This window comes from Erpetoichthys calabaricus, chromosome 2, assembly GCF_900747795.2.
Source record: "Erpetoichthys calabaricus chromosome 2, fErpCal1.3, whole genome shotgun sequence".
NCBI lineage: Eukaryota > Metazoa > Chordata > Cladistia > Polypteriformes > Polypteridae > Erpetoichthys > Erpetoichthys calabaricus.
Window position 1 is genome coordinate 26,860,183 of NC_041395.2, and position 144,179 is coordinate 27,004,361.

The 144,179-nt window shown below is 41.2% G+C and overlaps 1 protein-coding gene and 1 long non-coding RNA gene across 2 annotated transcripts; one reads left to right on the forward strand and one right to left on the reverse strand.

Moving 5' to 3' along the window:
* Positions 1 to 26,558: 26,558 nt before the first annotated feature.
* On the reverse strand, positions 26,559 to 31,582 carry LOC114645709 (uncharacterized). Its single transcript, XR_007934247.1, has 3 exons — positions 31,450 to 31,582; positions 31,090 to 31,192; positions 26,559 to 26,673 (listed from the first exon to the last, which is right to left on the reverse strand). It is a non-coding gene; the product is annotated as an uncharacterized LOC114645709 (long non-coding RNA).
* On the forward strand, positions 31,518 to 113,082 carry LOC114645707 (uncharacterized oxidoreductase YjmC-like). Its single transcript, XM_028793525.2, has 11 exons — positions 31,518 to 31,669; positions 70,352 to 70,500; positions 78,337 to 78,525; positions 86,383 to 86,444; positions 90,601 to 90,654; positions 91,351 to 91,449; positions 96,114 to 96,249; positions 100,102 to 100,220; positions 102,786 to 102,881; positions 104,157 to 104,267; positions 112,716 to 113,082. Exons 1-11 carry the CDS (start codon positions 31,662 to 31,664, stop codon positions 112,779 to 112,781), a joined length of 1,089 nt encoding a protein of 362 aa, XP_028649358.1. The 5' UTR covers positions 31,518 to 31,661; the 3' UTR covers positions 112,782 to 113,082.
* Positions 113,083 to 144,179: the final 31,097 nt, after the last annotated feature.

Genomic DNA, 144,179 nt, shown 5'->3' on the forward strand with positions numbered 1-144,179 from the left:
TCCAAGACGATACAATCTGCCCGTCGTTAATGAAGTGGCAATTGTCTTTCAAAGTAAAGATGGTGAGCCTCCATTTGACAGAGATATTGTTCTACATTTACGTCCTGATAAAAACAACACACCTACATTCAAACGCATAGACATTTGCTTTCCGCTTCTTGATACTTTAACATACCCCATATTATTTCCAACTGGACAGGAAGGATGGAGTGCTACAATTTCAAGAATTAAAAAACAGCAGGCACAGAGACGATCACGTGTATCCATGAAAGAATATTTCTCCTACAGACTCTCAGTAAGGGACAACTTTAATCCATTACTCAATGCAGGAAAGCTGACTCAACAATACATCGTTGACGTTTATGTTAGAGCGGAATCAAATGATCTGCAGTGGATAAAAAACAACCAGCCTTCACTTAGAGCCGATAAATACAAATCGCTGCTGGACTACATTAATCGGGATGCTGACGTCATGGAGCACCCTGCTGGAAAACCTGTTATTCTACCATCATCCTTTCAAGGCAGCCCACGCAATATGCAACAACATTACCAAGATGCCATGGCTATCGTAAGAAAATTTGGAAAACCAGATCTGTTTATCACTATGACCTGCAATCCTAAATGGACAGAAATTACAAATAATCTTAAGCCGTGGCAGAGAGTCGAACATCGTCCTGATTTGGTTGCAAGAGTCTTTAAACTTAAACTGAATAACCTCCTACAAGATATCAAACAAAAATCTCTATTTGGAACTGTCACAGCCATTATCCACGTTATCGAGTTTCAGAGGAGAGGTTTACCACACGCCCATATATTACTAATACTTGATGAGGATTCCAAAATACGCACTGAATCTGACATCGATAAAATAGTCAAAGCTGAAATTCCAGACCGTGACACCTCTCCACGCCTTTTTCAAATTGTTATAAAGAATATGATTCATTCACCATGTGGCCCTACAAATCCAAACAGTCCATGTATGCTTAATGGCAAATGTTCAAAAGGCTTCCCCAAAGACTTCCAAGACGTTACACTTGGTAATATAAATGGATACCCTAAATATAGAAGACGAAAGACAACTCAATTACAAATTCGTCCAGGTCATTCAATTGACAACAGCTGGGTCGTTCCATACAATCCTTATTTATGTTTACGCTACAACTGCCATATAAATGTGGAGATCTGCGCTACAGTAAAAAGCGTTAAATATCTATTCAAATACATATACAAAGGACACGATTGTGCTAATGTCTCCATATCTGAAACAAATGATCACGATGAAACTCGAATGTATGTTGATTCACGGTACGTCAGTGCTCCGGAGGCCATTTGGAGAATATTTTGCTTTCCTATGCACCATCAGAGCCACACAATATGTCGCTTACCAGTTCATTTGGAGAACGAACAAACTGTCTGTTTTCATGCAGGTCATGAGGCACAAGCAGCAAAGAGAGCAGCCACAAAAGATACTAAACTAACCGCGTGGTTTAAACTCAATCAAAACGATCCCAACGCTCACCGTTGGAAATATTGGGAAATACCTGTTCACTATGTTTGGATTGACAATGGCAATTTCTGGAGAAAACGACATCACCACGGTGATAATGTCATAGGACGAATGTACACAGTCAGTATTAAAGAACCTGAAAGGTTTTACCTTCGATTACTTCTTCAACATGAAACCGGAGCTACATCATTTCACGACATTAGAACTGTACAAGATGGCTACACCATCAAACTCTGTCAGACATTCCAACAGGCGGTAAATGACAAAGGATATTTATTAGATGATACAATTTGGAAAAAAACTCTACACGATGCGATATCGTATTCAATGCCATGTCAAGTTCGACAACTATTTGCTTATATCTGTGCCTTCTCATCACCATCAGATCCTTTGACCCTCTGGAATACAAACAAAATGGGAATGATTGATGATATTTGCCACAAACTTCATGATACTAATGATTCCTGCATCGACTGTGAAGCCTATGCACTACACGACATTCGATTGGCTCTTATGCTCCTTGGGTATACATTGGAAAACTTCCATTTACCAAATGTTCCAGATTCCTTACCGGATATAAATTACACACCTACTGATCTACAACAAGAAGAACGAATTGCACAAACTATGCTTTCCTCTTTAAATGAATTACAATCTGATGCTTTTCAACAAATTATTCATGCCACGGAGGACAACAGCCCTATACCCAAATGCTTCTTTCTTGACGGCCCTGGAGGAAGCGGAAAAACATACCTTTATGAAACACTTATACATTTCTTTGCTGCAAGACAACAGATGATTATCGCATCTGCTACAACCGGAGTGGCAGCAAATCTGTTAATAAATGGTCGTACATGTCACTCAATATTCAAAATACCGGTCCCAATCACAGAGACATCAGTATCCACTATGAACATTCACAGTAGCAATGCCCGAGACATCCGTCTTGCAAAACTAATAATTATTGATGAATGTACAATGGCATCCAGTCACTTACTCAACACCATTGATAAACTTCTACAAACGTTGATGAATAATAATATTCCCTTTGGAGGAAAAGTTCTTTTATTAGGAGGAGATTTTAGACAATGCTTAGCTATTGTTCCACATGCCATGCGCTCAGCTATTGTTCAGTCCACCTTAAAATACGCAGACAATTGGCATTGCTTTAAAACAATACAGTTGGTACAAAACATGCGATGTCCAGATCCAGAATATAACAGTTGGCTAATACAACTGGGAAATGGTACACTCACAAATACAGATGGACTTCACCCAGATATTATTTCCATTCCACAATCCTTTATCTCAGACGACTTAGTAAAAGAGATATTTGGAACAGCAATCACATTAGACCAAATACCCCTGTTAACACAACGCACTATATTATGTCCAAAAAATATTAATGTTAATCACATTAATAACCAAGTCATTTCATTACTTCCTGGAGAGACACAGATCTTTCTAAGCTCAGACAAAGTTGACTCTGATGATGACAATGAACATATAAATTTCCCCTTAGAATATTTGAACACTATTAACCCTGCCGGATTACCACAACACGACCTTGCCCTTAAAAACGGAACAATAATCATGCTATTAAGAAACCTTAACACAAAACAGGGTTTATGCAATGGCACACGGTTAGTCGTCAACACCATGACACGCAATGTTATTCAAGCAACAGTTCTTACAGGATCACATGCTAACAATACTGTTCTCATTCCTAGAATTGACCTTACAAGTTCTGAGCTGGAATTACCTTTTACATTGAAACTCCGACAGTTCCCCATTAAACCTGCATTTGCCATGACCATCAACAAATCACAAGGACAAACCATGGACAAGGTTGGCATCTACCTCTCTGAACCCGTTTTTGGACATGGACAACTTTATGTTGCCTTCTCACGTGTTCGCCGTTCATCTGACGTTAAAGTTAAAATTATAAATAATCCATGCCAAGGAAGACTCATTCAAGGACAAGACACCATCTTTACTACTAATGTTGTATACAAAGAAATATTCCAATAAAACATTAATATATGACAAACACTCTATTTGTTATTTCTATGGGCATCATCCAAAACTGCACACTATTCTATATCTAATTCATACATCTGACTCTCTCATGTCCCAACGCCAGGGGTTGGCGAGCGAAGCGAGCAGGGGGCGGAGCCCCCTAGTATATATATATAGCAAAATACCTGCGCTTCGCAGCGGAGAAGTAGTGTGTTAAAGAGGTTAAAAAAAAAAAAAAGGAAACATTTTAAAAATAACGTAACATGATTGTCAATGTAATTGTGTTGTCATTGTTATGAGTGTTGCTGTCATATATATATATATATATATATATATATATAATATATGTGTATGTGTATATGTATATATATATGAAAGCAACATTCATAACAATGACAACACAATTACATTGACAATCATGTTACGTTATTTTTAAAATGTTTCCTTTTTTTTTTTCATAACCTCTTTAACACATGTGATAAGCTGCCCGGACACAGACAGACGGACACCATATTCAAGTCCACCACACGTTTATTGTACATTATAAATACAATGTCCAAGTGCACAAACCCAGTGCCAAAGCACCAATCTCCCCAAAATCCAGGCTCTCACTCAGTCTCTGCCTGCTCGTCAGGCCGCCTCCTCTCTCCTGCCTCGCAACCTTGTCCACTCCTCACCCGACTCCAGTCCTTCTCTGCAGGGAGGCGGCCCCTTTTATAAGTGCCCGGATGGGCTCCAGGTGATCCCCGACACTCCCTAGACACTCCCTTGTGTGGCGGAAGTGCCGGCTGTGTTCCCGGAAGCCCTCCGGGTGTTCCCAAACTTCTTCCCCCCAGTACTTCCTGGTGTGGCGGAAGTGTTGGGGTTCCGTGTCCTTCAGGCATGGGGGCGCCCCCTGGCGGAGACCACGGGCCCCTACAGGGTTGGGCTTCCAAGCCTTGCACCCGTGGCCCTCAAAGGAACCAGGGCGGCCGCCCCCTCGTGGTCCGGAGGAGGAATGAGCCCTCCTCCTGTCCTCCTGGGCGTCCCGGCTGGGCACCACCCCCAGCCGCGTGCCACACACACTACTTCTCCGCTGCGAAGCGCGGGTATTTTGGTAGTATATATATATATATATATATATACACACACACACACATACATATATATATATATATATATATATATATATATATATATATATATATATATATATATATATATACACATATATATGTATACACACATATATATAATATACATATATATATACATACATATACACACATACATGCAGTTTCAATAACATAGAAATCAATATAAACAACTTTAACATCATTATCATATGAGAATATGAAGTAATATATAAGAAGCACATTTCATATAAATATAAATTATTAAACAGTAAAATCCATCCATCCATTTTCCAACCTGCTATATCCTAGCTGCAGGGTCACGGGGGTCTGCTGGAGCCAATCCCAGCCAACACAGGGCACAAGGCAGAAAACAATCCTGGGGTTTTATCTTTATTTTATTTTATTGTAGAATCAACTCCTATCTGCGCACACCAGGGCGGCTGTGGGCGGATGCGTATGGTGTATTCACTCCATGTTATCGTGCATGGCGCTGTCAGTGGTATTTTGATAAAAGAATTTGAACAACATATAAGAAGCGTATAAATTATTAAACAGTAAAACATTAACATTTAAGAAGTAAAGTTACATTAAGTACTACTGCAGTGCCTTCGGGTATACCTCATTTTTTGTTTGCCCATTACATGCTTAAATGTATACATTTTTTGGTGTACCTACCGGAGAACACGCGACATATAACTGAGCGTGGGAGAAGCATGGATTTTAAACACGCGTTGAGTTCATCTGCTGGTCTCCCTTGTGGAATAACTGGTAATGTTTGACTAAAATCTACAGCGAGTAAAACGACATTACCTCCTATTTTTTTTTTTACGATCTCTGAGATCTTGCTTTTTTTGGTTCAAGGCTTCATAAGCTCTTTTATGTTGTATGGTGTACTTATCCCAAACCATCATCTTTGAATGTTGCAAGACTTTCGCCTTGTATGTAGATCGGGGTAATTACATTCATTGCATTCCTAGTCTGAATCACAATCTGATTGTATGGGTGGTTACCTGGCACTGTAGGGTTGCCACCCGTCCTTTAAAATACGGAATCGTCCCGTATTTGAGAATGAAATTGCGCGTCCCGTTTTGAATCAATACGGGACGGGATTTATCCCGTATTTTTTTTATCATTTTTTTTAAAGCAGCGTCTCATGCAAATCATCCCACACGCATTTTATGAAGATGCCTCCTTTCGTAGTTTTGATTGGGTAATACTTGACGTCATCGTTAGTTTGATTGGTCTTTTTAACTGTCCAGTGAGGAGGGCGGGTCTTTTAAGTATAGTCTGCAAAGTGTTGGCACTGGGATGTGGCACCCGCTGCAGTTTGCGTCCCTTATTTTTTTGTATTAAAAGTGGTAACCCTACGTGGCAGTTAACAGTTATGTTTGGTCATGAAGTCGTCTAAAATCCGGCACGTGCCCTCTTTTAAGTGTGAGAAGCAGATATATATAGCCAAATTCTCGTTGCGGCGAAGTACTGCTTTTAATTTTTTAAGAAAAGAAAACCTTTTTAAACGGATCGAAAATACAGTACAGTATACCAATAACAATTTGTTAAGGATCTGTTTTTTTCTGAACCTCGCTTTTCAGAGCTGTCGCGCTACGGCGTGTGTTTCGTTTATTTGACAGTATGTAGATCGTGGTAATTACATTCATGGCATTCGTTTTCTGAATCACAATCTGACTGTATGGGTGGTTACCTGCCAGGTAATGCTTGTGGTTGGTCAGGAAGTCGCCTTACATCCGCCAGTGCCCTCTTTCTGTTCCCAGAAGCTGATCATAGAATGGTTTTAATAGTTTACTTTCAAATAATGCAAAGAGTATGCGACACGTGTTTCTCCCTAATTCTGGGCTCATCAGGCATACACACTCACTTCATCCCCTCTCGGGAATCTAATCTCTATCGTCAGCGCCAGAGTTGAAGCCCCTAACGTTGCGGTCAGCAAGTCGGCTAACATCCGCCATGTGCCGTCTTTCAGTTGCGAGAAGCAGATCATAGAATGGTTGAAACTGTTGCCCCTAACGTTGCGCTACGGCGTGTGGTTCGTTTATACCTCGTGTCTTCTCATTAAACTTTTATCTCGCGAATATGTTATTGCAATCCGCAGCGGGAGCGTTTCTATAAACTTAATTTAAACTTACGTTTTACACCGTGCTTTGTTTCCCTTATGAACATGCTTGTATGCTTCACTCGCTGGCTTCTTATTGTTTCGCTCCCTTCTCAATTGTTTAATGAATTTTTTGTTCTTCGCTGTTTGCGGCTCTTCCTTCATTTCTCCCTACTGAGTTGTTTTATCTCGCGAATATGTTATTGCAATCCGCAACGGGAGCGTTTCAATAAACTTAATTTAAACTTACGTTTTACACCGTGCTTTGTTTCCCTTATGAAAATGCTTATATGCTTCACTCGCTCCCTTCTCAATTGTTTAATTAATTTTTTGTTCTTCGCTGTTTGCGGCTCTTCCTTCATTTCTCCTTACTCAGTTCACAGTCTTTTCACGCGATTATGTGGGAGGCGTGATGACGTGACACTCAACTCCGCCTCCCACGGCCATCAAGCTGCCGTCCATTACAGTATATTGTCAAAAATGAGGTTCCAGTTATGACCATTACGCGTTGAATTTCGAAATGAAACCTGCCTAACTTTTGTAAGTAAGCTGTAAGGAATCAGCCTGCCAAATTTTAAACCCTAACCCTAACCCTTCCACCTACACGGGAAGTTGGACAATTAGTGATGAGTGAGTCAGTCAGTCAGTCAGTCAGTCAGTGAGTCAGTGAGGGCTTTGCCTTTTATTAATTAGTATAGATAAACCTCACAGATCACAGTGGCACACTTAAAACTTTTGCCTATGTAAAGGAATTATAAAAATTCAACACTTAATAAATGAGAACATGAGGTCTTCACACACTCATGCCCACCTCGCTGGAGTGTTATGATCAGATCAGAGCCCCTGGTTGAGCTCCTCCTTCATCTGCTGAAAGCACAGGTTAGGTACAGGCTCCCTGTGTGCGGAATATTTTTGAAAGAGCATTAGACTTGAAGGTATCACCTCCTGCCATTACCGTGAGACCAAACATCTCTGACTGTGCAGACAGACCAAGGCAATTTCAAAGATTTGGCCATGTGGTAGAGAAGAAATGTGAACTATTTGATAAATAAGACATACACACTCTGTTAAGGTTACTTTTTAAAGCACTGAAAGGTTTGCCAGATTCGCGAGAGAAGAATTACAAATTATTGAAACCATCAGGCCAGCATGGAGGAGTTTCTAAAAATTCTTATTACAGAAGGAACTTGTAGACCAACAATAGGGATTGTGCACTCTGCTTTAGCTACCAATGCCATCCTCAACACAATAAAAGCCGCAGTTTTAGGTCAGTGACCATTTTGCCCCAAAAGGGGAAACGTATTTAATCTTTTTCCTTATTGTGGCAGACTAAACCCTCAGCTTATTTTCCTGAATTTGCTTTTTAATGGCTTAGACATGGAATGCTTTAATATCTGTTTTACAGTATCCATCCATCCATTTTCCAACCTGCTATATCCTAGCTGCAGGGTCACGGGGGTCTGCTGGAGCCAATCCCAGCCAATACAGGGTGCAAGGCAGGAAACAAACCCTGGGCAGGGCGCCAGCCAACCGCAGGTTTTACAGTATCTTTTTGGAAAAAAGTATAATAAAGTTAAGAATAAGTGCACGAAAAATAATTTGCTGTTGCAACAGGTGAAACTGCTGATTCTGAAAATATGGAAAAATCAGACAGAAAAACCTCATAGCGACTGACATTAATGCTACTGCTTAAAGTACTTGTAAAGAGCAGACTTATAAACACGCATTTATGTATTATAGACTGATCAATGATGTCAGAAAGTGTTCTGAAGTACAGTATGTGGAGCTGGACAAGTGCTGTGCTTTGTTGACGGGGATGAGTTGGTGGTGAACAGGTGAGTTGGTTTTAAAAATGTGGAGGGGAGGCTTCATTATTCTCTGTCCATGTCATGGTTTATGTTTTTTAAACATCGAATTGTTGTATTTCTATGTGTTTCACGCAATCTCTTGAATGTATATGCAAAGTAGGAGTAGTGTACTGAGGGAGTAGAAGTGGTAATAAAATTAATTCTAATCTAAAACACATTTGTCTGAGTTTTATGTATGGAGTGTGAAGTGTGCACTGTAATGATGAAGTAGGAAGGATAAATGTTTGCTTTTGATGTATGTTTATCAAAAGATATGTGGGCGGGGGAGTGTTAAAGTTCATTTGAAAAAAATTAGAAAATACAAAAAAATGTAATATTGTCTTTTATCAAGTGCCTTTCCTACCTATCTATCTATCTATCTATCTATCTATCTATCTATCTATCTATCTATCTATCTATCTATCTATCTATCTATCTATCTATCTATCTATCTATCTATCTATCTATCTATCTATCTATCTATCATTTATAGCATGTTTCACATATCAGATGTCAGGCTCAATCTCAGTTATTACTTTTTCTTTGGCTACACAGTACTTAGCCTGAATGATGGCTTTCAGTGCCTTTCTGATTGGGACGGTGTAGCTTGGATCCAGTTTATTAACAAAAGCCTGGATGCCTTTATCTTAAACAATAGGGAAGGGCAACAGATCCTTTACCACCATCTCAACCAAAGCCTCATTCAGTTTCTTTTGTCTGTCTAATTAAAAAAATGTACACACCACACAAAACAAACTTATTGCAGCACATCTAAGCTAACTGTGGACGCCCCCAGAAGACCCCGGGCGCCAGACAAGCTTTCACCAGTGCTGGTTCAGAACTGCAGAAATATTTGTAATAATATGATAATACATTTGTCAAACCTTGCTTAGAAGTTCCAGTGTGAGCAGATACAGCGGGATTGTCATACCTCAAGTGGGGAAGCATTGAAGATATATTATTACAAACCGCAAGCTGCTTATCGCAAATCATGTATTTTACCTTTGATGAAGATTATAAGTCAAATTCCACACCAGAGGTCGAGACCTCTTGTGTGAATCTTCTATAGTATATTCCAAAATGAGTCACAAAGTAGACGAGTCATATTATTGCTATCTATGATATAACTAGAGGGCTCCGCCCCCTGCTCGCTTCGCTCGCCAACCCCTGGTGTTGGGTATCTTGAAATACATTGATGTATGTATGAGATAGATCGGAGTGTAAAGGTGTAAATGACGCACATAGGAAGTAAAGAACCCATAGCATGGCACATTACAAAGATTTATTGGAATATGTCTTCATGAACAACATTTGTAGTAAAGATGGTGTGTTGTCCTTGAATGAGGTTGACTCCATTAGTTCTCCGTTGTTTACCGTTAGTAATATGAATAATTGCACTTGCTGTTAATACGGAGCGTTTTCTGTGGTTGTACTGTTAATAATGCATCACTGTAATGTGATTCACTTACGCTGTATAGTTTGGACGTGTGAGGATGACGTACGTTCAATACGAAGCGTTCATTTATTCTTATTACGGTTTGGACGTGTGAGGATGATGTACGTTTAAAACGGAGCGTTCGTTTATTCTTATTACGCGTTGTAGGCGCCTTCGGCTTTCATACTAACTCACGCCTTCTGTACTATTATGCTGTGTGTGGTGGACCTTTGTGGACTCTGTACATTTTCCCGTTTCACTCTGGGGCGGGGGGCTGAATCCTCTTTTTTGTGTGGCTGTGTCGTTACCTATGGGCGCGTTGCCTCATTTCTTATTTACGTTAGTTGAGCTCCTTTGTTTTTGAGCCGTGACGCGTTGTAGGCACTTATTTACGTTAGTTGAGCTAATATTATACCTCTGGTGCCGTGTGTGTGTTTCATGTGGTAGTCATTGTAGGCGCATGCGCCCTCCGTACCATCTCGGGTTTGACTACGCTGTGTTTTGTGGACGTTTGGGGACGCCGTACTCTCTCCGGTTCGATTGTGGGGCGGGACGCCGAAGCCTGTTGTGTCTGTTTTGTCTGTGAGCACTCATATTATTGTATTACTGTAATGTGATTCACATATGCTGTGGAGTCCGTATCTCTGGGGCGTCTGTAACATCTCGGGGTCTGCCTGCGCCCCTGTTGTGTTTGTTGTGTCTGTGAGTACTCATATTATTGTATTACTGTAATGTGATTCACATATGCTGTGGAGTCCGTATCTCTGGGGCATCTGTAGCATCTCGGGGGGTCTGCCTGTGGTGTGTTAGACGCGCGTTGTAGACGCACGCACCTTCCATACTATGTCGGGTTTGACTATGCTGTGTAGTGTGGATGGTTAGGGTTCCGTATTGTCTATGCTCAGTTGAGCTCCTTCATTATTGAGCTGTGACTCCTTCGTTCTCGGTGGATCAGACTTCGCTCGCTGTTGGCGCCTGCGCACTATGTCTCCTGCGTCCATGGGCATGCCATGTACCTGCGTCCATATCCGGTTTATCATTCTCGGTTAGTAATATGGATGCCTTTTACATCTATCTATCTACCAAATTAATATATAGTGCTTTTCACATATATCAATCTATTAATATATGTATAGTGCCTTTCACACCTATTTGTCTGTCTGTAATATCACAATTCATATACAGTCATATGAAAAAGTTTGGGAACCCCTCTCAGCCTGCATAATAATTGACTCTCCTTTTAACAAAAAAGATAACAGTGGTATGTCTTTCATTTCCTAGGAACATCTGAGTACTGTGGTGTTTTCCGAACAAAGATTTTTAGTGAAGCAGTATTTAGTTGCATGAAATTAAATCAAATGTGAAAAACTGGCTGTGCAAAAATGTGGGTCCCCTTGTAATTTTGCTGATTTGAATGCCTGTCACTACTCAATGCTGATTACTTACAACACCAAATTGGTTGAATTAGCTTGTTAAGCCTTGAACTTCATAGACAGGTGTGTCCAATCATGAGATATAAAGATATTTAAGGTGGTCAATTGCAAGTTATGCTTCCTTTGACTCTCTTCTGAAGAGTGACAGCATGGGATCCTCAAAGAAACTCTCCAAAGATCTGGAAACAAAGATTGTTCAGTATCATGGTTTAGGGGAAAGGTACAAAAAGCCATCTCAGAGGTTTAAACTGTCAGTTTCAACTGTAAGGAATGTCATCAGGAAATAGAGAGCCACAGGCACAGTTGCTGTTAAACCCAACAGGTCTGGCAGGCCAAGAAAAATACAGGAGTGGCATATGTGCAGGATTGTGAGAATGGTTACAGACAACCCACAGATCACCTCCAAAGACCTGCAAGAACATCTTGCTGCAGATGGTGTATCTGTACATCGTTCTACAATTCAGCGCAATTTGCACAAAGAGCATCTGTATGGCAGGGTGAAGAGAAAGAAGCCCTTTCTGCACTCACACCACAAACAGAGTCGCTTGTTGTATGCAAATGCTCATTTAGACAAGCCAGATTCATTTTGGAACAAAGTGCTTTGAACTGATGAGACAAAAATTGAGTTATATGGTCATAACAAAAAGCGCTTTGCATGGCAGAAGAATAACACCTGCTACCTACTGTCAAATTTGGTAGAGGTTCCATCATGCTGTGGGGCTGTGTGGCTAGTTCAGGGAGTGGGGCCCTTGTTAAAGTCGAGGGTCAGATGAATTCAACCCAATACCAACAAATTCTTCAGGATAATGTTCAAGCATCAGTCACAAAGTTGAAGTTATGCAGGGGTTGGATATTCCAACAAGACAATGACCCAAAACACAGTTAGATAGATAGATAGATAGATAGATAGATAGATAGATAGATAGATAGATAGATAGATAGATAGATAGATAGATAGATAGATAGATAGATAGATAGATAGATAGATAGATAGATAGATAGATAGATAGATAGATAGATAGATAGATAGATAGATAGATAGATAGATAGATACTTTATTAATCCCAATGGGAAATTCACATTCTCCAGCAGCAGCATACTGATACAATAAATAATATTAAATTAAAGAATGATAATAATGCAGGTGAAAAACAGACAATAACTTTGTATAATGTTAAATGTTAACGTTTACCCCCCCCCCGGGTGGAATTGAAGAGTCGCATAGTTTGGGGGAGGAACGATCTCCTCAATCTGTCAGTGGAGCAGGACAGTGACAGCAGTCTGTCACTGAAGCTGCTCTTCTGTCTGGAGATGATACTATTTAATGGATGCAGTGGATTCTCCATAATTGATAGGAGCCTGCTGAGCGCCCTTTGCTCTGCCACAGATGTTAAACTGTCCAGCTCCATGCCAACAATAGAGCCTGCCTTCCTCACCAGTTTGTCCAGGCGTGAGGCGTCTTTCCTCCTAATGCTGCCTCCCCAGCACACCACCTCGTAAAAGAGGGCGCTCACCACAACTGTCTGATAGAACATCTGCAGCATCTTATTGCAGATGTTGAAGGACGGCAGCCTTCTAAGGAAGTATAGTTGGCTCTGTCCTTTCTTGCACAGCGCATCAGTGTTGGCAGTCCAGTCTAATTTTGTGCTTGTACTGCACATCCATCTCTCTTTGCAAGAACCAACAGTAGTCACCCATCATGCTCAGAGTGAATTTTTCCCGATATCAGTTTTCCATTACCTTTATATCTTGATGAAATCTTTCCCCATGCTCATCTCAGACATCGCTTAGATTTAGTGGAAAAAAGTCGAGATGAGAATGTAAAAAATGCATCTTCAGTGACATTCTGGCTCCCATATACTTTCAGCATATTCTCCACAAGCTCAGTATAATTCTCTGGTCTGTGACTGTCAAGAAAATTCTGGACAACCTGCACGAGTGAGGGTGCTGATTCAGTTGGCTTCAGTTTCCTTTTGAACTCATCGTCAAGCAACGACCCATTACCCAGCCAGCAGCCACACTACCAGGACCTGTGGCCTGGATGAATTACTGAGAAAACCTACCTATACCAAGCCATACCTCTGACAAATAATTTTTTCCCTCCTCCCCAATCGACGGTTCAAAGACTAGCAAATGAAAGCAGATATGTAAAATAAGTGTAGGAATATATTAAATAAAACAAAATGACAGATACAAGAATACAAATCCACTATGTAAAATATATCTCTATATATCCCTCCACCAAAGCAGCCAAGTGATAACAACACATATACAATAACAAAACCTTCTTTGCCCCTGCACATGTATAACAAACACAAAACACCAATAATATCAATGGATGAATGACAATGAACGTGAAATTGAGACCGGGTAAATCACTGTCCAGAATACGGATGACTGATCAAAAATGGATGTGCTTGAATCTCCTGAGTAAAACAGAACAACCTCACCGTGCTTCCTCGGCGAATGGTGGATAATAATGTCCAACCCCGGGGTTTCTGGCGATGATGGTGCTGTTGTGATTTCGGCGGAATAAGAATCAAACTGGAACAAGGCGCGATGTAAATAATAGCAGAATAATATTGATCGGTTGTCAATACTTGAAATCTCCGTCTCTCTCCTTCTTTCCCTCCTGATCATTTAAATAATGAAGAGCCGGATGTAACTGAAAAAATTCTGGTACTGACGTGTCCAGGGGTCACTGCCTCCCCACAACATCCTTCTGAACAGACACATATTAGTTTAAATGGGGTGCTGAGACGAGACGCGACTGGGTGCAAACACTATAAACAACAATACCTATGTGGCGCCGCTACACACGTATTTCAGGGCCAACAAAAACACCTTCCTTAATTTTGGCTTCACTTTTCTCGAGACCAAACTTATTTCTTAACTGCTGAAATGCATCACCTTTACTGTCCAGTCACCCTGGTTGTCCTAGTTGACCTGGAACATCATAACTAAAAAATGTGATGTGCTGGATGAAAACGGTTTTCAGATTTGGAGTCAGCAAGTGAAAGTTGTTAAAGTACAGCTGAAAGAATCCCAGTAGCAAAATGCTTGTTGACCAGTGTAATCTTATGGGCCATCCTGAGACCTCTGGTGTTATGGATGTCTTCTAGTTTAGGGAGTTCTGTTCTAATGATATTTTGTGCCAATTATACCACACGCTGTAGAGCCCTGCAGTCCCGTGCTGTACTGTTCCCAAAAGAGGCTGTCATGGAGTAGGTGAGGACGCTCTCAATTGTACATCTGTAGAAGCTACTGAGGAAAGTGCTTGCCATGCTAAACTTCCTGAGGCTTTTCAGAAAATACAAAAACTGCCGAGCTTTCCCTGCCAGGTCTGTGATGTGGTAGGTCCAAGTGAGATCCTCGGATGCCAAGAATTTTAAATGTGCTCACTTTGTCCCCCTCAGTCTCTGCAATGTACAGTGGTGGGAGCTCACCTCTCTTCCTCCGTGTGTCAATAATCATCTCTTTTCTTTTGCTGGTGTTAAGAGACATATTACTGTCCTGACACCACTTCACAAGTTCAGCCATCTCCATCCTGTACGCTGACTCATCAACCCCAGAAATCAGTCCAATGGTGGTGGTATCATCCGCAACTTTAATAATACTGGTGTTATGCTGGTGTTAAGCGACACAGTCAGGAGTGAGGAGCGTATGCGGCATGGGACTCGAAACACATCCTTGTGGGGTTCCTGTATTTATGATTATTGCTTTGGAAATGTTGTTCTTCAGCCCAAATGGGGTCTGCCTGTTAAAAGGTTGAAGACCCCGTTGCAGACAGTAGGTGGCACACCCAGAGTGGAGAGCTTCTTGGTGAGCTTAGCTGGTATCACAGTGTGAAAAGCTGAGCTATAGTCAATAAACAGCAATCGGGCATAGCAGGCCGTGTTCTCCTGGTGTGTAGGAACTGTTTGCAATGCTGTGCTACCTGCGTTCTCTGCCGACTTGTTTGGTCTGTATGCAAACTGTAGGGGGTCCGTTGTGTCAGGTATGTAGGTCTGAACGTGGCTCATAATGATTCTCTCGAAGCATTTCATCACTGTAGGAGTCAATGCAATGGGCTGGTAGTCATTCAGACAGTTAGCTTTGCTCTTTTTCGGCAGTGGAATAATGGTGGTTGTTGGGTAGCAGGTTGGGGATTGTGGCTCATATAAGGGAGAGTCTAAATATATCAGCCAGGGCTGAAGCACAAACTTTGAGTGCACAGCCAGTGATGTTATCAGACCCCGCTGCCTTCTGGGGGTTTATCCTCCTCAAAGACTTTTCCACATCAACGGATGATATTGTGAATGGGGGCATTGAACCCTCACAAACCCCCTTCCTGCCTGTTGACTCGGTGCTGTGGGCTTCAAAGCTGGCAGACCCAAATGGAAAAAATGGACAAAAACAAGATTCAGTAACATTTTAGCATTTTGTAAACTGATATGCATAATAACAATGGTATGTGGTGGCAAGTAGCAATGGAAACTATGATGGAAACTTTTTGTCTTCTGATTACATCACTGACATTTTTGAATTATTTCTGTGTATAATGGCTATGCAAAACATAAGTAAAATATAAATACTATGCAGGAAAATGTCAAATGACCTTTTTCATAACCTGCTTATCCAGAGCAGGGTTGCAGGAGCCTATGCCAGAAAGGATAAGCCACAAGGCTGGAGCAATCCTTGGGCAGGGTGCCAGTCCCTCGCTGGTTGAACACACACACACACACACACACATCAGGGGCCAATTTAGCATCCCCAGTCCATCTAACTAGTTTTGTACTAAGGGAGGAAACCCAAGTGGGCTTTGATGTGAGTCAGCCCTCCTATATGTCAGCCTTCAGAAAAATGTCATTACATATACAGTATATGTTTAATGAATATACATAAAAATGAAAAAATATATAAATATTTCATATATATATATATATATATATATATATATATATATATATATATATATATATATATACAGTTAGGTCCATAAATATTTGGACAGAGACAACTTTTTTCTCATTTTGGTTCTGTACGTCACCACAATGAATTTTAAATGAAACAACTCAGATGCAGTTGAAGTGCAGACTTTCAGCTTTAATTCAGTGGGGTGAACAAAACGATTGCATAAAAATGTGAGGCAACTAAAGCATTTTATTAACACAATCCCTTCATTTCAGGGACTCAAAAGTAATTGGACAAATTAAATAACTGGAAATAAAATGTTCATTTCTAATACTTAGTTGAAAACCCTTTGCTGGCAATGACAGCCTGAAATCTTGAACTCATGGACATCACCAGATGCTGGGTTTCCTCCTTTTTAATGCTCTGCCAGGCCTTTACTGCAGCGGCTTTCAGTTGCTGTTTGTTTGTGGGCCTTTCTGTCTGAAGTTTAGTCTTCAACAAGTGAAATGCCTGCTTAATTGGGTTAAGATCAGGTGACTGACTTGGCCATTCAAGAATTTTCCACTTCTTTGCTTTAATAAACTCCTGGGTTGCTTTGGCTGTATGTGTTGGGTCATTGCCCATCTGTATCATGAAACACCGCCCAATCAATTTGACTGCATTTAGGTGGATTTGAGCAGACAGTATGTCTCTGAACACCTCAGAATTCATTCGGCTGCTTCTGTCCTGTGTCACATCATCAATAAACACTAGTGTCCCAGTGCCACTGACAGCCATGCATGCCCAAGCCATCAATCACACTGCCTCCCTCCACCGTGTTTTACAGATGATGTGGTATGATTTGGATAATGAGCTGTTCCACGCCTTTCCATATTTTTTTCTTGTCATCATTCTGGTAGAGGTTGATCTTGGTTTCATCTGTCCAAAGAATGTTTTTCCAGAACTGTGCTGGCTTTTTTAGATGTTCTTTAGCAAAGTCCAATCTAGCCTTTCTATTCTTCAGGCTTATGAGTGGCTTGCACCTTGCAGTGCACCCTCTGTATTTACTTTCATGCAGTCTTCTCTTTATGGTAGACTTGGATATCGATACGCCTACCCCCTGGAGAGTGTTGTTCACTTGGTTGGCTGTTGTGAAGGGGTTTCTCTTCACCATGGAAATGATTCTGCGATCATCCACTACTGTTGTCTTCCCTGGATGTCCAGTTCTTTTTGCGTTGCTGAGTTCACCAGTGCTTGCTTTCTTTCTCAGGATGTACCAAACTGTAGATTTTGCCACTCGTAATATTGTATCAATTTCTCAGATGGGTTTTTTCTCTTTTCGCAGCTTAAGGATGGCTTCTTTCACCTGCATGGAAAGCTCCTTTGACCGCATGTTGTCTGTTCACAGCAAAATCTTCCACATGCAAGCACCACACCTCAAATCAATTCCAGGCCTTTTATCTGCTTAATTGATAACGACAGAACGATGGACTTGCCCACACCTACCCATGAAATAGCCTTTGAGTCAATTGTCCAATTACTTTTGAGCACCTAAAATGAAGGGATTGTGTTCAAAAAATGCTTTAGTTGCCTCACATTTTTATGCACCTCACTGAATTAAAGCTGAAAGTCTGCACTTCAACTGCATCTGAGTTGTTTCATTTAAAATTCATTGTGGTGACGTACAGAACCAAAATTAGAAAAAAGTTGTCTCTGTCCAAATATTTATGGACCTAACTATATATATATATATATATATATATATATATATATATATATATATATATATATATATATACATACAGAATTTAGATAGATAAATGTGAAAGGCACTATATAATAGATAGATAGATAGATAGATAGTGGCACCAAAGAACTGACTTGCATGAATCGCTTTGAAATGTTGGAGCACAATCAGGTGTCCACGTTTAATAAAGTAAAAGCTTTGGCCTGCAGGAGGTGCTCCAGGTCCCCAAACACCCAACACAGACAGACATAGCCACAAGTCCAACACAAATAAGGCTTTTATTTGGGAAACACTTCACTGAATAGTTTCTCACAGTAATAAAGCACAGTACAGAACTGCAGCACACAGTAATACTTTGTCTTCTTCTGTCTTTCTCTCTTCCTCCACTCCTCCCAGAAAGTTTTGTAGTCCTTCCTACCAACTCTGGCTGTCCGAGTTGAGGCAGTGGGCTTCTTTTATGTATTACCCAGGAGTACTTCCAGATATCCTGCAACCGTAGTCTGGGAAACACTTCCAGGTAAGGTGGGAGCCCAGTGCCAACCCAGGGAGCTCCCACCAAGAGATCTGGAGGAGATAGTGCTCTATGAATGCTCTTTTCCCAGTCCTTCCACTATTAAAGCATCCAGGCTGGGTAAGGGTCCTGGCTGTTTGCAACAAAGCTAACAAAAACTGGGTGTGATGGCCCCAACAAAAGGCAGCGATTCAGCACAATAAACAGAATTGCTTTCAATCGTATGTAAGCTATAACAACACAATGGAGCTTGCTCCTGGTCAGATTTCAGGTCCAGTAGCAGATGCCATCCGATGACTTTTAGAACCTCAACGGAGAGCTCTGGGCACTGCATGTGGGTCAGTGCCCTTCACTCAGTGGCTTCTTTGAGCTGCAGGTGGAAAAAGAGAGACAGCTAGCATGAGCACCTCCTCTTGACCAGGAGTGGTACTGCTTACCTTGGCAGAGCCAGGAAGGTGATCCCCAGGCACATATGACTGACAATACATAGATTGACAGATATAAACGAGATTCTTATATCATAACATATTCTCAAAACAACTTAATCCAATTCAGGGTTCTTTTTTTTGGCTGCACTGGGAGTCAGGCAGGAGAAAGCCCTTAACAGAGTGCCAGTCCATCACAGGGCCCCCCACTCTTACACACACACACTTACTTGGGCCAGTTTGGTTTTGCCAGGCACTTTGAGGATTTGGTAGGAAAAGTCATGCAGGCACAAAGAATCTCAAAGCTTCATGGATAACAACTGGGTGCAGGATCTGACCTCGGGATGTGCACCTTAAATTTGGTTCCTAAAGCTCCTAAATATAGAATCAAAATTATGTTAACATTTGAATGACAGAAACAATTTATTCACAAAATATACGTCATATGTGCAAGATGATTGACAGGAATGTCTCAACCTGTTCGCCATCATGTTCAACACACAAAAACCAACGAGCAACAGTACCATTTAAAGCCCTGACACACATTTCACAGGGAATAGATGATACCACAGTCCATATTCTGTCCTTCAGGTTATTGATATCACGAACTTTCCTGCTATACACACGCTCCTTCACCATACCCCATAACCAGAAATCACAGGGTGTCAAATCAGGGGAGTGTGGAGGCCATGGCAATGGTCCACCACGACTTATCCATCGACCTGGAAAGGTGTGGTCGAGATAAAAATAATCCATTAATGTTAACATAATTTTGACTCACCGTGTATTAATATTATGGGCGGCACGGTAGTGCAGTGGTAGCACTGCTACCTTGCAGTTAGGAGACCCGGGTTCGCTTCCCAGGTCCTCCCTGTGTGGAGTTTGCATGTTCTCCCCGTGTCTGTGTGGGTTTGCTCCGGACGCTCCGATTTCCTCCCACAGTCCAAAGACATGCAGGTTAGGTGGATTGGTGATTCTAAATTGGCCCTAGTGTGGGCTTGGTGTGTGTGTGTGTGTCCTGCGGTGGGTTGGCGCCCTGCTCGGGATTGGTTCCTGCCTTGTGCCGTGTGTTGGCTGGGATTGGCTCCAGCAGACCCCCATGACCCTGTGTTCGGATTCAGCGGGTTGGAAAATGGATGGATGGATGTATTAATATTATAGGAAAATAGTAAAGTACTGTATTAAGCCAAGACCATCTGTGTGAAGTTTGCATGATCTCCTTGTGTGCCATTCTGTAGGTGTTCTTCTCCACTTACTTTGGTCTTCCTTCCAAAACCCCAACAAGTGTAAGTTAATTTAACTGGCAACTGTAAATTGTCCCAGTTTGTGTACGAGTATGCCCTGTAGTGGCCTTGTGCCCAGTGCTGTTACTATACTGCAGGTCATCACCCCTAAAACTTTAATCTGAAAATTAGGTTCTGTAAGTTAGCCCCTCTCTGGGTGTTGTGTAACTCCCAATAGTGCACACTGATGCCGAAGATTTGGGCAGAATATGACAAATATTTGAGGTCTGAGTAGTCTTTGATGATGACAGATTCATTGTGAGGACTCCAATGGAGACAATGGTAAGTAACTCATTCAGATATCTTAAAAGAACAAGTCATTGATGTGAAGTTGATCAACGGTGAATAGCAAGCAAAGTCAAGAGGACTTTACTGAATTAAAATTTGCATACCTATCTCTTTCCTAAGCACTAGTGATTCTAAATAACCGCTCTCCAATTGACAGCCATATCAGTGTACATCAAATACTTTGTGCTGTCCTGTCCATCTGTGCCTGGTTTATGATTCACACAGTAAAACTAGCACCCAGACATAAGTGCTTAGTTACAGTAAATGATCAGATCCCAGCAATTAGTGTGACTCTTGTGGGCTCATTAACGACATCATCAACCATTTACTCACAATCTATTGTTCATTTTATTTTTGTATCTTTGGTTTAAAGAATGAACCTGATGTGGTAAGTGCCTTGGATTTTTGAAGAAATGCAGAGAAAAGCCAAGCAAAATGACACCTTTTATTGGCTAACTAAAAAGATTACAATATGCAAGCTTTCGAGGAAACTCAGGCCCCTTCTTCAGGCAAGATGTAGTCATGTGTGTCAGTTTCTTCCACCGGGTCTTCAATTCCATGTAGTAGCGGTACATTTCGGTGTCTTGTATATCTGTAGTAGCCTAGTAAGGTGTTGTACCGTGTTAGCCATTATGAATGTAGTGACAAGTCAAGCAAAATGACACCTTTTATTGGCTAACTAAAAAGATTACAATATGCAAGCTTTCGAGGCAACTCAGGCCCCTTCTTTAGGCAAGATGTACAGTGCATCCGGAAAGTATTCACAGCGCATCACTTTTTCCACATTTTGTTATGTTACAGCCTTATTCCAAAATGGATTAAATTCATTTTTTTCCTCAGAATTCTACACACAACACCCCATAATGACAACGTGAAAAAGGTTTACTTGAGATTTTTGCAAATTTATTAAAAATAAAAAAATTGAGAAAGCACATGTACGTAAGTATTCACAGCCTTTGCCATGAAGGTCAAAATTGAGCTCAGGTGCATCCTGTTTCCCCTGATCATCCTTGAGATGTTTCTGCAGCTTCATTGGAGTCCACCTGTGTTAAATTCAGTTGACTGGACATGATTTGGAAAGGCACACACCTGTCTATATAAGGTCCCACAGTTGACAGCTCATGTCAGAGCACAAACCAAGCATGAAGTCAAAGGAATTGTCTGTAGACCCCCGAGACAGGATTGTCTCGAGGCACAAATCTGGGGAAAGTTACAGAAAACTTTCTGCTGCTTTGAAGGTCCCAATGAGCACAGTGGCCTCCATCATCCATAAGTGGAAGAAGTTCGAAACGGCCAGGACTCTTCCTAGAGCTGGCCGGCCATCTAAACTGAGCGACCAGGGGAGAAGGGCCTTAGTCAGGGAGGTGACCAAGAACCTGATGGTCACTCTGTCAGAGTTCCAGAGGTCCTCTGTGGAGAGAGGAGAACCTTCCAGAAGGACAACCATCTCTGCAGCAATCCACCAATCAGGCCTGTATGGTAGAGTGGCCAGACGGAAGCCACTCCTTAGTAAACGGCACATGGCAGCCCGCCTGGAGTTTGCCAAAAGGCACCTGAAGGACTCTCAGACCATGAGAAAGAAAATTTTCTGGTCTGATGAGACAAAGATTGAACTCTTTGGTGTGAATGTCAGGCGTCACTTTTGGAGGAAACCTGGCACTTCTCATCACCAGGACAATACCATCCCTACAGTGGAGCATGGTGGTGGCAGCATCATGCTGTGGGGATGTTTTTCAGTGGCAGGAACTGGGAGACTAGTCAGGATAAAGGAAAGATGACTGCAGCAATGTACAGAGACATCCTGAATGAAAACCTGCTCCAGAGCGCTCTTGACCTCAGACTGGGGCGACGGTTCATCTTCCAGCAGGACAACGACCCTAAGCACACAGCCAAGATATCAAAGGAGTGGCTTCAGGACAACTCTGTGAATGTCCTTGAGTGGCCCAGCCAGAGCCCAGACTTGAATCCGATTGAACATCTCTGGAGAGATCTTAAAATGGCTGTGCACCGACGCTTCCCATCCAACCTGATGGAGCTTGAGAGGTGCTGCAAAGAGGAATGGGCGAGACTGGCCAAGGATAGGTGTGCCAAGCTTGTGGCATCATATCCAACAAGACTTGAGGCTGTAATTGCTGCCAAAGGTGCATCGACAAAGTATTGAGCAAAGGCTGTGAATACTTATGTACATGGGATTTCTCAGTTTTTTTATTTTTAATAAATTTGCAAAAACCTCAAGTAAAATTTTTTAATCCATTTTGGAATAAGGCTGTAACATAACAAAATGTGGAAAAAGTGATGCGCTGTGAATACTTTCTGGATGCACTGTACATCTTGCCTGAAGAAGGGGCCTGAGTTGCCTCGAAAGCTTGCATATTGTAATCTTTTTAGTTAGCCAATAAAAGGTGTCATTTTGCTTGGCTTTTCTCTACATTCATAATGGCTAACACGGTACAACACCATAGTACTGAAGATATGCAGTAAAATGTAGAAAGCAGAGGCAGCACAGTGACGCAGCAGTTACCTCTGTTTCTTTAGCAGCCATTCCACCTGCACTTCAGAAAGAGTCATCTGCATCCCCGGGCCAGTACTTGGATGGGAGACCCTCTTGGTAAAGCTGGGATTGCTGCTGGAAGAGGTGTTGCTGAGGCCAGCAGGGGGCGCTTACCCTGTGGTCTGTCTGTGAATGCAGACCCCTGTGCAGTGACGGAGCTTCTTGTTACCCTCAAGGATGAAGATTTTGAGAAGGAGGGCAATGTAGTGCCCAGGATTCGGACCTGAGAGAGACACATTCCTCAAGTCAGCTGCGGCCTATCCGAGGTGGGGGGATACGTAGAGAAGCCGGCTATAAAGGCAGCCGAATGAGCAGCGTGAGGACCCACAACTTAAAGAGCAATTTGATCACATGTCAGTGCTGCTAAAGCCCATCAGCATGGTGGCAGGAGATTGTGTGGCATAAGGGTTATATTCAGAGGTGTGACCAGAACATCATGTGTGGGTGGGCATTTGGCTTGTCTGGGGGGGCAAAAAATATCCATCCATCCCCATTTTTGTAGGGGGGTCAAATAATAATAACAACATAGTTTTATATAACATATAAAAGCAAAAATTGTGGCATAAATCATAACCTATTGTTCAATAAAATTAACAGAGGCAATGGAACATGTATTATTATTTTTTGTGAACAAATGTAGAACTACATCTACAAGGTAAATATCAATAAAGTCAAATGTATACAACATATGAGAGCAAGAACAGAAACGTGGCTTATTGTAGTCATGGGAGGCTATAGGACATCAGTTTCCAGCGTTTAACCTGGATATTATCTACAGGACCAGTCTGCAGTTACTCTTGGCAAATTCTGAAATAAATTCATTCATGTCTAGATTTTCTGTGATGTTTTTCTCCTGTGCCAGAATGACTACATTTCTCTTCTTTGAATGCAGCATTGTTCGGCGGAGTGGAGTGAGAATGCGGTTCAAAGTAGAGAAAGAGCTTTCGCATGCAGCTGAAGACACACCAATGATGAGTGCTGTGATGCAGACATGGCTCTGACGTGCGGGATACTAGACGCGTGTTTGTGGAAGCTGCCACCGTCTTTTTCTAGAGCTTTTTTCCAATTAGTGTAGCCGTGTTTGGTGAATAAGTCCTCGCGGTCCGAATTGGAAACACTAAATTTGCGGCAGGCAAAGTAAAAGCTGCCATCACAGACAACAGAATATTCAAGCCATGGTCGAGTCTGATACCAGCTTGCACTAAAACATCTGAGTGTCTTTCCGAATGCGTGCTTGGGATAATTAATTAAAATGGGCTGGGATGGGCTATCCATATTTAAGTCAGGCAGACCGGACTGTATATTTTGTTGAAGGCAGAGGTTTGGAGTACGCGACAACGGGCGCAGAGCTGGAGGATTGTGTAGGCTTATCTACATCTTTTGGAGTTTCAGTTCACGATGTGGGTGCGCTGTGCTCCGTGTTGGTAGCAGCGGTGCTGGGCTCAACCATGGAGCCAGCAGCTTGCGGAGGGACAGAGGTTGAAGATGTCTGCTTTTTAATAAGCCACCTATGCATAGACTTTGGTGTTACCAACCAGAAAATAAAAGAAGAATGGAACGTATACACTGTTTTAATTAAAGAATGCAGTCAACAAGTTCAAAACGTGCTGCAAAATGCACGATGAAGTGAACTGTGAGCAGCACGGTGCCTGTCTAGTGGAGGAGACACTGACGGATACGCCCCAAATTCAAACGGGCCGATTGGAAAGCAACTCAGTTTTGAAAATCAAATGTTATTCTTCTCCAGAGTTTTCATTGGAAAGACATAGCATTTCGCAGGGTGGTCACGGCTTGTCTCTGGTGGGGGGTATGGTCGTGCCCACCCCAGCCCCCCCGTGGTCATGCCTCTGGTTATATTTGAGCCCGGGTGAGTGGAGTTAGGTTGTGTATGTGCACCCGGAGGCACAGAAGACCCTTTAAGGGGTCACTCACTACCAGTCTGGCATAAAGTGCTGATTCCACTCCTCCATCTCTCATACCTCGGGCTCATTCCAGTATAATTATATTCTACATGTTTAAGGGGGCCCTGCGGTGGGCTGGCGCCCTCTCCGGGGTTTGTTTCCTGCTTCGCGCCCTGTGTTGGCTGGGATTGGCTCCAGCAGACCCCCGTGACCCTGTAGTTAGGATATAGCGGGTTGGATAATGGATGGATTGCAGCAGGAGTCTCAAAGTTCATTTTTTGGATTCACATTTGGAATTTTACCCTGAAATTCTTGGAGCGGTGAGTGAAGAGCAGGGTGAAAGATTCAATGAGGATATCGAGGACATGGAGGGAAGGTACCTGGAATATTGGGGTGTCAGTATGATGGCGGACTACTGCTTGATGATTCATAGTGACACACCAAAAAAGTGGACAAACGATGGGCCGGCAAAAATAAACTCAGAAGTGACGAAAAGTAGAGAAATTCAATGCAAGTCCATGAATACGTATTGTTTTCTTTATAAAGTATTTAAAAGATTAGATCATGTTAAATTGATTTAGAACAATATTGTATACATGAATAAATCATTTTAAATATTTTTCTTTCAATTTTGTGCATAAATGTGCCATGATGGAAACATTCTAGTTATATTTTTTATTGTGTTCAAGAATTCAAATAAAAGTAGCTCTTCACAATCAAAACGTTTGTATTGAGTTTAATTTTGTAGACCTGTGTTACCCTTTTATGATACGCCTTTTATTAATCGTCTTCCTAATCTTCGTACCCAGCCTACCTTGGCAGAAACGGAATCAAAGAGGAAGCCATCCCTCCTCGGCGCCAGGCCATTTATCACAGGACATCTTAATCTTGAAAGAAACATTAAATAAATAATCCTATTAAGAGTGAAGTTGTCTACAAATACAAGGTGATACCCTGAGCTCCGTCTGACAACGACTCGTGCATTTCCAATTAACGTAAATCAGACTGTTTACCTCTCTCTATGAATAAAAGATGCTGAGTGGGCGGGTCTACAGGAGCGCGCTCCTCGGACCAATCAGCAGGAGGCCAGCGGGGCACGCGATGTTGTCAGGTGTCGTGAAGCCTCGACGTAAACAACTTAAAGACCCCAAACCCGCTTAGTCCCGTACTGGCCGGCACAGGCACAACGCAACAGCCCCAGTAGGGCGAACCTGGGATCTCACACACAGTCTGGAATCGCCTTTGGTGAAGTGAGAGGAATATCTGAGAACCCGACTGAAAATGCACAGGGTCGTGGAGAGTACACGGATAACGACCAGGGTTTGAACCCGTGAAGCGGCAGTGCTAAACAACGTCGCAACCACACCGCCTGAGCGCAGCCCCACTAATGAATCTGGTTTAAACGTAAAATTCTGAGATGAATCATTCCATGTACGCTAGAGGAATAATCATAAATAAATAATAGAGTTCTGTTCAATCTTTGGCTTATTCTACGACTCTCATATTATAGGGCTTATATCATTTAATTCTAGAGTCCTGGGACCGAATCTAAGACTCGAGCAAGACTTGCGTGGGACTTCTATATTCTCATCATGTTTGTGTGGGCTTTCCATCTATGGGAGGTATTTTCTGCAACAAAAAAAATGAAAATGTAATGAAAATTATAAAATGAAAATGCAATCTCTTTTGCAATTTCATTTTGACACCTTAGGTTAACTGGCATCTCTTAACTGTTCTCGCGTGTGTGTGTGTGTGCCCAACTAGGGTTGGTGGATCCCACCTTGTGCCAAGCACTAACTGCTGCTGAGACGACGGCGGATTCCAAAATGAATGCGTCTCGTCTCGACGTTTCACCTTAAATGAATTCTTATACAGTATAGTGCTGTTCTCAGTACATTGGTGAGTCATGGAAAGAGTATGTACGTTAAATAATGTACACATTAATGTCAGATAGGGCGACGCGATGGTGCAGCCTTGCCACAAGGAGACCCGAAGTCAAGTCCCGCGGGTGCTCCAATGTGCAGTTTGCATCTTCCTCCCGCGGTCTAAAAAACATGCACGTTCAGTGGACTGGCGCAACTAAACTGACCCCTGATGGTGGCTGTGTGCTCACCCTGTGATGGGCTGCTGTCCCGTCCACGAATTGGTCCTGCCTTGTGCCTGGGGGATAAAATGGGTTAAGAAAATTGATGGATAATTTGGGAGTGACAAAGAGGTGAATATAAATTTTTCAATTCATGAATTCAAATTAAAAGTGCATGCAGGTGGGTTTAGAAAATGGATGGGTTAATGTCAGAAGAAAATGCGTATTAAATAACTGCTTACACTTAAGGTATGCAGCCATTAACAATCCGCATGTTACTGAACATAATATCAGATTTTTTAACATGACATAAAGCAACGGCAAATTAACATAACAGATTTCAGGAGCATAAATATTATTATTAGTAGTATAGTAGTAGTGCTGCTGTTATTGTTTTTATTACATTACAGTGCTGTGATACTCAATCAAACAAATAATAACATCGTATATACCACAATTTACTTCTAAATCAAGCCAAAGAAAAGAAAAGCCGAAATATTGAGCTGATATTAAAGCACAGTAGCGTAATAGTTAAGGCATTGATGCGCGAAGTCACTTCATCTGCTTGTGCTGAAAAATGTAATAATGTTTTTTTATTTGTATAGCGCCTTTCACATTCTCAAAGCACTGTAATCAATCGGATCTCAAATGCTGTAAGTCACCTTGGATAAAAACATCAGCTAAGTAAGTAAATTAAATGTAAAATAAATAATTCAACCCCACCGAGGGGGAAAAGGAAAAAAACAGAAGCAGAAAATGCCCAACTGTTTAAATGTAATATAAGAAATAATAGAATAAGAGGGTCGATCACAGTCCCAGCGTGCTTGTTCTAAAATATTAATTTTATTAAAACATAATTAATTAATTGGGACCTTATTGTTTTTAGTGGTAATTTATTAGTGTCAACAGTACATTTATTAAAATCTTTATATACTGTTGATAGTTTATAATGGACACCTAAACTTAAGTCTGCTCAATTAATTTTCTATTAATAATAAAAAACAGCAATCTGACATTTCCTAAAATCCCACAACTTCTTACGTTTCCAATGTATTATTGTTTATTTAATACTACTACTACTACTAATAATAATAATAATAATAATAATAATAACAATAATAATAATAATACAATTCATTTATATAACGCCTTTCCTATGTATAAGAAACGTTTGCAAACCAGGATGCAATTGAATAAAAACACGCGATGAACTGGCGTCCCGTCTGCATAGTGTTTGTCCCAACCTGACAAGATGTGACTCAATAATGAAGAATCGAATTCTGAAAACGTCGTAACTTTTACAAATCCATTTCCAGGCATTAACTCATCAATACAAATCGCGAATGAACAAAAAGGTGTATATATTGAAACTTTTTTATTTTTCCTTAGTCGTCTTTGGCAGGGAGCCATCAACGAAATAAATACAAAAAACGTCTGACGTCAAATGTTTTGCGTTAAGTCACCAGAGGAGCAGCTATGGTCGTTTTTTTTTTTCTTACATTTAATCGGGTGAATAGAAAGCAAAATATATTTTTGAGAAATATTTTAATTAAACGTCTTTTTATGTTTCCCTCAGCAAACGGATTTGACAGGAGTGTCGCGACTCGTCGGTCAATCGGCTTCTGCCCTCAGGACAAGTCAGTCAAACGGCGAACCAAGAGTGATTTGCTCCCGTGTGGCATGTTTTACCTATTTATGGCATCCAAAAAAATATGGCGTAGTGTTAAAGTAACCCTTGAAATAATAGCTGTGTAAAGATGGTTTCCATAGTGTAACGATCAGGCCGGAGATTCAGAGGGCCTTATGGCTGGACAGCTACTGAGCACTGTGGCTCTCCAGCCTGATCCTTACAATATATATATGGTGGCGCAGTGGGTAGCGCTGCTGCCTCGCAGTTAGGAGCCCTGGGTTCGCTTGACCTGTGTGGAGTTTGCATGTTCTCCCCGTGTCTGCGTGGGTTTTCTCCGGGCGCTCCGGTTTCCTCCCACAGTCCAATGACATGCAGGTTAGGTGGATTGGCGATTCTAAATTGGTCCTAATGTGTAGTTGGTGTGTGTTTGTGTGTGTCCTGCGGTGGGTTGGCACCCTGCCCGGGATTGGTTCCTGCCTTGTGCCCTGTGTTGGCTGGGATTGGCTCCAGCAGCACCCCGTGACCCTGTGTTCGGATTCAGCGGGTTGGATGATGGGTGGATAAATACAGTGGTGTGAAAAACTATTTGCCCCCCTTCCTGATTTCTTATTCTTTTGCATGTTTGTCACACAAAATGTTTCTGATCATCAAACACATTTAACCATTAGTCAAATATAACACAAGTAAACACAAAATGCAGTTTTTAAATGATGGTTTTTATTATTTAGGGAGAAAAAAAATCCAAACCTACATGGCCCTGTGTGAAAAAGTAATTGCCCCCTTGTTAAAAAATAACCTAACTGTGGTGTATCACACCTGAGTTCAATTTCCGTAGCCACCCCCAGGCCTGATTACTGCCACACCTGTTTCAATCAAGAAATCACTTAAATAGGAGCTGCCTGACACAGAGAAGTAGACCAAAAGCACCTCAAAAGCTAGACATCATGCCAAGATCCAAAGAAATTCAGGAACAAATGAGAACAGAAGTAATTGAGATCTATCAGTCTGGTAAAGGTTATAAAGCCATTTCTAAAGCTTTGGGACTCCAGCGAACCACAGTGAGAGCCATTATCCACAAATGGCAAAAACATGGAACAGTGGTGAACCTTCCCAGGAGTGGCCGGCCGACCAAAATTACCCCAAGAGTGCAGAGACGACTCATCCAAGAGGTCACAAAAGACCCCAGGACAACATCTAAAGAACTGCAGACCTCACTTGCCTCAATTAAGGTCAGTGTTCACGACTCCACCATAAGAAAGAGACTGGGCAAAAACGGCCTGCATGGCAGATTTCCAAGATGCACACCACTGTTAAGCAAAAAGAACATTAGGGCTCGTCTCAATTTTGCTAAGAAACATCTCAATGATTGCCAAGACTTTTGGGAAAATACCTTGTGGACTGATGAGTCAAAAGTTGAACTTTTTGGAAGGCAAATGTCCCGTTACATCTGGCGTAAAAGGAACACAGCATTTCAGAAAAAGAACATCATACCAACAGTAAAATATGGTGGTGGTAGTGTGATGGTCTGGGGTTGTTTTGCTGCTTCAGGACCTGGAAGGCTTGCTATGATAGATGGAACCATGAATTCTACTGTCTACCAAAAAATCCTGAAGGAGAATGTCCGGCCATCTGTTCGTCAACTCAAGCTGAAGCGATCTTGGGTGCTGCAACAGGACAATGACCCAAAACACACCAGCAAATCCACCTCTGAATGGCTGAAGAAAAACAAAATGAAGACTTTGGAGTGGCCTAGTCAAAGTCCTGACCTGAATCCAATTGAGATGCTATGGCATGACCTTAAAAAGGCGGTTCATGCTAGAAAACCCTCAAATAAAGCTGAATTACAACAATTTTGCAAAGATGAGTGGGCCAAAATTCCTCCAGAGCGCTGTAAAAGACTCATTGCAAGTTATCGCAAACGCTTGATTGCAGTTATTGCTGCTAAGGGTGGCCCAACCAGTTATTAGGTTCAGGGGGCAATTACTTTTTCACACAGGGCCATGTAGGTTTGGATTTTTTTTCTCCCTAAATAATAAAAACCACCATTTACAAACTGCATTTTGTGTTTACTTGTGTTATATTTGACTAATGGTTAAATGTGTTTGATGATCAGAAACATTTTGTGTGACAAACATGCAAAAGAATAAGAAATCAGGAAGGGGGCAAATAGTTTTTCACACCACTGTATATATAATTTAGTTATTTCAAACTGGGGAGTTCTCACTTTCCGTCCATTTCCTTCTGTTTCGAAATAGTGTTGGCTTCCATTCCCTGTCATCTTTGTGTAAGATTCTGACTTCAACAATTTCGTAAGAGCTGTCGCTCAGCTTACCTGTCCATCCACCCGTTAGTTATCAAATGAGCTTAATCCAATTGTGAGTCGCGGGTGATTGGGGCTAGGCACCAGATGAATGGCAGATGTCAATCGAGGGCGACTGCGGGATTGAAAAAAATGAAAGCAAGATGTATAAAATACAAACGAAAAAAAAACACAAAACATTCAAATGAAGTGAAATCATTAACGTTTATGACGGCGGTCCCGCATCATCCATGGAAAGATCATTCAGTGTGTTTTTTTTTTTTGTTTGTTTTTGTTCCAGTATATCAGACATCTGAAGTACATCCACGGTGATTCTGTCCAAAGGTAATAGGCAAGACTCCTTTTGAAATATTTAGGCAAACAAAAGTTTACCTTATCAGTCGGCCTTCTGACCTCTGTTTTCTGTTTTCCGGAAAATACCGATGATGCTCGGCTGGCCGCACTATAAATGGTGTTTAAACTCCACTGCCTGTCATTACTCTGGGAGCTTCGAGACGGATTGCTGCGTTGCTGGGAGCTTTTGGAGCGCCGACTAACCTGCAGTGGAGCATCTGACTCTCTTAAAGACACAGCGCAGTCTCACAATGAACAGGTAAAGAAATGATTCACACGCACTCGCGGGTGGTTGCTTTAAGAGATCTCAGTAAAAGAAATCGGAATGTTTTGAGGATTTGTCGGTGTGGGCCATCTATTACCCGATATGGAGAGCATCCAAGCTCTGTGACACTGAAATGACAAACAGTGACATTAAGTTCGCACGAATTGCTGTTCTCTGCCTACACGTAAGCGATCACTCGCTGACCAAAAGAACAAAACAAAAAAAAAAAGTTGTAGGGACACGAGGTGACATTTTTTGTTCAGGATTCACCCATTTACGAAAACTGCCTAAACTAACTAGAAATTCTTTTTATTGTGATTTAATTATCAAAGTCAAAGTGAACTTTATTGTCATCTCAACCATATACAAGTATACAGATAGACGAAATTGCGAAGCTCAGGGTCCACAGTGTAACAACATGACGTACAAATAATAAATTAAAAATAGAATTAAAATTTAAATTTAAAATTAAAACAAACAAGACAAGACATTGTGCAAAGACAAGACAAAGAAGTAGCAGCAATATTGACGTTTAGTTAGCAATATGAACATTGATACAATGTAGGGTATTTGCAATCTAGATATATAAATATAGTCAACAGATATGTAATATAATTAATAAATAATAGATATAGATAATACAGAAATTATCAGTGTATGATAATAGTTGTTTAAGACGTGTAAACAATGACAGGTCAGAATGTTTCACAGCAGAAGGATATCAAGAGTGTCAAAATACTTCAAGGTCAGTAGGAGATTTTCAGTTCTTTTTCTACATGTATGCACACTCGTCTTTGCAGGACAGTGGCTCGAAGTTCAGTTTTTAGAGGATAATAATTGATGTTATCTGACCTGGCGCCTACTCTAAAGCTGTTGCTAAACTGACCCAAGAAATCAGAGTGACTCCACATATATAAAGGGAAATTTAAAAAATGATATAGATATTTAATATATAATATAATCTATATATATAAAATCCCTATGTGGGTCCAGGTGTCCGTGTGCGGGTGTCTTCTGGTGAAGTGCGCATGCGCGTGGCACGGTGCTATGTGCGATATTACTGTCAGAGAAAGTTAGAGGCGTTTTACAGAAATACAAACCAGTATTACTGCGAGAGGAAATTAAAGATACACAATACAGTGACGCATATTACAGCCACATACAAGCCAGTATTACTGTCAGAGGAGATTAAAGGCATATTACCGACGTGCACGCCTGTATTACCGCCAGATAAAATTAAAGGTATATTACAGACGTACAAACCAGCGGACGTACAAGACGGTATCCTTCAATAAGGGCGCGCACAAAAAGGCGAGCCTCAAAAGGGCGACCTCAATTGGGAGCAGCGAATAAAGGCGCGCGTAAATAAAGATTTGCACCTGTTGCTCTTCACATATTCCAGAGCCATTTGAACTAAATTATCTACGCGCCCTTATTGAATAGAGCCGTACAAGACAGTATTACTGTACTGTCACAGAAAATTAAAGACACACAATACACGGCGGCAGCCCACGAAGAACGGTCAGCTCAGCAAGTAAACATCAACAAAAGAAAGGCTGAAAGAAAGAAAAATACGACCAACAAAAAGAATGAGGTCAAAGTCCCTTGCCATTTAATATAGACTGTTCCTACTAATGTTTATGCACTACTGTTCTAGCGCCCGTTATTGTAACGGGCTGAATGACTAGTTTATATATAATTACTATAATGAACTATAATTGCTATTTCATTAGTTTCACTTTTATTTCAGAACGTCTGTAAAACCAATATTTGTAATCTTGCGAGTCCCAATATGCTGAATCTTTTTAATGAGGTCAGGACAGGTTTCCCCGTTTGGAATTTCAGCACAGACAAAACGATCTATAACATCAGCAGTTAATAATTTTTTTTTTTTACAAAGTAAAAAAGTAAGTAGAGTTCTGCATTGGACTCCTGTCTGTAAAGTCGTGCTATTTTCCTCTCACAGTTCCAAAAGTACATGGGGTTACCAAGGTGATACCCCAGCTTTTGTCTAGGTTTTTGTACAAGGGCTAGACAGAGCGTTTTTGACTCCTGGGGTAAATGTAGCTTTTTAAATAAGCAGACAGATAAATATACAGTATATACCTGATCAAAGAATCTAATAAATGCATGTGCGGTAAACTCCGTTCTTGAAATTCTCAAGATTCTTTATTTGTCACATGCATAGTTATACAGGACAACATGCAGTGAAATGCGTCCCGATCTGCTTATCAAAAACTGTGCAAAGTTAGAAGAATATCAGTTAGATTAACTAAAAGTCATAGATTGAAAGATAACAGTATAGTAGAACATAATAAATAAGTAAAATTATGTGAATAAAGTAGAATTAAGTGTTAAGGTGCAATAGTGTAGTAATTATTGTGCAAAACCAAAGTTATACTGGTGCATAGTTAAATGAGGCAGTTTGTTTGTTTGTGCTACTGCGATCTTTACTTTCTTTTTTTATATTTTCTAATTTTCCTACTTTCATATCCTTTGACATTCTCCACATGTGTTTAGCGCCGTTTTGTTTTTTTCGAGCCTTTTTAATTTCCCTGGTTTCATAGTCTCTGACCTGCTCTGCATGTGTTTAGCACCAACGTTTGTAAACGTCTTTATGAAGTTCTAGTTTGTCATTTTACTCATTGTCTTTTAATTCTGAGCTGTACAGTACAATACATAGAACAGAATCAATCCTCAATACAATATAAAAATAAAAATTCTAGAAGTACGGAGTAGAATTTCACATTAGATGATATCACATATGATTTGGATTTGTTTTAAGTCCTGGAGACCTCAGTCATCGAGCTGCCTCCCTCATTTTGCCATTCAACATCTGAAATAGCGCTAATCCGATGAAAGGACCCCTCATTCCCACATCCCCATTCATCAGGGATGACTTTACCTTATGCAGGCAATCTACAATTTAAAGAGATTGTTATTCTATTGTGAATTGTTACATATGTATTATTTTCACTTTTACTTTAAAAACTTTTGTAAAAACAATACTTGTTTCTTTATTTCCTGCCCTGCGCGTGTTTACATCTCTTTCTTTCCAGACGTATAATACTGCTCGTGTTGTGAAGGGTGTTGCGGCTGAACGTATGCTAAGGATATGCCTTTGGATCATTTTCTGTCTTTTTCCTGCTTGCTGGCTGCCTCTTCTGCCTGTCGCATGTCGTTGCTTTAAGAGCTCCGAGCACACGATCCTTGCCTGCCGAAAGCAATCCAACAACTGCTAGCTTAGAGGTCTGTTGACTTGTTTTAAATGATGGCTCACTGCCTGGTCTCGCGTGACGTTGTAAAAGCAATGCCTGTCTTTTATTTCTGGCCGCAGGCGTGGCTGAATTCTTTCTTGCAGGATGTATAACGCTGCTCGCGTTCGGTTGGGGTAGCTGCTGTCGCAGCTTTCTCCACATGTGTATAGCGCCGTTTTTTTTTTTTTTTTTGAGCCTTTTTAATTTCACTGGTTTCATAGTCTCTAACCTGCTCTGCATGTGTTTAGCGTCAACGTTTGTAAACGTCTTTATGAAGTTCAACTTTCTTTTATTCAATGTCTTTTAATTCTGAGCCGGATTGGACACGCATTTTTTTCCATTTCACTTGTTCCGGGCTGATCATCACGTTCCTTATTTTCTAAATTTGCACCTAGATTATTGTTTTTCTTTTTAGCATTTTTTTCTCTCCATCGCTTTTGGGTCTCTTTTCTCCGCGCTTTTCTTTCTTCTTTGTTTAATTGTCGACGTTTCATTTCTTCCCTATTCATACCGTATTGACCTTATATACTTTATATGCACTGAGAGCCCTGGAGCTGTAGAGCTGTGTATGTTACATGACTGCCTTTACATTACTAATTTGTTTTGTTTTTTTATATTGCTTGTAAGTAGGGTGTGGCTTGCAAGACTCTCTTTCTATGTTCCCGTGAGAAGCACCGTGGCAGGTCTCTTTCGTCTCGCAGGTCTTTAAATTATCTTCCGAGAAGATCACGTATCGTAGACTATCAGGACAGGGGACAGGATTTCTTTTTATAATAGAAAAAATTAATTTCTGCTACATCCATCTTCTCCTGTGCTCTCTTTACTGCCCATGTCTCACCTCCATACATCATTGCTGGTCTTACCACTGTCTCTAAAACCTTACTTTCTCCTTAATTATCTGATCAGATAATACTCCTGATACCTTCTTCCAATTGTTCCATCCGTTCTACACTTTATGGTTTATCTCTGTATTTAATTCTCCATCTTGGGCTACCACTGATCCTAGATATTTAAGCTAATACACTCTTATCAGTAGCTCTCCCTGCAGGCTAACTTCTGAATCCTGATCATTATTAAATCTCATATATTCTGTCTTCTTCCTGTTTACCTTCAATACTCTATGTTCTTAAGCACGTCTCCATTTATCCAACTTAATAATAATAATAATAATAATAATAATAAATTTTATTTATATTGCGCTTTATATTTAACAATCTCAAAGTGCTACAGAGTAACAATAAAATAATAAAACAAGAGAATCTATTTGTACTTTAACAGAATGTCTTTCTAAAAAGATGAGTTTTTAGATTCCTTTTAAAAACATCAGTGGACTGTGGGGCTCTCAGGTAGTCAGGGAGGGCGTTCCACAGTCTCGGCGCCACAGATGAAAAGGCCCTATCACCCATACTGCGAAGCTTGGTTCTAGGGACTTGGAGAGTGTTAGTGTGAACAGAGCGGAGGGTGCGTGAGGAGGTATAAGGAGTAAGGAGTTCCTGTAAGTAAAAGGGTTCATGTCCATAAATACACTGATGGGTGAGGAGGGAGACCTTGTACTCAATTCTGAGTGGGACAGGGAGCCAGTGAAGGGTTTTCAGGATTGGGGTGATATGGTCATGCTTTCTCACCCTCATCAGGATCCTGGCAGCGCTATTCTGGATATACTGGAGTCTCTGGATACTCTTCCTCTCCACTTCCTCTTTTCTTGTGCTGCACATTACAATGTCATTAGCAAAAAGCCTGCACCATTGGGATTGGTCTTTTGTTCCATGACTCAACACATCCATAACCAAATCAAAGAAGAAAATATGGAACATGTTGTATAAATACAAATTAGCATAAATTCAGTTTTGCTGCATCAGAATGTGTGTGTCTAGCACACGACCAACTTTAGTGTCAGTATACAGTACTAGGAATAAGCAGTTTCAGAAAGTGGAAGTTATATCTATACTCTGTGCTGCAATGAAGACTATATAGCAGGGTTAAGAAAGCTCCACAAAGCTCAGAAATTTGTGTCTTCCAGCAGACATGCAACCGAGAAAGTGCTGCAAAGCTGTATACAGATGGCTGAAGCAGACAGTAAGTGTGATCCTCTACAGTGGTGGAAAACCAATAAAAACAATTTTATCTTTAGTGTGACACCTTACAAAAAATACTTATATATTCCTGCAACTAGTGTCCCACCTGAAAGGACATTTTGCACAGATGGAAACATTGTTATCTATCTATCTATCTATCTATCTATCTATCTATCTATCTATCTATCTATCTATCTATCTGTTATAAAATAATATATATTATATATATATATATATATATATATATTATGTATATAATATATTTATATATATTTTTTAATTTTACTTGTTCATTTTTAAGCGAGTGCTTATCCACTGGCCGACTAAAAGCACATCGATTATTTGAAGAAGTATGAACAAATTCACGTAAAAACATGTTTTATTAATTACAGTAATAGCCAGATGAAGTAACATGGGAACTTCATGTCGGCGCGATGGTTAATAATATCACTGTTTTGGTGGCCTGGCCAGTCACTGTCACCGTGGAGTTGACAAATGGGAACTGGGAAACTGGATTCGTCTCCTCACGAACCCTCCATTCAAAAAATATTTTAGAACATTAGACGTGTAGAAGGGCAGAAGTGGGTTTACACTGCTATCGATTTCCCTGTCTTAAAAATCTGTCCTACCACACGATTCAGTTCTTCATCTCCATTTCGAGTACAGAGTCACAAGTCTGAAATGAACGACAGTCTCCTGCACTCTTATAAATAACGGTTCTGGCACTTGACTGCATTGTTTGGCTCCTCATAGAAGAACTGCTCGACAAAGAGCCATTTTATTTTAAGAAGGGATCTTTGCATATGAAGCTGGCTCTGAAAAGGATCCGAACAGAAACACTCGTACCTCTTCCATCCATCCATCCATCCGTCCATTTTCCAACCCGCTGAATCCAAACACAGGGTCATGGGGGTCTGCTGGAGCCAATCCCAGCCAACACAGGGCACAAGGCAGGAACCAATCCCGGGAAGGGTGCCAACCCACAGCAGGACACACACAAACACACCCACACACCAAGCACACACTAGGGCCAATTTAGAATCGCCAATCCACCTAACCGGCATGTCTTTGGACTGTGGGAGGAAACCGGAGCGCCCGGAGGAAACCCACAGAGACACGGGGAGAACATGCAAACTCCACGCAGGGAGGACCCGGGAAGCAAACCCAGGTCTCCCAACTGCAAGGCAGCAGCGCTACCCACTGCGCCACCGTGCCGCCCCTCGTACCTCTTGTACACGAGAATACTAACAGATTAACAATAACGTGAACCTCGCTGGTGTTGTTGTATTTACATTTGCATTTTTGTTTTAAGCGCTACCCACTGCGCCACCGTGCCGCCCCTCGTACCTCTTGTACACGAGAATACTAACAGATTAACAATAACGTGAACCTCGCTGGTGTTGTTGTATTTACATTTGCATTTTTGTTTTAATTTGGCCGACGCCTTTATCCAAAGCGACTTACAACATGTGAGATAATACCGATTGCACTTCTTTTGTTTTTCCAATTGGAGCACAGGCGGGTGAAGTGACTTGCTCAGGGTCACACAGTGTCAGTGTGTATGCAGCAAGAGTCTCTTTAAAATCAGGGATCTACTGGGATTTTACTAAATGTTTTCATCTGTTCATGATTACACTGGAAAATGTTTCGTTGTAATTTTACAGTAAAATACTGGTAGCGGGCGGCATGGTGGCGCAGTGGGTAGCACTGCTGCCTCTCAGTTAGGAGCCCTGGGTTCGCTTGACCTGTGTGGAGTTTGCATGTTCTCCCCGCGTCTGTGTGGGTTTCCTCCGGGCGCTCCAGTTTCCTCCCACAGTCCAAAGACATGCAGGTTAGGTGCATTGGCGATCCTAAATTGTGTTTGGTGTGTGTGTGTGTGTATGTGTGTGTGTGTGTGTGTGCGTGTGTGTGTGTGTGTGTGTGTGTGCGCACGCCCTGCGGTGGGCTGGTGCCCTGCCCAGAGTTTGTTTCCTGCCTTGCACCCTGTGTTGGCTGGGATTGGCTCCAGCAGACCCCCGTGACCCTGTAGTTAGGATATAGCAGGTTGGATAATGGATGGATGGAATACTGGTAGCACACTTACCAGCCACTTACTGTATTTTTACAGTGAAGCTGCTGTAATTAACATTTACAGTATTACACTGTAATTTCGGGCGGCATGGTGCCGCAGTGGTAGCGCTGCTGCCTCACAGTAAGGAGACCTGGATTCGCTTCCCGGGTCCTCCCTGCGTGGAGTTTGCATGTTCTCCCCGTGTCTGCGTGGGTTTCCTCCGGGGTGCTCCGGTTTCCTCCCACAGTCCAAAGACATGCAGGTTAGGTGGATTGGCGATTCTAAATTGGCCCTAGTGTGTGCTTGGTGTGTGCGTGTGTTTGTGTGTGTCCTGCGGTGGGTTGGCACCCTGCCCTGGATTGGTTCCTGCCTTGTGCCCTGTGTTGGCTGGGATTGGTTCCAGCAGACCCCCGTGACCCTGTGTTCGGATTCAGCGGGTTGGAAAATGGATGGATGGATGGACACTGTAATTTCATAATACAGTATGATACTGTAATATTATTGTACAATACTGTACTGTATTATGAAATACCAGTGTAATACTGTAAATGTTAATTACAGCAGCTTCATTGTAAAAGTACAGTAAGTGGGTGGCAACTCTGCTACCAGTATTTTACTGTAAAATTACAAGGACATTTTTACTGTAAAATTACATGAGAAAATGTTAGTTTTAAAGCTGTATTTTCTTCAGTTATGTATTGTATTTTTACAGTGGTCATACTGTGAATACCATTTTATAGTGTCACTACAGCATTGATAAGGACATTATTATTGCAATATTTACTGACAGATTAATTAAAATTCTTTCATTTGAAACATTCCAATAAACATTTATTTTTAAGATCTTGATTAGCTTTTTACATTACCAATTTTTGTAATTGTTAGCAGTCTTTCATTATTTCAGATAAACACAAATGGTTCCAACAGAGGTGAGAAACACTGGCAATAAACATAATGCAGCATTCAGTAGCACCAATGTTGACTTTCACATTAAAATTAGAATATGAACACCATGTTAGACAAAAATTGCTGAAACTGTCAAAATTAAAAGTGAACAAAGTGTTCTTGGATGAACTCAGACCAAATTCAAAGTCCATTATCTTACAAAGTGGACAGAACAAATGAGGGTTTACTGCGTTCTTCTGGTTGTGGACTACTTGGCTAGTCTTCTTGGATGTAGCTTTTCCTTCATTGGCTTTGGACATTTGCTCAGCATTGATGTCAATAAATCGTCTAAATGACAAAAAGAAAGAAAAACACATCTACTTAATTGTTTATAAAATAAAAAAAAAATCATTCACTTTGTCATGATCTGCAATGGTTCCTCTTCAGGTTCATGTGGGAAAGGGAAGCCATAACACATCTTCAAAACAGTTCCTTAGTTCCTGCACTCTCAACAATTTGCGTTCTCTTAAAAAGATTCAAGTACATGACTGAATTTGCCAATATTTACTTTTATCAAACTTAATTTATAGAAAAAATATCATGGTGTGTGTCAGGGTGGTTAATAGTGTGTCACAAAAGTTTAATAGGGCATGAGAGGGAGAATACGCTTACCGTATGTCTAAGAGGAAGGTGCAAATGTTTTACAGGCAGTGTGTAATAAAGGCTGATGGAAGTGTAAGTCAGTTTTAATGAAAATGTATGTATGGAAAATAAGCCAATATTTTACCTTTGAACAAAATCAAGGGTGCTTGCAGTCTCTTCCTATACTGGAGGTTGAAATCGTAACATGAAGCAAACACAGCAGCACGGCCACAGACAAAGCCGGGTTGTGTTCCCTCACATACAACGTGACCTTCAATGCTTACCATCCACTGAGAGTTACGTAGAGTTTGACCTGAAAATAAAAATTACAAACTGACATTCATTACTCTGTAAAGAGTACTCTGAAACATGAGAAACTTTTATCAGTTACAATTAGATATCGGCACTATTATGTCTACATACCAAGAATTATAATTCAAGGAGGGTCAGGCAAGGTGAGTGTTCCTTGGACATCTGCTGAAGTGGCAAATGCCTGAAGTAAAAGAAAAAAAAAATGACACAGCATGCAAGCAGACATTACCACATACTGTATAAGTCACGCATGCAATCATACATATGATTTTCAAGAAATATTTAAGTCACGTCTGCTTGAAGCATGAGTCCATCCATTTTCTTACTGAGGAGCCTGAGGAGCTCATTTGTGGTGAATTTTGAGGAGAGCTAGGTCAAACTAATTAATAATAATTCATTGTATTTATATAGCACTTTTCTCACTACTCAAAGCGCTCAGAAATTGCAGGTTAAGGGCCCAACACAGCAGCGTCCCTATTGGCATTTACACTTTCTGATTGCCAGTGCAGATCCCTAGCCTCAGAGCCACCACTCATTACTGAACCACAATGCTGCTTCTTTGTTCTGAAAAAAGTAATGAAATATCAGTTCAAGAGCTGCAACAAACAATGCAGCACAACATAATTATATAGCTTATTGTCTGACTTACCATGATCTTTCCAGGCGCTGAGCAGTTTTCAGCACTGGACAGGTTGTATGAACTCTTAAGATGTCCTCTTCTTTCACGCACTTTAAATCTTCTACTCCTTTCCCAACTGACTGATTGAGTGGCTCCTCAGGAAGCAGGGTGGTCCAGATCTAATTATTCAACTGTTCGACAGACAACCATCTCCCGGCCATTTTGGAATGCAGGGCAGGTGCTGCCATCTATGGGCAACAAAAAGAATTTTAAGTGAAATCTCTATGTGCAGGGCAGGTGCTGTGAATTCTCTATGTAATAAACTTAATAAGTAATAGCGTAATGAAAATTGCATAATTAGATCTGGACCACCCTGTAGCAATGGAAAAGAATGACGAAGAACCATTACAGACAGACTACACAAGGAGTTTTCAGGCAAAGGCAGGCAGATTATTTTGATTAATGCATAAGTGACCCACATTTTGTGATGTCAATCAATGAACTCCCTGGTCTACAAGAAAGATATTTCTTTGTGACAACATGTACATTAGAATTGCCGTGAATGAGAATCGACTGAATTTTCCCAGATTCAACACCTTCATCATTTCTGTCCAGAACAACATGCATGTTCTTTCAGTAAAGTGTTTGTTTACTTGACTGGAATGTTTGTCGGCCAATCTCACAATATCTGCAAAAGTTGCTACTCCTACTAAAATTTGCAACAAATCCACCAATAGAATATGAGCTGAGACTGTCTCCTGCTCTGGCACACAGTGTACTTTTGTGCATTTTAACATCACCAGAAGACTAAATCTTGACCCAAGTATTTAAAATCCTGTACCACAATACTAACGGCATGTGGTCAATGCTTGACCTACAGAAACGTTAGGGGATTGCAAGCATGACATAAACAGCAAGAATCTCACGATTTTTCTTTCTTGATCCAAGTCAATTCAAAGGCAACATGATATAAGATTAAACCTAACGATTCTGAATCAGTATTAACGCACTGTTTTCATAAATGTATTTGCCATCCCAAACATCACAGAGAAAATAGTTTGTTCTAATTTCAGCTTTTGTTTCCTTATATTGTTTCCTGAATCATAAAACAGTGCTTCTAAAGTTTGTTTAATAGGAATGTACTGAGCAAAGCTTTCCTTGCCTGATTAATTTTTTCTAAGGTAGATGGATACATGATCCATAAAAAGACTTCCTCCACTGATTTGTGTTTAGTGCATGGATATTGCAAATCTGGGAAAGATCTTCAGCTTTCATAACATCAATAACCATCTTTCTCTATCATTTTCTAAAATTCCAAAGTAGTCCATTCTTCATTTAGTTTGTGTAACAAATGTGACTGGCTAATGTCACGTATGTCCAGCAACCACTAGGTAGATATCTGACACCTCGGCACCATCACTGGAGTCTGTCCTGACCTCACGCCGTGTATTCAAGAGTTCATCCACATCACTACAAGATGTGTACATCTACACTGGAACATTTGCCTCCAGAATGTTATGACATAACCTTTGCACTTAACAGTTTCAATGATTTCTGGATAAATGAGAGGTAAATTCGGATATCATAGAAAACCATTAAATCTAAAAGGATAAGACACCGTGGTGTGTTTAAGTTGAGACTTCAGCTGAGCAAAGAAGCTTCTTAAAACACCAATTTTTGCTTGGCACAAATAAATGTAACAGTCTAAGTCGGAAGCATCAAGTTCTAGGTTGGTCTGTGTTACAACAATAATATTTATTTATATAGCACATTTTCATACAAAAAGTAGCTCAAAGTGCTTTACATAATGAAGAAAAGAAAAAGAAAAGACAAAATAAGAAATTAAAATAAGACAACATTAGTTAACATAGAAAAGGAATAAGGTCCGATGGCCAAGGTGGACAGAAAAAGCAAAAAAAACTCCAGAAAGCTGGAGAAAAAAATAAAATCTGTAGGGGTTCCAGGCCACGAGACCACCCAGTCCCCTCTGTGCATTCTACCTAATAAAAATTAAATAGTCCTCTTTGTAGTTAGGGTTCTCATGGAGTCACTTGATGCTGATGGTCATACAGACTTTGTAGCAAAGGACCACTTTATCTTTCGTATGTTCAGGACTTATAGTGTTCACTCCGGAGTGTCGATCAGGACACTGGCAAATGATGCAGAGTATTCAACACAGCAGCTTAGTTTGAAATTGAAGTTATTTATTTGGAGATATACACCTGCATTCGAATAGGTATAGGTGTATTTGTATTTGTGTGTGTGGTCTCTGGTCATCAACGCACACTTATCTTAACTCGGTACACTGCTGATTCTTAATTATAACAATTAAATGTTTCCCTTTGCGGATTGACTATTGTGACACTTGCGCAACTTCTTCACTTTTTAACATCCCATAATAGACACTCTCATGCATGCTGGGAGGTGCACCCTTAAATGTGATCCGTGTCTCTTTATAATTGATACCTCTCTAACAGACTTCTGGCTTTTAATCCATCCATCATTGTTGGAACATCATGGTGCTTTGGGTAAATGGTGGTGGTGCAAGCAGCTTTGCTGTCCCCCCTATTATGGTCTCTGTATACAGTTAGGTCCATAAATATTTGGACAGAGACAACTTTTTTCTAATTTTCGTTCTGTACATTACCACAATGAATGTTAAATGAAACAACTCAGATGCAGTTGAAGTGCAGACTTTCAGCTTTAATTCAGTGGGGTGAACAAAACGATTGCATAAAAATGTGAGGCAACTAAAGCATTTTTTGAACACAATCCCTTCATTTCAGGGGCTCAAAAGTAATTGGACAATTGACTCAAAGGCTATTTCATGGGCAGGTGTGGGCAAGTCCGTCGTTATGTCATTATCAATTAAGCAGATAAAAGGCCTGGAGTTGATTTGAGGTGTGGTGCTTGCATGTGGAAGATTTTGTTGTGAACAGACAACATGCGGTCAGAGGAGCTCTCCATGCAGGTGAAAGAAGCCATCCTTAAGCTGCGAAAAAAGATAAAACCCATCCGAGAAATTGCTACAATATTACGAGTGGCAAAATCTACAGTTTGGTACATCCTGAGAAAGAAAGCAAGCACTGGTGAACTCAGCAACGCAAAAAGACCTGGACATTCACTGAAGACAACAGTGGTGGATGATCGCAGAATCATTTCCATGGTGAAGAGAAACCCCTTCACAACAGCCAGCCAAGTGAACAACACTCTCCTGGGGGTAGGCGTATCGATATCCAAGTCTACCATAAAGAGAAGACTGCATGAAAGTAAATACAGAGGGTGCACTGCAAGGTGCAAGCCACTCATAAGCCTCAAGAATAGAAAGGCTAGATTGGACATTGCTAAAGAACATCTAAAAAAGCCAGCACAGTTCTGGAAAAACATTCTTTGGACAGAAGAAACCAAGATCAACCTCTACCAGAATGATGGCAAGAAAAAAGTATGGAGAAGGCGTGGAACAGCTCATTGTCCAAAGCTACCACATCATCTGTAAAACACGGTGGAGGGAGGCAGTGTGATGACTTGGGCATGCATGGCTTCCAGTGGTACTGGGACACTAGTGTTTATTGATGATGTGACACAGGAAAGAAGCAGCCGAATGAATTCTGACGTGTTCAGAGACATACTGTCTGCTCAAATCCAGCTAAATGCAGTCAAATTGATTGGGCGGCGTTTCATGATACAGATGGACAATGACCCAAAACATACAGCCAAAGCAACCCAGGAGTTTATTAAAGCAAAGAAGTGGAAAATTCTTCAATGGCCAAGTCAGTCACCTGATCTTAACCCAACTGAGCAGGCATTTCACTTGTTGAAGACTAAACTTCAGACAGAAAGGCCCACAAACAAACAGCAACTGAAAGCGTCTGCAGTAAAGGCCTGGCAGAGCATTAAAAAGGAGGAAACCCAGCATCTGGTGATGTCCATGAGTTCAAGACTTCAGGCTGTCATTGCCAGCAAAGGGTTTTCAACCAAGTATTAGAAATGAACATTTTATTTCCAGTTATTTAATTTGTCCAATTACTTTTGAGCCCCTGAAATGAAGGGATTGTGTTCAAAAAAATGCTTTAGTTTATGCAATCGTTTTGTTCACCCCACTGAATTAAAGCTGAAAGTCTACACTTCAACTGCATCTGAGTTGTTTCATTTAAAATTCATTGTGGTAATGTACAGAACCAAAATTAGAAAAAAGTTGTCTCTGTCCAACTATTTATGGACCTAACTGTATATAGGACTTGAAAGCTGTTAACTTTCTAAAAGGATCTACAGCAATCTGGAAGGCCACATTTCAAATCAGTATTAGGAACATTATTATAAAATTTAATGTGCTGACAAAACGGCTATATTGTTTCAAAAGCATGATCACAGAATTGACACAGCAGTAATTTTAGGTCCAGTTGTATAATCTGTTTAAGTCAGAAAAAAATGCAACAACTCATTGCTTTAAGCAGGTTGCTTAGCTGACACTAACTGGTAAAAAAACGGTTTGTCACCACAACTGCTTTGACAAACTTGAAAGTTTCCTGAGTTAAAAGAGTTTGGGACTCATGTACTGTCTGCAAAACCACTCTGTCCTTATATATAAAATGATAGAGCACTGTAACATCTATTATTTTTGAATGCCTGGATGTCTAGATGACATTTTACTTTAGAATGAATTTATCCGGTCTAATGACACACTTTGTGCTAAGTTAAAAATAAAGATATTGTTTAAACATTAACTGGACGAAATGGCTTTCCACTACAAGCAGGGCAAAATAGTTGTGTGGGCTATACAGGCTACTTTAAGTACTAACAACTAATAAAGTTATGCAATTATATACACATACAAACACAAATGGCGAGATTGTGAAACGATTGACAAATGAATAACTCACGAATTCACTCACATTGACAAAAAAAAAGTTTTAAAAAATGCACAAAAAATAAAAGAGACAGAGGCTCACCAAGTCAAAATGGCAGTGAATTGTTTCTGGAACTTTCAATTCTCCCGCCTCACACGTTGGTCCCTGACTTGCCCAACAATGGAAAGTGCAAAATGAATAAAATTAAAAATAAATGAGCTGAATAGGCAGAGTGATAAAAAGATAACTAATTATAAGCTATAACATAAGTAACAGGACGTAAGAGAAGTTCTAAAAGTTCTAATGTGGCTTTCTGAACTCAAACCTCTGCTCAGCTTGCACCGCTCTTACTTTCTTGTCACAAACCAATCCCAGAATGCCTTGTATGTTACTGTATCTTAACTAGTTTACAGTATGTTACTGTATTTTTGTTATATTACTCTATTAAGTTTTGAAATTTGTAGATGTACAGCCATTCTTTAAAATATTACAGCATGTTACTGTCTAAACAAAACACAGGAAAATACTGTAGGAAACTCACTGTAAATTTACAGCAATTCTTTACAGTGTATACTTTTGGAACCTGTTACAGATCTAAACAAATAAAGGTTCCTCCTGGAAACTGGTTCCACTATGGCATCACTTTGAAGAACCACTTTTTTTATATATACTTTGTTAATCCTCAAGGGGGAAACGTCACCCTTATTTTTAAGAGTGTACTTTAACAGAAAGACCAAACATCCACTGGCAGACACATAACGCAGCAATAGCAAGGCCGTATAAGGATAATGCTACAACATCTTTTCAGGCATTTGCTAATGTGGTACATAACTGTGACACATTTATTTTAAGTACTGCATATATAATATATGTATATACAAATTGAAAAGTATTGGTGCCAGCTGAGACTGAGCGTTTACTTGAAAAATAAAGAAACTGAAAATAGCAAGCGCATGATAGATAGATAGATAGATAGATAGATAGATAGATAGATAGATAGATAGATAGATAGATAGATAGATAGATAGATAGATAGATAGATAGATAGATAGATAGTTTATTAATCCCAAGGGGAAATTCACAACAGCGAGGTATAGTAATGTAACAAGGTTTCTCTTCTAAGATGGATGGAATCCTTTTTGGGAACAAAAAGAACTGGATGGAGGAAGATTTCTGTTCCAAATACAAGCTGTATTCTGTGCCGCTGCTAGCACATGGTCAGGCAAAAACAAAACAACAACAATCTTACTTCATCTCACATATCCTGGCTCTGAGGCTAAGGATCTGTGCTGGTATCCAGAAAGTTGCCTGTTCGAATCCCCATCACTGCCAAAAAGAGATCCTACTCTGCTGGGCCCTTGAGCAAGACCCTTAACCTGTAATTGCTCCAGGGGTGCAGTACAATGGCTGACCCTGCACTCTGACCCCAAGGGGTGTGCGAAAACTAACAAATTCCTAATACAAGAAATTATATAAGGCGAAATAAAGAACAAAATTTATATATATATATATATATATATATATATATCCTCCCAGATCTTGAATGCTTAACTTTATAAACACTACTTTCAAACACATTACAACTTAACAGAGAAATTAACATTGCAGATCTAAATGTAGGTATATTCCTATTCTCATTCTAATATAATGAACATTTACTTCTCTAATTTAATGCTTAAGTGACAACATAACTTTACAGTAACAAAGCAAATGTCTAGCAGTTGACTGAAAATTTACAGGCGCTAAAGAGTTGTCCAGTCTCAGGGTGACTCAGTCTCCGGATTGAGAAGCCACCTTCCAGTAGCTCCTCAATTGTGTAGCTCCGTGACCAGTGGTGGTTGGGCTTAGCTGCCCTCGATGGGTGTCTTTCCAGAGCAGTGGGCGACTGAAGAGATGAGAGAGTCAGCGATCGTGCCCCTTGGTGTTCCAGGGTGGTAATGCTTACTTCAGATGAGCCTGGAATGAAATTCTCCAACACGTATGCATGACATATATATATATATATATATATATATATATATTAGGGTTGTCCTCACTTGCTCACCTACCAGCGACTGGAACAGTCTGGTTTTTACGCCTAAGAAGTCTACCATCAACCACATCTTGGCACTGAGGCTTCTCATGGAGCACACATGCAAATATCAGCAGAGTTTCTTTGCAGCCTTTGTCAATTTTCATAAAGCGTTTGACTCAGTTGATCGAGCTGCCCTGTGGGACACCCTGAGACTTTAGTGGGATTCCCTCGAGGTTGCTGGATATCATGGCCGGCCTGTACACTGGTACTGTGAGTGCTGTGCTGAGTGGAGGCAGACCTTTTGTGTTTTTCCCAGTTGATTCTGGGGTCCTTCAGTGGTGTGTTCTGATCCTACTCTGTTCATTGCTTACATGGACTGGGTGTTGGGCAGGGCTGTGGGGTCCAGCAGCTATGAAGCATCTGTTGGTGAAGAAAGATTCATGGATCTTGACTTTGCTGACAATCCTGTGATCTTTGCAGAGTCAATGGAGGCTCTGATCGGGGCACTCGAGAGACTGAGTGAGGAGTCTGAGTGTCTGGGCTTGCGAGTGTCCTGATAAAAACCAAGATCCAGGCCTTTAATGACCTCTTGGGCACGGCCATCAGCAGTGTGTCTGTCTGCAGAGAGAGTGTCGACCTCATCGAGAGGTTTACTTACCTTGGCAGTGACATTCATGTCTCCGGTGACTCTTCCTATGAAGTGAGTAGACAGATTGGGAGAGCATGGGGGTCATGAGGTCACTGGAAAGGGGTGTGTGGCGCCCCCAATATCTCTGCAACAGGAAGAAGGTCAAAGTCTTTAGATTCCTGGTGCCTCCTGTCTTGCTCTATGGTTGTGAGACATGGACGCTATCCAGTGACCTGAGACAAAGACTGGACTCCTTCGGTACTGTGTCTCATTGGAGAATCCTTGGCTACTGTTGGTTTGCCTTTGTGTCGAATGAGCAGTTGCTCATCAGAATCAGAATCAGCTTTATTGGCCAAGTATATGTACACATACAAGGAATTGGACTCCGGTTTTACCTAGTATTGTCCCTGATGCTGTGAGATTGACTTAAGTGTTCATGAGAGTGATGCCCTGAGGAAAGAAATTGTTCACATGTCTGGTAGTTTTGGCGTACAGTGCTCCATAGCGCCTACTAGAGGGAAGAAGTTGAAAAAGGTTGTAACCAGGGTGTGCTGGGTCTGCAATGATGTTTTCTGCCCGTTTCCTGACTCGAGATCTGTATAAGTCTTGAATGGAGGGCAGATCAACACCAATGATTTTTTCTGCAATCCTGACTGTCCGTTGAAGTCTGTTCCTGTCCTGTTTTGTGGCTGAGCCAAACCAGACTGTGATAGATGAACAGAGAACAGACTGGATTACTGCAGAGTAAAATTGGATGAGCAGCTCCTGAAGCAGGTTGAACTTCCTGAGCTGGCGCAGGAAGTACAACCTCTGCTGGGCCTTCTTAACAATTGTGTTTATGTTTAGTTCCCACTTTAGGTCCTGGGAAATTGTGGATCCCAGAAACCTAAAGTTTTCCACAGCAGACACAATGCTGTTGAGTAGTGTGAGAGGGGGCAGCACTGGGGGGCTCCTCCTGAAGTCCACTGTCATCTCCACAGTTTTAAGCTTGTTCAGCTCCAGGTTGTTTTGACCACACCAGAGGGCCAGCTGTTCGATCTCTCGTCTGTATACAGACTCGTCACTGTCCTTGATGAGGCCAATGACTGTCATATCATCTGCGAACTTCAGGATTTTAACAGACGGGTCTCTTGAGGTGCAGTCATTTGTGTAGAGGGAGAAGAGCAGAGGAGAGAGGACACATCCCTGGGGGGCGCCAGTGCTGACTGTTCGTGTGCTGGATGTGATTTTTCCCAGTCTCACTTGCTGCTTCCTATCTGTCAGGAAGTTTTTGATCCACTGGGAGATGGGAGCTGGTACAGTGAGCCAAGTGAGTTTGGTGTGGAGGACTTCTGGAATGATAGTGTTGAACGCCGAGCTGAAGTCCACAAATAGGATCCTAGCATATGTCCCTGGAGAGTCGAGATGTTGCAGGATGTAGTGCAGTCCCATGTTGATTGCATCATCCACTGACCTGTTTGCTCGGTAAGCAAACTGTAGGGGGTCAAGCAGGGGGTCTGTAATGTCCTTCAGGTAGGTCAACACCAGTCTTTCAAAGGATTTCATAACCACAGACGTCAGGGCGACTGGCCTGTAGTCATTTAACCCTGCAATGGAGGTTTTCTTTGGAACCGGGATAATTGTGGAACGCTTAAGGCAGGAGGGAACTTCACATAGCTCCAGGGATCTGTTGAAGATCTGTGTAAATATGGGGGCCAGCTGATCAGCACAGACTTTAAGACAGGAGGGTGACACACCATCTGGACCTGGTGCCTTCCTGATCTTCTGTTTCCTGAGGAGCTGACTCACGCCCCCTTCACAGATCCTGAGTGCAGGTATGGTGTCAGTGGGGAAGGGCAGGGGCTTGGTAGTGAGTGCTGGGACTGTATTTTGATTGGCGTGGGTGAGAGGTGTGAAAGAGGGATTATCAAACCTGCAGTAGAACAAATTCAGCTCATTGGCCAGTTGATGGTTCTCTTCAGTAGGGGGGGGGTGGTTTCCTGTAGTTGGTGATGTCTTTCAAACCTCTCCACACTGATGCAGGGTTGTTGGCTGTAAACCTATTTTCCAGCTTTTCAGTGTAGCACCTCTTTGTTACTCTGATCTCCTTTGTCAATGTGTTTCTGGCCTGATTATACAGGATTCTGTCCCCACTTCTGTAGGCCTTCTCCTTAGCCTTACGAAGCTGCCTGAGTTTTGTAGTAAACAAACGAAGCTGCCTGAGTTTTGTAGTGTCCCAAATGAGGCACATTATCTATGGAGAGGACTGAAATAGGCAGTCTGGAAATGACCCCCTTCAATTTGAGCATCACAATATAACTTTGAGTATCGTAATACAATAACATTTGATTAAAGAGCAGGAGAGGGGGGTCGCCCATGAAATTGAAAGTGACAAGGTGGCGCGATACAATATCATTTGTTTGATGGGTGTGGGGAGGGGGGGTCTCCTGTGAAGCTTTGTGCACTGCAGGTATAGCTCACCAGTACACTAACAAATGGTGACGGTATTCTGCTTAGAAACTGGAGGAGGTGCTGGTCCTTCATACTGGTGAGTTCCAGCTCACTTCAAGTACTGCATCACACGTTACAATGCTAGTGAAATGCGTGACCAGCAAAAGATGCCTTTGCGTTAATCAGTATGGCTGCAACTGTTGTACCATTGATAGAAGGCACACTGCAAAGGCAAGAGAAAAAGAAAGGACTGGGAGAAAGACGGTAGACGGAAACAAAAGCAAAAAGTCAAAACCCGGAAGTCAACAGCCAGGTGTCAAAGCTCAGAACATGATCCTAACTCATACTCGATAACTTTAAACACACTTGCACTTTGAATTTCTTTTGAGTATTCGCAAACGCAAGACAATCATAAGTCAAAAGGGCTAATCTTTGATGTTATAATGAAATCTGTGACCATTGATGTCATCACAACTAACAGCCATTTAGAAAATGCTATACAAATCTGCATTGTGGCAACACCTACAGAAAGTATTCTTGAGTAGGGTTGCAGGGGTCTATCCCAGCAATCATAGGGTGCAAGGCAGGGATGATACCTGGGCAGTCCATCGCAGGGCAAACACCCACCCGGGTCAATTCAGCAACGTCAGTCCACCTAACCTGCATGTCTTTGGACTGTGGGAGGAAACTGGAGCACCAGAAGGAACATACAGTACATACAGGGAGGACTCAGCACATGAACCCTGGTCTTCTTACTGCTACCACTGTGCCACACCCCCAAAATATAAAGGAGAAATAACATTCCAAAACAACTGATAATATAATATGAAACATCCAGTCATAACAGCAGCCATGAAAATGAAGTTGAACTGTGATTAAAATACATGTAGAAAATGGCACCATGAAGTCAGTCAGTCATTATCCAACCTTCTATATCCTAATACAGGGTCACGGGGGTCTGCTGGAGCCAATCCCAGCCAACACAGGGCGCAAGGCAGGAACATCACAGTGGCACCATGCCTCAGCTGTGGAATGGACTAATGGGGGAGACAGCTTGATGGCTGAGGTCTCCAGGACTCTAAACAAATCCAAATCATATTATGTGATATCATCTACTGTTAACTTCTGGTCCGTACTTGTAAAATTTTAATTTTTATACTGAATTGAGGATTTGTTCTGTTCTGTGTATTGTATTGTATTGTATTGTATTGACCCCCTTCTTTTTGACACCCACTGCACGCCCAACCTACCTGGAAAGGGGTGTCTCTTTGAACTGCCTTTCTCAAGGTTTCTTCCATTTTTCCCTACAAGGGTTTTTTTGGGAGCTTTTCTTGTCTTCTTAGAGAGTCAAGGCTTGGGGGGCTGTCAAGAGGCAGGGCCTGTTAAAGCCCATTGTGGCACTTCTTGTGTGATTTTGGGCTATACAAAAATAAATTGTATTGTATTGTATGAAGACATCACGAAATAAAGATTAGTGTTAAATAACAGGCGGCACGGTGGCACAGTGGGTAGCGCTGCTGCCTCGCAGTTGGGAGACCTGGGGACCTGGGTTCACTTTCCGGGTCCTCCCTGCGTGGAGTTTGCATGTTCTCCCCGTGTCTGCGTGGGTTTCCTCCGGGCGCTCCGGTTTCCTCCCACAGTCCAAAGACATGCAGGTTAGGTGGATTGGCGTTTCTAAATTGGCCCTAGTGTGTGCTTGGTGTGTGCGTGTGTTTGTGTGTGTCCTGCGGTGGGTTGGCACCCTGCCCGGGATTGGTTCCTGCCTTGTGCCCTGTGTTGGCTGGGATTGGCTCCAGCAGACCCCTGTGACCCTGTGTTCGGATTCAGCGGGTTGGAAAATGGATGGATGGATGGATGTTAAATAGCAAAAAGAAAAATGATTTGAATAAGTAATAAACTGTAGAAGTCAGACACATTCCTAACTCTGCCCTTCCCTTCCTTTTTTCCCTTTTTTGGGGATGTTCCCCTCGGTTATTTTTCCTTACTCCTCCTAGATGTTGAACCTAAGGGGGTGGGGCCGCCAGTCATTGCTCACCTCTCCAGTGTGCTGCTAATTATGGCGGACACCTGGGGACTAATAAAAGCTCAAGCCTCACTGCTTTGCTAAAGCTTTGTGTGCTTACACTATGCCAGCAGCCCTCCTCTAGAGACAAAACTATATTTCGAGTTTCTTTCCTTTGTTCTCCTCGTCTTGCTTTCCAGTTCTATATTTGTGACTTGACTTTCTCTTTTGGCTCAGTGATTTGGCCTGTTTGGTGTCTATTGGAGATTCTATTCTTGTTTTCAGTACAGAGATTTTAGTTTGCCTCTGTAGTTCCTGATCTGTAGTTCTCCTATATCTGTAAATATGTACAGTGATACTTTATATTTTTTTCACCTTTGAAACTTACTTACTTTATATTTCTTTCTCTTACTTCTTGTCAATTACTTAATCATTGGTATTTGAATTTTCATCTTTTGTTTTTGGAGAAGGAGGCAAATTAGAACATCAGTGCTGTCATCAAGGCAAACGTCTAAGATAAGATTTGTCATGTTCTGTTACAATATTTCTCTGAAACTGTAGAACATTTGAAACTTTGTCAATTGCTCAGCACACTTGGTTCTGAATCATTGTGGATGGTTCCTCGAAAGGCTAGAACACCACTACCTCACACTGACGGAAGGTTATTTTAACTAACTTGGAACACCAATATTTTGTTATTCGCGTCTCCTGTATTAATTGGAACATCCCAGCATTCAGCGCTGATGACGTCTAAATTGTCGATGAGTTGAAAGGTTGTCCAAAATGATGTAGTGGCATCAAACATTAGGACCCCAAAACTCTTCTCTGTGATTTTTTTTTGCTGTAATTTATTTATTTTTTGATCTCCTGGTATTTTAAGTCATGCTTTCGTATTTTGGTTTCATATTCTTGTTTTTCTAGTCTGTATTTTGATGATTTGGTTGGCTTCACCTCTTGGTTTTTGACCTCTGCCTGTTGCTGACCACATGTTTCTCCCAGTCGCTTTCCTTCTCCGTAATCCCACAGACAGAACAGGGACCACCTCCAGCCAATTACTACAGGCTGGGAAGTGTCGTCCTTTGAGGTTCATTGAATGTGATTTGGTGTTGGTGTTTTTTTAAGTATTGCTATTGTCTTTGGATGCCTGTTTTTTCTCTTCCAGAGCTGCTGGAGGATATTCCCAGAGAGGTGACTCTCTTTGCTTTGTGCGTAGGGTCATTGTCCTGTCAAAAGGTGTACCTTTGGCCCAATCTGTGGTCCACAGTGTTCTGGAGTAGGTTATCTTTAAGGATATCACTGGACTTTACTCTGTTCAAGTTTCCCTCAACCCTTACTGGTCTCCCAGTCCCTGACTCTGAAAAACAATCCACCATTCATCATTTGTAGTAGTATTTGTGCAGGTAATGAGTGGTGCCTAGTTTCCTCCAGATGTGATGCTTTGAATTTAGACCAGACAGTTTAATCTTGGTTTTGTCAGGCCAGAGAATCTGAGAACACTTTGAGTGCCTTTTCACAAACTCCAAGTGGACTTTTCATGATTGGTGGAGTGCTGCTGTGATTGTTGTCCTTCTTCAAGTTTCCTCCCATGCTCCTTCTCCCCTAATTTTTCAGTTTGGCTGCGTGGCCAACTCTAATAATAAGAGTTTTGGTTGTTCCAAACTTGAGTTTTTGATACTAGATAAATTCACAAACATTACTGAAAACATGTATTCTCTTTGTCTTTATGAACTATTGAGTGTAGATTGATGGGCAAAATGGCAAATGTATCGATTTCAAATTAAATCTACAATACATTGAAGTGTGCAGAAAGTGAAGCGGTCTGAGTACTTTCTGCAACCACTATAGTTAGGCCTGGAGAGCCATATGCTGTATAGGTGGGAGGGGTATTGTTTCTCTGTTTCTTGTTATTTTACTACACTATGCTTGCATCATGGCAGCAATGAGTGCAGATAAGACAACAAACCAGGATAGGATATCAGCCCATCACCAGATAGATAGATAGATAGATAGATAGATAGATAGATAGATAGATAGATAGATAGATAGATAGATAGATAGATAGATAGATAGATAGATAGATAGATAGATAGATAGATAGATAGATAGATAGATAGATAGATAGATAGATAGATAGATAGATGTGAAAGACACTATATAATCAATAGATATGTGGTATGCAATTTACGTTAATTAATACATGGGGAGAACATATAAACTCCTCACACAAGCTGGGATTCGAACCCGGGCCTGTAGAGCTGAGTGATAACAGTGCACAACACAACCAGATAATCTCATTTGCTTAGCCAGTTCAGTACAGTCGGCAACTTCATAAAAGAGATGAAGCAGCCTGAGGCTCTTGTGACGTCTTTATATCAAATTAATATGTGAAGTGCTGGTTTGTTCTTGTTTTTTAACTCAGTTAGTGTCTGCCAGACACTTCTGCTTGAAAGTTTATTTTTCATTAAAACTGATCACGTACGTCTAATGGGCTTGATAAAAAGAGGAATATTGCTTTCAGAATGTAAGCATACAAAAAAAAACAGCTAGAGTTTTTCAGAATGTCACATTATGGAAAGTACAGTTGTGCTTGAAAATTTGTGAGCCCTTTAGAATTTTCTATATTTCTGCATAAATATGACCTAAAACATCATCAGATTTTCTCTCAAGTCCTAAAAATTGGTAAAGAGAAACCAGTTAAACAAATGAGACAAAAATATTATACTTGGTCATTTATTTATTGAGGAAAATGATTGAATATTACATATTTGTGAGTGGCAAAAGTATGTGAACCTCTAGGATTAGCAGTTAGTTTGAAGGTGAAATTAGAGTCAGGTGTTTTCAATCAATGGGATGACAATCAGGTGTGAGTGGGCACCCTGTGTTATTTAAAGAACAGGATCTATCAAAGTCCGCTCTTCACAACACAGCACATGTTTGTGGAAGTGTATCATGGCTCGAACAAAGGAGATTTCTGAGGACCTCACAAAAAGAGTTGTTGATGTTCATCAGGCTGGAAATGGTTACAAAACCATCTCTAAAGAGTTTGGACTCCACCAATCCACAGTCAGACAGATTGTGTACAAATGGAGGAAATTCAAGACCATTGTTATCCTCCCCAGGAGTGGTTGACCAACAAAGATCACTTCAAGAGCAAGGCGTGTAATAGTCGGCGAGGTCACAAAGGACCCCAGGGTAACTTCTAAGCAACTGAAGGCCTCTCTCACATTGGCTAATGTTCATGTTCATGAGTCCACCATCAGGAGAACACTGAACAACAATGGTGTGCATAGCAGGGTTCCAAGAAGAAAGCCACTGCTCTCCAAAAAAGCATTGCTGCTCGTCTGCAGTTTGCTAAAGATCATGTGGACAAACCAGAAGGCTATTGGAAGAATGTTTTGTAGATGGATGAGACCAAAATAGAACTTTTTGGTTTAAATGAAAAGCGTTATGTTTGGAGAATGGAAAACACTGCATTCCAGCATAAGAACCTTATCCCTTTTGTGAAACATGGTGGTGGTAGTATCATGGTTTGGGCCTGTTTTGCTGCATCTGGGCCAGGACAGCTTGCCTTCATTGATGGAACAATGAATTATGAATTATATCAGAGAATTCTAAAGGAAAATGTCAAGACATCTGTCCATGAACTGAATCTCAAGAGAACGTGGGTCATGCAGCAAGACAACGACCCTAAGCACACAAGTCGTTCTACCAAAGAATGGTTAAAGAAGAATAAAGTTAATGTTTTGGAATGGCCAAGCCAAAGTCCTGACCTTCATCCAATCAAAATGTTGTGGAAGGACCAGAAGCGAGCAGTTAATGTGAGGAAACCCACCAACATCCCAGAGTTGAAGCTGCTCTGTACTGAGGAATGGACTAAAATTCCTCCAAGCCGGTGTGCAGGACTGATCAACAGTTACCGGAAATGTTTAGTTGCAGTTATTGCTGCAAAGGGGGGTCACACCAGATACTCAAAGCAAAGCTTCACATACTTTTGCCACTCACAAATATGTAATATATGGCACAAAGAAGGTGCTAGTCCTGTCCAGTCCTTTAAAATTCTTATAATTTTCCTTTTCTTTACGACTACAGTAATCCCTCCTCCATCGCGGGGGTTGCGTTCCAGAGCCACCCGCGAAATGAGAAAATCCGCGAAGTAGAAACCATATGTTTATATGGTTATTTTTATATTGTCATGCTTGGGTCACAGATTTGCGCAGAAACACAGGAGGTTGTAGAGAGACAGGAACATTATTCAAACACTGCAAACAAACATTTGTCTCTTTTTCAAAAGTTTAAACTGTGCTCCATGACAAGACAGAGATGACAGTTCCGTCTCACAATTAAAAGAATGCAAACATATCTTCGTCTTCAAAGGAGTGCGTGTCAGGAGCAGTGACTGTCACAGAGATAGAGAAAAAAGCAAACAAATCAATAGGGCTGTTTGGCTTAAGTATGCGAAGCACCGCGGCACAAAGCTGTTGAAGGTGGCAGCTCACACCCCCTCCGTCAGGCGCAGACAAAGAGAGAGAGAGAGAGATAGAGAGAGACAGAGTTTGTTTTTCAATCAAAAATCAATACGTGTCCTTCGAGCTTTTAAGTATGCGAAGCACAGTGCAGCATGTCGTTTCAGGTAGCAGCTGCACAAAAGATAGCAACGTGAAGATAATCTTTCAGCATTTTTAGACGAGTGTCCGTATCGTCTAGGTGTGCGAACAGCCCCCCTGCTCACACCCCCTACGTCAGAATCAGAGAAAGCGCAAGAGAGAGAAAGAGAAAAGTAAGCTGGGTAGCTTCTCAGCCATCTGCCAATAGCGTCCCTTGTATGAAATCAACTGGGCAAACCAACTGAGGAAGCATGTACCAGAAATTAAAAGACCCATTGTCCGCAGAAACCCGCGAAGCAGCGAAAAATCCGCGATATATATTTAAATATGCTTACATATAAAATCTGCGATGGAGTGAAGCCGCGAAAGGCGAAGCGCGATATAGCGAGGGATGACTGTACACTTAACTTCTCATTTTTCCTGCCTCAGCTTTTATATTCTTTTATTCACATTTCATCCATCCATTATCAGTTATCAAACAGATCCGTCCATCTCAGGTTCATGTAGATTGGCACACTGAGCTTATCCCATTAGAATCAAAGTTAAGGCAGGAACCAACCCTGAACGGTGCCTGTGCACTCTTACCAAACTGATGAAGACCATCACACCATGAACTGAAAGGACAACACAATGGAGACCACAGTTTAGCAGCCATATTGGAACAGGCATACGGCCTGTTCTGAAGAAAGCTGAATGATGCTATAACTAGAGACATTTTAAATAGCTACAAGTCTGTGTGCCGCCTGAAACTACACATCACCATTTAATCAGGTTGTATGGTTGCCAATATTCAAATGTACTTTGCATATTGTTATTATTTATGAATATTATCAATAATACATTGTTTTATGTGTAACTTAACTCCTGCTTGTCTTTTTACTACACCTAATTGCCTATAGATATAGAAGGGAAGGTGGCAGAGGCGTGACCACAGGGGGGCTGGGGTGGGCACTGCCCCCCCAGAGACAAGCCGTGCCCCCCCTGCGAAATGCTATGTCTGTCCAATGAAAACTCTGGAGAAGAATAACATTTGATTTTCAAAACTGAGTTGCTTTCCAATCGGCCCGTTTGAATTCGCAGCATATCCGTCAGTGTCTCCTCCACTAGACAGGCACCGTGCTGCTCACAGTTCACTTTGTCGCACATTTTGCAGCACATTTTGAACCTGTTGACTGCGTTCTTTAATTAAAACAGCATATACGTTCCATTCTTCTTTTATTTTCTGGTTGGTAACACCAAAGGCTATGCATAGGTGGCTTATTAAAAAGCAGACATCTTCAACCTCTGTCCCTCCGCAAGCTGCTGGCTCCATGGTTGGGCCCAGCAATTGGTTAAATGTGTATCAATAGACTACGCTGAAACAGATGGTGGTGATCGTGAGTAAGATGAAAACATCAATTTACAATATCCCGTAGAATATCTACAACCGTTAACACCGTTCGGTCTTACACCAGCCGAATTACTGTTGAAAGAAGGATGTATTGTAATGTTATTGCATAATTTATGTATGAGTGATGAACTATGCAAGTGGCTCTGGCTCCAGTAAGGCCGTGTTATGTACACCAAGGGGCACCATTTTTTGTAACTAAAGGAGCGTATGCTCAGGACACTGAGGGAGACCCCCATTTCAAACCCCAACCCCACCAATATTGCAATCTTATAATAATGATTCCTCCAATATTGACAACGAGAGGGCAAACCCTAGTGCCAGGGCTGGATAAACCATAAAGCAAAATAAGCATGGGCATAGGGCGTTAATGAAGGGGGGCATCACAGAAAGATTTACAATGGAGCATATGGTGCAAAACTGCAAATGGTGCAGCTGAACCAGATTCCACAAAAAGGGTCTCCCACAGGAAATGAAAAAATAACATACATATATATACAATAATAAAAATAGTATTTAATGTAATAATAATAGAAGTTAATGATATATGTTTGTCTTGGGAATACAACAAAATTAGAATCTGGGGGCACCAAAATCTTTGAAGTGCTTAGGACCTCTAAATGTCTTAATTCCGGCCCTGCCTAAGGTTATTGTGGGTTTCGATCAGCAGTGATGGCAGCAATTTACTTTACAGAAATAGTTGGAACTTCTCAAAGACATTGCCATCACATTTCAGATTCCATAGCCAGCTCTGACAACTGTATGTACTGAGAAACCATGTGCAAATCCAGTTATGACGAAGTCCCCATTATAACAAGTTGTCTTTCCTGTCCTGAGGACTTTGTTCTAACAGAACTTGACTTGCAGTTGTTCCCTTAAGTGGTGAACAGTAACAGGCAATGTGAACTGGTCATTGTCACTCTTTGAGTCAAGAGCTGGTATTGAGATAACAATTTTGTGTGTATGTGTAGTGCCTTTAGGTTTTGCTCAGGAACAGCCATACTGCTTCCATATTTCTTTATTGCGAACACAAGCAGGCAAAGTGACCTTCTCAGAGTCGCAAAGGGAGTCACTTGTGAATTTTGAGTTTTTTTGTAGAGTTTTTATGTAGTATGTACCATCCCAAGGCACTTTAAAAGTACATGAGAACATTTGAACATTAGAACACTCTAGACGAGAACAGGTCATTCAGCCCAACAAAGCTCACCAGTCCTATCCACTTATATCTTCCAAAAAAACATCAAGTCGAGTTTTGAAAGTCCCTAAAGTCTCACTGTCTACCACACTACTTATTCCAAGTGTCTATCATTCTTTACTAATGTTTGTGTGAAATTTCCCCTTAACAAGTTTCCAACTGTGTCCCCGTGTTCTTGATGAACTAATTTTAAAATAACAGTCTCGATCCACTGTACTAATTCCCTTCATAATTTTAAACACTTCAGTCATGTCACCTCTTAATCTTCTTTTGCTTAAACTGTAAAGGCTCAGCTCTTTAAATCTTTCCTCATAACTCAACCCCTGTAGCCCTGGAATCAGCCTCGTCGCTCTTCTCTGGACCTTCTCTAGCTCTGCTATGTCCTTTTTGTAGCCTGGAGACCAAAAAAAGTACAGTTCAATCATCACAATATTTCTTCTTCAAAAAACACCAACAACTGGTCTTGAACCCAAAACCTTCAGGTATGCAGTCCAGCACCTTAGCCCTTTATCTCACACTAAGATAATCCAGTATTTATATTTGAAAGCGCATTGTAAAGGGCATTCTAACAAAGATGTCTGGCGTGGTAAATAAGATGCAAGTGTCTGGCCTTTGCCCTTTTAGTAAACAAGGATTTTTCCAATCAGTCCAGAGTGCACTTGGTTACCATGGCTCCGTCGTCAATCACAGTGAGAGGATGAGGACGGCCACTTCATGGTATCCCAAGTAACATCAGAGCCTGACACACATTCGTTCTGTTGAAAGCCACAGGGAGACAGCAGAATGAGGGCACACTTACTGTCCACCTTAGATGAAGCTGTTAAATTACAGCGAGGAAAGAAACAACACAGTGCATACTGTACAGAAAAACTGATAAATAGGAAAATGCAAAAAAGGTCCCGGTACATAGGGAGGCCTCAGGTTGTTTAGGGGCTTCACATGATCTCAAACAACAGAGCTAGTGTCTGTGAGGGGACTGGAGGGCCGGCGTTGTGTATGAGGTTGTGATGTGTGCCATAGGACTAGAGAGATCGTGAGTGCGATATAAAACTAGCATGAAGCATTACTATGATTCTGACGTGTCTTGTCGAAATCAAAGCGGCACACCATCTGACACCTGATGTGTTTTATTGAGTTCATTTACTTTTATTTTGGCTATTTAGTTGTACAAAGTGATTTACAAATCAATACAATGCAATTCTTAGGTTGTTTCTCCTGTAATGTTCGAATCCCGTAAATGCCAAAAGAGACTCTGCTCTGTTGGGCCCTTGAGCAAGGCCCTTAACCTGCAATTGCAGAAAAGCGCTATATAAGGGCAAAGAATTATTATTATTGAAGGGTATGGTGGTATGCGGTGGGGTTTTCACTCTGGCCTGGGTCTGACATACTTTTAAGCTATTTGCACTCGGGTCCCAATCCGGGTGGGTCAGCATGTGGTGGGTGCAGCAATGCGCTATCAGCGCATGCTCCCAACCTAATTACTTTAAAATAATAACTTTGTAAAATGGTATACAAAGTGGGACACAGCTGTTTCGTTCTTCACTGCCTATTATATTTCATGATGTTATATTTCACATAGCCTGTGGACCAAGATTCAGGGCCCTGGACGATGACAGTTGTGACATGGTGCATGCTGGTCGAGCATGCAAATAGGAATTTCATTGTATTGTGTATACGTGACAATAAATCTGAAGTGAACTGGTTCAGTTTTTTTTAAGAAATCAAAGTCTTATATTTTTGAAAAAGTCACCTGCATATTGATATAAAGTTTTCAATACTAATCAGCACTTAGCATTACAGGTATTTTGTGGTGTGCTGTGTAGGGAATCCATTCTCCAGACGGGTTTATCCATTCCTGGGAATTCGGGAATCCCACATGTCATTCCCGGAAATGACACAGTGCACAGGCATCTCACATGTGAACGGTTTTAGAATGAGCGACACTTATTTTTAATAAAACTACTGCAATATGTTGACACCAATAAAAGACTAACCTTAACTACAAGCAGTTCATGCTGTCATATAAGTACATGTATCTAGTTAGTTGCGGTAGAAAGCACAACATGTCAAGCGTGTGGTCGTCCAGGCAAGAGCGCACCTTCGTGCAGAGTACACCAGCCGCTGAGAAAGCACGCTCTGCCTCCACTGAAGTAGGCAGCACAATCATCAGATACTGATATACTTGTTCTAAACAACACCCGCACTTGCCGTTGCTCTGAAACACCGCCGTTTCAGCTTTTACTGATGCATCCAGTTTCTTGTCATCATTCTGTGATGGCATGTTTCTTAGCACAGATAATGCGGATGCAACAGACTGACGCATTTCAATTTCAAGTTGCTGTTCAAAGCTGTCAACAGCACAGACGTCAATGAACTCTGCCCCGTCCCGGCATTCGTGAACTGTAGAGTGCAGACACCTCCCAGTCCACTGTGCTCAGTCAGCCGGGAGATTGACTGCTGCTGGTTTGTTGTTGACTGAATTAATCGGCAACACACTACACTGTGGGCCAAAAAATCGTGCCACTTAATTATTTTCATCTATAACTCTGTTATTTCTTGATCGATTTTGACACTTTTACACGCTATATATGCGAGCTTGGCCGTTCCCGTTTTCCCGGGAATTACAGCAGTTTCATTCCCTAGTGCTGTGTATAATAATGATGAGAAAATAATGAGGAAAAAATAATTCCAAACTATGTGATGGAACCTACCTTGGCAGCATTGCTCAATTTTATCCTTAATTATTCCTTCCATTAATTTTCCTGTGATGGATGTTAAGCTTACTGGCCTATAGTTGCTTGGATCTCTCTGGTCACCCTTTTTGTATGACAGGATAATATTTGCCATTTTACAATCCTATGGAATTTCTCCAGTACACAGCGATTTCCTAAAAACATCTGTCAAAGTTTTATATCTAACTTGCTAACCTCTTTAAGCACTCAAGGATAAATATGATCTGGTCCTGATGATTTGTTTGATTTCAGTTTATTTAATCAGAGCAGCACTTCTCCCTCTACAATTTCCAAATCCCTCAGTACCCCCTTAGTAGTCCCTGTTACTGCTGGGAGGTTATCCACTTCTTCACGTGTGAAGACCACGAAGGGGAAGCTCAAAGTAGGAGTTGTGATTTAAACAGCAAAGAGAAATGTGGGTAACATGGTCTGAATGACAGCCTGTAGATGCAAAAGATAAATCATCTGTAGCTGAAAAGTCTCTCAAAAACACCCCTGTTAAACATAAAAATGTGTGGTGTGATGCGTGTGTGGAGAGCACATAACATGTGTTAAAAATAAACATAATTCATTGGAAAGGAAAATCATCTGTTGGACCAAATTATACTTTGGCATTTGAAGACATCCATGGGCTAGTGGTAGAAGTGAACAAAGCATTGCCACTGACTTCAGGTGGTCTCTGTACTCACGGCTACAACGACGCAGTGGGAGTAAACGTGAGATTCAGATAATTAGATTAGATTGGATTAGATAAAGTTTATTAATACAAGGGGAAAATGCATAAAAAACACGGATACATACTCACAGGACAAATACTTCCCCAGAGGCACTTCTTAGCACACCATGGTGGAATGAGTCTGTGGCTAAAAGCGCTCTCAGAGAGGGCCTCCTGGAGGGGATGGAGGGGATTTTTCATAAAGTTTGCCACCATTTTCTTTTCCATAACAGCTTCCAGTGGGTCCAGGGTTGGCCCTTCATGGTACAGGCTTTCCTAATTAGTTGTTCAGGCATTATCCTTCTTTTGAGCTGAGGTTGCTTTCCCAGAAGACTGCAGCGTAGGAACACCACACAAGCTACTATGGACTGGTAGAACATTTCCATCAGCTTGCTGCACAAATTCAAAGACCTGAGTCTCCTTAGCAAGTCTAGTCTGCTGTGGCCCTTCTTGTCCAGCACCACTGTGTTGTCAGATCAGTCCATTTTGTTGTTCTTGAGGACCCCCAAGCACTTGTAGCTCTCCACCAGTTCCATAACCTCCCCCTAAATGCTAACCGTTATCAGATGCTCTTTGGCACCCCAGAAGTCCACCACCAGCTCCTTTGTCTTGCTGATGTTAAGCTGGAAGTAGTTGTCCCTGTACCACAAAGATAAAGTCCTCCATAAGCCCCCTGTATTCTTACTTGTCTCCATTATTAATGCAGCCAATGGTGGACGAGTCACCTCATGCTGGTGTTATACTGGACATCAGTTGTGTAGAAGGTGAACAGGAAGGTAGATGGGATAGTCTCCTGAAGTGCTCCAGTATTGCACAGAAGAAAGCATAAAAAAACAAGGATACTTACTTACAGGACAAATAAAATCAATCAATCAAATAAATGTGTATTTGTGCAGAAAATCTAAATATATATAAAAGTCAATGTATGTATGTTCCAGCATCACTTCCGAATGGCTGGAGTGAATTTCATGATACTTGGTACACGTTTCTCATTGGTCAACTAAAAATACTGTAGGGTGAAATCAACCCTAACCCACCCTCTGCTGGTTAGGGTGGGGTGATCTTGTGGTCTTGTATACACGTTATCATCGGAATGACCACCAGAGGGCGAACTGGAGGTGACTGCCAGCATTCTTTGTTTGAGCAGCACCACCGCGCCCCTGTTGCTTTTGACATTAAATAGAGTTGGCCGGTTCCGAGCGTCAGCTAAATGATAACATACATACAAGACTACAAGACAAGCACAATAGTGGTTCTTCATTGCTTGTTAATTTATTTTTATTTTAAAAGTTGTATTTTGGGAGGCACGGTGGCGCAGTGGGTAGCGCTGCTGCCTCGCAGTTGGGAGATCTGGGGACCTGGGTTCGATTCCCGGGTCCTCCCTGCGTGGAGTTTGCATGTTCTCCCCGTGTCTGCGTGGGTTTCCTCCGGGCGCTCCGGTTTCCTCCCACAGTCCAAAGACATGCAGGTTAGGTGGATTGGCGATTCTAGATTGGCCCTAGTGTGTGCTTGGTGTGTGGGTGTGTTTGTGTGTGTCCTGCGGTGGGTTGGCACCCTGCCCAGGATTGTTTCCCTGCCTTGTGCCCTGTGTTGGCTTGGATTGGCTCCAGCAGACCCCCGTGACCCTGTGTTTGGATTCAGCGGGTTGGAAAATGGATGGATGGAAGTTGTGTTTTTTTTAATTATATTTTTCTCAAACAATTAAAAACAAAAAAAAAAAACACTTTATTTTCCTCCTGGGCAACAACAGGTATTTCAGCTAGTCGCAACTAAAAAGTATAAGTATTTAGTCTGGAATGAGGAGGTATTGAATTGCCTGATAGCAGCAGGCTAAAAAGACCCCCAGAGGTGCTTCTTACCACAGCACAGAGAAATAAGAGAGTAGCTTATTATGCTCGAGAAAAGAGCTCCAAGACAGCGACTTCTGGAGGGGATTTTTCATGATGGCATCCAGTTTTATCGCCATCCTCTTTTCCACAACCACTTCCAGTGTGTCCAGGGTTAGCCCTGTTTTGAAGCAGGCTTTCCTGATAAGTTTGTTCAGACATTGTGCATCACTAGAACAGGAGACCACAGAGTAGAATGTGACATTAGATACTATGAACTGGTAGAACATTTCCAGCAGTTTGCTGCACACATCCAAAGACCAGTCCAGTCCAGTCTGCTCTGGCCCTTCTTGTCCAGCACCACTCTGTTGTCAGATCAGTCCAGTTTTCTGTTTACGTGAACCCCCAGGTGCTTGTAGCAGCTACGTTTTTAAAAAGATGAACTCTAGAATGAGCATTCGAGATAAATAATTGATGCTAAAAGAACTTCCATCAAAAGAGGTTGATTTGCTGTTAATAACAAAGAGTCACAGTAGACGGAGATTTCTTTAGTCAACACGGTAATTGTGCCTAATGACTCTGATACCAGCAGAACCACAGAAGACAGATGAGGCTACACAGCATCCAAGTGCTGACTAACTAATGACCAAAGTAAGCTAAAATTACTGTCTTAACTGTTCCCCGCATAGTAGTGAAACAGGACAGACTTTAAAAATCAATAAACAAAAAGATATCGCTAGCTAAGCGGAGGCAAGGTACACTCCAAAACACAGCGGTTGACCGACTCCCCACTCCTGATATCGCAATTTCCCCTCCCCTCTGCCCGCAGCCTCTGTCTCGGATTAGTGGGAATATATCACTCCTGCAAGTGAACTATGATTCTTAGCGCAATGAGTTAAGTCGCAAAATCAACCGGAATGTTCAAGCAAACTCAAGAAAAAACTCAATCTAAATCTGTTAAGTAGTTCTCTTGTGAAAAGCAGACAGACATACAAACAGACGTTGGATTTTATATATGTATATCTCTCTATTATAAAAAAAAATCTTGGAAGGTTGGAAGGAGACGAGACGTGATTTTCTCAGAGAGACACTTTCACATCCCGCGAGACATGACTTTGTGCCAAGAGATTTAACCACGCCCGGGTCTGGAAATAAAATAAAGAGTAGATGACAAAGTAGAATGTTGTAAAGAATTCAAAAACGTTGGCGCGGTGCACATGCAGAGCAGGTGAGAGATAAAGGAAGTGCAAAAATTCAAAAGTCTCAAAAAAAGGATAGTAAAGATTGCATTAGCACAAACAAACGGAAATTATTACTCGGTGAAATAACGGAACAGCGAAAAGAGATCGAATTTATTGTTTGGATTTAAACTTTAAGTCAGGGACTTGTAGATCGTCTAATTCGTATTGCCATCAGGGAAAAAAAGTAGTGTTTCTTCCCAAAGAAAGGCGTATTCACGAGAATTAAAAGATTTGTTGTTTGGTGAAAGTGAAATCCTGTGAAACGATATTCACTCACATGTAGTTATATGTTGCTTTCTCACAATGTAATTCCAAACATGGAATCAAAATTCAATACGATATTGATGAAAAGGTAAAAGCGAAAAGAGATAGAATATATGGACATAGGTGATATTGCAAAAGTCTGCCACGCAGGATGCAGATCACGCGGCACAGCAGCAGCAGCAGCAAGACAACAGCTGATCGAGCAAAGAGGAAGTAAAAAATAATGTTTTTGTTTCCCATTGTATCACCGTTTAAGAGGGGGTTTCGGGGGAGCAACAACCGCATCTCCTTGGGGTGCATTAATAATAATAATTCATTACATTTATATAGCCCCCGTCTTCACAATGCGACTGGCAGAGACACGAAATGGCTGGTGCGTAGCACGTGGGGGGGGGGGAGGGGGTTTGGGGGGTAAGCAAGTGAAGCAAGCAGGGGGTGAAGCCCCCTAGTATATATATATATATATATATCCATCCATTATCCAACCCGCTGAATCCGAACACAGGGTCACGGGGGTCTGCTGGAGCCAATCCCAGCCAACACAGGGCACAAGGCAGGAACCAATCCCGGGCAGGGTGCCAACCCACTCTGCAGAACACACACAAACACACCCACACACCAAGCACACACTAGGGCCAATTTAGAATCGCCAATCCACCTAACCTGCATTTCTTTGGACTTTGGAAGGAAACCCATGTAGACACGGGGAGAACATGCAAAGTCCATGCAGGGAGGACCTGGGAAGCAAACCCAGGTCCCCATGTCTCCCAACTGCGAGGCAGCAGCGCTACCCACTGCGCCACCGTGCCGATTATATATATATATATATATATATATATACCTCAATGGTAAAATGCCCTCCCTCTTAAGCCCTCCATTTTGACACATTACTGCTGATGTAACCTTAACAAACACAATACATCTTGCTAGCCATCACAAAGTTACTTTGCTTGTGTTCTCAGTCGTATCCTCTGAGCACGCCATCAGATATTAACATAACATGCGCACAAGTTGCAGTTCTAGCAAAAATCTGGGTGCCGTGTGTGTTCACGTTTCGGTACGTCACATCAGCATTGTTGTTTACTGTCAAAATCTCCATAGTGACAAACATGCCTGTCAGAACAGCTGGCATAAAATCACCAGCTCTTTGAAAGTGGATGTGGAAACGGGCAAGATGAAATGGAACCATATTTGAGACGGATACATCCGTGCAAAGAGGAACATTTCCAGGAAAAGAAGTGAGGATTCTGCCATTGTAAGATAACGCATTGTGATGGCAAGCCGCATTGCAGCTCCGACAGAACCAATGGCCGTGCCTCAGCGTTTGATGAATTTTTCGATGTGGTGAAGCAAATCATCAAACTTAAATGCTGACATGCGAATGTCTTGCAATACAAGTGTTGCATATTCCCTATCATAATGACGCGATACATTTAAAGGTGTCACCTACCATCTTCTGTGTCTCTTTTGTCGTCTTATTTTACACCTTTGCAAAAGCATCTCGCACTGCCACCTGGTTTACATAAAGTACATGCGCAAGTATAGTCGGTACAGAGCTTGTGTAGGAGCAGTATCTGTCAGCGTACGCGTTGCGTAGCATCAAATATATCCTGGCCTTAAAATTACAAACTATAACAGCTGAACCAAAATTTTTACACTTCCGCGTAACTTAGCATTGACATAAAGGAGGCCTACAGTTTACTGCTTCTGTTATTTTCTCACATTTGCTATCAACCACTTGAAAGTCACTTTGGATAAAATCCCGTCCATTTATTATCCAAACCTGCTTAATCCAGTTCTGAACTAAGGGGCAGGGCCATCTTAACAGCATTATAGGCCCCCAGGCAAAGCAGTGCACCGGGGTCCCTACCTTCACAACCACTCACAAAAATAAAAATGTAAATGGCCGATAAAATTAAACATGTATTTATTGTACTGATACTTCCAACAAAATTAGTGTTTAAACATTAAAAAGCATGCCGTACAGCAAAGATTAATCAACGCAAACATTTAAACAATGTAACATGAGCCTTGAAAAACACAAAAAGTTCAACATATAAATGATACTCAATCGGTAAACCATACAGACGGAGATGGCACAGTATGAAATTACTATGAATTATTTATTATTAATCAAGTGTTCAACACAAACATTTGTGATATTTCTTTGCAGAGAATCGAGTTGAAGTGACGTTAACATATACGCTTATACATTATGTAATGCGTGAGATCCGTACACATACAGGCACATGAGGTTGCAGAGGTGACCGTGATACTAAATCAGAGGTGAATGCCAATGTCTACTTGTCACACAATAACAAATATTTAGAGTTTAGTGTAGTATAGCATTTATTAATTGACAGCAAGTCACAACATACGTTAGCGTGGGGCCCCCTATGCTCATGGGGACCCCGGGCAACTGCCCAGCGTGCCCATGCGTTAATACGGCCCTGCAAAGGGGACTGCATTTTTTTTTTTTGTAGCATGCTTGAGCCAGCTCCCAATGGAGTGGGCTTGGATGAAGGTCTTAGACTATTGTGTAACATTAAATGTGAACGCTCACTTGTGTCTTGCCTCATCACAGAAAGTCAACAGGACAGCATGACGCCTGGAGTATCATGTGACTCCATTTCAGGGTACAGCGTGTCACAGTTGATCCAATATTTGTGGATTTCCACTAAAAAAGTCACTTTGATGCCCTGCATTTTGAGTTGTAGACAACAAAGACTCAGTTCTTTTCAGATCTACAAACTAGCCTGTCGCTGTCATTTCTAAATTTGGAGCAAAGGTAAAGATGAGCAGTCAAATGGGCCGAAGGACAGTTTAAAAATAAAATGTGTCTGCGGTTGTTGGCTTTGTGCTCCTGTGCTGTGCAAATATAAGGATGGATGTGCACAGTGCTTGGGTCTGATGATAACCTTTCACTTAGTTGCTCTCTTTTAACCACGCAGGTGCCTCATTCTTCAGTCCGAAGTTCAGAGCTTCATCGAGAGGTGCATGATTGCTGTGGGAGCAAAACCAGCACATGCAAAATCCCTGGCAGATGTCCTGGTGGCTGGTGACTACAGGGGACACTACAGTCATGGACTGAACCGACTCGGTCAGTATTGATGGGAATGTGCTACATATGTAAAACTTATTATTATTATTATTATTATTGTTATTATCATCATTTTTGAGTCCAGTTAATGCCACTGATTGACCAGGTTCAGTGTTCTTCTCAGGGCTGGAGTTAGTGTTAGCAGCAGTTGATATAGCAAAACTAGTTGTCTCTGAGGCTAAGGATCTGTGCTTGTATCCAGAAGGTTGCCAGTTTAAATCCCTGGTACTGCCAAAAGAGATCCTACTCTGTTGGGCCCTTTAGCAAGACCCTTAACTTGCAATTCCTCCAGGGGTGCTGTGCAATGGCTGACCCTGCGCTCTGTCCCAGAGGGGTATGAGAAAACTCACAAATTCCTAATACAAGAAAATGTATAAGGCGAAATAAAGAACAAAAAAAACAAAAGCAATCTATACCTCCCCCATCAACCACCCCCGACCCCCAATTAAAACTAGTGTGGACTGTCCATTTTTACTTGGTAGAAAAAGCAAAGAAACACATCAAGCAAGGTTGCCTATTATAAATGATCTGTTTAGACTTCAATGTGTTATTATTTTATAATGAATAAACTGGCATTAATATTGTTTATATTATTAATATTATACCCCGTGTTTTAAAATTTAATGGGTTTAAAATATTCCACGGGCGGCACGGTGGCGCAGTGGGTAGCGCTGCTGCCTTGCAGTTAGGAGACCTAGGTTCACTTCCCGGGTCCTCCCTGCATGGAGTTTGCATGTTCTCCCCGTGTCTGCGTGGGTTTCCTCCCACAGTCCAAAGACGTGCAAGTTAGGTGCATTGGCGATTCTATATTGTGCTTGGTGTGTGGGTGTGTGTGCCCTGCAGTGGGCTGGCACCCTGCCCAGGTTTTTGTTTCCTGCCTAGTGCCCTGTGTTGGCTGGGATTGGCTCCAGCAGACCCCCGTGACCCTGTAATTAGGATATATCGGGTTGGATAATAGATGGATGGAAAGTAATCCACATGAGTAGTTTTGAGCAAAACAGTGGAGCTTCATTTCGAATACAGTTTCACAAAATTGCCGCTACATTTTGTTTTGCATGCGATTTTGCAATTGTGAAAAGCAAAAAAATCAATAAAATAGATTTTTAAAGTTGTTTGGAGTGAAAAGCAACATTTTGCTCCCTAAGGGATATTCCATGGCTGATATTGCTGTCCCCTTTCTCAATGTGGAATTTGGCCACATCGTCCTGAGCAAACTGTTCTAGCTATGTTAAGTTTGAAGAGGGTCATCTCCAGGCTGCATGTTTCAGTTCTCTCCATAGATGTTCAGCAGGAGTCAATTTAGGGCTCCTGGAAAGCCACTTCAGAATAGTCCAATGTTTTGTTCTTAGCCATTCCTGGGTGCTTTTATCATTGTGGTAGGTCAATATGCATTTTAGCAAATTCAAGTCTGCTTTTCTATGTTTTTATTTCAACAGTCAATTCCTCCTGGGTCCATTGAGCCCACTGTCACTCAAAAGTGACAGATGATTCGATCAGACACTGATGGACCTTGACCTTGGAGTTCAGCTTGTATCTCTTTGGAAGTTTTCCTTGGCTTTTTGTCTGCCATTCTGGGGTTGATTTTCCTCTTTTGGGCACATTCAGGGAGGTTGGCTACAGTCCTGTGGACTGTTGTCAGGGGTACATCAAGCTGGTTAGAGGTGGTCTTACACTTTTTGCCTTTAACATGCTTGTCTATCATTGTCTTTCTGATCTCCTCAGACACCTCTCTCCTTTGCTTTCTGTGGTCCTTGTTCATGGTGGGGGGACACACGATGCTACCAAACAGCAGAGTGACGATTTTTCTCAAATCGGCTGAATGACTGAATGAATGATTGGAGACATGTGGAGACATCCTTATTCGATCTGCGGATACATATGACTTTCAAAGACCTTTGCTAATTTTCTTCTCGCATGTATCGTTCCATTTTGACTTTGTCGCTTGTACTTCTTGATTTTGATTTTTGTCTCACGCTCTGGTTTGGTTGCTGTTTTGGATTTCCCAGTTGTGACCCTATTTGGCCGTCTTTATGCACCTCTTCTGTTTTTTTCTCAAAAGCTTTCCCTGTCAGAGCACTGACAATGTAACAGGTGGTTCACCCAGGTTGCCCAGATGCTCTCCCACATCTTGTGAGTACTGAAGTAGAAATGTTTATGGCCAGAAGTCCTTCCATTGCCAGCCTCCTTTAGTCATCTTTTTATGACACTCAAGAGTGATGGTCACCTGCGTACTACTATTTGCAGGGGTTTCACAGTTAATACTTGGATGATTAAAGCCCACCCTTTGCTATAAGATCCACCTAGAAATTTGCTTTTTTGATTGTATAATTAACACTGATACTGGTGGTAGGTGGTCTATAAAACTCTCCCATTATCGGGCCTCTGTCTTTCCTGCATATCTTTATTAAAATTGGGCTCATCTCCTACTTGACATGGATTTACATACAATACAATACAACACTATATAATTTATTTTTGTGTAACCCAAAGTCACACAACGAGTACCGTAATGGGCTTTAATAGGCCCTGCCTTTTGACAGCCCCCCAGCCTTGACTCTCTAAGAAGACATGGACAAACTCCCAAAACAAAACCTTTGAAGGGAAAAAATGAAGGAAAACTTGGGAAAGGTTGTTCAAAGAGAGACCCCTTTCCAGGTAGGTTGGGCGTGCAGTGGGTGTCAAAAAGAAGGGGGTCAATACAATACAATACAAAGAAAACAAAACAAGTAATCATCAATACAATAAAATAATACAACAGAAATATTACAAGTACAGAGCAGAATTCAACAGTAGATGATATCACATAATATGATTTGGATTTGTTTAGAGTCCTGGAGACCTCGGCCATCAAGCTGCCTCCCCCTATTGGCCATTTCAAAGCTGACTCAGCACTGGGCCAGCCAATCCGATGAAAGGACCCTTCTACCCGATGATTCCTGCGATCCTCCATCAGAGATGACTTTACCTTAGGCAGGCAGAACAACTTGGCAGGTGGGCCGTGGCACCAAGTGCTATATTTGAGTAGGCCTACTGAGAAGAGAAACAGAATAGGTGAGGGTTAGTAACCAATTAGAACTATCATATTACTTATGAGTAACAACAGAGATGCAATCTGTACAGTTAATCAGCAGCTCTAGTCAGGGTGTGCTAAACTGAAGTTGTGAGTCTTCAGCTGGGATTTGAAAGCTGAGACCGAAGCGGCATCTCTTATCGTAACAGGCAGACCATTTCACAATTTATTGGCCCTGCAACTAAAAGCTTGACCTCCCACTGCTATTTTTGGGATCATAAGCAGACGGGCATCTTGAGATCTTATTACACTCTAGTTTGTAAATCATGATGAGTTCAGATAAGTAAGCTGGACCTCGGCCATTTAAGGCTTTATATGTTGCAAAGAGGATTTTGTAATCTGCCCTAAACTTAACCAGGAGCCAGTGTAAGTATTTAAGAACTGGAGTTATGTGTTCATATTTTCTTGTTCTTGTTCTTATATTTAAAGAAGGTCCACTGGGAAGTAACAAGACAGAGTTAAGTTTGGGTAGGATTGTTGGAATTTGTTTTCAGCTGTTAAGGAATTAAGTGGGTAGGACTGGCGAGCTTTGTTGGGCTGAATGGCCTGTATTTGTCTAGATTGTTCTAATGTTCTAATCTACCCAGCATTCACTTCTTTGCAAGTGGGGGAAAGACCTGAGCGCATAGAAAGAGCCTGCATGGAGAAAATTAATAAACTGAATAAATTCTATTACACCGTTAGATGTACAGGTGTTGCTTTTTGATTTCTAGCAAAACTGAAATAGTCTAATGACAGAGAATCATGATTTAGGCAGCTTAAATATAACCTACATGTACAATTATTCCAGATGAAATCATTTCTAGTGCTCCTGTTTACAAAACAAAACAGAAAAACTAGCATTTGCTGCCCTCTAGAGGAGAGAATAGTACATCAATGGTTGTATTTCTTTAACAGTGTGAGCCAAGTAGTGGGTTTAAAAGCACTCATGTTTGAGGGTGCCCTTTCTAATGGACTGATATCCCACTGAGGGCTGCTCTGTGCCTTCCACTTAATGGTGCTGGGATAAAGGTGTGACCCCCTGTGGAATAGGAGTGGGAGAGGTGGGTTGAGAAAATGAGTACAACCGAACTAAGGATTAAAAATGAAGAGTACACAATCAGCTAGCTAACTAATGTAGAAATATGAATACTGCTGTAACTGAACATTTAGTATTAGGTATTTGGAATATGTTTACCAATCAAAATTACTGTATGGAGTTTATTAAAATTTAACTCTTGCCTATGACAGCACAGTGGTGCAGTTGTTACAAGCACTGCTAACTCATATTTCCGTGGTCTACGATTCAAATCCTGTCTCTGTGGAGTTTACTTGTTCGCCCCACATCTGCATTGGTTTTCCTGCCACATCCCTGAAGACATTCAAGTTAGATGACCCCGGGCTTCGATTCTTATTGTACCTTTTTCAATATTTTTGAGGTGCTTTGAGAAATAGAAAGGTGCTATATACATGACATGTATTATTATTACTCTTATTTTATTAAATTAATTCAATGCAATCGGGGCCTCTGATGGACTAGTTTTCTGATCAGAGTTGGTTCCATTGGCTGCCCCACATGACCCTTAGCTGAAATAGGTGGATTTGTGAGTGTTATGTAAATTGTGACATATGGTGGCTATATAAAGTAAAAAGTGTCTTCACCCTTGACAAAATTTAGCAAAATGATCTAAATTAATTACAAATATGAATTACAAATAATTGTTCTCTCAAGCATTCACTTACCTCTCAGCCATCACTGGTGCAGCCAATTGCTTTTACAAGTCACAGAATTAGCTCAATGGAGATCACCTGTCTGGGGTTTCAGTTGATTGTCATCTAAATGGACCTGAATGTGGAAGAGCCAACTTGTGCTCAGTCAGTATGGTGACCTAACACGATGAAAACAAAAGAACACTCCAGGCAACTCCGTGAAAAGTAAAGTCAGGAGATGGAGTCAAAAAATAAATAGCTATGTCACTGAATATGCAGGGGCGGCACGGTGGCGCAGTGGTAGCACTGCTGCCTCGCAGTAAGGAGGCCTGGGTTCGCTTGCCAGGTCCTCCCTGCGTGGAGTTTGCATGATCTCCTCGTGTCCTGCGTGGGTTTCCTCCGGGTGCTCCGTTTTCCTCCCACAGTCCAAAGACATGCAGGTTAGGTGCGTTGGAGACTCTAAATTGTGCTTGGCGCGTGGGTGTGTGTGTGTGCCCTGCCCGGGGTTTGTTCCTGCCTTGCACCCTGTGTTGGCTGGGATTGGCTCCGGCAGACCCCCGTCACCCTGTGTTAGGATATAACGGGTTGGAAAATGACTGACTGACTGAATATGCAGTTAAATCAGTCATGAAGAAATGGAAAGAGTGTGGCACAGCTCACAAAAACTGAGTGATTGTGCAAGAAGAAGACGAGTGAGGGAGGCCAACAAGGGAGCTAAGCGAATGAGCTACAATTTACAGTGGCACAGATTGGAGAGACTGTGCCAATAACAAGTGTTACAGTTACAGTACGGGAGAATAACAAAGAGATTACAAGATGTAATCTCACAGGGCGTGACAGGATGTATTCACTAGAGTTTGCCAGAATGCACTCTGAGTCAGCTGGAAGAAGGTTGCATGGTTTGATGAGACCAAAATGGAACTTTTTGGCCATCAGACTAGATGTCATGCTTTGGTGATGCCAAAAGCTGCATTTGACCCAAAACACACCATAAAACATGGTGGTGGCAGCATCATGCTGTAGAGATGCTTTTCTGCAGCAGGCTCTGGAAGCCTTGTGAAGGTAAAATAAATGCAACAAAATACAGAAAAATCTTGTGCCTTGGAAGAATATTTATATTATTACACTTCTTCTTCCAGCAAGGCAATGACCTCATGTGTAAAGCACAGCTGCACAGGAATGGCTTACAAAAAAATCAGGAGTGCGCTCCCCTCGACGTTCTCATACAATGAGACAGAGGAAAAGGTCATCAGAACCACTTCCGGTTGTGCAATATTTCTCAGATATCATATCTCTTTGTTTCTCATCATCACTAATTGATAATATCGATACATAATCATTTATTTCTATTTATAATCAAACTTTATATTAAAATGATATTTTCGCACTTAGTGAGGATGAAAACGGTGGTGAAATTTGTCGTGATATCACATACATTACGTAGATTACGTGCAAAGTAAAAAGAGTTATAGTCACCTAAAAACAGAAAAAGTGTTAGTATTATATAATATTTGTTGCAATAAATTGCTATAGGTAAAACTGCATTTAGCTACATTTAATTATGATAATGATGGCGGAAATAAAAAAAAAAATCGTAAACTTAAATTTATTACCAGGAACATGACGGGACGTAGCATCTTATCGTTCCCATTACATCTTTATATTTACTGTACATGGCATGTTCAAAGTTTACACGTTATTGTTAAACTGATGATGTATAAATTAAAATAAAATGAAAAAGTTATTGAAACAATATGCGTTATATTAAATAAAGTTTTGAATATCATGTACACATTTATATTTCCATGATACAAAAAATTTGGATGGTTGTTTAAATAAAATAGTACTTCCAGTTGAGTAATTTTTCTCAAATTTCATATCTGTTTGATTTTCATCATTATAAATATCTATACAAAATTTGAATCATCTATCTGTAATTATAATCATAGTTTACTAGAAAATTTGCGAAAGTATTCAGTTAAAGTACCAGTTCTGGTTGTGCGATTTTTCTCAAATTTCATATCTTCTTATTTTTCGACATTTTTATATCCACACAAAATTTGAATCATATATCTTTATTCATAGCCATAGTTTACATGGAAAAAATTGGAAATGTGTTTAGGTAAAGTACCACTTGTGTTTGTCAGAAGTGGCCCACAAGTTGATAGGATTCCTTATTTTTGATATAAAGCAGGTGTACAAAATCTCATTGACCGAGGGCAAAGCGTTTTTGAGTTATCGAGTTTACACACAGACATACAGACACACAGACAGACATCATTTCAAAAATGGTGTCTTCGGACTCAGGAAGGTCTAAAATGCCAAGATTTCCATCAAAATCTCGAGGTCAAATGTTTTCACAATTCCTATACTTTTTCTATACTATGTATATGAGAAAGTAACAATGTAAATGTCCTGGAGCGGCCGAGTCAGAGTCCAGATCTCAATTAAACTGAGAATCGAGGCTGTGCACTCACAAGCTCCATGACACGTGATAGAGCCTGAGCAGTTCAGCAAAGAAGAAGAAGAATGGGGGAAAGTGGCAATGTGGAGATGAGCAAAGCTTGATCAAGCACATCAGCTTCACATGGAAGTGGGAAAAGATGAAGAGGAAGAAGAAGAAGAAGAGATGTGCAAAGCTGATAGAGAGAGACCTGTGCATACAGACGCAAGGTTGTCACGGCTGCCAAAGTGGCATCTACTGACTTGAAGGGGGTGAATATTTCGGCCATCCCTAATTTTGTGATTTTGTATTTGTAATTATTTTAAACCATTTGCAGAGACCTGTCTTCACTTTCACATTAAAGAGTTGATCAGTTTTAAAAAAGACAAATCCATTGTGATTCATTTTTTATAATGATAAAATGTAAAAACGCTTTATCGTCACTGTCTCCTGATCTTACTGGGCACATTGGGTAAAATGTGTGTTCAACAAATAGATTTACGAAAATGCAGCGACATAATGAGGCCTTGGCAGAAGACTAACCTGAATTATTGTTTTTTGTACATTAATATATTTAATAGTAATATTCTTCTTCTTTAATATTAATATTCTTCTTTTTCATCTTCTTCTTTAGATATGTATGTAAAGGATATCAAAACCAAGATCTGCGCCAAAGATGGAGAGCCAGTTGTCATTAACGAGTCAGTGGCCACTGCGTTAGTCGATGGCTGCAATCTCCTAGGACCTGTGGTTGGGAACTTCTGCATGGATCTTGCCATGAAAAAGGCCAAGGATGTCGGCATTGGATGGGTTGTAGCTCGAGGTAGGCACATCAGGAATGACAGGTCTGGTCACATGACTGAATGACACATTGGTTACTGCTCCGGTCACACTGATCTGATGTCTTGGTTTGAAATCCCAAACCCAGTTATTGTCTTGTGGAGTTAGCATGTCCTCCATGCATCTGTGCAGCTTTTTCTGTGGCTCTGCCATTCTTCCTTTCACATTCCTAAAGGTGTGTGCATCTAAACTGGCCCTTTGGTAGTGCTGCATCCATGGTGGACTCCTGCCTTGTGTCCAATCCTGCTGGAATAAGCCATCTTTCCTGTCTCCCTGGTTTGAATTTTGTTTGAGAATTCTGAGTTATCAAACTGGAAAAGTAAAAGATGTGGTTTATGAGAAGGATTTAGCAGTCATAGTGGGCTCATCACTAACAGAGTGTTCAGAAGCCGTTAAGAAGGCTAACAGACTGTCAGGTTATATAGCACGATGTGTGGAGTACAAGTCACAGGAGGTTCTGCTAAAGCTTTACAACACACTGGTGAGTCCTCATCTGGAGTACTGGGTGCAGTTTTGGTCTCCAGGCTAGAAAAAGGACATAGCAGCACAAGAAAAGGTCTAGAGAAGAGCGACGAGGCTGATTCTAGGGCTACAGGGGATGAGTTATGAGGAAAGATTAAAAGAGCTGAGCCTTTACAGTTTAAGCAAAAGAAGATTAAGAGGTGACATGATTGAAGTGTTTAAAATTAGGAAGGGAATTAGTCCAGAGGATGCATTAAAATTATAAATTACTGTTACAATACAGGAAGAATATAGATAAGATGATACTTTCAATGTAAATTGCCACTGTAATTAAATGACCTTAAGGGTCCTGTAAATTCTCTTGATACCTTATAGAGTTCAACAAGAACACGGGGACACTGTAGGAAAATTGTTCAGAGTAAATTTCACTCAAACATTACGAAGGTTTTCTACGCAAAGAGAACCACAGACACGTTGAATAAAATACCAAGTAGACAGCAGGGCTTTAAGGACCTTCAAAACTCAACTTGATGTTATTTTGGAGGAGTTAAGTGGCTAGGACTGGTGAGCCTTACCTTGTTGGGCTAAATGGCCTGTTTCTCTAATGTTCTAATCTAAGGCCTATCACATTGGTCCCGCAGCTGTAAATGTCCACAAGTCACTTCACCAGAATATTTCTGCAGGCTTTGGAGTTGAACTAAACCCCCAGTGGTCACTCTTTCAGTCCTCCAGTCACCTTCCATTAACTTGCTTATGCTCACAATTTACAAATATGAAAATGAATGTGGTTTGTAAGTCATCTGTGTATGAAAGTGTTGGATAATTCATTGAACAACTCTAAATGATTAGGTGGCAGGCCTGGCATCCTGTGTTTAAATCTCACTCATTGTTGTCAAGTTGGCATGCACTATTGATTTGAGCGCAAAGGCTTCCAAAATGTTAAACATTACTATGACTATTTTTTAAACAGGTCACTTCTCAGGCAAAGCATCTACAATGTTAATCAACCGGCCTCTCCCCTAATTGTAGGGCACTAAATAGATAACAGATTCTAGTGTGCCCGTCAATCCGATACATTAGGTAAATAAATTAGATTAAGAACTTATTAAGACCTCACACTCTGAGAAGTGTTCTGAAAACGTGTACCTTTGGGTAAGGTTGTATCATGATTACCCTTTTTCAGAGTATTGATTTATATGGATTACGTAACATTTTAATAAGATGTGAAATCTGTTTGTCTTTAGTTTTTCGTTTGCTTGGCCCTGATGAAGGGGCAGAATCCCAAAATGCATCAGCCTGATGTCCAATCATGTGAATATTCATTAACCGCAGTTCAATTCTTGGATACTTTGGATATATTGACCCTCTGAATGTTGTTACTTACATGTTATTTAGGATTTTTTTTTACCTGAGCTGCTTATATTGTATCTCTCTATTATATAAAAAAATCCTGCAACGAGACGAGACTTTCTGGAAGATGTGACGGTGTCGGTAACACTGTCGGTAAAGTCACCGATAAGCTAGACAGTGAGGCACAACAAAGCAAAGGGATGGAGCAAAAAGTGCAAGGTGCTTTCATTAAAACAGCAAACAAAAACAAAGTGTCCAAATTAAATAAAGTGCAGTGCATCAAAATAAGTCATTAAATAAATAATCCATAAAACAGGTGAAAGGTGGAGGTTAAAATCCAATACAAAAAAAAATCCTTCAAAACCCGAGGTTAAAATAATGGCTGGAAACAGTCTCTTTAACAACACAAAGCACAGTGCATCCTTCTTTAACCCGACAACTCCCCTGCTTCTCCCTTCTGGGCCCCACAACAGGGGAGTCGCCCTACCAGCATATGCAGCTCCTTCAATACTGGTCAAGTAGCCCTCCGATCCCTGGCTACGTTGGGCTCCAGCCGGACCGACACTTGGGTTTCATCCCCCAGTGGCCAGGGCACTCACACTGATGCTCAACACGCCCAAAGCCTCCATGACTCCGCTCCTTTAGACGGCCAGTCGTCTCCACTGCCGGTCACTCCAGCTACTCCCAGTTACTCAGCTGGAGCGACCACTTCAATCTGCCCCCTCCAAGAGTTGGCCAAACTCCTCCGGGGCTCTCCTACCAGCTGCCTGCCATTGCTCCAGCGAGCCTGCTGTTGATCACTCACTCGCACCAGCTCCCCACTTCTCTAGCCTTCCTCTCCCTTAACTTCCATCCTTCTCTCTTATCTTTTCTCTCCTCTCTCCTCTCCTGTCCTACCCGCCTCGCGCTTCTATTTATTACAGGGATGTGGATCAGATGTGGCAGTTAGCAGCTCCCGGCACCAATTATGGATGCTCACGACTCCTCACCTGTGCACTTAAGTGAGGACCGTCTGCATCACACATCACCCGGGAACCGCTCCGAGCCACACATACCACGCCCCCTCGCTAAGACGCGAGTACGGTGACTATTTATTTAAAAAGTGGCCTTTTTGACTTGAGCTGTGGACCCGCTACACCACAGAAGATTTTTAAGTCCCACGAGATGAGACTTTGGCCATGAGATGTTTTCAAGTCCCGCCCACCTCTCCACCATTTTCAACCACACACACGGTAATCTCACCTCTCATTCGTGTAAATACTTTTGACAGACACAGTTTATGCTCTCTCAGCTCTTATAAATTTAAATGTTTTCCTCATTCTAAGTTCCCAATTAAAGAAGATATATTATTTATAAATCTTATTGAAGAATTTCCTCACAAAGGGTTATCAACAGAAAAAATGAGTACACGGGCAATCCTAGCACCAAGAAATGATGAAGTCAAATGAATTAATGCCAAAAATGTCGATCGGTTATACGGCAGATTGGTTAAATGCGTATCAATAGACTCTGCTGAAACAGTTAGTGGTGATGGTGCGGAAGATGAAAACATCAGCTTACAATATCTCGTAGAATATCTACAACTGTTAACACCATCCGGTCTTCCACCGCACAAATTACTGTAGAAAGAATGATGTATCTAAGAAAGATAATGTAGCACATCTTAACATTAGACAACAGAGGAGATCTTGATATACCATTCGTATTAAAACATTAACAGTTTCCCGCTAGAATAGCTTTTGCAAAGACAATTAACAAATCTCAGAACCAAACATTCGAAAAAGTCATATTATTTAATAGACAGAAAGAAACGATATTCACTCACGGGCAGCTATACGTTGCATTGTCACAGTGAATGTCCAAACACAAAATCAATATTCAATGCGATATTGGCAAAAATGTAATTAAAAAAATTGTTTTAACTGAAGTTTTACAGTAAAAGTGTAAGTTTTAAAAGTATTTGCATATTAATTTCAAAGCCAAACAGAACAAAATCGTTTTACATAACGAATAACGCTAATGCAACATGAAACATAATTTACTTTCAAATTCATCCATCCATCCATCCATCCTCTTCCGCTTATCCGAGGTCGGGTCGCGGGGACAGCAGCTTGAGCAGAGATGCTCAGACTTCCCTCTCCCGGCCACTTCTTCTAGCTCTTCCGGGGGAATCCCAAGGCGTTCCTAGGCCAGCCGAGAGACATAGTCCCTCCAGCGTGTCCTGGGTCTTCCCCGGGGCCTCCTCCCGGTTGGACGTGCCCAGAACACCTCACCAGGGAGGCGTCCAGGAGGCATCCTGATCAGATGCCTGAGCCACCTCATCTGACTCCTCTCGATGCGGAGGAGCAGCGGCTCTACTCTGAGCCCCTCCCGGATGACTGAGCTTCTCACCCTATCTTTAAGGGAAAGCTACTTTCAATTTATTACGTTTTACTCTTTTTTGCTATGGTTAATTACTCACTGCAATGTAAAATAGTTCTATTATGCATATGTAACAATTCCCAAGAAAATAAAAATCTGTTTAAATTGTACAACCACATCCCCATAGACGAGCGACAGAACCACATAGAGGCTAGCGAGTAGCACTGGTACGGGGGATGGCAAAGCCCCCTAGTTTATAATAATTTTAAAAATGTTGCAAGCCTTTGTGCTCAAATAAATAATGTTAAATGTTTAAATATTTTTGTGATATGTAGGTTAGATGAACTGATTTTTTTGCTAAAAAGAATACCGATGAGTGACCTGGCTGTTCCCTCCTATGTATTTGTATAAACTGGCAGTTTGTTTGGTATACATTGATGGCTTTTGTGATTAAGTTTGCATCTCCTTCATATTTCTGCACAATTGGTTTTTTTTTTTGGTACTTTTCCTATGAAATGTATGCACCCTTTTATAAGTTTTCCCATTTTTTTTCCCCTTTAAATCATTGTGGATCTCGTTTGGCTTTTTTGACATTGATCAACAGAAAAAAATCATTTTAAGGTCAATGCGAAAGCAGATATCTGTAAGGTGTTCTAAATTAATTACAAATATAAAACACACAGTAATTGATCACATAAGCATTCAATTCAGTATTTAGTAGATGGAAGCCATGGCCGTCTTCATTAAGTGTGCACAGGTCTCTCTGTATCAGCTATGCGCATATCCCCCCTTTTTCTTCATTATAAAACTGCTCAAGTGCCATGCTGATTGTGAGTGAACAACCTTTATCAGGTCCAGCCACAAATTCTCCATTGGATTGAGATCTGAACTCTGACTTGGCCACTCCAGGACATTCACATTGTTGTTTTTAAGCCATTCCTGTGTAGCTTTGGCTTTATGTTTGGATTCTTTGCCTTGCTGGAAAACAAATCTTGCAGGCTACATGATGTTTTCCTCCAGGTGATCCCCAGATTTTATTCCAGTCATTGTACCCTCACAAGCCTTTCAAGGCCTACTGCAGAGAAGCATCGCCATAGCATGATGCAGCCACCACCATACTTCACGGTAGAGATGGCATTCTTTAGTTAGTGTGCAATGTTTGGCTTAAAGTTAATGTTAATGGTGCGACTCAAACCACCTACAACTGAACACCAGCAAAACCAAGGAGCTGGTGGTGGATTTTAGGAGGCCCAGATCCCTCATGGACCCCGTGATCATCAGAGGTGTCTGTGTGCAGAGGGTACAGACCTATAAATACCAGGGAGTGCAGCTGGATGATAAACTGGACTGGACTGCCAATACTGATACTCTTTTCAAGAGAGGACAGAGCCGACTATACTTCCTTAGAAGGCTGGCGTCCTTCAACATCTGCAATAAGATGCTGCAGATGTTTTATCAGACGGTTGTGGTGAGCGCCCTCTTCTACGAGGTGGTGTGCTGGGGAGGCAGCATAAAGAAGAGGGACACCTCACGCCAGCACAAACTGGTGAGGAAGGCAGGCTCTGTTGTAGGTGCGGAGCTGGACAGTTTGACATCCGTGGCAGAGAGACGGGCGCTGAGCAGACTCCTGTCAATCATGGAGAATCCACTGCATCCACTAAATAGTATCATCTCCAGACAGAAGAGCAGCTTCAGCGACAGACTGCTGTCACCGTCCTGCTCCACTGACAGACTGAGAAGATCGTTCCTCCCCCACACTATGCGACTCTTCAATTCCACCCGGGGGGTAAACGTTAATATTATACAAAGTTATTGTCTGTTATACCTGCATTTTTATCACTCTTTAATTTAATATTGTTTCTTATCAGTATGCTGATGCTGGAGTATGTGAAATTCCCCTTGGGATTAATAAAGTATCTATCTATCTATCTATCTATCTATCTATCTATCTATCTATCTATCTATCTATCTATCTATCTATCTAAAGCAAACATGATATTTAGTCTGATGGCCAAAAACCTCAAGTTTGGTTTCATTATACCATAGAACCTTCTCCCAGTTGATATCAGAGTCCCCCATCTGCCCTCTCTAGAAGTTATGTGCATTTTCTGAGTGGTTTTCTCTTTGCACATCTTGCCTGAAGAAGGGGCAGAGTCGCCTTGAAAGCTTGCATATTGTAATCTTTTCAGTTAGCCAATAAAAGGGGTCATTTTGCTTGACTTCTCACTACTGTCCCATAAAGCCTCAACTGGTGAAGCACCTGGTCAACAGTCGCTGTCTGCACAGTCTCTCTGATCTCAGCCACTGCGGCTTGTTACTTCTTGAGAGATCTCACAGGTCTTCCCCTTGAACGATGCCTCCATTTTTGTGGACAGATTTACAGCGGTACTGCGCTCTTTTAGTTTCTTAATGGCTCATGTAACTGGATATTTTTCTTGACCTCATCCCCTGACTCTTGCTTTTCACAGAGTTGCTTGTGTAGGTTAGCCCACCCTTCTAACTGACCACAAGTTTAGACTTTGCACCTTCAGGTACATGTGTATCATAATCAACTGAGTGATGTCCAGTGAACCAATTCTGTGACTTCTGAAAGCAATCGGTGGCGCCAGTCAGGACTCAGAGGTGGCATATTCAAGGAGGTGAATACTTACGGGATCAAAATAAGTTTTTTATATTTGTGCAGTGATCTGTTTTCAATTTGATTATTAAAAGGTATTTTTCTGCTGATCAGTGAGAAAAAGCCAAATTGAATCCACTTTGGTTCAAAATTGTACAATAATAAAATATGAAAACTTCCAAGGGGGTGCATACTTTTTATAGGCACCATACTGTGGTTCTTCTCCGATACCCAGAAATATGTGCATGTCAGGTTAACCTGAGTGTGTGCAAGAGTGAGCTGAGGACCTGAATGGATTGGCACCGTTTCCAGAGCTGATTTCTGCCTTGTGCTCAAATAGGTGCCAGCCTGAAGTGGATTAAGGTGATGTGTGGCATAGTGGTTAAGTGTTTGGACTTCAAAGCCTGTGGTTGTTGGTTTAAAGCCAGCTATGTAAGTAAATCACTTCACCTGGCTTGTGCTCCAGTTGTAAAAAATAAAGAAAAGAAACCTTTATATCTCAAATGCTGTACATCGCCTTGGATATAGTAGGTGACAGTCACATAAAATTACGAAGGTCTGAAAATGTTACAATGGTTGGCACAGCAGTTCTAAAGATGTAGGTTTGATTCCTGGCTTTTGTTCTTCCTATGTCTCCATGGGAGTTTTGCTCCTGCTCCTCTTGAAGATGCGTTTTCAGGTCAACAGGCGACTCCTAATCAGGTCTGTATGAGTGAGTGAAGGGGCACATGTCATTGTGCAGCAGCGCCTAGCATTAGAAAGACCCTCAAATGGAAAAAGAGTTTAAGAATTGGATGGATGGGAGGACACCAAGTATTCATTTCAGGATATTTTATGTGCTCCAACTTTATTAGCAGTGTGAGGATCCCCAGTGATCTGCTGACACACACCATAGGCAATCTACCACTCTTGCTCAATCACCATTTCTTTAAGTGAACACAATTTTCTTTCACACGTTTTAAATGTAGGAATGATCAACTGAAAAAGTGAGCATGTGTATGATTAAATTGTGAATATAAAAGCCACTAAACATGTCTTCCTCTTTCGCAGGTTCAAACCATTACGGTATTGCTGGCTATTACTCGATGCAGGCATTGAAGCAGGATATGATTGTAAGTTGGATAATTTGATTAAAATGTCAGTAATGTTTTGTCCAAAGAGGGGGAAAAGCTCACCAATAAAAGGGGACTTAATTAAAGAAGGTGAAATGGAAGAGAGAACATATACTGCCATACATATACAATTTCAAAAAGCTCAAAGCATAACAATCTGCAGCACAGCCTCACAGGATCTATCAGTCTACACATACAGTTCCATACCTCATTTACTGCATGGATGGGTTTTTTTTGGTTTTTTTTTTTAATATTTTTATTTTATTAATTTTCATTGTAATCATTCCATACAAACAGATGAATTTATAACCCAACAAAATTGAAGACAAATCAAACCCCATTCCTGAGAAGGAGAGCTTAGCTAAAGGAAAATTGCTTGAGGCTTTTTAATAAATTTATTTAAAATAAATTTACTGCATGGATGTTATGTGATCCATCTACACAAAGGGTGCAGGCTTTTAAAAACCCCATTCAATAGGCCAGACCTGCCCTTCATTTGGGTCTGAGGCTGTTAGACAGACATCAACGACAGGCTGCCTTGCCCCAAACTCAAAAGGTAGGCTTTATTGGAACGATCTGTGAAAGATGAACAAGTAGATAAAATCAAGAAAGGTAACAGCATACTCAGTAATTTATCACAATGTATGGAGTACAGCTCAAAGGAGGTTGTGCTGAAGTTATATAACTCACTAGTGAAGCCGCACCTGGAGTACAGTCCACCAGTTAACTAATAATCCGACTAGCAACGCTGTGCTTTAATGATGGAGATTCCATAGAGATACAATAAATGAAATTGAATAGCATCAAAACGCCTTTGCAAATTGTCAATATTGTTATTGATGTATTATTATTTCTGTATTTCAATAGTTAGTATTGATTTATGTGGTGTATGAATTATGTTAATGTTTGGTTAGGTTAGGTTTGGGTAGAGGAGGAAGATAGCCCATCTGGGGACACATGGCACTGGCACACTCACCCTGTAAATCATTTTTTAATTAAATTGCATGTACCCATATTTCTAATAGCACTCAAATAAATAAATATTCTTCTTAAAAATTATACCACTAGATATAAACTAACAAATCTCTTTTTTAAAAATTGTTGCAAAATAAATTTAAAAGGTCTGTAATAAATAATTTACAATTCTATTGAAATTATAATTTGAAACAGAACCTTATAAATGGGGGGCGGCACGGTGGCGCAGTGGTAGCGCTGCTGCCTTGCAGTAAGGAGACTCGGGTTCATTTCCCGGGTCCTCCCTGCGTGGAGTTTGCATGTTCTCCCCGTGTCTGCGTGGGTTTCCTCCCACAGTCCAAAGACATGCAGATTAGGTGCATTGGCGATCCTAAATTGTCCCGTGTGTGTGCTTGGTGTGTGTGTGTGTTTCCTGCGGTGGGCTGGCGCCCTGCCCAGGGCTTGTTTCCTGCCTTGTGCTCTGTGTTGGCTGGGATTGGCTCCAGCAGACCCCCGTGACCCTGTAGTTAGGATATAGCAGGTTGGAAGACTGACTGACTGACCTTGCATATCATATAATAAAATCATTTTTAATTTAGAATACATTTCAGTTAAAATCTCCAGGGTTTTATTAAAAAGAGTATTAAATACTTAATCCTATTCCACTCCAAATATTTTAAAACTATTTCAAATAGGGAATTTAGAATGTGTAATGTGTCTCCAAGGAGTCATATTCACCCAAGGGGCTATAGATATTTAAATATAAGGGTTATTATTAAAATATTAGGAAAAATAAGGTTAAGTTAAAGGTATTAGAAAGGGGAGGTTGTCTAATAAATAAACATTAACCTTAGGGCTGCCCATGTAGACCTTAAGATTAGGCTTGGGTCTTAACATTAGGGCCCAGTTCAAAGGGGTTAAGGATTGGGGTCGGGGCAGGACATCTAGTACAATCTTCTTATATAATACTCTACCATGGCTGTTTGTTTGTCTGTCCAGGATTTTAAATCACCTGTAGCTCGCAAACCGTTTGACCGATTGACCTGAAATTTGGTACACATATACTACGTGACGTCTACTGACCGCTTTCACAGTGATGATTGACCTCCAAGGTTATTCCTCTTTTTATTTTTATTTTATTTTATTGTAGAATCAACTCTCGGCAGCAGCCAGCAGGTCGGCCGTGCAGTGCATGCGTAAGGGTGCCGTTCTCATTCCCTACCTCTTCATATCTTAATTCTTGAGGCAGATTGAAGACTTAAGTGCCAGCTTAAGTGAAAATTTAAAGAAAACGTACTGAGTAATTCCAACACAAACACTGCCTTAATCAGTTTTAACTTGAAAATATGCCAACGAAAGAAGAGAAGAAGCGGGCCACTAGGGTGGAGAAAAGAAGATCTGCTCAGGAAGCAGCAAGCACATCAACCTCTGAGCAAACAAATGCTAAACGTACAGAGAAAGAGGATGAAAACTAGCAATGCTCAAGTCAAGTGTATTTGTGCAGTGCGCTGTTGCTGGTAAATAAATAAATAAATTGGAATACTGTATAAAAAAATTAAAAATTAAATAATCATCATTCTAATAATTTTCTGGCAGAGTCCGGGTCTAAATGTTTAGCATTGGCCAGGACTCGGAACAATTCAATATCTTGATTTGGTAATGAGTTAGGCATCTGTGCAATTGTCTGGTTTACAAGCAGTGCCCTATGTATTGCATAGGATGGCAGTTGTTCAATTTCCAGGATTGGAGCAAACCTTATGAGTGAATTTGGAAACACTCTATTAAGTTGTCTATATAGTATGCCAGAGTCCAGATGGGACAACTCTATTAGGCATGAATCCCAAACACCTATACTTATAAAAAGTTTTTCAACCAATGGTTGGGGTTATATTTGGTGTTTCATTACGTTAGAGATTGTAAAAGCAGCTGTTAGTTGAATATGTGTGCCCTTAAAATATCTAACTGGATCTGTTTGTAAAATATGACCATCTCCTAGGATCAGGCAGGGTACAGAAAATTGTTTAGGCCAGAGCCATAAAGTACCTTTATTAAGCATTTGAAGGAGGGTAATGTATGCATTATGTTAATCTTAGGTTAGGTTAGGTTACATTGCGGCAAAAAATGACACAGAGGTATATCCCTGTGCATGGAATGCAGCAATGCAGATGTCACCACAGCAAAAATGACATCAGACACAGAGTTGTGGCCCCACATGCCACCAGCGAGCACAGGGTTTTTACCACATGCTGCATATGGAATGCAGTGATGTAGATGCGGCACCTCATATCGAACATCAGCGCGTCAAAAATGACATCAGATAGAGAGGCACGCCTCCACCCCTTTAATATACGTCAACTCGCTTAACGGTGAAATCGACTAAAAACAGTCTGGTCGGAATCATATGTGCAGTTTTGGTCTCCATATTACAAAAGACATAGCTAGAGAAAGGGCGGCACGGTGGCGCAGTGGGTAGCGCTGCTGCCTCGCAGTTGGGAGACCTGGGGACCTGGGTTCACTTCCCGGGTCCTCCCTGCGTGGAGTTTGCATGTTCTCCCCGTGTTTGCGTAGGTTTCCTCCCACAGTCTAAAGACATGCAGGTTAGGTGGATTGGCGATTCTAAATTGGCCCTAGTGTGTGCTTGGTGTGTGGGTGTGTTTGTGTGTGTCCTGCGGTGGGTTGGCACCCTGCCCGGGATTGGTTCCCTGCCTTGTGCCCTGTGTTGGCTGGGATTGGCTCCAGCAGACCCCCGTGACCCTGTGTTCGGATTCAGCGGGTTGGAAAATGGATGGATAGCTAGGGAAAGTCAACAGAAGAGCAACTAGACTGACTCCCTCTTGGAGGACCACCCACAAAACATAAGGGAACTGATATATATATAGGCAACGTGTACATAATCAACATACTGTGGCATGCTAAAGCTTGAGCCCCCTTCCTTAAAATGTCTGCTACTGTGAATAGTTAAGTGAGCAGAAGATGAACTGATCACCAAACGGCGTAACGTTAAATATGACACTTTCCTTTAATAAGCAAGATTACGTTTTTATTCCCATCATTCACAGGTACAAAATACCAAAAAAAACCCTTCTTTCTATTTGGTGTTTGGGGCTCAGTGGTGCCCCCCTGTGGACAAGGCATATATATTAATAATATTTATATTTCTTTCAGTTGATCTATCTGTAAATCTATTTGTTTTGTTTTACAGGGCATATGTTTAACCAACACTTCACCATTGGTGGTACCTACTAGAGGAAAAGAGGTAAGAAATCTTTGAGTCAGTTTGGCCCTGATGTGGAGATGCTGACTCCTTTGTCCTCAGTTCAGCATTATCCAGGTGGGCTGGTAGCCGTAGTAGTAATTGTACACCATGCAGTGTAACTCTTGTTGCGTGAATGAGTGTGAGCACCCTGTGACACACTGGCAGCCTACCAAGTGATGGTTGTGCAAACCTATAATTCGATTAAGAGAACTTCAGAGTGGATGGATGCTTTTTAAACTGGGTGGCATGGTGGCACAGTAATGAGGACCCGCTGCTAAGCAGCCCCAGGTAGCTGTTTCAATACCTTACTGGGCTACTGAATCTTCAGGATTACACCCACATCTAGACTGCCCCTAAATATCATCATACATTTGATTGCGGGCACATGGTATGCCCGCAGAGGACTGGTATTCTGGCTTAACTGATGCAACAATGATAGACTGCCACTCCCCGTGACCCTGAAATGGAAGAATTCTCTTCAAATCACTTTTTAATTAAAGTCAAAATGTAAGGCGTAGCAATAAGATACAGTAACATTGTCCAACCTGGTTAATCCAGTGTCTCTACAAGCATTGGGCAAAGGGCAGGAACCAATCCTAGGTGGGACACCAGTCCATTGATGAAATGTAAGGCACTATATAAAATTTTGAGTGATTTGATCCATTTTTTATTTCTTTTATTTTCCTTTTATGCCAGTGCACATTGGGGACCAACCCGATCAGTGTAGCTGCACCTTCTAAAGATGGAGACAGCTTTGTCCTTGACATGGCCACATCTGCAGTGGCACTGGGGAAGGTAAGAATGTTATGGCAAATCAAGAATGCTAACTAGCTTAGAAACTCTGACTTGCTTATTATATCTACTCTATATATTGTGGTAGCCGGCCCGGACACAGACAGGCAGACACCGATGGTTCACCCACAACACATTTATTTACATTCATATTTACAGTTCAGTGTACCTCAAACCCCCAAAAGACCCCAATAGTCCAGGCCACAACTCGAATGCCTTAGTCTTCAGGCCGCCTCCTTGCCTCTCCTCTGAGCCCCGTCCTTCTCCACTTCCAACTCAAGCCAACGAACGGAGGCAGGCGGCCCCTTTTATAATCACCCGGATGTGCTCCAGGTGCTTCCCAGCAGTCTTCCACCGGCACTCCCCAGTATGGCGGAAGTGCCGGCTGCGCACCTGGAGACACTGGTGTTCCAGATCCTCTTCACCCCAGCACTTCCGGGTGTGGCGGAAGTGCTGAGGTCCAGGGCTCCCAAGGCATTGGGGCGCCCCCTGGCGGTGACCACGGGCCCCTACAAGGTTGAGCTTCAAAGCTCTGTACCCGTATGTCCCCATAGCCTCCAGGGCAGTCGCCCCCACATGGTCTGGGGAAGGCCATAAGCCCTCCTCCGGTCCTCTGGGGCATCCCGGCAGGGTCACCCCACCCAGCCACCTGCGACAATATATAAAATCCTAAACCTAAAAGTGCAATGATTTTGTGCAATGATTTTATGTGACGTTTTTATGTCACTTTTTTGTCACATTTTAAATCAAGTTTATTTTAAAACCTGTGTATATATGTTTGGTATCATTCTTTTCAGAATTTATTGAACTTTAATGTGATGTTGTTAGATTTTCACATTCTTATTACATTTTTTAATTATAAACTAAAATATCAAAAAGTCACGGTTTATAAGAATGTCAGCTAAAACAAATAGATTGTTTATTTAGTCTCTTATAAATACTCATCGAGCACAGTAATGGGAATACTCCAATCGGTAAGAGAGTAAATATTTTATTCTCATTTCATGATTTTTACTCCGTTAAATAATAATTGATTTTTCTTTTACATATTTATAGAATTTCCTGATTTTGACTCAAATAAATAATAATTTTTCTTTTGTACATTTATAGATTTCAGAATCAGAATATCTTTATTGTCATTGTAACAAATACAATAAAATTAGGTGTGGTCCCTGCGGTGTCAAAATATAAATAAAATGTAATTAAAAAAGGATAAGAAGAAATAAGATAGAACACAAACATTCAACATAAGACCTTAATTGCACATGAACACTATTGCACAAGATGTCATCTACTGCACTGCTGCATTGGAGGTGATCAGGTGGCATTCAGTGTCCTAATAGCAACAGGGTGTAGACTGTTATTCAGTCTCTTAGTCTTTGTTTTGATGCTCCTGTATCTTCTGCCTGATGGTAACAGTTGGAACATGTCATGAGCGGGGTGTGAGGAGTCTTTTAAGATGTTTTCTGCTTTCCTGAGGCAGCGAGAGCTGTGCAGTTCATCCAGAGAGGGTAAAGACCAGCCGATGATCTGCAGGGACGTCTTTACGATCCACTGAAGTGTCTTCCTCTGCGCTGTTGTGCAGCTGGAAAAACCCCACCAGAGGCAACAGCACAGGATACTCTCAAGAAGGACACTAGCAGTTTTTAGAGGATGTTATTTTTCCTGTGGACTCTCAGGAAATAAAGTCTCTGTTGAGCCTTCTTGGCCAGCTCAGCTGTGTTCACACCCCAGGACAGGTCGTCCATGATGTGGACTCCCAGGAATCAGAAGTCTGACACCCTCTCCACACAGTCCCCTCCGATGTAGTGGTTTGATGTCCGTTTTCTTTTTCCTGAAGTCCACAATGAGCTCCTTGGTCTTCCTTGTGTAGAGTAGGTTGTTGTCAGTGCACCACGCTGTCAGCCACTCCACTTCGTCCCTGTAGGCAGACTCATCCTCCCCAGAGATGAGCCCCACCACAGTGGTGTTGTCTGCATATTTGACGATGGTGTTGCTGTGGTGGGTAGGGGCGCAGTCATGTGTGTACAGCGTGAAGAGCAGGGGACTCAGCACACAGCCCTGAGGAGAGACGGTGCTGATGGCCGAGGAGATGTGAGGGCCCACCCTAACCCTTTGTTTGTGCGGTCTGTCAGGAAGTCTTTAATCCATATACAGGTGGAATACGGGAGTCCCAGGGCTAGCAGCCTGCACACATATCTGTGAGGGAGGATGGTGTTAAAGCAGAGCTAAAATCGATAAAGAGGAGACGTGCATAGCTCCCCTCATTCTCCAGATGGGACAGGGTAGCATAGAGGGCAGCAGCAACAGCGTCCTCAGTAGACCTGTTAGACCTGTAAGCAAATTGGTGTACATGAAAGGTGGGAGGGATGAAGAACATGATATGACTCTGGAGTAGTCTCTCAAAACACTTCATCAACACCGGGGTGAGCGCTACTGGCCGATAGTCATTCAGGCAGGTTAAGGGTGATTTTTTTGGTAAAGGGAGTAAGATGGAGGATTTCAGAAAGGGAGGAACTGAGGCCTGGGACAGTGACAGGTTAAAGATCTTTGTAAAGACCCCAGCCAGCTGCTCTGCACAGCTCCTCAACACACGTCCAGGGACACCGTCGGGACGTTCTGCCTTCCTAGGATTGACAGCCTGAAGCGACCATCTCACCTCATGTTCCTCCACCCTAAGGGAGGGTGATGTTGTTGTGAACTGCTGCTGCGTGTGTAACAGCTGCCTCTGGTAGTTCCATCTCAAAGCGAGCAAAGAAGTGGTTCAGCTCCTCTGCCATTGAGGTGTCACCTTCAGCAGCTCCATGGCTGGTCCTGTAGTTGGTGAAGTGCTGGACTCCCTGCCAAACCTGCCTGCTGTTATTACAGTCCAGGTGTGCTCCTCAATCCTTCTCCTGTAGTTCCTCTTAGCCTTTCTGATGCCTCTCTTCAGGTTGGACTGTGTCATGCTGTAGAGAACCTTGTCACCACACCTAAAGGCAGTGTTTCTTTCCTTTAGCAGCCGCTGAACCTCTCTTGCTTTACTAATACTCTGGCCGCAAATGGGGGTTGGGTGCCAAAGGCACCAGGGGGGCTTGCCCCCCCTACTAATATAATAAACTGCAATTTCTCATGACACAGACAGGCAGTATGGTGTAGTGATTTAAGGCTTTGGACTTCAAACCCTAAAGTTGTGCGTTCAGATCCCACTACTGACACTGTGTGACTCTGAGCTCCAACTGGAAATGCTAAAGAAATGTAACCAATTGTATCCCAATTGTTGTAAGTCGCCTCAAATAAAGGCACCTGCCAAGCAATAATAGTGTAGGATCCATTCACCACTATAAAAACGCATTATCATACCAGACATGTAGTCCAAAGTGCTTTATAAGTAGCTAAAAAACTGAGAAAATAAATAAATACAAATGTACTTAATAGAATACACATAAACAAGTAAGTAATAGAAATCACAGAGTGTTTAAATAATAATTCATTACATTTATATAGCGCTTTCAAGGTACTCAAAGCACTTTACACAGTGAGTGGGGGAACCACTTCAACCACCACTAATGAGTATCACCCACCTGGATGATGCGGCGGACGCCATTTTTGCACCAGTAGCTATTAAATGGTGAAGGGGTGGGAGATAGTTAGCCAGTTAGAGACAGGCAGTCATTAGGGGGCCAGAAATGCCAGGCCGTAATGGACAAATTAGCCTGGACATCGGGATACACCCTACTCTTTATGAAGGATACCCAGGGATCTTTAGTGACTAAAGAGAGTCAGGACCTCAATTTGCCATCTCATCTGGAGGATGGTGCCATTTTTACAGCATGGTGTCCCCATCCCTTCACCTTCACATCATAGTGTAGGCGCCCCCTGCTGGCCTCACCAACACCTCTTTCATCAGCAACTCAAATTTCTTTCCCAGATGATCTCCAGTCTAAGTACTGGCTGGGTCTGAACGTGGTTAGCTTCAGATAGATGACCTCTTCTGAAGTGCATGTGGTATGGCTGCTGGCTTATATGGATTAAATTGCTGAACTACTTTTTTAAGTTTCTTATGATTTTAATGATACGTCTTATGCTATGGTTAGATGGCAAGAGAGGACAGGAAAACAAAAAATCTAGCTGTTGAGATGCTGGAGGAAATAAACCTGTAGGGGCTCAAGGTCAAAACAGCACCCGGCCCCCCCAATAAAACATAAATGTGTTAAAGTAGTTCATTACTGTTACGATGCACTAGTCTAGAAGATCAGAGTGTCCACAGATCTGCCAGCATCACAGGCAGCGTGTACAGGGGGGATCAGTCTGGAGTGGGACAGCGTTTGGTACCTTTACTGGTCATAAATCAGTGGTGTGCACTGGTTAGAGTCCACTTACTGTGTACTCTGCCTGTCACTCAGTCAGTGCTATGGTCAGGAAATGACAGGCCAGAAAACAGACATATGGCCCAGTGAATCGACGATTGTGAATATATACATTAGAAAACAAGGGTTAAAGGCCAATTCCACACTAAAAAAGAAAGAAGGTAAAAGACACGGTGTCTCGGCTATACAGCCTTCATCAGGCGTGCCATAGGATTACATTTTATTTATATCTTAAGGGATCAGGAAAACAGTTGGCAATCATTGCATTTCCAAGCTGAATTTCTCCTTTTTTCTCTCCATTGTTTCCCTTTACTGTAGATTGAACTTCATCACCGTCGGGGGGATGAAATTCCAGAAGGCTGGGGTTGTGATTCTCAAGGTAAAATCAGTACTGACCCCAGCAAAGTGCTCACTGGTGGAGGACTCGTGCCCATCGGTGGTTGTGAGGCCACAGGTAAGATGGGCTTCTCTTCTTTAATGAGGATGCTATGCACTGCTTCGTGTCACTAAATCTGACATTAAATGCATTAGAGTAAAACTGAAATGATGTTTGCATCTGTGTGTGTCTCTCTCTCTGTATATACAGTATATATATATATGTATTGTAACAGATTGAGGCGTGGTCCACCTCTTGAACCCTCAGGTACCACTCTGAACACCAGGTGAATGTACAATAATTATTTATTTTACTACTGTACCGTGCACAAAGCATCCTCCACACTCATCATATAAACAATAAACTCTCAAACAATCCTCCTCGCCCAGACACTTCACCCTCCTACCTCCCAGCTCAGCTCAGTGTCTGAGCTTTCCCACAGTCCTTTTATATCCCCTGACCCGGAAGTGGTTCCTGGCCAAACCCACAAGTCCTTATTCCCTCCGGGTCAGGGTAAACAGTCCTTTCTTCAGCCCGGGAGCACATCGTTCCTTCCCGTCACGTGATTGTGACGCACTCCCGGGTTATAGGGCACATAAGAGCCTACTAGCCCCCATACAGCGACTCCCGGTGCTCCCCAAGGTATCCAGCAGGGCTGTGTATAGAAACTACAAAGTCCATGAGGCCCTGCTGGAACTCGGGGCACGATTATGCTGTCTGGAGGGCTCCTCCTGGCGGCCTGGGGGTGGCGACCGGAGTCTATAGCCGGTCGTCCATCACAGTATATAAATATATATCTACTCTCTATATATAAAATCATAAGCCTAAAAGTGCAACGATTTTGTGCAATGATTTTATGTGACGTTTTTTGTCACTCTTTAAGTCGGGCTAATTTTAAAAACTACATATATATGTTTGGCATCATTCTTTTCAGAATTTATCGAACTTTAATGTGAAGTTGTTAGATTTTCAGATTCTTATTCCGTTTTTAAATAATAAACTAAGAAATATGAAGAACTCATGTCCCGCAAGACGAGACTTTGTGCCAAGATATTTAACAATTCCAGGGGCTGGAAATAAAAGACAAAGAGTATGACAGCTGCTGTACAGGCTTTTAAATGTTCGAAGCGCCGCACGAGATGCTGATCACACGGCACATCTACAGCAATCCAGCAGCTGATCGAGCAAAGAGGAGGTAAAAAAAAAAAAACTGTATTTGTTTCCCATTGTATCACCATTTAAGAGGGGGCTTCAGACCACGTCTCTTTGGGGTGCGTGCAGCCCCCCTCATCACAATGTGAGCAGCAGAGACACAAAGTGGTTGGCGCATAGCGCAGGCCACGGGGATTGGCGAACGAAGCGAGCAGGGGGTAACCCCCTAGTAAATTATATTAAATATATATATAAAAAGATTAGCAAAATCATTTTCATGTGACAATTTCATGCAGCACTCATTTTTCTTCAAAGCCATACGTCATATAGCATGTATATCTCATTTTTTCTTGTCTTCATTAGCAGAATTCAACTATGATACTCTAACATCAGTACAACCAATTTAACATGAATACGTCAAACAAAATACCTTACATACATCCGCTCGGCTAAGAACAGTAGCAGTTCAGTTATGTGCAAGCAGTCAACAAATAAAGTCTATATAATGGCATATGCTTACAAATTGAAAAACTGCTTAAACATTCAATTGTTGGAAAAATCCTGACTGATGATCATGTGGGAGACGACGTATCCTTAAGTTAGATACTGGTGATACTTTTTCAAATAGATTACCATTCATTTTGCATAGATGACAATTTCCAATAGTTTTAACATTTGCTAGAAGTAAATCTCAGAGCCAGAGTTTTGACCATGTTGAGATATACCCATGGACGTGTTTTAACTATATATATCTTATATATAAACATTTACGTATGGAAGCGTGTGTGTCTGTCTGTCTGGCTCGGAAGTGCGAGGCTACAGCATGAAGCTCAAAGAGCTGGCAAGGCGTCCCCAAATTAACGAGTCAGAAGAAGAAAGAAGTACGAGGATACAGCATGATACACCAAAGTGAAACCACCAGGGAAAGACAAACTCGCTAATACACAAGCGTGGCGAGTACAACAGCAAAACGAAACCTCCGAGTAGAGAGAAACTCGTTTATGCACTGATAGACAAGGGGGGCGAGTACGTCAGCAAAACGAAACCACAGTGTCTGCAGTTCAATTTTTTTTCTGACGATTTCAATAGTTTCTAGGATCCTGGGCTTTTTACAGCACGGGCTTACACAGCTAGTATATATATATATATATATATATATATATATTGTGGCAGGCGGCTGGCGTCCATGCCCAGCCGGGACGCCCCTGCACACTATATCCAGGAGGAGCAGCCCTGGTAACTGCAATACCTCCCCTGGACGCTAGATGGCCGCCCCCCTGGGGTGGAGCAGTGCGTCAGTTTCCCACAGGGATCCCTGGGAATTGGAGTTGGGTGAAGCCCTGTTGGGTCCTGCAAGCACCGCCAGGGGGTGCTGTGTTTGGGACTCCTGAGCCCGTCTGGGCAGCATATTCATCACACCCGGAAGTGCAGCCACAAAAGGAGCCAGCAACCGCCACTCAGCGGTCAGAATCGGGACGAAGAGGGCGAGGTTGCCTGGGAAGAGTGGTGATGCCAGAGGAGAAGTGCTTTGTTACTTGTGTGCTTGGAACTGTGTTGTGTCTGTGGGTACGAGGAAGGCGTAGCTCACAGATGAAGAAAAATAAAAGTCTTTTTATTTTACACGTGCCTCTCGTGTCCAGTCTGTGTTGGGTCGGGCACTATATAGCGTCATCTTACAATATACTGTATATATTGTTACAGACATCACGGGTTGGCTGTCATCCCTATTGGAGTGGATGTCACCTCACCTGGCCGGAAGGCTTTTATAACATAAGGAGAAAGATGGATGGGCATCCTGACCCGTTGGTTAGTTGGTTAGTGGTACCGTTCCCAGTTTGGAGGCCGATAGATAGATAGATAGATAGATAGATAGATAGATAGATAGATAGATAGATAGATAGATAGATAGATAGATAGATAGATAGATAGATACTTTAATCTATCTAAGGAAGGGACAGAAGGAGACTGCCTTCCAGGGCCATGTGTTCCCCCAGTACACTGAGTGTCCATATCCCTTTCGTATGGCTCCCAGTTTGACACCCCACAGGGCTTCATGGGAGTTGTAGTGTTAGTGGGCAGCCCTGATGGGTTCCTCAGGTGCCACTGGGGAGGGGGGGGGGTGCTTCAGGAAGGCTCTCCTATCATGGGGAGGTTCTGCCTGGCCTGTAAGTGCTTCCTGCATGCCATGTGGTAGCACCAGAATTATTCCCAGGTCCAGTTTAGAGGAAGCTGCTCTGCTTCACCCAAGGGAGTTATAGGATAGACAAAGCTCACCTGTGAGCAGTGGAGGAGGAAACAAGAGAAGAAGGGTCACTTTATTAGGTAGTCCTGTCTCGCCCTTGGTCTTGACCCCCTTTTGCCTCCAGAACAGTCAGAATTCTTGATGGAAAGGACTGAAGGAGGTGCTGGAAACCTTCCTTGGGCATTTTAGTCCATGCTAACTCAGTAGCGTCATACTATTCCTGCACTTTAATATGCAAATTATAAGAAATGTGAAGACACATCAACAGGAGATATAGAAGATGGATGTGGAAAAATGTAAAATAAAATTGATGTTATGTATAGTAACTAACTGCCAGCCAGCCAGGGTGACTTTACCTGATCAGCGAACTTTTGTTAACTTTCATCTGGCTTTCTCTTACAGTATGTGTCACTCCAACCTCACATTCTGAGATACAGTAGTAGTTTTTATTAAACAGCATAGAGATGTAGAATGTACAGTACTGTAGCTTGAATGACAAGGAATGTAAATCCATGCTCTGTGTTCTTTGCTGTCAGGTGGATACAAAGGCTATGGGCTGGGAATGATGGTGGAAGTCTTCTGTGGAATGCTTGCAGGATCGCAGTACAGTAAACACATCCGCACTTGGAAAGTCACGGACAAAGTGGCCAACCTGGTATGTATAATGAGGTCCTTTGGGCTTTTTACTGCCTGTCCATCTGTTGGAATGGATGTGTGAAATGAGCTCCCCCTGAACTGGACTATCAAAGGCTCTGTACAGAAAGTGCTTGTGAAGGCACTATATGAAGTTCTGATGTGCCATTGCTATGCTTATTATTGATTTCCTGCTGTGCTCAGCTGCTCATCCTCTGTAGTTGTCTAACACTTTGCTGCTGAAAGTAGTCATCCTGGTTGTTCTCTTTTGAGCAGTTACTGTTTACTCAGCACATACATTAGAATGTCTGCTGGTCCAAATCTTATCCAGATTCTGCAAGTCAATCAACCCTTTTATCTCTATTATAAAAGAGAATCTTGAGATGAAACTATTGCCAAGAGATTTTTTCAAGTCCCACCCTCCTCACAACCTTATTCAACCCTGACCATGGTCCTCTCACCTCTCGTTCGTGTAAATGCTTTTGTCAGACACAGTTCCTGCGCTCTCAGCTCTTATAAATTTTTACGTTTTCCTCACTTTAAGTTCCCAATAAAAGAAGATGTATTATGTCCAAATCTTATTCAAGAATTTCATCCAGAAGGGTTATCAACAAAAGAAACGAGTACACGGGCAATCCTAGCACCGAGAAACGATGAAGTCAAACGAATTAACACAAAAATTGCTCAATCGGTTACACGGCAGATTGGTTAAATGCGTATCAATAGACTACGCTGAAACAGTTGGTGGTGATTGTGCGGAAGATGGAAACATCAACTTACAATATCACGAAGAATATCTACAACTGTTAACACCTTCTGGTCTTCAACCGGCCAAATTACTGTTGAAAGAAGGATGTATCGTAATGTTATTGTGTAATTTATATGTGAGTGATGGGCTATGATTAGTTGTATTCAAAATTGGTCGAACAATTCTGACATGTAAAATTTTAACAGGCAACAAGGAAAGTAATGTAGTACATCTTCAGGGGATAACATTAGACACCAAAGGAGATCTTCGTATGCCATTCGTATTAAAACATTAACAGTTTCACGTTAGAATAGCTTTTGCTATGACAATTAACAAATCACAGGGACAAACATTCTGAAAAAGGCGGTTTATTTATTAGAGAGAAACAAACAATATTCACTCACGGGCAGTTATACGTTGTGTTTTCATGCTGTAAGTTCAAACACGGATTCAAAATTCAATGCGATATTGAAGAAAAGTTAATTAAAAAAATTGTTTTAACTGAAGTTTTACAGTAAAAGTGTAAGTTTAAAAAGTATTTGCGTGTTAATTTCAAAGCTAAACAGAACAAAATCGTTTTACACATCGAATAACTCTAACGCAACATGAAGCATAATTTACTTTCAAATTATTACGTTTTACTCTTTTTTACTATGGTTAAATACTCGCTGTAATGTAAAATAGTTAGTTCTATTATGCATATGTAACAATTCCCATGAAAATAAAAATCTGTTTAAATTGTACAACCGCATCCCCATACGCGAGCGACAGAACCACAAAGAGGCTAGCGAGTAGCACCGGTACAGGGGATGGCAAGTTAAGTGAGCAGGAGGCAAAGCCCCCTAGTTTATAGTAATTTAAAAAATGTTGCAAGCCTTTGTGCTCAAATAAATAATGTTAAATGTTTAAATATTTTGTAAAAGTGTAAGTTTAAAAAGTATTCATGTGTTAATTTCGAAGCCAAACAGAACAAAAACGTATAATGCAACGAATACCTCTAATGCAACATGAAACATAATTTTCTTTCAATTCATTATGTTTTACTATTTTTTACTATGGTTAATTACTCGCTGTAATGTAAAATAATTAGTTCTATTATATATACAGTATGTAACAATTCCCATGAAAATAACGATCTGTTTAAATTGTACATCCGCTTCCCCAAATGCGAGCGGCAGATCTGCGAAGTGGCTACCGGGGGTTGGCGAGCGAACCAAGCAGGGGGCAGAGCCCCCTAGTTTACGCTGTAATATAAAGAAACATGAAATAGAATGTTTACCTCATTTTCAAGGGCAGCACAGTGGTTAGCGCTGCGTTAACACAGTAAACTGCATTCAAATCCCCTGTCTCATTACTGTCAGTGTTGAGTTAGCTGACCCATTACCCATGGTGGTGCTTCTCCAGATTTCCTCACAGAAATATGGGGTGTCGTCTCGTTCCCTCAACAACCCAAATATGTGCGTGTTGTAGGTTAATTAGCAAGTCAGAATTGGTTTAGTATGAGTGTGTGCAAGTGTGCCCTTCAATTGACCCGACCTCCATCCAGGGTTTGGCTGCCTGGTGCCCATGTGTCATCAGGGTGGGCTCAGTCCCCCCACACCCCTCAGCTGGGTTCAGCAGATTTAAGTGTGTTATACTAGAGTGTATCTGAGCCCTCCCATCTTACATTATTACACATAATACAACCTGAACCAGCTAGTGGCACATACAGACAAATACCTCGGCCATCTCAGGTTGTATGCGCTGCTTTGAATGTGAGGATTTGTTTGTTATCTGTCTGTCCATTTGTGCCTCATTCCATTGCCCACATTTTAACCATCTCGCGTGGTCTCATTGTAGGGTCAGTGCTTTGTGGCAATTAATCCTGAAAACTTCGCCCCTGGATTTACTGACAGAATGGATGACATGCTCAGTTTACATCGCAATCTGGAACCTGTAAGTGTAATCAGCATCAAAATCATAATAATAATAATAACAATAATAATAATATATTTTATTTATGTAGCACCTTTCCCATGCTCAAGGTGCTTAGCATAATTTACAGCTAACTAACCCGAGGGTGGCATTGTGGCACAGTGGTTAGCACAGCTGCCCTACAGCACCAGGAAACTAAGTTGCCAGTCTGCCAATACTGATGCTCTGAGTAAGAAAGGACAGAGCCGACTATACTTCCTTAGAAGGCTGGCGTCTTTCAACATCTGCAATAAGATGCTGCAGATGTTCTATCAGACAGTTGTGGAGAGCACCCTCTTCTACGCGGTGGTGTGCTGGGAAGGCAGCCTAAAGAAGAGGGACGCCTCACGCCTGGACAAACTGGTGAGGAAGGCAGGCTCTATTGTAGGCATGGAGCTGGACAGTTTGACATCTGTGGCAGAGCGACGGGCGCTGAGCAGTCACCTGTCAATCATGGAGAATCCACTGCATCCACTAAACAGGATCATCTCCAGACAGAGGAGCAGCTTCAGCGACAGACTGCTGTCACCGTCCTGCTCCACTGACAGACTGAGGAGATCATTCATCCATCACACTATGCGACTCTTCAATTCCACCCGGGGGGGTAAACGTTAACATTATACTAAGATATTGTTTGTCTGTATACCTGCATTGTTATCACTCTTTAATTTAATATTGTTTTTTATCAGTATGCTGCTGCTGGAGTATGTGAATTTCCCCTTGGTATTAATAAAGTATCTATCTATCTATCTATCTAGTAGAGCCTTCCCTATCTATCTATCTATCTATCTATCTATCTATCTATCTATCTATCTATCTATCTATCTATCTATCTATCTATCTATCTATCTATCTATCTATCTAGTACAGCCTTTCCTATCTATCTATCTATCTATCTATCTATCTATCTATCTATCTATCTATCTATCTATCTATCTATCTATCTATCTATCTATCTATCTATCTATCTATCTATCTTCTAAAGAAAGATCAAGTCAAGTTTTGAAAGTCCCTAAAGTCTGACTGTCTACCACTCTACTTGGTAGCTTATTCCATGTGTCTGTGGTTCTCTTTGTAAAGAAAAACCTCCTAATGTTTGTGTGAACTTCACCCTTAACAAGTTACCAGTTCTTAATGAACTCATTTTAGAGTAAAGTAAGATTGGAGAAGGGAAGCAGGCCCAGTTTAAGTGAATGTGCCCCCTGAGTTAAAGCATTTGTTAAAACACGCTAACGATGAACCTTATCTTGTCTTTAGGCTGAACCTGGAGTTCCAGTTGTGACTGCCGGAGATCCGGAGCGGACAAACATGAAAAAATGTGACGAATTAGGGGGCATACCCTACCACATCAGCGTGGTTAATTACATGGTGGGTGACATTTCTAATTTGATTTTACCATTTTAAATGAAATGTGATCAGATTAGATACACTTTTAAAGTGACTTTTCTTGAATATGATAAATCTTAAAAGACTAAGGAGGGTCTTTAAGATGTACCCTGCCTGTAAAAAGTCCTCAACCCCTGGGAAGTTTTCACATTTTATTGTTAAACAACATTAAATCAACAGTGGAATTGTGACACTTTTATGATACTAAACAACACTAAAAGACTTTTTATCGTCTAAGTGAAAACAGATCTCTATAACGTGGTCTAAATTAATTACCAATATAAAATACATATATATATATATATATACTAGCTAACATAGCTGAAGTACCCGGCGTTGCCCAGGAGGAAAATAAAGTGTTTTTTTTAATTGATTGAGAAAGATATAATTAAAAAAAAAAAAACATAAAAATAAATTAACAAACAATGAAGACTCACTAATGTACTTGTGTTGTGGTCTTGTATGTATGTTATCATTCAGTTGACGCTCGGAACCGGCCAACTCTATTTAATTTCAAAAGCAACAGGAGCGTGTGCGGTGGCGGTGCTCAAACATAAAGAATGCTGCCAGTCACCTCCAGTTCGCCCTCTGGTGGTTGTTCCGAGTATCAACTGGATGATAACATGCATAGAAGACCACAAGATCACCTCACCCTACCCAGAAGAGGGTGGGTTAGGGTTGATTTAACCATACAGTATTTTTAGCCGACCAATGGGAAAAATGTTTACCAAGTTTCATGAAAATTGCTCCAGCCATTCGGAAGTGATGCTGGAATATACATACACACACATTGACTTTTATATAAATAGATACTAGGAGGCTTTGCCCCCTGTTCGCTTTGCTTGCCAACCGCCCTGCCTGCACTATGTGCCAGCAACTTCACGTCTGTCGCTTACGTATGTGGATTTCACTTTCACCAAACAACAAATCTTTTAATTCTCACAGATAGGCCTCTTCATTGGGAAGAAACACTACTTTTCCCTGATGGCAACACGAATTAGATGATCTACAAGTCTCTGACTTAAAGTTTAAATCCGAACAATATCTACATACTTCTGTCATATCGCCTGTTTCCATATATTCGATCGCTTTTCTGTTTTACCTTTTCATCAATATCGTATTGAATTTTGATTCCGTGTTTGGAATTACATCGTGACAACACAACGTATAACTGCCCGTGAGTGAATATTGTTTCTTTCTCTCTACAAGAAATGCATCTGACAATAGCAGTCACACAAATGAGAAATGATTGAACCGTGTGCGTGGCTATGTGAGTGGGACTTTTTCAAATCTCTTTGCATAAGCTCTTGTCTCGCGGGGCTTGAAATTTTCTCTTGCAGGATTTGACTTTCACCAAACAACAAATCTTTTAATTCTCACAGATACGCCTCCTCATTAGGAACAAACACTGTTTTTTTTTCCCTGATGGCAACACGAATTAGACGATCTAAAAGTCACCAATTTAAAGTTTAAATCCAAACAATATATTTGATTTCTTTTCACTGTTCCATTATTTCACCGAGTAATAATTTCCAGTTGTTTGAGCTAAACCGATCTTTACTATTCTTTTTTTGAGACTTTCAAATTTTCGCACTTCCATTATCTCTAACCAGCTCTGCATGTGTATCGCACCAACGTTTTTGAATTCTTCTCGACATTCTATTTTGTCATCTACTCTTTGTCTTTTATTTCCGGCTCCAGGGCGTAGTTAAATTTCTTGGCACAAAGACTCGTTTTGCGGGACGTGAAAGTGTCTTTTTTATATAATACAGAGATATATGTTAAAACAAAATAACTGAAAGCATAAGTCTTCACCCCTTTAAAATGACACCCATAAGCCACCACTTTTGCAGCCAACTGGTTTTAGAAGTCCCAGAATTAGTTCAATAGTGGGTCTTCTGTCTGGGGTTTCAGTCAATTGTCATCTAAATGGACTTGATTGTGTTAGGGCCAACTTGTGATGAGTCAGTATGGTGAACTAACCTACACAATAAAGACTAATAAACATTCTGCACTACATGTTGAAATCACTTCGGGGTCAGACGGAAGTTCCTTAAAGTTAGGAGGGTCTGTCCCTGCAGCTCCCACTGGCAGTACCCATGGAACTGCAATTCCCAGCCTGCCTTGCAGATATCCATGCAGGCACTGTAGCCCATGGAGACTGCCATCTACTGTATAGGTGGATCAAATAGTTCCTGGTGTCCATGACAATACATATAAAGTTTACAAAAGCAAAAAAAATTCATTAAAAAAAGAATTTCATTTACATGTGTGCTGTGCCTTAAGAGAAAATTTCTGTTCCAGCAAGGCAATGACCCCAAGCATAAAGACAAAGATACACAGAACAGACAACAATGTAATGTCCTGGAGTAGCCGAATCACTTTTGAGAATTTCTAGAATTTCTTCATAACGGCTTTTCATTCTCACTCAACATGTCAGCTGGCAGAGCGTGAGCAGTTTTTCAAAGAGAAATGAGGATCAGTGTGCAGATGAGCAAAGCTGATCTAAAGACAGAGAGACACCTGTGCACTGTCATGGCTGCCGAAGGTGTATCTACTAAACACTCGTATGAGTGGGGTAAATTCTTAGCCATTGGTTCAGGCATTTGGACGACACCTGGGTGAAAATCAAATCTCAGGAGATACCACAATTCACTGACCACATCAACTCAGTGGACAAACACATCCAGTTTTCCAGGGAGGACATGAAACGTGACAGGCTAGCTTTCTTAGATTGTGAAATTGCCATCAGCAATGGGGGACATTTGAAAATTGATGTGTACCGTAAATCAACGCATACGGATCAGTATTTAAGGTTTGACTCTCACCATCCACTAGAGCACAAAATAGGTGTCATCAGGACTCTACAACACAGAGCAAACACCATACCCACAGACACAGCGGCCAGGGAAGCAGAAGAACATCATATCAAAAAGGCCCTGAGTAAATGTGGTCATCCCAGCTGGACTTTTGTCAAAGCAGTGAAGACACCTAAAGAATGCTCTAAGCAATCCAGGAGAGAGGAAGGACAACCGCTGCCTAAGCGAAAACCTTTGGTGATCCCTTATGTGTCAGGAGTATCAGAACAGCTGAGATGCATTTTTTCAGAACACCAGGACCAGGTAATATAGTTTACGCAGTTAAGTGCCAAGAGGATTGCCGTGAATTATACATCGGGGAAACCAAACAACCACTGGCTAAGCGGATGGCACAACACAGAAGAGCTGCCTTGTCAGGCCAGGACTCCACAGTCTATTTACACCTACAGGACAATGGTCACTCTTTCAGTGATGAAGATGTGCACATCCTGGACAGGGAAGAGCGCTGGTTTGAGCAAAAAAGGAACAAGGAGGGGGCCTAAGGGTACATCTTTCACCATCTCACAATGCGGTGATTGCAGCCATTCCCCAACTCTCTGTGAATGGTGCTCATGGACATTGATCAATGGACAATTTGCATATCATTGATCACACGGCCCATTGTTAGTCAATGGTGCTAGTTTTGGTCATTATGCAAAGGTACTGCTTATAAGGTTGGAGAAACCTGCAGTCAGCTGAGACTGAGGAAGTCACTTGGATGAGTGATGTAACGTATCTCCCTTGGAAAATAACTACATCCAGATGAACAGAATCATCCATCCATCCATTTTCCAACCCGCTGAATCCGAACACAGGGTCACGGGGGTCTGCTGGAGCCAATCCCAGCCAACACAGGGCACAAGGCAGGAACCAATCCCAGGCAGGGTTCCAACCCACCGCAGGACACACACAAACACACCCACACACCAAGCACACACTAGGGCCAATTTAGAATCGCCAATCCACCTAACCTGCATGTCTTTGGATTGTGGGAGGAAACCCACGCAGACACGGGGAGAACATGCAAACTCCACACAGGGAGGACTGAACAGAATCAACTTTCTAGAATTTCCTTACCTGGATTATTGACCATGCATCGAGGTAAATTCTTATGTCACCAGATATTTTGTGTTTTGTGTCAGAGCACTTTGCAGAGATCTGTTTTCATTTTGGACATTAAAGTCATTGTCTGTTTCAAAAAAGCCAAATTAAATCCACTGTGATTCAATGATATATAATAATATACAGTGAAAAATTCCAAGGGGGTGAATACTTTTTTATAGACATTGTACATGTGCCTTTTTTGAGGGTTTCCCAAAACATTTCCTGATCTGTAATTTTATGAGTGAATAGAAAGGTCTGCTCTGTTAACCCTGATCAGGGCCGTTTCAGGGCATAGGCGGTCTAGGCAAGCACCTAGGGTCCCTCTAGTGGTCAGGGCCCATTACTGCATCCCCACTATCTTTATTTTGTTTAGAGTATTAGGGTGTTGTACCGTGTTAGCCATTATGAATGTAGAGAAAAGCCAAACAAAATGACACCTTTTATTGGCTAACTAAAAAGATTACAATATGCAAGCTTTCGAGGCAACTCAGGCCCCTTCTTCGGGCAAGATGTAAAAATTTTGTTTGTCCGGACTGGAACACAAAGAAATGTTTAAGTTGTGCACCTCAGCAGTGCCTGCATTGTCTGCACTATACACAGCATTATCTGTTGCCCAGAAACAGCCCTGGGTGACGCAACATATGTTTTTAAATAATACAGACCTGCCAATGCTGGGACTCAAAGCAAATGTCCGATTGTATGGTTTCATATTATTTTCGCACACTAGTGAAGTTCAGTCTTAATGTCTGACGACTTACACAGGCCAACAATAACATGAACAAGAACAACGATGATAATGCCAATAATAATAATCCTCAAACTGTAGCAGAGAAGAGACAAAAAATGACGAAATAAAATTAAATGATCAAAACAGCAACAACTCAGCTCAGCTAAAAACTGATTTAACATGAAATATGATTGTCTCCAAATTGGACACACATTAAAACTTGTGTTAAAACTTAGCAAATAACGTCATCTGTTGCTCACCACCATGTGTGAGATTCACTCTGGGGGTGCTAAAGCAGGTGTGTGTTTTTTGGATGGGTAGACCTCACTTGTTTTAAACATGCTGTTGTGCAACGTCTGCGGAAAAAAATGGGTCTTGACCACTCTGTTATGTCAAACTTTAGGCCTATTTCCAAGCTGCATTTTTGTCCAAACTCTTTGGAAAAAGTTATCTACACCCAACTGAAGTCTTTCCTGGACGAACATGCAATTCTGGAAGTGTTCCAGTCTGGGTTTAAAACTCACCACAGCACCGAGTCCACTCTGTGAAGCGTTTTTAATGACATTCTTCTAACAGTGGACTACTTATGCTTCCTAATTTAACTGCTCCCTTTGACACTATAGACCATGAGATCCTTATCTCCAGGCTGGAGCAGTGGATAGGCATCACAGGTTCAGCTCTCCAATGGTTTAGGTCTTATCTCTCAGATAGAAGTTGTTGTTTCAGCATTGATGATTTTACCTCCACCTCTGTTGCCCTCCCCCTAGGGGGTACCACAGGGCTTCATCCTGGGACCTCTTCTGTTCTCCTTGTACCTGCTGCCACTCAGCACTATTTTCTGGAAACACGGTATTTCATTTCATTTTTATGAAGACGACTGTCAGGTTTATTTCCCTCAGAAGCACCCTGGTCCATGCTCTGTCCAGTCCCTGCGCTTGATTGCCTTATTGACATAAGGAGTTGAATGGCATTACATTTTCTAAATTTTAATGAGAACAAGACAGAAGTCATGCTATTTAGACCTAATGGCACCAGCGGGACCCCCTGCATCAACCTTTCCACTGTGGCTCAATATGAGAAATCCATGATCACAAATTTAGGTGTGAAAATGGATTCTACTTTAAAACTTGATAGCCATGTGAATGCAGTGGTAAAATCTTGCTTTTTCCAGTTGAGGCAGCTGTCAAAAATCAAGCCAGTTTTGTCTAAATTCAACCTTGAAAGAGTGATACATGCTTTTATAACCTCTCATCTAGATTACTGCAGTGCGCTTCTTTTTGGAATTAGCCAGGCCTCCACTGCTCACCTACAGCTGGTGCAAATGCCACTGTTCGATTTTTACCTGGTACAAACAAGCACGAGCACATTTCCCAAATTTTGGCATCCCTTCACTGGCTTCCAGTTTGTTTTTGAATCCATTTTAAGATCTTTGTATTTGTTTTTAAATCCTTAAATGGTTTTGCCCCATTTTATCTGTCAGAACTACTATATGTACTGTCTCGCTCTTGCAGGTTAGCAGACCAGATGCTTTTACTTGTTCCTAAGGCACAATGCAAACTTAGAGGTGATTCGGCTTTTTTAGTTGCAGCTCCAAAACTCTGGATCAATTTGCCATTGCACGTTAGGAAGGCTCCTTCACTTGCTGTCTTTAAATCTTATTTAAAAACACATTTTTACTCCCTGGCCTTTGATCCATTGTGAGATGTTGACTATCTGTGTACTTATGAATTATGAGTTTCTTCAGCTCTTATGTGTTTCTGTTTCTTTTACCCTTTGGTTATTGTGTGTCTTATATGTTGGGTTTTACTGTACAGCACTTTGGTCAGCCTTGATGTTGTTTTTAAAGTGCTTTCTAAATAAATGAATAAATATTTGCATACTGGAGCATATGGTAAAAAGGAATTGTGGGTAAATATTTTTCTGTAAAGATAAACATTATATTCTCAGTTTCACTGAATGTTGTCATATAAGTTTTCAGCTTATTTTTTTAATTTAAACGACTTGTATAAGTTACAATAATGTCTTAGTTAAAAATATATATATATACAATGGAATATTTTTTTGACCTGAAGACAAGACTCTTGACCAATGAATGAGAGGGAGAGGCGGGTCTTTAGTATAAAAAGTCAATCCCATGAGGCTTTGGGTTTCCTGTTTATGACGTTTGATAATTCCAGTATTTAACAATATTTTAGCAATAAAGCATACATTTACCACATTTTGAGCATACAGCTGGATAACCAACATGTGTATTATGAGACAAGGGACCGAGTGAAAATGCTCACTCGGTGTGTACAGACGTAGCAGGGGCAGATGTCTCATTTGACCAGAAAAGCAAGCACTGGGAATATCTCTGCTTTCTGTCCCCACCATGCTAGAGGACTAACTGCTGTACAACTTCTCCTAGTTGTAAGCAAGCCCTGTTTTTCAACCAGCATCAGTTAAGTGTATCAAAGTTTCACACACTTGGTCTTATAAGATCTGCAGTAGCTGCAGCTTGCTGCACACAGCAGCATTTGAGTATATCATGAGACCTGTTGAAATACAATAAGTTTGTTCTTTGGTGGTCAATTTGACAACAAGCCTGTGGACGTAGTCGTGCATCTACAAAATAATATTGCTATTGGTCGTACTCATCACAGAATTAAGTGTTTGAATGTGCGAAAAACGTAACCTGCAGTCCCTGCCAACTTTCTTGTTCAGTGATGTCTATGTTGTTTGCAGACCTCCACATCATTATACTGACCATGAATATCTGTTTGAGAAAGTTCGAGTTGTAAAATGACACAGAGAACTCAGATAAAGAGTTGGGGTTCCACCTTGGTAACCCCATATACTGTAATTTGACAGGTTAGTTGCGGAGATGTCACTACTAAATACGAGTCCAAATAGAACCAAAGTAGGTAACTGGTTTACCTATTTATGAAGCAAGAAGGTAGGAATGGGTGGGTCCAGAAGGACGGACACTGGAGATGACCTTAGTGATGCAAGGGCTTTCAATAGAGGGAGAAAGAAAGAAGGAAAGGCAGCAGAAAGCAGTGCCAACCCCAACTACATCCACTAGAGTCCTTAAGCTGCCTCCCATGCACTCGTGTGTGACAAAGTGTAAAGTGTTTCAGTCAGTTTTTTAAATCTCGTAATTATGACAAAAACATTTTCATTTCCTGCACATGGTAATGTTATCCAATACACGATACAACACTTCCTCTTGCCAGTTTTCTGTATCATGAAAATCATCCATCTGTTATCCAACCTGCTATATCCTAACTACAGGGTCACAGGGGTCTGAAGGAGCCAGTCCCAGCCAACACAGGGTGCAAGGCAGGAAACAAACCCCATGGCAGGGCGCCAACCCACCGCAGGACACACACACACAGGACAATTTAGGATCGCCAATGCACCTAACCTGCATGTCTTTGCACTGTGGGAGAAAACCGGAGTACCCAGGGGAAACCCACGCAGACACGGGGAGAACATGCAAACTCCACGTAGGGAGTACCCGGGAAGCAAACCCAGGTCTCCTAACTGCAAGGCAGCAGCACTACCCACTGTGCCATCGTGGGTCAATATAACAAAATATCTCATTTGCAAAAGTTTAGACTGGCATTGCATCACTGAACTCACCAGTGAACTCCTGGGATTCATTGGGTTGACAGCTCAGCTCTGATATGGAACTGAAAAAGAATTTTGAATCAATGTTTTATGTAACAGAAAATTTTTTTTTGTTTGTTTGTTTTTTAGAACAACATGGCTAAAGACCTTGGAGTAAATCCCCTGCTACCCACGGAACGAAAAGTGGAGGAATAACAGCTTGGTCTTATTTCTGTCCATATGCACACCGTTAATGCTGCTGTTTTTTCTAATTATTTTAAAATATTTTTTAAGTAGTTTTTAATTTTTGGTTGCTTCTCAGGATCTTTTTTATTATTTTTTTCTGTTTTGTCATCAAGGTGCTCTCAAGAATTTTGGATGGTCATATATGTATGCCTTACCAGAGGTGCACTGAACTTTTAGTAGCACGTAGATGCTGCTTAACTTTTTAAATCCTGTTTGGTATTATTTGAAATGTCTTTGTCTTTATGTATAATAAAATGGAAAATAATTAAGAGTGGGAGTTTTTGCATACTTTATTAACTGTACGTGATACACCATACTCTCTGTTTAAATGTGGTTATCCTATTAAGTTTCAATTGTACTAGCATCAAGTGAATCACAGTACAACATGCTTCTCATCCTGGTCTTTTGGGTTGATTCCCAGGAATTCCATAACCAATTAGGTTTAGGTTTATTTGTCATATATAGGTTAACACAGGGTCAACATACAATGAAATGTGTATGACGAGAAAAACAAGTCACTCAGCCTAGATCCAATAAAGATTAAAAAAGATTACAAGTTAAAAATAGACAAGCCATATAAAATAAAATGTGTACGTTTTAAAAGAAGTTATAGAGCAATATGAGTTGAATGAGCAGCAAGTACAAATGACAGTTATTGCACAGATAATGTTTTATAAGTACAGATGCATATTCCATAAAGTGCAGATGCATGTTCCAGTCAGTATTCAGAGTGTGTGCAGGTACAGTTTGTGTGTGAGTAGTGCAATGTTGATGTAATGTAAGTGTATGTAAGTGTTCAGGTGTTGCTGTTGAGGAGTCGAATGGCCTGGTGGTAAAAGCTGTTCTTAAGTCTTGTAGTCCGAGCAGCCATGGGCAGCAGGCACAAGATAAGTAACTCACTAAATAAACACGTACCGTACATGCAATTAAACATGCAATTGAGTTGTCAGGGGTTTTTTCAGCTCATAGGTTTTGTTTGATTGTCAATCCATGAGAGTACCTACCTGAAATAAATAGCTCTTAATGAGTAAGTAAAGCAGCAAAGATCTGAAAAGGAGAAAGGGAAAGCCAGAATTAACCCCTTTAATGGGAAGCTCCGAAGACGACACTGAGTCAAGGAGAGCGTCTATAGACGTGTTTAATAAAAAGATTTTTCCTCCTCAAGGAATGCGTCTTTGGTCACAATTTATTCGGATCTGTGCTCTGTGTGTTTCTGCCATCTAGTGTGATTTTTTTCTTTAACTCGGTGCTCATAGTGGCAGAAGTACAGACATCCTTTACTTGGGTGAAAGTTTAATGGTAGTTTCGAGACCAAAGAAACCCTAATGGTACTTTTTCTTTCTCTTGCCCTCAGTCACATTTCTAAGGGAAAAGGCTTTAGTTTTGACATTTATTTTTAGTGGACGAGTGTCTTTCTTTCAGCAGTTGTACCTTCAGAGTTTTAATCATGCGCAAAGTTACAAGCATGTTTTGAACATGAGAAGTTTCTTTGATTACCGCTCTTATTCTGTGAGTGGTAATTCAGTTATTGTCCATGTTTTGGTGCTTTATAAGTTTCTTTTCTGAGATGTAGCAATTAGACGTGTGTTACCCATTATATGATAACCAGTAATGGCGCCCTGCACGAAATACACTTGACTTGAGCATTCTTAGTTCTCATCCTCTTTCTCTGTACGTTTAGCATTCATTTGCTCAGAGGTTGATGCGCTTGCTACTTCCTGAGCAGCTCTTCTTTTCTCAACTCTAGCGGCCTGCTTCTTCTCTTCATCCGTCTGCATCTTTTCGTGTTTAAGCTTATTAAGTCTGTGTTTGTGTTACAATTACTTAGTACGTTTTCTTTAATTTTTCATTTAAGCTGGCACTTAAGTCTTCAATCTGCCTCAAGAATGATTTAAGATATGAAGATGTAGGGAAGTCACGGTGAAGGTTGTAACGACCAACCCCTTACCCAGCCGGAAGCTACACCTCCAAGACCTGTGGCCTGGATAATTTACTGAGTATGAATCAAACTATCAAGCCGTACCTCTAACAAATTACACTTTTCCCCACAATCGACGGTGTATAAATATCCCTCCACCACATCAACAACGAGACACCACCATATATAAATACAACAAAACCCTCCCTTGCCCCTGTAACATCTTTAATTTAATATTATTTATTGTATCATTATGCTGCTGCTGGAGAATGTGAATTTCCCATTGGGATTAATGAAGTATCTATCTATCTATCTATCTATCTATCTATCTATCTATCTATCTATCTATCTATCTAACAAACAACACGAATAACACAAAATGAATGATATACGGAATGATCGTGAACTTGAGTCCAGTTATAAAAACTGTCCTGAATACGGTTGACTGAACTAGCAATAAATGAGTTGCTTGATTTTCCCGGAACAAAATGGAGCAGCCTCACCGTGAATCCTCGGTGCGTGATGGATGATGAAGTCCGACCCCGGGGTCTCTCATGATGAGGGTATTGAAGTCAGTCCGGCAGATTGAAAAACAAACTGGATGAAAATGCGCGATGTGGAGTACAGTAGGTACAAATGGCTCGTGGTCGTGAAAATGAAAAGTCTCCTCTCTCCTCTCTGATTACTTAAATAGTCCTGTGACGGCTGTAATTGATTAATAGTGAACAGGTGTTTTCCAGGTTTGAGGCTGTGGTCTTCTTCCATCATCCATCCCCCATTACGGCGACGGCATTTACTGATACACACAGACAGCAAACGGGACAATGGAAACAAGACGCACTCAGTACTAACATTTGACAACACTAACTGTAGCCCCGCTACAAGGTGGTAGGGAATGAGAACGATGCACGTACACATGCGCCACACGGCCGCCCTGCTGCCGAGAGTTGATTCTACAATAAAATAAAAGTAAAAAGAGGAATCACCTTGGAGGTCAATCATCACCCTGGAAGAGGATAGTAGATGTCACGCAATATATGTGTACCAAATTTCAGGTTAACAGGTCAAACGATTAGTGAGCTACAGGTGATTTAAAATCCTGGACAGACAAACGAACAGTCACAGTAGCGTATTATTTAAGAAGATGAAGGATATAGTGACGCTGGACCAGTTTTTCCAAAGATGTTTAAAATCAAGCCTTTTTTTGACCACTGTATTCAAAAATGTTCTGGAAGTTACATTCCGGAGGGAGATCTTTCGATCGATGAAAGTTTACTGCTATGGAATGGCCGTCTGGGGTGGAAGGTACACATTCCAAAAAAAAGATCACATTTTGGGATGGAATCTTATTTATTATGGGCAGCACAGTGGCGCAGTGGGTAGCACTGCTGCCTCGCAGTTGGGAGACCTGGGGACCTGGGTTCGCTTTCCGGGTCCTCCCTGCGTGGAGTTTGCATGTTCTCCCCGTGTCTGCGTGGGTTTCCTCCGGGCGCTCCGGTTTCCTCCCACAGTCCAAAGACATGCAGGTTAGGTGGATTGGCTATTCTAAATTGGCCCTAGTGTGTGCTTGGTGTGTGGGTGTGTTTGTGTGTGTCCTGCGGTAGGTTGGCACCCTGCCCGGGATTGGTTCCCTGCCTTGTGCCCTGTGTTGGCTGGGATTGGCTCCAGCAGACCCCCATGACCCTGTGTTCGGATTCAGCGGGTTGGAAAATGGATGGATGGATGGATCTTATTTATTACCTTTGTGGGGCAAAAAGTGGATATGTGTGGGATATAATGATGTACACGGGAAAAGATACAGAACTTGTAAACGATGTAGGATTGTGCTAACACTTGCAGAGAAGCTACTGAATCAGGGTTATTTGATAGGACTAGACCATTACTACAGCAGTCCGAAGCTGTGTGAATTTTTGAATTCAATGGAAACTGACGTGGTAGGAACAGTAAGATCAAACAGAAAGGACCTGCCAAAATTGGCAGGTATAAAAAAATACCTGCCCAATTTCCCTCACCTCCCACCAACCCCTATACCAGAAGAAATTTTGATCAGTGTTGAGGACTCAGACAGCATTTCTGTAATATATAAAAACATTTTAAAGTCGCAACCTTTCAAAGATTCAAAAGTACAGTGAGAAAAGGATCTCTCACTCAACGTATCAGAAAAGGAGTGGAAGGTAGCAATGCATAGAATTCACTGGAGCTCCATATGTGCAAAGCATAAAATTATTCAACTTAAAATTATATATCGAGCACATCTCTCTTGTTTAAAATTGTTCAAAATTTTTCCCAAGCGAGATTCAACCTGTGAACGTTGCAATCAAGTGCCAGCCTCACTGGGTCACATATTCTGGACCTGCAGCAAATGAACATCTTTCTGGACCAAAATCTTTAAATGCCTTTCAGACAGCCTTGGTGTCCCAATCAGCTCCTAACCCACTAACAGCTGTGTTTGGTGGGCTCACAGAGGGGCTTAAAGTGGAGAAGGACAAACAAACTGTCATCGCCTTCACTACACTTTTGGCACACAGAATTATCTTGCTCAACTGGAAGAATCCTAACACACTATTCTAAGTCAGTGGGTAACTGATGTTATATATTATCTAAAAATCTAATTCTCACTTAGAGGATCTGTGCAAAACTTTTTCAAAACCTGGCAAGATCTGATCAATGACATTTTAGAATAAGCTTTTAAATTGAGGAAGTGGATTCTCTCCCCTGTTATTCTTTTCTATCTATTTCTATTTATTTATTTATAGACATATATTTGCTATTATTACAGTGCTACTCTGCTGACCTTTCTCTCTTTCTCGTGGGTGGGGGTCGATTTGGACTTGCACGTATGGAATGTTTTTTTCATTTTAATAAAATAAAATATAAAAAAAAATAAAATTGAAATCGAGAAGTTGATGGCTTTGAAGTGGAAGGATAAGAGAGAAGTTTGCATGCTGAGCAGACATCTCGTAAGCGATGTGTCGAGTGTTTGTCACACAAGCAGATGAAGGAGACGATGTACTGCTGCAGAGTCTGCGCTGCTCTGTGCTTACCACACGCAACTGGAGTACGAAGTGAAAAATGGAAAATTTGTACATAGTGTAAATAAATCTACAAAATAAACTAGCATGAAATTAGCTTACTGTTGCTAAGAAAAAAATTGTTTAAATAATTTTGTTTGTAGTTTAATTTTTTTCTTCCAACAATTTAACTAACATGTCAATTACATAATATTCTAGCAAAATCTAACCATTTCTATCGACAGATTCCCGGTGAGTGACTACTGAAACAAGACCCCCGTTAAAGGGGTTAACACACAACAGCACAGGAAAAAACTACATGTCTTCCAAAATACTAAGAAAAAAAATACATGAAAAAATATGACAATTTTTGAGGTGTACCATGAATAGAAATAAATTAACTGGAAAGAATTACTTCCAGTAGTGGGATTTTCTCAAAATGTTCATTTTTCCCCCTTTGAGTACCAGTATGAATTTACAACAGACCTAATTTCTTTGGATTCTGTATAGAATTTTTATTCTACTTAATAGAATACTTACACAATTTAAAGAGTAATTGGCAAGCTGTCAGGGAGAATTTGTTGAGAAAGGACACCTGGACTAATGTATTTCAGAGCACAAGAACCGAGGAGCATGGATGTGAGAAGCTGAAACCCACGATTTGCCGTAGAGTTAATAATCTTTAGTACCTCAAAATCTCACATCTATGGACTCCGTGAGAAGGCAGGAGCTTTGAGTGGAAGTGGAGTCAGGAGACATCACTAAGACAAAACTTTCAAGCCAAGACTCAGAACCAGAAAGACAAAACATTAAGCAAACAGTACACAGGATATGCAGTCAGGAAATTGTTTAGGAGATATCAATAACCAAAAATAAAAATCGGGAGTGTTCTCCACTCGACTTTCTCATGCAGTGCATCTAGAAAGTATTCACAGCGCATCACGTTTTCCACATTTTGTTATGTTACAGACTTATTCCAAAATGGATTAAATTCATTTTTTTCCTCAGAATTCTACACACAACACCCCATAATGACAACGTGAAAAAAGTTTACTTGAGGTTTTTGCAAATTTATTAAAAATAAAAAAACTGAGAAATCCCATGTCCATAAGTATTCACAGCCTTTGCTCAATACTTTGTCGATGTCCCTTTGGCAGCAATTACAGCCTCAAGTCTTTTTGAATATGATGCCACAAGCTTGGCACACCTATCCTTGGCCAGTTTCGCCCATTCCTCTTTGCAGCACCTCTCACGCTCCATCAGGTTGGATGGGAAGCGTCGGTGCACAGCCATTTTAAGATCTCTCCAGAGATGTTCAATCAGATTCAAGTCTGGGCTCTGGCTGGGCCACTCAAGGACATTCACAGAGTTGTCCTGAAGCCACTCCTTTGATATCTTGGCTGTGTGCTTAGGGTTGTTGTCCTGCTGAAAAATGAACCGTCACCCCAGTCTGAGGTCAAGAGCGCTCTGGAGCAGGTTTTCATCCAGGATGTCTCTGTACATTGCTGCAGTCATCTTTCCCTTTATCCTGACTAGTCTCCCAGTTCCTGCCGCAGAAAAACATCCCCACAGCATGATGCTGCCACCACCATGCTTCACTGTAGGGATGGTATTGGCCTGGTGTGGTGATGAGTGGTGCCTGGTTTCCTCCAAACTTGACGCCTGGCATTCACACCAAAGAGTTCAATCTTTGTCTCATCAGACCAGAAAATTTTCTTTCTCATGGTCTGAGAGTCCTTCAGGTGCCTTTTGGCAAACTCCAGGCGGGCTGCCATTTGCCTTTTACTAAGGAGTGGCTTCCATCTGGCCACTCTACCATACAGGCCTGATTGGTGGATTGCTGCAGAGATGGTTGTCCTTCTGGAAGGTTCTCCTCTCTCCACAGAGGACCTCTGGAGCTCTGACAGAGTGACCATCGGGTTCTTGGTCACCTCCCTGACTAAGGCCCTTCTCCCCCGATCGCTCAGTTTAGATGGCCGGCCAGCTCTAGGAAGAGTCCTGGTGGTTTCGAACTTCTTCCACTTACGGATGATGGAGGCCACTGTGCTCATTGGGACCTTCAAAGCAGCAGAAATTTTTCTGTAACTTTCCCCAGATTTGTGCCTCGAGACAATGCTGTCTCGGAGGTCTACAGACAATTCCTTTGACTTCATGCTTGGTTTGTGCTCTGACATGAACTCTCAACTGTGGGACCTTAAATAGACAGGTGTGTGCCTTTCCAAATCATGTCCAGGCAACTGAATTGACCACAGGTGGACTCCAATTAAGCTGCAGAAACATCTCAAGGATGATCAGGGGAAACAGGATGCACCTGAGCTCAATTTTGAGCTTCATAGCAAAGTCTGTGAATACTTATGTACATGTGCTTTCTCGATTTTTTTATTTTTAATAAATTTGCAAAAACCTCAAGTAAACTTTTTTCACGTTGTCATTATGGGGTGTTGTGTGTAGAATTGTGAGGAAAAAAAATTAATTTATTCCGTTTTGGAATAAGGCTGTAACATAACAAAATGTGGAAAAAGTGATGTGCTGTGAATACTTTCCGGATGCACTGTACATACGTCTGGTTGACCCCACATGACAATGCCATAGCAGCTTTCACCAAATAACTCTCAAAATGGTGGAGCCCTTGAGATTTTTGTTAATAATGTATCAGGTACAAAAACAAATGAGTCCGTAAGTTTTCTTGACCTCTGTGATATGCCACATGGTATGGGATTTATAAGAGCAGCGTTATTGTTTAAGATCTGCCATCTGTTAGAATGACAAATGCAGTGCATTTTATTACTAAAAATGTTTGTAATGTGCCATCTTTTGGAATGACAGAGACAGAGCAACCAGACAGACATGCAGACATGTCTCCTTTTATTAAGGTGGATTGTTGTGATCAAGTGGCAGCAATTAAGGTATCAAGGCATCCTACCTTGTTATGCTTTCATGTTTTCATCTTCTTCTCCTACTACTTTGAATATTATGATTATTATTCTAATTATTATTATTATCTTTGTGTTGAAGCCTTAGCAGTAGTATTAGAAAACTTTGTCGTGAGTGGCAATTTATGACAAGGAGTACCATAAAATTATGATGTCATTCATTCTCCAAAGTGAATTCCTACTCATGGCTGGGACTGGGAGTGCAACACTTCACAAATACTTTTCATGTACTACTCAGAGTTATGACAAATTCTTATCCTAGTGTGCACTTCTTGATGAATACAGGCCTATGTTTCCTTGTTGCAAGTCACTATAATATTCATTAATTACAAATATAATGAATAGAATAAATAACATAATTATGGACCACTATGGTCTTTGTAACATGGGTTCAGTAGACTTGATGTTAGGATTAGGGTTAGGGTTAGGGTTAGGGTACAAAGGCAACCTCTTACTGCAGCAAAGAGAATGCATGCAGATAACTAAAAAAAGCAAAATATTATATCCTTTATTTATTTGTTTATTTTGGATTTTATTGGTTTTATTAAAATCAAATAACATTGCATACAAATAACTCAAGTTTTACAAAAGAAAAGGTTCTAAACAAATCAACCCCGACCCCTAAGAAAGAGAGCTAGGCCAGCAGAGCAAAAGTTCAAGCTAGTAAAAATAAGTAAATAGATAAATTAATAAATGAATAAAGATAAATGAAGTAAAAGAGGGGAGAGAACTTGCTTCCTCAATTGAAATGCTTATTCTAAAATGTTGTTGATCAGATCCTGCCAGGTTTTGAAAAAGTTCTGCACAGATCCTCTAAGTGACAATTTGACTTTTTCCAGTTTCAAATAATATAAAACATCAGTTACTCACTGACTTAAAAGGGGAGAGTTAGGATTCTTCCAGTTGAGTAAGATAAGTCTGTGTGCCAATAGCGTAGTAAAGGCAATCACAGTTTGTTTGTCCTTCTCCACTTGAAGCCCCTCTGTGAGCCCACCAGACACAGCTGTTAATGGGTTAGGAGGGATTGTGACACCAAGGCTGTCTGATAGACATTTAAAGACTTTGGTCCAGAATGATGTTAATTTGGTGCAGGTCCAGAACATGTGGCCCTGTAAGGCTGGAACTTGATTGCAGCGTTCGCAGGTTGGATCTCAGCCTGGAAACATTTTGGACAATTTTAAATGAGACAAATATGCTCGATAGATAATTTTAAGTTGAATAATTGTATGCTTTTTCGGTGGGCTGGCGCCCTGCCCAGGGTTTGTTTCCTGCCTTGCACCCTGTGTTATCTGGGATTGGCTCCAGCAGACCCTGGAGTTAGGATATAGCGGGTTGGATAATGGATGGATGGATAGTTGTATGCTTTGCACATATGGAGCTCCAGTGGATTCTCTGTATTGCTACCTTCCACTCCTTTTCTGAGATGTTGAGTGAGAGATCCTTTTCCAACTGCACTCTTGGATCTTTGAAAGGGAGGGACTGTTAAATGGTTTTTGTATATTATATATCCTTTATTTAATACATTGCTCATAGAAATTGCATTTGGAAAAAAAAATATTCCATGTGAAGAATAATTCTGCTATTTTTCAAAGGAGTGATTTACAATATAAAGTAACACCAGCAGAGGGCACCAGAGTGCTAGTGATGCAGGCTCTTGGAATTCGTGCTGCCCGCTTTCTGGTAAACGTCCCAGTCATCTGCAGGACATGCCAACAGTGGAGGCACGTCTGAGCCTGTGTCTGGAGGGCCCCAGTGGCTGCAGGCTTCTGCTCCCACCAAAGTCTCAGTGTGATTTGATGTTTTTACTAAACTTCATGCTTGTATTTTAACAGGGTGGCTCCCTCCTCGTCTGCATCTCTAGCCTCAGATATTATGAAAAGTGCATCAAGGCTGCAGTTAGAGAGGAAGTCCAAAGGCACAGTGACTGTGAATGAATTACATTCATAAAGTGCAATTACATAAGGGAGAATGTGCAAGTGGTCTGCTGCAATCCCTGATAAAAATGAACTGAAAGGAAGCACTATATAGCACCTTTGTGTGATTTGGACAAATAGTAATATGGAGTCAACATAAACAAGTCTAGTGACTCTAAAGTCAGAAAGATGGAGGAAGGCTAGTGAGCCTGGAAAAAGACTCAATGGCAGGGATGTTTACTTTCTTCATTGGATTCCTACTTTTATTTTTTATTCTTGCTGGTCTAACTATAAAGGAATAACGCCGATGTCACACACTGCAACAATTTGGGAAAGGGTTATAGAGGGAAAGCTTTGGGAAGAGACCACCGTAGGGGAGGAGCAATTTGGTTTTATGGCAGGGAGAAGAACAACGAATGCAGTCTTTGCATGGAGACAACACATAGAGAAGCATCAAGAGAAAAACAGAATAGTTTGGCGATGGCATTTGTTGATTTGGAGAAGACTTATGATAGAGTGCCACGTCAAGAGGCCTGGAGGTGCATGAGAGGGAAAGGAGGACCAGAGAAGTATGTGAGGATTATCCAAGGTATGTATGAGAGAGTGAGGACTGGTGGGGAAGCAATATTGGGGTAAGATCCAAGTTAGAGGAGGTCTGCACCAGGGGTCTTCTTTAAGTCCTGACCTCTTTGATCTGCTTATGGATGTGTCCAGTCGTGGGATAAAAGACCAATCCCCCTGGTGCAAGATTATTACTGATGACATTGTGTTGTGCAGACCAGAGTGGAGAGGAAGTTGGGAGAATGAAGAAGGGCTTTAAAAGATAAGGGGTTTGAAGATAAACAGGAAGAAGACAAGATATGAGGTTCAATGATGATCAGGATTCAGAAGGTAGCCTGCAAGGAGAGTTATTGGAAAGAGTGGATAAGTTTAAATATCTAGGAATAGTGGTAACCAAAGATGGAACATTAGATGCAGAGGTAACCCATAGAGTGCAGTGTGGATGGAACAATTGGAAGAAGGAAACGGGAGCATTGTGGGATCAGACAATAAAGACGAAGGTTAAAGGTCAGGTTGTAAAGACAGCAGGTAAGGTTTTTAAAACCAGCAATGATGCATGAAGGTAAGACATGAGCAGTGAAGGGCATGCAGGGGAAGAAGTTGGATGTGACAGAAATGAGAAGGTTGAGATGGATGGGTGGAGTTACAAAAATGGACTGAATAAGAGATGAGATAATCAGAGGTACAGTATAACAAAAGTGGGAGAGAAATATCTAAAAAAAGTACAGGAAAGTAGGTGGAAGTGGTATGGGCATGTGATGAGGACAGACAAGGAGTATGAGTTCCATGGAATGGAAGTACAGTGGTACTTCTGGTCACGACCATAATTCGTTCCAAAACTCTGGACGCAACCCGATTTGGTCGCAACCCGAACCTAATTTCCCCATAAGATTGTATGTAAATACGATTAATCCATTCCAGACTGTACAAACTGTATGTAAATATATTTTTTTTTAAGCACAAAAATAGTTAATCATTCCATAGAATGCACAGTGTAATAGTAAATTAAGTGTAAAAACATTGAATAACACGGAGAAAACCTTGAACAACAGAGAAAACTAACATTGTAAGAGTTTGCACTAGAGTCTAGTGCCTAGACTCTAGGCCCTAGGTGACTAGACCCTTATGACCCTTATGACCCACTCGCTGTAAACACTTTTTTTATGAGTTTTAAGCACAGGGGAAAAAAATTAAATGCCACTTCTCTTCCAAAACTTTTCACACCATCCTCTACTGGCTTTAAATTCCTCACCTTTGCCACTCAAAGAAGGATTTTTTTTCAGCCAATCACCATGAATCTTCCTGGCTTTGTCGCATATGATCGCCTTGCTTACGCTATCCCCTGCAAGTTGCTTCTCGTTCAGCCACACTAGCAAAAGTTTTTCCACCTCTTCCTGCACTTGAGGCCTCTGCTTGGTTAACATTGCAACTCTTTTTGCAATATCAGCTGGTTTGTTAGGCCCTGTATACGCATACAAAAGAAAATGGGAAACGGAGAATGGCAAATCATTGGTGCGTACGAACGCGCGTAGGGAAACTGGCCGCCAGTGTTTTTGTTTGCCACCAGAGCGTGTGGTCGTGAACAGATGCAGAATTTTGGCAAACTTTTTGATCGTAACCCAATTTGTACATGTTCGGAAATGTTCGTGACCAGAGGTTTTACTGTACTGGGGGGAGAGGAAGTGAGGGAGGCCAAAGCGGAGGTGGATGGATAAAGTAAAAGAAGATCTAAAGGTAAAGGATCTGACTGGCACAGACGAGCAGGACCAAGCTCTTTGGAGAAGGTTGATCAGAGCACATCGACCCAACACAGAAGTGGGAAAAGATGAAAAGGCAGAAGATTCTTGCTGGTGAACACAGTCTGGGAGTTGTGCATGTTTTAGTAATGTGTTTCTTTTAGCCACTGTGTGGACTTATTTTACTCAGGGTTGTAATGGTGGCCTCAAAGATGGGATGTCCAGCTGGCCCAACAGGTAATCCTCCTCTGGAAAGAGAAAAAGACAGAGAGGTAGACAGAGTGTCATCTCGTAATGTCAGATGTAAAATATATTCACCTAAAGACAACCGTGGGTGAATTTAGCTTAAATATAGATGGGAACAATCAGACTGTTCAATGAGGGTGCCATTTCTAAACCATTTCAACACTTCATGAAGAAGGATCTGAAAGTAGCAGCTGTGATTTAAACAGTAAAGGGCAATGGTCTTCTTGTTAACATGGTGTGAGCGTAAAGAACCCATAAATATGTTATAAATAAACATAACCAGTTGCAAGGGAAAAATGTCCGCATTCTTTTGTCCATTTTAATCTTTTCTTTTCATTTGCCAGTTTCAGATATAACATTTTCTGTGAAACTCTATGCCTTAGGCCAGCATCCTAGAGTTGTCTTTTTACTGGTGCAGACGACACACACATTTGGCATGATTTGTCTATCTATCTACCTATATGTAGCAGGTTGGAAAATGGCTGACATGGCTGACTAAATATGTGTGTGTGTGTGTTATAGAGTACCTGTCAAATAATACAAAGAGTACATGACACATGTTTCCCCCCAATTGGGGTTCATCAGGTGTACATACTTTTGCTTCCCCTCAGATGTCAGCATCTGCACCACGATGGCTGGTAGGGCGTAGATCAGAGTATTACATCCATATGTTTGAATCTCAATCTGATTATCTGGGTGGTCACCTACCAGGTAACGCTTGTGGTTGGTTGGCATTTGGCAAACATCTGCCATGCCCTCTTAGTTGCAAGAAGCAGATCATAGGCATGTTATAGAGTTAGAGTACCTACCTCCAGACCGCTAGTGGGTGATGTGTCATTACTTTGTGCCGTGCTCTGTGACTACTGCCTGAGATGACCACTTTTTAAATAAATAAATGTGTTGTGGCCTCAAAGGCATGCTGGGGAGGACAATCAATCTGACCCTCTCCAGTATACCAGGAGGCAGTATATAGGAGGCAATAAGAGCTCAGCTGGTCAGAGAGAGGAAGAAGAACCAAAGTATTGGAGGTGAGCAGGGGAATTGTGTAACTGAGTACCCAGGGGTTACGGCTGTTTAATTAGGCCTTCGGGGGGCAGAGGTGTTTATGATTTTCTCTTTTGTTGTACTTTGCTGTTCCCCAGTATTGATTGTTTAGGTTTTATTATTAACCCTTTGCAGTCGTATTTAATTTTCAACGTCACGCTACATTAGTTGTAATTAATTATTGAAAAAACGCCAATAATTACAGCAGTTATTTTTTTCAAGCACGTAGGAATAACACAGGCCACTTTTCTCGACCAGGCGACTGTGCAAATCGGTCAGAAACTTGCAGGGCCACCAGCGGTGGCCTGACGACCTATAGCACACTTTTTACTAAGGCCAGTTTTCTGGCCTAACGACCGCAAAGGGTTAAAGCCATTTTTTAGTTTTCATTATTTCTGGACTCCTGTTTTGGTGTTTGGGGTTTTGAGACGCCCCTAGAGGCCACCCTGGCAAAGACCAGGCACTGCTTATCACCTGCCTAATGCCATCCCTACAGTAAAGCATGGTGGTGGCAGTATCATACCATAGGGGTGCTTCACAGTGGCAGAGACAGAGAGACTGGTCAGAACAGAGGGAAGGATGGATGCAGCTAAATAAAGCTTAACCTCCTTAGCATTAGTCCTGAGTGTCATTCAGGCAACTGTATAGACAAGTCTCCCATAAGCGGTAGACCCGAGAATTACTCGGGCTGTAAAAGTGTCAACAGCGTTAGCGCCGAGCATTACTCGAGAAATGATATAGGTGTGTCCTGTGTACGCGACAGGCCCGAGTGTTACCCAGGCTACACTGCAGATGCATCTTCTCCTAGCCTCATAATGGTGTCTTGTAAGAAACGTTTTTCAGCAACCCAGGTGTTGCACGCTCTTGACACAATACGATACAGCAGTGACAACAAAGTGAATTTGTCTTCAAATTCTGTGAAACTGAAACGGACAGTGAAATCGAAAGTTATTCTGATGGATCCATAAGTGATGCTCGTGTCAATCGCACATGTGCAGTGTGCTGTTCAAAAGCTGATCAGTCTGGAAAGGAAATCCACACGGAATCTTGTTGCTATTGTCCCGAATGTGACGTTGGATTGTGTATTTCACCGTGCTTCAAGATATGTGACACAAACGACACATTTTGACAGTATATATTGTACAGTATTATTATTATTATTATTATTATTCATTATTATACTTTCCACACTTCTGACTTTCTACTTTTAGTGTTTTGCACATTTTATTGTAGAAAGATAAGATTTATTAAATATGTAATTTTTCAAGCCAAAAAATGCAATGCTTTTTATATGTTGTGATAGACGGCCGGCAGCTCATCCCAGCCGACACATCCAGGACACTAGATGGCGTCTCCCCTGCATCATAGAGGTGCCCCAGATTCCCGCAGGGCACCATGGGAGATGGAGTTCAACTTCACAGCCCTGCTGGGTGCCATGTGTGCCGCCGTGTGACGCTGCAGGGAAACGCAGGGATTTTTATTTTCCCTATAGCTCGGAAGTACTCCCAAGTCACGGGGGCAGAAGAACAGAAGTATTTCCGGGATGAAGAAAAATACAAGTCTTCATCTGACCCAGAAGTGCTGTTAAATCACATGGACAGAAGGACAGGAGCATTTCCAGGTCAAGGACTAAATAAAGGACTGTGGGTGACCCAGCAAGAGAGCCGAAGTTGGGAGGGAGTGTGACAGAGCTGTTGGGAGGACAACTGGAGTGTTGTGATTATTAGTGACTAGCAAAATACCCGCGCTTCGCAGCGGAGAAGTAGTGTGTTAAAGAGGTTATGAAAAAGTAAAGGAAACATTTTAAAAATAACGTAACATGATTGTCAATGTAATTGTGTTGTCATTGTTATGAGTGTTGCTGTCATATATATATATACATATACACATATACACACACATATACACACATATACAGATATATTATATATACATATACAGATATATTTTTTATATATATATTTTATATATATATATATATATATATATATATATATATATATATATATATATACAGTATATATATATATATACACATACATACATACATACATACATATACACACATAGATGCACTTACAATAACATAGAAATCAATATAAAACAACATTAACATCATTATCATATGAGAATATGAAGTAATATATAAGAAGCACATTTCATATAAATATAAATTATTAAACAGTAAAATCTTCTTCTATAATTTGCTACCGTGGCTTTTCGTTGGTCTGTCCAGGATTTTAAATCACCTGTAGCTTGCAAACCGTTTCACCTATTGACTTGAAATCTGGTACACATATAATACGTCACGTCTGCTATCCGCTTTATGGGTGATGATTGTATTACTCTTTTTATGTTTATTTTATTTTAGAATCAACTCCTATCTGCGCACACCAGGGCGGCCGTGGGCAGATGCGTATGGTGTATTCACTCCATGTTATCGTGCATTGCGCTGTCACTGGTATTTTGATAAAAGAATTTGAACAATATATAAGAAGCGTATAAATTATTAAACAGTAAAACATTAACATTTAAGAAGTAAAGTTTCATTGAGTACTACTGCAGTGCCTTCGGGTATACCTCATTTTTTGTTTGCCCATTACATGCTTAAATGTATACATTTTTTGGTGTACCTACCCGAGAAAACGCGACATATAACCGAGCGTGGGAGAAGCATGGATTTTAAACACGCGTTGAGTTCATCTGCTGGTCTCCCTCGTGGAATAACTGGTAATGTTTGACTAAAATGTACAGCGAGTAAAACGACATTACCTCCTATTTTTTTTTTATGATCTCTGAGATGTTGCTTTTTTCGGTTCAAGGCTTCATAAGCTCTTTTATGTTGTATGGTGTACTTATCCCAAACCATCATCTTTGAATGTTGCAAGACTTTCGCCTTGTATGTAGATCGGGGTAATTACATTCATTGCATTCCTAGTCTGAATCACAATCTGATTGTATGGGTGGTTACCTGGCACTGTAGGGTTGCCACCCGTCCTTTAAAATACGGAATCGTGCCGCATTTGAGAATGAAATTGCGCGTCCCGTTTTGAATCAATACTGGACGGGATTTATCCCCTATTTTTTTTATCATTTTTTTTTTAAAGCAGCGTGTCATGCAAATCATCCCATACGCATTTTATGAAGATGCCTCCTTTCCTACTTTTGATTGGGTAATACTTGATGTCATCGTTAGTTTGATTGGTCTTTTTAACTGTCCAGTGAGGAGGGCGTGTCTTTTAAGTAGAGTCTGCAAAGTGTTGGCACTGAGATGTGGCGTCAGCGCCATAGTTGAAGCCCCTAACGTTGCGGTCAGCAAGTCGGCTAACATCCGCCATGTGCCGTCTTTCAGTTGCGAGAAGCAGATCATAGAATGGTTGAAACTGTTGCCCTTAACATTGCGCCACGGCGTGTGGTTCGTTTATACCTCGTGTCTTCTCATTAAACTTTTATCTCGCGAATATGTTATTGCAATCCGCAGCGGGAGCGTTTCTATAAACTTAATTTAAACTTACGTTTTACACCGTGCTTTGTTTCCCTTATGAACATGCTTGTATGCTTCACTCGCTCCGTTCTCAATTGTTTAATTAATTTTTTGCTCTTCGCTGTTTCCGGCTGTTCCTCCATTTCCCCCTACTTCGTTCTTTTATCTCGCGAATATGTTATTGCAATCCTTAACGGGAGCGTTTCAATAAACTGATTGAAAATAGTTTTGCATTTACCTTTTTAGTAAAAGGCGAGCTTTTAAGCCTGAGAAATCACCCCGTAAGTGCACACGTTTAATTGCACATGTGTTAATATGTATGGTTACACAGTATTAAAAGACAGTGAACAACGTCAGTTACCTTTGTTCCCGCGTTTGATAAAAGGTGAGCTTTTAAGCCTGAGAAATCACCCCGTAAATGCATACGTTTAATTGCACATGTGTTAATATGTATGCTTACACAGTATTAAAAGACAGTCAAAAATTAACGTCATTTACCTTCGTTCCCGCGTGTGACTCGTGCTGTAAATCTCTTCCTTGTTTTTAGTTCACGTGATTACGTAGGAGGCGTGATGACACGATACGTGACTCCGCCTCCTCCATTACAGTGTATGGACAAAAAATATGTTCCAGTTATGACCATTACGCTTTGAATTTCGAAATGAAACCTGCCTAACTTTTGTAAGTAAGCTGTAAGGAATGAGCCTGCCAAATTTCAGCCTTCCACCTACACGGGAAGTTGGAGAATTAGTGATGAGTGAGTCAGTCAGTCAGTGAGTGAGTGAGTCAGTCAGTGAGGGCTTTGCCTTTTATTATTATAGATTATTGATTTATTGTTCATTGGGGTGATTGTGGTGCACTGTGGCACAATATCAAAGAAAGAAGAAATTAAAATATTTTTAGTGCTTTTACTTGGTGTCTCGGACATTTGTCTTGTGGGTTTGAGGAGCGACAACGCCCTCTAGTGTCACAATGTTTTTTCTAGACACTATGGAGGTTAAAGAAAACCTGCTGCAGTGTGCAGGCCACCTCAGACTGGGGCAACACTTCACCTTTCGCTAAAACATTCATAGGCGGAGCTTAAGGGGTGGCCAGGGGGTGTGGCCTCCCTATTGGATTCACTATGTCAGGGGTAGGCAACATCGATCCTGGAGTGCCACAGTATGTGCAGGTTTTTGTTCCAACCCAGTTCCTTAACGAGAACTCAATTATTGCTGATGAAGCACATATTGCTTAAGTGACATTTTAATGCTTCATTTTAGTGGTCTCGCTTGTTAAGGTTCTCCAACCTTAATTGCTTATTTCAATCTTAAACTGCTGCATTCAGTGTTTTAATTGCTCCTTATTAGCAATAAGATGTAAAACAGGGGTAGGTAATGTCGGTCCTGGTGAGCCGCAGTGGCTACAGGTTTTCATTCAACCCAATTGCTTAATTAGAAACCAATCATTGCCAATCTCAGACCTTATTTAATTTTATGGCTTGTTAGTCTGTGCAATGTAAGGCTTTTATGTTGTAGATTTTTTTTCCTTTCCAAGGATATCATCCAAATGATTTGAAGCCTAAAACAGATCATTTTCAGTCTGTCACATTTTTCTATTAAGTGTTTTATTAAATCAAACCGTGCATGATGAACACACACAGATGTAATTGGAAAAAAGCTAGCTGGAGAACTGCTGGCTGCTTTGTCTTTTACATCTTATTGCTAATAAGGAGCAATTAAAACACTGAATGCAGCAGTTTAAGATTGAAATAAGCAATTAAGGTTGGAGAACCTTAACAAGCGAGACCACTAAAATGAAGCATTAAAATGTCACTTAAGCAATATGTGCTTCATCAGCAATAATTGAGTTCTCGTTAAGGAACTGGGTTGGAACAAAAACCTGCACATACTGTGGCACTCCAGGACCGACGTTGCCTACCCCTGCACTATGTTACTAAAAGTCTCAAATAAAGGGTACTTTATCCTCATTTCTTTAAATGTCAGATATGAGTGCGAGCAATTGAAATGGTAGCAGAGCTTCAGCCTGAAACCGCTGCCTGTATAAACAGCGGCGCGGTGGTCTGAGTGAATCTTAACCACACATCACACATACTCTTGTGACAAAATATTTAAAAAACAAAAAAGTGATAGTGGTCTCTTTGATGAACCAAATAAATAACAGAAAAACACTCCAACTTTCAAATCAGTTAACTAATTCACACCTGAATATTAAGCTATTGCCACAATAAGAAAATGTTGACAAACAAACTTAAAAAGCAGGGTTTTCTGCCGTTTCAATATCATTATTTGTCATATACTATCACATACTATTTGTATACGTCTTTGTAATTTTGAAGTTATAAATGTGTTAATGTGAGACTTACATCAAATTTATATTATGAAAAATGTACCATTTTTGACATGGAATGCGATATAAATGTGTAGTAGAAAAGCTGAGACCCTAAATTCCTTTTTTTCGAACATTAGAACACTCTAGACAAGAACGGGACATTCAGCCCAACAAAGCTCACTAGTCCTGTCCACTTATTTCTTCCAAACAAACATCAAGTCGAGTTTTGAAAGTCTCTAAAGTCTTACTGTCTACCACCCTACTTGGTCACTTATTCCAAGTGTCTATCGTTCTTTGTGTAAAGAAAAACTTCCTAATGTTTGTGCAAAATTTACCCTTAACAAGTTTCAAACTGTGTCCACGTGTTCTTGATGAACTCATTTTAAAACGACAGTCTTGATTTTTTGTCTTTTATGGTTGGTGTGGCCCCACTAATCATAAATGTCATGACAACAAAGACCCAAAGTATACAGCCAAGGAAATGCTGGATTGGCTTCCAGACACATCTCTGGCTGTCCTTGAGTGGTCCAGTCAAAGTCCATATTTAAACCCCTTTAAATATCTGTGGAGAGGCCTGAAGAGGACAGATAACAGGCACTTCCCATCAGGGCTGGGAAGGGTGGAATAATGTCGCCTGCACTTTTTCTGCCCAAAAACCCCCGTATATATACATCTCTGAAGACTGGAGCCTCCCCACTGGAGCTCCAAGTAGGTGAAGTTCACTCCAGGGATCACCAATAGAGTCTAGCTGGAGACCTCCCGTGCTCCAGCCGGTTACACTATGGGTTGTGGGAGAGTTATCTGATTGTCCATTAAATCACTTCCAGGTATTTGGAGCTCCAGGGTGTAGATTCCAGGATGCAGAGATACCAGACTCCATGTATCACTGGCAGGGACAGAGCAGCTACCTGTGATAGAGCAGTCAGAACCACTAGAGGGCAGCAGACCTCATCATGTATGGAGCCCCAAACATGAAACCTGCAGGGGCATCAGGACAAGAAAGAGAGAAAAGGGGGAGATGCAATTGAAGATTTAGATGTAGAAATGAATGAAAGACATCCCAGAAATAGATAAAGTTAGTAAGTCAAAGGGTTCAGATAATTTTCTACCTTTGATCTTGAAAATTTAAACATGTTCAATAAAAATATGGCAAGGTACCATTGTGGGTGTGCCATTTGTTTGATCAGGCCGACTTTATCTATTAGTAATGCGGTTCATTATCCTTTGTAGTTTAAACTCTGGCACAGCATGCCCTTCATTTAAAAACTGGCACACCTATTAAACATCTGTGAAATTTAAATCCTTCATTATTGTCACACAAGATTAATAAGTGATAATCTCATTAATTTTGTTATTGTTGCAGTTTTGCTTCACAAGCTATCAGTGCATGCAGTTTTTACTGTCAGGTCAATTCCGATGAAAGTTCATAATAGTGTCTTGGACTGACAGACCATAATATGTGAGGCTACAGAAGGTGGTTAGCAACACAGAAGCCTCCCTAGCAACTCTCCTACTTTCATTCCTTGTTCACTGTGTACAGGCCAGAATGACTCTGCTGACTTGAGCAGGAATATAGAATCCAGGAAGAGGAGGAATAAATGAAGCCTGGTGGGTGACTTCCTTCAGTGGCGGTGGAACCATTTAAACTCAGTGTTATAAAATACAGTACAAGGTGACAGAGGCGTAATTCAGGAACAGCAAAGTTATCCCTGACTCCAGCCTTCATCTAAGGCGGTGGAAGTTGAGAAAGTCCGCGTACTGTATGTAGGGTGGTGGGAGTCTGGACTGGACTACAAACACTGAAGCTACAGATTTAAAAGGGTCCTAAACTGTCTGTCCTTCCTTAGGACTCTCAGGTCCATAAGAGCAGGTGGAACATGTCTCTATCTGCTCTGTTGTTTTGTGGGTAGTGGAACTCTCTATCGGCAGAAGCAGAGAGAAGCTTGTTAGCTGTGCTGCTTGCTGTCATGAAAAACACGTAGCACTGTCTACATGACACCCTTGTCAACATGTTGTTATTGACTCTGACCTAAATTTTAAATCACTTATTAATCAGTTTACTAGGACAGCATTTTTTCATTTAAGAAATATAACAAAAGTTAGACCTCTTATAACTTTGCAAGATGCTGAGAAATTAGTTCACACTTTTGTTTTCAGTCGACTAGATTACTGTAACGCACTCCTCTCAGGACCACCCAAAAAAGACGTGAATCGATTGCAACTAGTGCAGAATGCAGCTGACAGAATCCTAACTAGGAAAAGAAAATCAGAGCACATCACCCCAGTTTTGATGTCACTACACTGGTTACCTGTGTCATTTAGAATTGACTTTCAAATACTGCTTACAAAGCCTTCAATAATCTGCTCCATCTTATATTTCAGAATGTCTTACACCTTACACTCCAAATCGTAACCTTAGATCTTCAAATGAGTGTCTGCTTAGAATTCCAAGAGCTAAACTTAAAAGAAGTGGTGAGGCGGCCTTCTGCTGTTATGCACCTAAAATCTGGAATAGCTGACAGATAGAAATTCACCAGGCTAATATAGTGGAGTATTTTTAAAAAACTGCTAAAAACTCATTACTTTAACATGGCTTTCTCATAGCTTCATTTTAGTGTAACCCTGATATTCTGTATATGCATTTCATTATCATTTTTATCATGGCTCCACAATCCATATTAACTCCTACTCTCACTGCTGTTCTTTTTCCGGCCCACACCACCTGATCAGGGCACCGTGCAGTCCCTACATTGATGGATTGAAGGCCAAAGGTCCACATGACCATCATCATCAAATTCTTCCACGTGAAGCCAGTAAACCATCAGGACTGTTTGAGATCATTGATGTGAGGTAGAATGCCCAGTGGGGGCTGGGTGGTCTCGTGGCCTCAGAACCCCTGCAGATTTCATTTTTTTTCTCCAGCCATTATTCACATATAACTGCAAAGTTCCATTTTAGCAGCCATTTTTTCAGTGTCCTATGGGTCAACTCCTGTAGCTTATCCGTAATTGATCATTTTAAATTCGATTTGGTTATTAAAGAAACTCTTCAAAGAAACATGTCAGTCTGTTGTTGTTTTTCAGAATGAAGGTTACTCCATGTGACAGATTGCCAAGAAAAGGTAGATTTCCTACAAAGGTGTCTATTACTGCCTTGGATTGAAGGCTAGAGGTCCACATGACCGTCATCATCTAATTCATTCATGTGAAGCCTGAAAACCATGAGGACTGATTGAGATCATTGATGTGAGGTGGAATGCCCAGTGGGTGCTCGGTGGTCTTGAGGCTTTGGTACCCCTGCAGATTTTGTTTTTTTTTTCCAGCCTTCTGGAGTTTTTTTTTTCTGTCCCCCTGGCCATCAGACCTTACTTTCATTCTTTGTTAATTAGTATTGCCTAATTTTATTTTTATATTTTTTCTTTCTTCATTTTGTCAAGCACTTTGAGCTCCATCATTTGTATGAAAATGTGCTACATATATAAATGTTGTTCTTGTGATTGTTGATGTGCAGCACCTCCAGCACAGTGCTGATTCCACCATAGTGCACCAGAGGCTCTTGTTGAATTCATTTTACAAGCTTCCTTTAGACTGTACAATATGTCCCCCACTTAGACACCTTCTTCTGGCTTTTAAAATTATTAATTTAAATGAAAAATGGACTTTCCCAATTAATTTAAATTTAGGATCAAAATTTTTAAGACTTGAGCATTAAGTTGCAGTTAACCTGAGATAGTACCAAACTAGCTGCGGATCAAGACCAGACTCTGTACAACGGTGCCAAGTGGAGACGATCCTCAGGACTAAGTGATGTCTTAGTGAATAGCAGAACAAGATCAGGATCAGGTTTAGCTAATCCACGGCGAGTCTTGTCTTGGCCTTGTGTTTCTCCTTCAGTTTTGCTGTCTGATTGCCATCAATGGCAACACGCTGGCAATTAACGTCTTGCCCTCTCTCAATTAACGAAATGGCGCTACACATTTCTATCAACATAAAGGGAGAAAGCACAGGGGAAAAAAATACATCCTCGTGTAAACTTATTAAAAAATAACTGCAATCATTAAGCTACATTAGCTGTGTGTTGCTGTTGTAACTCTAAATGTTATTCACTTTGAGTCTTAAGCAGAGGGGCTTCAGTATTTGTGAGAAAAAAAGGAATGCCGCCATTTTCCTGTTTCTGTTTTTACCTTGCACTCTTCTCGATTACTTGTAGAATATATCACAACCCAGCATCCCCCTACCACTGCTTAAATCTCTGAGGGGGTCTGTTTTCTTTTTTTATGTGATATACATAAGAGTGTAAATATATGCATGTGACACCCTGAAGCTTGTGGGGGTCTTCACCTGGTCTTACTGCAAATCATTTCCTAATTACATAAATAACACAGAAGAGCAGATACTTGTCATTCATTAGCTTTTCCCAATAACTAAATTAAGCCAACAGTGAACAAAGCGTATAAAGTACCTAGTCAGAGGTGGGATAATTTTTGTAAAGAATGCCCCATCATAGCGTAAACTTCACAGTAAAGTAGAAGGTATATATACCTGTACAATACATATTGTTAGAGAAGTCATATCAAATTGAGAAGACACCTGCAAAAAGACAACTCCATAACATTTTACAGGAATACGGCATGAAGGAAACTCCCCAACAGTGCAACTGCAAACAAGCAGCATCTTTCATCTTTGTCCTTTTCTGCAGCACTGAGTTAAATATATTTGATTCAGTATCACACTGTATTTCAGTCCAATTATACAGTAATCCCTCGCTATATCGCGCTTCGTCTTTCGCGGCTTCACTCTATCGCGGATTTTGTATGTAAGCATATCTAAATATATAACACGGATTTTTCACTGCTTCGCGGGTTTCTGCGAACAATGGGTCTTTTTACTTCTGGTACATGCTTCCTCAGTTGGTTTGCTCTGCTGATTTCATACAAGAGATGCTATTGGCGGATGGCTGAGAAGCTACCCAATCAGAGCACGCAGTTAAGTTCCTGTGTGCTGCTGATTGGCTCAGCGACAGAGTGCTGCATTAACCAGGAAGTCTAATCTCACTCATTCAGCATTAACGTGCCCCTGCTACTGCTTCAGGAGCTGTGTCCAAGCGCCAACAGAAGATGCAAATGATTGCTGAAAAGGTAAAAGTTTTGGATATGTTGAAGGAAGGAAACAGCTACACCGCTGCAGGACACCATTACAGCATCAATGAGTCCACAATTCTTTTTATTTAAAAAGGAGGAAAAGCATATAAGATCTACGGCCGCAGTGTCCTTTAACCAGGGTGCAAAACGAGTTGCAAGTGGATGTAATAATGCGGTAGTCTGGATGGAATCTGCTTTAGGGATTTGGATTGAAGAGTGCTGGAAGAAGAACAACGGCGGTGCTACACAGTCGCCTGAAGAGGCTCCTTTAGAAGAGCTGTAACGCTATCCTTTGTTGTGCAGTAAAATTAAACTCATCGTTATCGGACAAGTCGTCGTGTCATTGTTGGTGAGTAACCATAATTAATTATCTACGTACAGTACTTATTACATGTACATAGTTTAGTGTCACTGTACACACATTTTACTGTATACAATTTTTCTTGCATTGTACGTATTTATTGCTGGTGGCCTGTCTGTCGTAATGGCTGTAACATATGTGATATCGGAGACGCTCGATATCTTTAAAATAATATTTAGGTTTTACTGTATGTAAACTGTGTTTACATACATAATTTCAACGAATCTTACCTAATATCTAAGAGAATACAAAGGGTTTATGCTGTATAATTGTGCGGGAAATGTTTATAATAGTGTGGGAGAGTTTATAAGGGCTTAAAATATATAAAAAAAACCATATGAACATATGGTTTCTACTTCGCGGATTTTCTTATTTCACGGGTGGCTCTGGAACGCAACCCCAACGATGGAGGAGGGATCACTGTAAATACAAAACATGGTTTCCATATTTTTAATGGCATTTTTATGTCAGTAACAGTCGGTCTGAAATGTGTGGAATTCATTTTGTAACATTACCCTCCTCCGTAATGAGTCCGTTAAACCCGCTCACAAGGTGATCTAAGTGAGTATGCAACTTTGTTCCCCTTCTCCGACTCCAAGAAGCGCACTGCTACTGCACTTATTCTTGGTCCGCTGCAGTGGAGTCTACAGCTCTGGGACACACTGAAACGACGCTAAACCTGAAAGTTAGTCTCGTTACCATAAATACATACGAAGACCAGATGAGCACGGGATCATTCCCAGCTGATAACACACCACAACTGACAAGAGGAGTCCATGCTTTCGTCATTTTATGGCTATTGTTGTGGAAAAATCTTTCCTCTATGTTCAAATGAATTATTCTTGAAATTACAAGACAATTCTTTATTTGCACATAGATATGCACAAATGTCTCAATCCATGGATAAAACAAACCATTTTCTTTTATACTTTTCTCTTACCATTACCCTATCTAATACATCATGTCATCTGACTCTTAACATGTAGAATTCTATCATCTCAGTCAATCGACTACTGCCTTCAGTAACTTCGCATACATGTCGATTTTTCCATTATTCTAAACATCGCTTCATGTCCTGCGGTTTTCCCATTCTTATCTTATCACCTCTTCATAATAGGGGTGTTTGGACTTTCTCACTAGTTTGTTCTTACCTCATTTCAGTCTTATTAATTACTTTGGTGGTCCCTGTGAAGATGAAACAACTGTCACGTACTCAAGTTTTAGGCCACAGTTGGTTAACCCTTTAGTTACCTTCAGTCCTTTTCCTTATGCTTTTAATAATCCATTGATACAACTTAATTTAAGCATATACTTGTATTAAATTGTAAAGATTTCCATGTATTGATTAAAAATATTTGATTCAAATTCTGTACTATCAGTTGTGACCAGCAGGGGGCAGCCCCAATCCCCAGGCACCAACTCAACAAGACAGTCCCGTGTCCAAATAAATGGTTTCTTTTAATACCAATACCTTTCTTTACCAAAGTCCACACCTCAGTCTCTAGTACACCATACTTCCTTCAGCACCTCCAGTTGATAGATATGATAGACCTGGAAGTACTTCCAGAGACTTGGCCTTGCATAATGGAAGCACTTCTGGATCCTACAGAAACCTCCCAAACTAGGGAGGTGTATTCCCAACAGCACCCAGGGAATCTGATGGGGCCATCCTTCAACACTACAAGTCCTAAGTAACCCTGCAGGTGTCCTGGCTGGGGCCAAACCAGAGAAGCATTGCCCATCTCATACTGGGGGATGACCTGAACTGTTCAGAATGCCCCAGTCCATCCTTTATATTTTACCCTGACTGAGATAGGAATCACTAACCACCCAGCCAGGATGCGCCTCCTTTCATGTTGCCCTACTGTTACGGCTACACAGCCCGTAAGGATTCTCTCTCCATTCCAGCTGGGATGCCAGTCCATCCACCATGGCACTTACACCATATCATATGAGAGCAAACCATCTGCTCCATGTGCACCCATCAAGTGCAATGACGTAAGTAGAATCCCTTTTACAGCACATGTGACAGAGGCTGGCATGGTAACAACTATGAAAGAACAGCACTAAGGAGTAATGACCATGCCTTCTGGAATCAAACATTATATTATTCAAGACCTCAGCCATCCACAAACTTCATGTTTCTCCCTCCTGAATCTAAAATACCAGCACTTGCACCTCTATATTTGTTATGGTTCATCCTGGGTCCTCCCTGATTTACAGTATGTTTAAATTCCCTTTCTGTGTATGTTTTATTAATATTACTGTTTATGTTTATATTTTCTGCGGTGGGTTGATGCCCAGCCCGGGATTGGTTCCCTGCCTTGTGCCCTGTGTTGGCTGGGATTGGCTCCAGCAGACCCCCATGACCCTGTGTTCGGATTCAGTGGGTTGGAAAATGAATGGATGGATTTTTATATTTTAATTTATGTTCATTATATGGTCAGTTTTGATTATTTAATTCATGTGTCTCAGAGTATGTTCATCCTTGTTCCTTTTGTTTTGAGGGTGGTCTACATTTCTATTACCATTGAGGGTCTGCTCACAGTCCTGTTAAGGCTGATGGGAAATGCAGTCCCTTGCAATACTCTGTGTGCACTTGGTGTTCTCCTCTGCGTGATCTTTTGTTTCTTTGGATTTTTTGGCTATTTTGACTTTTTTTTTCTCTCCGTTTAAGGATTTTTTTCATTTTTTTTTTCCATTTTATTGGTTTTATTAAAATCAAAAAACATTCCATACAAACAGCAGAGTAAAACTTTAATAATAGTAAAAATAAGTAAATAGATAAATTAATAAAGGAATATAAATAAATAGAATCAAAAAATGAGGGGAGAGAATCTGCTTCCTCAATTAAAATGCTTATTCTAAAATGTTATTGATTAGATCCTGCCAGGTTTTGAAAACGTTCTGTACAAATCCTCTCTAGATTGAGAGAGAATTTGATTTTTTCCATTTTTAGATAATATATAACATCAGTTACCCACTGACTTAAAAGAGGTGAGTTAGGGTTCTTCAAGTTGAGCAAGACAAGTCTAACGTGTCAATAGTGTAGTGAAGGCAATCGCAGTTTGTTTGTCCTTCTGCACTTTAAGCCCCTCTGTAAGCCCACCAAACACAGCTGTTAGTGGATTAGGAGGGATTGTGACACCACGGCTGTCTGATAGGCATTTAAAGATTTTGGTCCAGAATGATGTTAATTTAGTGCACATCCAGAACATGTGAGGCTGGAGCTCGATTGCAACGTTCGTAGGTTGGATCTTGCCCTGGAAACATTTTGGACAATTTTAAATGAGAGAGATGTGCTCGATATATAATAATTGTATGCTTTGCGCTTATGGAGCTCAAGTGAATTCTGTGCATTGCTACCTTCCACTTCTTTTCTGAGATGTTGAGTGAGAGATCCTTTTCCCACTGTACTCATGGATTTTGAAAGGGAGGGACTGTAAAATGTTTTTAAATATTATGGAGATGCTGTCTGAGTCCTCAGGACTGATCAATATTTTTTCCGGCATCGAGGTGGTTGGGAGGTGAGGAAAATTGGGGAGGTTCTGTTTAACAAAGTTTCTTATTTGAAGGTAGTGAAAGAAATGTGTTGCTGGAAAGTTACATTTGGAGTGTAATTGTTCATAGGATGCAAAGATGATGTCTATGTACAAATCTCTAAGTGATTTAATCCCAAATGTTTTCCAAACATTAAAAACTGTGTACGTTTGAGAGGGTGGAAAAAGGTGGTTCTCGTGCAGAGGTGTCACAGATAAAAGCTTTTCTATCTCAAAATGCTTCCTACATTGGTTTGATATTCTGAGTGAGTGAAGCACAATTGGATTGTTAGTATATTGGCAATGACTTATTGGGGTACAAAGCAAGGAATATAAAGAAGTACTGCAGGATTTTATTTCTATTGCGGACCAAGCCTGTATATGTTCATCTATTTGTGTCCATGTCCAGGTTTTAATAGCTTGTATTTTAGCCGCCCAATAATAACATTGAAAGTAGAGTAGAGCCTGCATAATACATATTGTTAGAGAAGTCATATCAAATTGAGAAGACACCTGCTGTGGGATCTAAAGTACTGCCCATTGACCAGCCTGACATTCTTATTCAGGTCTAAATTAAGTGACAAGCCTGGGGTGTCCACTGTCAAACATCAAAGCAATCTGTGAGTTAACTTTAGACCCCTCCACAAATTCAGAGCAATCCCTGAAAACTGTTACAACATTAAATCTTTTTCTCAGGCTTAATTAACAGTATTCCTTTTTTATCCCAGTTTTCTTCCACCCCCACCTTCATCCCATGAGGAAAGAAAGTTCCAGTTGCTCCTTTTTCTAGAGTTCATGTTTTGTCCAATCTTGGTCTTCACATAAACTTTACACAAGCTCTAAATTTCACAATATTTGAGTGGGTGGGAAAGTCAAATGGTGGTGAACTTGAAACAGGATGGAGTTATTTTAAAATATTTCCTGTGCCTGAAGATAAAAGAAGTGTACAGTATGGTTATTGCATTATAAGGCTTCATACATGTACAAACAAATAGGTTCACACTGTCATATGTACAGAGCACAGCAGAATTCTTACTTGTGTGTGCCATATCAACATACAAGCATTCCTATAAAATATTCTTATTAAATATTTTGGGATAACCATCTTTACAAAGAAATACCAAATGCAAAAACTACAAAACCAAAATTATTAAGTGATCAGAGGCCTTAACTTCTCGCATCATGAAATGTTTTGAGAAGTTAGTTAAGATACATCTACCAAAACAAAACGATGGATTTATATAGAGACCAAAAATCACAAACACAACAGTGGGTTTTAACAGGCCCTGTTTAATTGACAGCCCCCCCTCCCTAAGGACACAAGAAAAAACTCTTAAAAAATCTTGCTGGAAGAAATCTTGGGAAGGTCATTATAAAGATAGACCCCCTTTCAGGTAGGTTGAGCATGCAATGGGTGTCAAAGAATGGGGTGAATACGATACACAAAACAGAATACTTGTACAAGTAGCCCTCTTCTCAGATCTAGATGGCCCATCTATCACTGCCACCTCAGAGATAGATAGATAGATAGATAGATAGATAGATAGATAGATAGATAGATAGATAGATAGATAGATAGATAGATACTTTATTAATCCAAAGGGGAAAATCACATACTCCAGCAGCAGCATAGTGATACAAAAAACAATATTAAATTAAAGAGTAATAAAAATGCAGGTAAAAACAGACAATAACTTTGAATAATGTTAACGTTTAAACCAATACTGACCCCCCTAAGGTGGAATTGCAGAGTCGCATAGTTTGGGGGAGGAACAATCTCCTCAGTCTGTCAGTGGAGCAGGACGGTGACAGCAGTCTGTTGCTGAAGCTGCTCCTCTGTCTGGAGATGATCCTGTTTAGTGGATGAAGTGGATTCTCCATGACTGACAGGAGCCTGCTCAGCGCCCGTCGCTCTGCCACGGATGTCAAACTGTCTAGCTCCATGCCTACAATAGAGCCTGCTTTCCTCACCAGTTTGTCCAGGCATGAGGCGTCCTTCTTCTTAATGCTGCCTCCCCAGCACAACACCGTGTAGAAGAGGGCACTCACCACAACCATCTGATAGAACATCTGCAGCATCTTATTGCAGATGTTGAAGGACGCCAGTCTTCTAAGGAAGTATAGTCGGCTCTGTCCTTTCTTACACAGAGCATCAGTATTGGCAGTCCAGTCTAATTTATCATCCAGCTGCACTCCCAGGTATTTATAGGTTTGTACCCTCTGCACACAGTCACCTCTGATGATCACGGGGTCCATGAGGGGTCTGGGTCTCCTAAAATCCACCACCAGCTCCTTGGTTTTGCTGGTGTTCAGGTGTAGGTGGTTTGAGTCACACCATTTAACAAAGTCTTTGATTAGGTTCCTATGCTCCTCCTCCTGCCCACTCCTGATGCATCCCACGATAGCAGTGTCGTCAGCGAACTTTTGCACGTGGCAGGACTCCGAGTTATTTTGGAAGTCTGATATATATAGGCTGAACAGGAATGGAGAAAGTACAGTCCCCTGCGGCGCTCCTGTGTTACTGACCACAATGAAAGACCTGCAGTTCCTGAGACGCACATACTGAGGTCTGTTTGTAAGATAGTCCACGATCCATGCCACCGGGTATGAATCTTCTCCCATCTCTGTCAGCTTGTCCCTAAGGAGCAGATCCCTATTGGAGCAGATCCAATAGGCCACCTTAGTTAAAGGATAAGTGCCTGTGCGTATGTCTGTGTGTCCAGGATGTTGCTATGTCTCTGTCATTCCAATAGATGGCGCGTCACAACCATTAACTCTGCTTTTATGAATCCCAATTCAAATGGCATATAACAGAGACATATCCATTACATGTTGTACTGCAAATTTTAACACTGGGATCTACGGTGGTTACATAGATTTCAACCCATCTTAGATGGGTAGAACAGGTAGTACAATATAATTTGTTCTTGCACGGCGCTCTTAACCAAGTGCAGGTGTGATAAGAGGACTGTAGCAAAGCTCCATTTTAACAAATACAGTAAAACCTTGGATTGCGAGTAATTTAGTCTGCAAGTGTTTTGCAAAAAATTTTAACTTGATAAACAAGTGAGGACTTGCAATACGAGTAGTACGCTACTCATACGCTTTGTCTGCCGAGCGTCACGTGGTCACAACTGAGCCGACAGTTCGT

What these genes read in the sequence shown, in the direction of transcription:
- LOC114645707 (XM_028793525.2), top strand. An exon ending in TACCTACTAGAGGAAAAGAG is followed by an intron (nt 90,655 to 91,350) that starts GTAAGAAATCTT and finishes CTTTTATGCCAG; the next exon opens with TGCACATTGGGGACCAACCC. An exon ending in TCAGCGTGGTTAATTACATG is followed by an intron (nt 104,268 to 112,715) that starts GTGGGTGACATT and finishes TTTGTTTTTTAG; the next exon opens with AACAACATGGCTAAAGACCT.